The sequence below is a fragment of the Pelophylax lessonae genome, assembly GCF_965119305.1.
Source record: "Pelophylax lessonae genome assembly, chromosome: 10".
Taxonomy (NCBI): domain Eukaryota; kingdom Metazoa; phylum Chordata; class Amphibia; order Anura; family Ranidae; genus Pelophylax; species Pelophylax lessonae.
In genome coordinates, this window is record NC_138777.1 from 159,377,799 (window position 1) to 159,521,977 (window position 144,179).

Sequence of the window (144,179 nt, forward strand, 5' to 3'; positions counted from 1 at the left end):
GATGCAGGTTCACAGAAGGCTGAAGACAAAGCAGCACTGATCCTGAGCACTGACTGAGTTTAAATCGTGTGATTGGTGCCAGCATCTGTCACAGGTGTGCGCAAGCATGCACGTAAATGTGCGACAGCTCATGTGTACGCGCGTAAGTTCACGCTTGCGCTTATTTTAGCCAGTGCCCAATTCTTATGCGCACAAAAGAGAATATGTTTACGCTTATGCCCAAAAGTTCCTCCAGAGGTGTTCAGAGGCATAATGACATTGCCCCCTCCCAATGGGCAGTCTCAGGATGCCCAACTGAGCTAGTTTCTCTGGATGGTTACAACTGAATGCTCAGATAAGTCTCTCAGCATGGATACTGCTCTCAGGTTCCCAAGAATTCTCCTCAGTTCTGTACCCTTCCAATTGCCCAAGTACTGAATCTGACTCAGTCTTTTCCTGCTATCCATGGTTACCTCTACTTCTAATTCCTCTTCACAATTCACCATAACTGGCTCAGGAGGACCACTATTCCGTTCAGGAAATGGATCCAGTACCGCAGGATTCAGTAAAGTTTTATATGAAAAACAGGGTGAATTTTAAGGGAATCTGGTAAAACCAACTCATAGGCAACATCATTGATTTTCTTTTTCACGGGAAATTGTCCCACATAGGACCCAATTTCCTAGATAGGCAGGCTAACTTCAAATTTGTTGTGGCCAACCATACCTGATCCCCAGGTTCCAGGATCAGATCTCCCCACCTCTTTTATGAAAAGACCTTTTATTGTCCTCTTGTGCCTTAGCCATTGTTTCTTGTAGCAGCTGATTATAGGAGCTGAAGAAGTTCTGTGTATCTTGAAGAGCTGGGATTGGACATTCAGGAGCTATGGTGGTCAGGAATGAAGGGTGAAACCCATAGTTGGTAAAATGTTCAGAATTGTTATACGCAAACTCAGCTAATGATAGCAGTGACACCCAATCATCCTGTGAAATGAGTAGCAGCGTAAATACTGTTCCAGTGTCTGATTGGTTCTTTCAGTTTCACCATTAGTTTGTAGGTGGTATGCTGAGCAGGATGACAGCTCGATCTTCAGGGTCTCACACAAAGCTCTCCATTTAGATGTATACTGAACCCCGCAATCCGACACAATATTAACAGGAAGTCCTTGCAACCTCGCTATTTTTTTTTTTTTTTTTTACAAAAATTTGTGCCGTCTACAAAGCTGATGGTGTGCCCTTCATGGGTACGAAATGTGCCATCTTCGATAAACGATCCACGACCACAAAGATAGCAGTTTGGCCTTTGGCCGGAGGGAGATCAACAATGAAGTCCATCAAAATCCTTTTCTAAAGTCTGTCCGGAATCGAATAGTATTTCGGCCCCTGGAAGAAGCTTGATCAGGCAATCGTATAGTTTGTGTGGAGGAAGAGTTTCTGCTCCTTTTCTTACTAAACACATCCAAGAAGTCACAGTAAGCTGCAGGAACAGATGGACATGCTTCAGCATCAGAGTCCATACACAGCAATGAAGACAGGTGAGTTTGTGGCTTGTAGAGGCAGTGCTGCTGACAATAGGGTGATAAGAACTTGATTCCTCCCGTACCCCAACTAATGCAGGGATTGTCTACCTGTAGCCATGGCATACCCAAGATGATGGGAAATAAGGTTGAAGCTATGGCGTCCAGACATAGCAGTTCTTGGTCCTCCTGTAGCTGCAGGAGGAAAATGGAGGAGATTGGTTCCTCTGTATGCTGCCCCGCCACTCCTTCTATCCAGCTCACTTCTGCTGTCTCTGGACCCCTGTGTGTGCCCCTGGTCCCCCCTCCCCCCACCCCACTGTGCTTCCTCCCCTCTCCTGCCGGCTGCTGCAGGGGATGTGTCACAATAGAGAACCAGGAAGGGGTCAGTAAATATGTAAATTACCAGCTCCTTCCTTTTCTGGATGGACAGAGTCCTAGTCAGTGACATTGTAATAAGATAAAATGATAAAAAATACAATTAAAATATCAAAAATAAAAACTGGCACCAGTGGTGAACTTCCAGGATCACAAAGGTCACACTTGCAACCGGACCCTGGCATTCCACCACCGTGGGGACGCTCAAAGATGGCAGGAAGGGGGCCCACTGCAGAATTTGTGAAAGGGTCCTGCTGCAGGACAGTAATAAAGGGCCCCCGCAATGAGAGTAAAGTGCCCCAGGATTAGTGGGAAGGGCCCCAGCCAGGGATCTTGGGGGCCCTTCATGGTTTCTTGCACCAGGGTCCTGAAGGTTCTAGTTATGCCTCTGATCGGGTGCCTGGATAACCCCTTCCAGTAGCTGCAATGAGATCAGGATAACCAGGTAAGAAGAGTTCGGGGACAGCAACAATTGGTTAACAGAAGAAAGGGTCAGGCACTTACACACATTTTGGCTGCGTAGGTTCTCACATAATGGCCATTCTTCCCGCAGTACTTACACAGGTTGTTCTGTCATTGACGATGGTGTTGCTCTGGAGAGAGCGAAGGATTGAACATGCTAAGCTGCATTGGTTGTGGAGTGTCAGTAGCAGATGTAACTGAGGCTGATGGTGCTGGACCCGGAGGACTGAAGACTCGTGGCATCATCCAAATAGGCTGGGACTGCCCGGCAGACCTCTCTGACCTGCGTTCTCTCAGGCGCCGATCGATCTGGACCACCAGGTTTAGTAGAGCTTTGGGCCAACTCATCTTTTAATGGTACAGATTAGCCCAACCGGAATTGGTAGCGGAGGGCGGCATCATTTCAGTTAGTGTCTGCGCTCCAGCGTCTACAGGCCGTTACATAATCCTCATATAACTGGGTCATGGCTTCAAAGAATAAAGTAAAATTTGACAGGCACAAGCTCTTTTGTTCAAGTAAGCGATGGGCCCAGGACTGGGTTTCACCTTGCATAAGGGAAATTACACATCCCACCTTGGTAGCTTCAAGAGAGAAAATGTAAGGCTATAATGCAAAATATAGTTTGCAGGCATTACGGAAAGCCCTGAATTTACTGCGGTCATCCAAGAATCTTTCTGGAGTTGGTACTTGGGGCTTCTGTGGTAGCATCACTACCGTAGGTGCAGTGGAAGATTCCTCAGGTGTAGATGAGGCAGAAGCTGATGTGGGTGAAGATTGTGCCTGGACACGCTCCTCAAGTTGGTTGCAACCTTCCTGCAGATTCTTGACCACTTGTGTGAGGGCTGCATGGTGATGACACATGGGAGAGGCTCCTCGATCAGGCTTGGACATGGCTGCTTTGTGCTATCACGTACCTGGTAGCAGAGCCTAATATGATGAGGAAGGCCTCTTACACAGGATACTTGGTACAGGATTAGGTCACTCAGCAACCCTCTGGTCTCTGGAGCCACTTTAAATAGGCAAGTGAGCGCTAAGATTTTAAGCTTGTGCACTCTACTGCACACATGCTTAACCACTTGCCTACCGCCGCACGACTATATACTGCGGCAGTCAGCCCCTACAGGCAAAGCGACGTATCGGTACGTCGCTCGCTCCCGCGCGCCCCTGGCCCTACTGATGATCTGATGGGGTTCAGAACCGATCAGTCATCAGGTCCAGGCCAATGATTTTTGGCCTGCACCTGTTGATCGGTCCTGCTCAATCAGATACTGACCTGTGCCTGTGTCACGTAAACACATCCTTTTTGGATTCATCGAGTGGAGAGAGTGGATCTAAACTGAGTACTGCACCAAGCACCCACACACACATAGGCACATTTAACTCGTGATCGCCCCCCCAATTAACCCTTACACCCCCTGTCACAACACACAATGTATACAGTATATAGCATTTTCCTATATACCCGTATAAGTGTGACTTGTGACCAGGTTTAGCACTTGCGGCCTTTCCTTTTATACTTTGGATACCCGCCACCCCCCTAATAAATATTTAACCCCCTGGTCCCCCCCTGATCCCCCCCCCCCGATCACCCCCAGTTAACCCCTTCCCCCCTGTCACATTGCACACTAATATACAGGTAATATAGTGTTTTTACTGTATTTTGTATTAGTGTGATTGTGACTTGAGTTAGTGCTAGCGAGTTAGTTTCTGTCCCAAGGAGGTTTAGGGTCCCCGCCACCCCCCCAATAAAGATTTAACCCCCTGATCACCACCAGTTAAACCCAACACCCCCTGTCACAACACACACTGTATACAGTATATAGCATTTTCCTATATACCGTAGAAGTGTGACTTGTGACCAGGTTTAGCACTTGCGGCCATTCCTTTTAGGGTTAGGATACCAACCACCCCCCCGCCCCATAAAGATTTAACCCCCTGAACCCCCCCCCCTGATCATCCCCAGTTAACCACTTCACCCCTGTCACATTGCACACTATACACAGGTAATATAGTGTTTTTTTGTATATCTGTGATAGTGTGATTGTGACATCAGTTAGCGCTAGCAAGTAGTCTGTCCCAAGTAGGTTTAGGGTCCCCGCCACCCCCCCAATAAAGATTTAACCCCCTGATCACCCCCAGTTAACCCCTTCATTGACCTGTCACAGTGTCACTTTTATAGTGTACAGTTTTTTTTTTCTGATCACTATTATTAGTGTCACAGGTGACATTAGTTAGTGTTAGCGTCAGTCTAAGATAGCGCAGATCCCCGGCGCATAGTTAGAAATAACCCCTTGATTACCACATACATACATACATACATACATACACACACACACACACACACACACACACACACACACACACACACACACACTTCCATTACTAGTATAGTGTTTGAACAGATCAATATCTGATCTGATCAGAACTATACTAGTGTCCCCATAGTTTAGGGTTCCCAAAACGCAGTGTTTGCACGATCAGCACTGATTCCTGCCAGCACCGGCGTTTAACCCCTCCACCCAGCCCACCCCACCCAGGCAAGTGTAGTAATCAATAGATTACTGTCCTTACAAAAAAACACAAAATGCACAAAAGCTCCATGTTAGCGGTCAGGCCTGATCCCTGCTAGCATTAGCAGTTTTTTTTGGTAGCGGTTGAAATAGTCCTTGACAACCAGGTGCTTTTTTTACCTGTAAGTCACACTTCTGAACCGGTAAATTTAGTTGCTAAAATGGCAAGCACCAGCGGCCTAGTACACCCTGGACCTAGTACAACCAGCACTGCAGTAACGCTTGGTGACGTGGCGAGTCCCATAAGTGCAGTTGAAGCTGGTGCGGTGGCTAGCACAAGTAGTGGCCCGCAGCCACTGCGTATTTGAAGACAGACCCGTAGAGACCATAGTACCCTCCCTGATGCGCTGGCATATCCTGATTGGCAACCCACTGATACTACAGCGCCCGTACTTCCCCCATTCACTGCCCAACCTGGAATCCATGTGGAAACAGACAATTTTACGCCCCTGAATTTTTATGAGCTGTTCCTCATGGAAGATCTTTTTAGATCTATTGTGGCCCAATTCACCATATGCGCGTGTACTCTGCCTCCATGTCCAGGGCGAGATACGAGCAAATTCTGCGATTTACGCATTTCAACGACAATGAAATCTGTCGTCCTCGGGGAGGCCCCTCGTAGACCACTTCAATCAGCGGTTTGCAGCCTTGTTTACCCCCCAACAAGTTGTCTGCGCTGACGAGTCCCTGATTAAGTTTACTGGCCGCCTTGCTATGAAACAGTATCTCCGGAGCAAGCGTGCCAGATACGGGGTAAAGCTGTATAAGCTCTGTGACAGGGCCACAGGCTATACAGTTAGTTTCCGGGTCTACGAGGCAAAAGATAGCTCTGTGGAGCCCCCCAACTGCCCAGGCTACATAGGGATCAGCGGCAAGATAGTTTGGGACTTGGTGTCACCCTTATCCAGAAAAGGGTACCATTTGTACGTGGACAATTTTTATTCAAGTGTGCCACTATTTAGTTACCTGCCCAAATTACAAATTGGCGCATGTAGCACCGTGCGACCTAATCACCGGGGCTTCCCCCAGTGGCTTGTAAATTCCCGTCTTAGTCAGGGGGAGAGAGCCTGTTTGAAAGCGGACAAATTGCTTGCAGTGAAGTGGAGGGATACACGGAATGCTTTCGTTCTGTCCTCCCTTCACGCAGACACGACAGTCCAAATTACTATGGCAACTGGCGTTATGGAGAAACCCCTCTGTGTCTATGACTATAACCTTAATATGGGAGGGGTGGACCTTAACGATCAGCTTTTGGCGCCATACTTAGTCGCCCGTAAAGCCAGACGCTGGTACAAAAAAGTGTCTTTATACTATACAGGGCGTCGGAACGAACCGGATTCTTCAGAGAATTCCAGGAAGAGATCATCAATGCCTACCTGTACCCAAGAGGTGTTCCTGCCCAACTTCCCCTTCCAGATGCAGTGAGCCAGCTGCATGAGAGGCGTTTTTCACATGTCCTCCCGAGTACCCCTACCCAAAGACGTCCCCAAAGAAGATGTCGTGTCTGTAGCAGGCGCGGATTTAGGCGTGACACCCGTTATTATTGTCCCACCTGTCCTGACCAACCTGGTCTCTGCATCGGGGAATGTTTTGAGCGCTACCATACACTAGTGGAGTATTAGTGTAGGGTACAGCACAACATAGTGTAGGGCACACTAACACAGGGTCTCGAAAGATGTTCGATGGCTAACAACATTTTGAGAGAACCTAATCTGGAAAGTTGCAGTTCACAAAAAAAGTGTAAAAAAAAAATATCAAATAAAAAAGCCAAAAACAGTTGTCGTCTCAGTTATTTTTATGTTCTTCTACTCTTCCTACTGTACTTTGTTTGTTTTCATTCTTTTGTTAACCTGTTTTGCTTGCAGGTACTCGTCGGTTGCCACACTGATTTTATATATTCTGACTCCAACAGCGTTTGCGCTCAGCATATATGGATACCTCTGATGGCAGCGCTGTGGTAGGTTGATTTCACCACTGCAGTTAAAATACCTTTTAGGTTTACGTTGATTATCATCATGTATACCCGCCATTAAATAAGTGGGTTTGGATGTTTGGGCGGTTAATGATGTGTATACTACACAATTTTCCTGTGGTGATTTCTGTTCGGTTCTCTTTTTTTTCATTCAGCCCACAGGCTGCATGAAAAAAATAAAGCTATACTATATGCCAAACAAGGACCAGCAATGTACTGGCAGATTTAGGCATCATCTTGGTATCGTTTTTTACAGCCAGCGGTCGGCTTACATGTAAAAGCAATCCTAGCGGATAATTGGCCGATAGACTGATTTTACAAGCAGTTGGGAGGGGAGAGGGGACCCCCACCCACTCCCGCCACCTTCCGCAGTTTTTCTCAGACTCTCCTGTCCCACCGGTTAACCATAGAGCTGATTGGAGACGAGAATGGCTCCAATCATCTCTATGGCCTAAGATACCGGAAGCTACGAGCATTTCATGACTTCTGTTTCGCCAGAAATAAACAGCGCCATTTGGAAATTGGGAAAGCATTTTATCACACCAATTTTGGTGTGGTCAGATGCGTTAAGGTCAGAGGAGAGATCTAGAGTCTAAAAGACCCCCAATTTTTTTAAAAAAAGAGTACCTGTCACTACAGATTGCTATCATAAGCCCCCCCCCCCCTGTCCCCCCGTGCTTGTGCGCAAAGGCGCACGCAAGCGTTGGTCTAGTGTCATATGTAAACTGCAATTGCAGCATGCATGTGAGGTATCGCCGCGAACGCCAGGTCGAGGGCAGTAATTCTTGCAGTAGATCTCCTCTGTAAGTCTAAAGTGGTAACCTGTAAAGACTTTTAAAAATGTACGCAGTTTGTTGCCGCTGCACAGGCGTGCGCAATTTTTAAAGCATGTCATGTTTGATATCTATGTACTCGACCTAAAATCATCTTTTAAATTTTACCAAACAATTTGGAATTATATAGTGTATTTGTGCATTAAATTTTAAAAAAATTTATTTTTTCACAGAAATTGCGTTTGGAAAATCTGTGCGCAAATACCGTGTGACAAAAAAATTTGCAAATTCCACCATTTTGTTCTGTAGGGCCTCTGCTTTAACTCAACACAGGGCACTTTCACCCCCTTCCTGCCCAGGCCAATTTTCAGCTTTTAGCGCTGTTGCATTTTGAATGACAATTGCGCGGCCATGCAACACTGTGCCTACACCAAATTTATGTCATTTTTTCCCCCACAAATGGAGCTTTCTTTTGGTGTTATTTGAGCACCGCAAGGTTTTTTCTTTTTTGCTAAACAAATAAAAAAAGACCGAAAAGTTTGGAAAAAAGTTTTTTTGTTTATGTTATAACATTTTGTAAATAGATACGTTTTTTCCTGCACTGATGAGCACTGATGGGGTGGCACTGATGGGGTGGCACTGATAGGCGGCACTGATGAGCACTGATAGGTAGCACTGATATGCAGCATTGGTGGGCACTGATAGGCGGCACTGATAGGTGGTATTGATGGGCACTGATAGGTGGCACTGATGGGCACTGATAGGCGGCACTGGGTGGGCATCCCTGGTGGTTCTAGTGGCACCCCCCCCCCCGAGGGTCTGCACTGGTAATCAATGATCTGATTACCAGTGCAGACCCCCCCCCCCCATCAGGAGAGCCACAGATCAGCTCTCCTTTACTCGTGCCTGCCAGGCACGTACTGAGGAAAGCTGATCAACGGCTCTTCCTGTGTACTATGTTACCAGCTGTGATTGGACACGGCTGGTCACATGGTAAAAAGTCTACGTCAGTAGGCTCTCGACTCTTTACCGAGATCGGAGATGCGGTGTGTCAGTGTGACACGCCGCATCACCGATCGCCGCTCAGCGCGCCCCCGGGGGGCGTTATCCTGCCGCTGTCATATGACTTCCGGTTAGGATAATGCAACCAAATTCCAGCAGTCAATTGCCTATAGGGCGGGCGGGAAGTGGTTAAAGAAATATATAATGCTTGGGGGTTCAAAGTAATTTTCTAGTAAAAAAAAAAATATATATTTTTTCATGTAAACAATAAGTCACAGAAAAGGCTTGGTTTTCAAGTGGTTAGAAGAGTGGGTGATGTGTGGCTAAGATTGAGCATAAAATGTCGGGACAGTTCAAACACCCCCCAAATGACCCCTTTTTGAAAAGTAGACACCCAAAGCTATTTGCTGAGAGGCATATTGAGTCCATGGAGTATTTTATACTTTGCCCTAAGTTTCAGGAAGGTGACAATTTTTTTTTTTTTTTTTACACAAAGTTGTCACTAAATGATATATTGCTCACACATGCCGTAGGTATGTGTGAAATGACACCCCAAAATACATTCTGCTGCTTCTCCTGAGTACAGGGATACCACATGTGTGAGACTTTTTGAGAGCCTAGCTGTGTATGGGCCCCCGAAAAGCAATCACCCCCTTCAGGTTTTCTAATGGCCTAAATTGTGCATTTTACTTCCGCACTAGCTGTCACAGTTTCCGAGGCCCTGAAATTTCAAGATGGCACAAATTACCCCATTTTGCAAAGTAGCCACTCCAAGCTACTAGCTGAGAGGCATGGTGAGTCCATGGAATAGTTTTATATTTTGCCACAAGTTTCTGGAAAAATATATATATATATATATATATATATATATATATATATATATATATATATATATATATATATATATATATAATTTTTTTTTTTTTTGTTTTTTTACACAAAGTTGTCACTAAATGATATATTGCTCACACATGCCATGGGTATATGTGGACTGACACCCCAAAATACATTCTGCTGCTTCTCCTGAGTACAGGGATACCCCATGTGTGAGACTTTTTGGCAGTCTAGCCGCGTACAGGACCCCGAAAACCAATCCCCACTTTCAGGCTTTCTAAGGGCGCAAACTGTTGATTTCACTCCTTACTACCTATCACAGTTTTGAAGGCCATGAAATGCCAAGATAGCACAACCCCCCCCCCCCCCCCAAATGACCCCATTTTGCAAAGTAGACACTCCAAGCTATTTGCTGAGAGGCATGGTGAGTATTTTGCAGCTCTCATTTATTTTGGAAAATGAAGAAAAAACAGGAAAATGCGTTTTTTTTCCCTCTTTTTTCAATTTCCAAAACTTTGTGACAAAAAGTGAGATCTGAAAAACACTCAACATGCCTCTCTGCAAAAGGCTTAGGGTGTCTACTTTCCAAAAAGGGGTCATGGGGGGGGGGGGGGGGTTTGTGCTGTCTTGACATTTCATGGCCTCCGAAACTGTGATAGGTAGTCGGGAGTGAAATCAATAATTTACGCCCTTGGAAAGCCTGAAAGAGGTGATTGGTTTTCGGGGTCCTGTACTTGGCTAAACTGCAAAAAAGTCTCACACATGGGGTATTCCCATACTCAGGAGAAGCAGCAGAATGTATTTTGGGGTGTCATTTCACATATACCCATGGCATGTGTGAGCAATATATAATTTATTGACATTTTTGTGTAAAAAAACAAATAAAAGAAATAATAATAATTTTCCCGGAACTTGTGGCAAAATTTAAAATATTCCATGGACTCACCATGCCTCTCAGCAAATAGCTTGGAGTGTCTACTTAGCACCCCCCCCCCCCCCCCCCAAATGACCCCATTTTGCAATCTTGAAATTTCAGGGCCTCCGAAACTGTGATGGGTAGTGAGGAGTAAAATCAAAAATGTACGCCATTAGAAAACCTGAAGATGGTTTTCGGGGTCCCGTACACAGCTAGGCTCCCAAAAAGTCTCACACATGGGGTATCCCCATACTCAGGAGAAGCAGCAGAATGTATTTTGGGATGTCATTCCACATATACCCCTTGTCATGTGTGAGAAATTTCTCTTTTAGTGACAACTTTGTGTTAAAAAAATTAAAATAAAAAAAAAATGTAATATTACCAAAACTTGTGGCAAAATATAAAATATTTCATGGACTCACCATGCCTCTTAGCAAACAGCTTGGGGTGTCTAATTTCCAAAATGAGGTCTTTGGGGGGGTTTTGTGGTATCTTGACATTTCAGGGCCTCCTAAACCGTGATAGGTAGTGAGAAAATGCAATGAAAAATGTACGCCCTTTGAAATTCTGATGGTGGGGATTGGTTTTCGGGGTCACGTACACAGCTAGGCTCCCAAAAAGTCTTACATATGTGGTATCCCTGTACTCAGGAGAAGCAGCAGAATATATTTTGGGGTGTAATTACACATATACCCATGGCATGCGTGAGCAATATATCATTTCAAAGACAACTTTGTGTAAAAAAAATAAATATTAATAGTCATTTTTCAAACACCTGTGACAAAAAAATGTAATATTCAATGAGCTCAATATGCCTCTCAGAACATTCCTTAGGATGTCTACTTTCCAAGAAGTGGTAATTTGGGGGGGGGGGGTTTGTCCTGCCATTTTAGCACTTCATGAAATGAGATAGGCAGTCGGAAAGTAAAAGCTGCATAAATTCCAGTATTTACACCATAGTTTGTAGACGCTATAAATTTTGCGCAAACCAATAAAAATATGCTCATTGAGATTTTTTTTGTCAAAGACATGTAGCTAAATACATTTTGGCCAAAATACATGACAAAAATTGAGTATATTGGATATTTTTTAAAAGACAAAGTTAAAAATGTAATTTTTTCTCAAAATATTCGCTCTTTTTTTATTAATATCGCAAAAAAATAAAAAGCGAAGAGGTGATCAAATACCACCAAAAGAAAGGTAGGTTTGTGGGGAAAAAAAGTTTGTAAATTTCCTTTGGATACAGCATTGCATGACCGTGCAATTGTCAGTTAGTCACGCAGTGCCAAGTTTAAAAAAAGGGGCCTGGTCTTTGAGCAGCCAAATCCTGCGGGGCTTAAGTGGTTAAGTTAGGGCACGCCTAGTTGTCACTCCAGAATTATTATGAGCATGTGCACATCTTCGCACACAACCGTGCATACAATTTCCCTGACTGTTGCTTACGGGATCATGAAGATCTTTTTTTACCCTGTTGGAGCAATTTGGACAGGGGGGGAAATTTACTAAAATTGGTGCACACAGAATCTGGAGCAGCAAAGTAACCAATCCGCTTTTTTTTTTTTTTTTTTTTTTTTTTACAATTAACTTTAATTGAAGTTTAAAGAACACCACATTGGAGAAGAAACAACACAAAAAAACAGAAAAATAAGACATCATAGCGGACGCAGCCACTTCAATTACAATTAATCATAACATCCAGCTTGGTGAAATATCAGTACAATTAAATCAAACAGGCACGCGTTTATTTAATTTAAACAGGGCTGTAAAACATCCTATTTAATCCTAGGCCTTTGTTTCCCTGTTATCTTTACTATATATTCCTATTTAATAGGAACATTGGTGGCTTACCCAAATGTACAACTACGGGAGGATGGATCTGGATGAGGGAGAAGAAAGAAAAAGAAAAAAAAAAAAGGGGGGGGGCGTGCCAATAAACTTCAACCCTCAAGTGGAATTTCAAATTCTTGTGAAGAAAAAAATAAATAAAAAATATTTCCCTTTCTCTTTATTTCTTTTTCCCTTCCCTCTACTTGGACAAAAGACGGCCGATCTACGGCCGACGATCGCTAAGTGTGTATGGGGCTTTAGAGAAAAATTTGTAGTGCCATTGCTTAAGGTCTAACGTAATTTGTTGAAGTAGTGGTGTAAAATTTTTAACATACAAAGTGTCTAATGTCGGAGTTATCCATATACCTAGGTATTTTAATGCTCCTGTTACCCATCTAAATTAACTTTTTTCTTTAATCCCAATAAGGTTATCCTCCGGAACAGTCAAGTTAAGTACCTCCGATTTAGAAAAATTGATATGTAGCTATACTTTTCAAACGCTTTCATCAGATTTGGAATTGTGGTTAAGGGCTGGGTAAAAAAACAATAATCATCAGCGTATGCTGCTACTTTATATGTACTCTTCTTAACCACCATCCCTTGTATGGATTTGTCGGCCCTAATAGGTAGTAAAAATGGTTCCAGTGTTAATATGAATAATAACGGCGATAACGGGCAACCTTGCCGGGTTCCGTTCGCTATATTAATTGGTTCCGATAACATATGATTTACTTTAACTCTCGCCGAAGGACACTTATAGAGAGACGCTATCCATCCTAGCATTTTAGGGGGTAAATTTACATGTTTGCATGTGGCCATTAAAAAATCCCATGCTACTCTGTCGAAGGCCTTCTCTGCGTCTGTCGACATGAGAAGGCCTTCGGCTTTTCGCTGACGGGTATGTTGTATCAAATTCAAGGTCTTAATTGCATTATCTTTAGCTTCCCCGCCTGGCATAAAACCCACCTGATCATCAACTATTACTGTAGACAAAATAGGCTTAATTCTATTGGCTAATATTTTAGAAAAATGTTTCAAATCCACATTTAAAAGGGAAATGGGTCTGTAATTGGCACAATCAGACGTCGATTTCCCAGGCTTAGGTATGACTGTTATATGAGCCTGGAGAAAGGCAGTTGTAGATTGTAATTGGTCTACAAGTGAGTTCAGAGCTAAAATTAGCTGAGGAAGATGGTCAGAGTATTGTTTATAATAAAGAGAAACAAAACCGTCAGGTCCCGGACTCTTAGAGCTGGTTCACACTACCACTACCAGAAAGTCGCCCCGTGACTTGAAGAGACTTGTTTAGAGACTTGTTTAGAGACTTGTTTAGAGACTTGTTTAGAGACTTGTTTAGAGACTTGTTTAGAGACTTGGAAGAGACTTGGAAGAGACTTGGAAGAGACTTGGAAGAGACTTGTGCACTACTTTGAAGAGACAGGCGACTTTGTCTGTGGGGAATGCCTGGCTAATCTCTTTCTTCTTCCTGGAAAGTCTGATAACAAGTCGTGTCAATTAAGATAAGGAGGCAACTCCCATTGAAGTATATGGGACAGTACAGTCGGATCACAGGTCGCTTCAAAGTAGTACAGGACCCTTTTCTGAAGTCGGAGCAACTTCAGTAGTGCCAATTAAGACAGCACTGATTAACATTGCTTTTGTTATGTCAAGCTACCTGGGGCAACACAAGTTGCTAGTGTGAATGGGCTCTTATTCGGTTTGAGATCTTTAATAGCCGAAAGGAGTTCGGATTCGGAAATAGGTTGGTCTAAATCCTTAGCCAGATCCGCTGTAAGTATAGGAAGTCCACTACTTGATAAGTAAGATGTGATGTTAGTAGGCCTGTCGCCAAAGAAATCCGGAGGTCTATGTTGTGGGGGAATATTTATATAGAGATGAATAAAAAGTGTGAAACTGTGCCGATATCTTCTACGCTGCCAGTTCCATTTTGCTTGATGGATTCCTAATACCTGCGATAAAAGAGGTATTCTGTGTCACTCTGAGTGCTCTTGCAAGGAATCTACCACTCTTATCCAATTGTTCGTAATAAATTCCTTTACATAAAAAAGTAAACGTTTAGCTTTGGCCTCTAAAATGTGTTGGGAGTTCTCTACGTTTATGCAATAACTCAGTCGCAACGCTGACTGAAAGCGACTCCTTATGTGATTTTTCTAAATTGGAGATCGAATGCATTAAATTTTGAATCACTTTTTACCTCTCTTTTTTACCTTGTGAGCCTAATCTGATGAGCTCACCTCGTATAACGCTTTTGTGGGCTTCCCATCTGACCATAGGGGTGACCTCCTCTGAGGCATTCATCAGAAAGTAAGATTGAATATGCTGTGATATAAACGCGCAATTGATTAGGTCAGTTAATAAATCAGCATTCAGTCTCCAATTGAAAACCCTAGGGGCATTAGTCAACTTTAAAGTCATAGATATTGTCGCATGGTCTGAAAAAACCTGTGTCCCTGTAGAAGCTCGTGAGATATTAATTATGTGACGTTGCGAAATAAAAAGATAATCGATACGGGCATATCTATCATGTATTGTCGAGTAATGGGTAAAATCTCTGCCTTCAGGATTTAAGGTTCTCCAGGAGTCAACCAGAGTTAAAGATTGTAGCAACACTTTGATACTGGCAAGTACATTGTAGTGTATACATGAACTCTTATTAGAGGTATCCTGTAGTGGCTGAAGGGGGACATTAAAGTCCCCCCCCAAGTAACACCCATCCCCTGGCAAATCCCGACAACGTATATATCCTTCTCTGACAGAACGCCATGTGTGATCTATTTGGAAAGTATACATTACATTGGCGAGAGTGGTGGAAATACCCATGTAAGTGCCCCTCACAAATATGTACCTCCCATTCGGTTCGGCTAAAGATGTCTTAACTTGAAATCCTGCTATCTTACTAATCAAGATAGATACAGCTTTTGTTTTGTTTGTTAAATTAGTAGCATGAAAAACCGTAGGAAAATATGCCGAAGATAATTTAGGAATCTGTGCCTGTTTAAAATGTGTCTCTTGCAGAAATACAAAGTGTGGTTTGACCTTTTTCAGCTCTCTGAGGAGCAGGTGTCTTTTCTCTGGTATATTAAGACCTTGTATATTATGAGAAATAACCGTAGCATGTTTACCCACCGAGTGATATGCCATAATTGCTATGTTAAATGTTCAGTTTGTATCCAGCGTAGGAGCCTCACTACACTGCTATAGACTTTTACAAACATAAAAAAACTAAAAAAAAACTAAAACAGAACTGAGATTTAGAAAGAATAAAAAATAAAAATAAAGAAAAATACCTAGGCAGAGATAATAAAAGACAGACCTCCGCCCAATGGTAGAAAAACAAAAAAAGGGATATTGGGCACACTAATCACAGACAAGGTTAATCGTCTGTGTCTAAATAAAGCAAAGGGGGTCATCCACAACCCCAAATTGGGATAGTGGAGAACCCCGTTTGGGGGTTAGCAGGAGGCGCGCTCAGGGAAGGAAGCGCCAATCTTGTAAAAAGGCAAACAAAATTGTAAAAATATACACTTAAATCTTATTTCTATAATTGCCGTAGGGCATACGGGCCTAGTGAATGGCTCTGATAAAGTAACAAATCAAATAAACATCTAAGAGCTCTAACTCTTATTTCTCATATTCATTACATTAAGTTGAATGATGTGCACCAATGACGACAAATATGTCATTCCTACAGGCTTAAATTGTCAGCCAGTATTGGGACCATTTTAGTAAACCCCCCCCCCCTCCCTACTCCATTAGAGATACATGCTACTGTCCCTCTTCTGCAACCCCAAAGGAGTGAGTATTGTGCTCAAAGGTATAACCATAACTTTATCTAATGGACATTCCTGTCATTTCGTCCTATATATAGCAAATTTTCAAGTTTAGTCTAAACCCTTTGTTTAGTGAAGGCCAAAAGTATCCCCATTATCATGGCCTAAGTTTTTCTGGCTATCCCAATGTCATCTAACTCAATTAACTTAGATAAGATAAATCCCCAAAAAACAAACGAAAGGCATAACTGTAAAAATCAATCAAAATTTGCAAAATATTATATCTTTCAGTCCAGGTGCACCTTGTTATCATATCTCATCCGTCTTCCCCTGATTAACTGTTCTATCTGCCACCAATAACATAGATGTGCTTTAGTTTCCATATCTGGGACCTCTGCTCTTCTTGTTGTGTGGCCGCTTTTCTGGCGAATGCACTGGGGAGCATATAGGAGTTCCAGGTATTATGGGCAGTCTATACTCCTGATACCATTCTGGGAGCTCAACCAAATCCGGTAGATCATTTGGGGACCTGAGCATATGCATTTTACCTTGGAGCGTTACTGTAAGCACAAACGGAAATCGCCATTGATATTTCAGCTCACGTTCCCGCAATATGGTTAGAAGAGGGCGTAAAGCTCTTCTGTTTCTCAGTTATCTGAGAAAGATCCTGAAATATTTGGATCCGGGTTTCGTTCAATATAATCTCTTCGTTTTGTCTGGCTTTAAACATAACTTCCTTAAGCTGAAAGCTTTGAAAGCAACATATTATATCCCTAGGAGGCCCTGATTCCGGTCCCCTGGCCCGCAATGCTCTTTGAGCACGCACTAAATCTATGGTCGCATCTTCATGGTGTTCCAAGAGAAAATTTAATACTTTTTTGTAAAGCCTGGGGGATTTGATCAGGTGTAGTCATTTCCGGGATTCCTCTGATTCTTAAATTATTACGCCTTCCTCTGTTGTCCAGATCTTCTAAATGTTTTTTAATCTCAATAAAATGCATAGCATGTGAAGCAGATATATGTTCCAGCCTCCGATTGATCTATCCCTCTGTGCTCCCGCTTGTTCCACTGTGGAAAGTTGTTCAGTCAGTTTTAAAATGTCAGCTTTTAAATCGATTATGGCCGCTGAGAATGTGGATTTAATGTCTGCAGCAATATTGTTCATAGCCGCTAGTGTTAAGGGTGGGTCCAGATTAAAATCTTTGCTTACCCCCTCTTTCCGATGCTGATAGGGAAGTTTTGCTCTGATCATCCTCTCTATCTGCTGGCGCCATCTTGTCTTGCCGCATGCCGCTCCTGGGAACCGACTGTGCTTTGAGCAATTCGGATATATTTCTGCCCGCCATGGAGGACAAGGTACGGTGCTGCTTACTGCTATGAGCGGTGAAGGAGTTGTAGCGGGTCACCCTGCCCATCATCCGCCTCTGTAGATGCCGTGCGCCTATGCTGCAGAGCCGTTCAAGCTCCAGAGCTCTTCAGTGTGCTACCTTCCTCATCGCGTGCCAAGCCACGCCCCCGGCATGAATATTCTCTACACTCAGGGTGAACCCTGCTCAGTCTATCACCCAGGACTTAGTACATCAACCAATCCACTTTTAACTTCAGCTTGTTTCATTAAAATAGTTCTAAAGGCTGAAGTTTTTTTTTTAATACCTTTTATGCATTCTATGCATGAAGGTAAAAAACCTTCTGTGTGCAGCACCATCCAGCCCCCCCTAATATTTATGTGAGCTTGATCTTCTCGATCCAGCAATGTGCATGAGAGCAGCTTCTCTCTCCTTCCCCATTGTTAAACGCAGCCAGTGAGGAGGGAGCGGGGGGCAGGGCTGAGCCCCGTTCTCTGTGTCAATGGACATATCAGGGCTGAAGAGGGAGCATGCATGAGTACCCCCTTTTCAAGCAGCATTCTATAGAGACGCTCCGTGGGGGGGGGGGGGGGGGAGACCAGAGTACCGGCAGGGGACCTGAGAAGTGGAGGATCAGGGCTGCCCTTTGCAAGATCATTGCACAGAGCAGGTAAGTAAAACATGTTTGTTAGTCAAATAAAATAAATTCCTTTAGCATCACTTGATTTTGAAGCTGATTGGTTACTATGTACAGCTGCACCAGATTCTATGTGTACCATTTTTAATAAATCCCCCCCATGCTTTGTTAGGGTTTTTTCGTCTTCCTCTGGGCAGTTGTGGGTATAGAGTTCTGGAAATGCAGTTTTTTTTTTTATTTATTTAACCACTTGACCTCCAGAAGATTTTAACCCTTTCATGACTAGGGCATTTTTTTTGCTATTCAGCACAGTGCTACTTTTAACTGGCCCATGTATGGTCATGCAACAATGTATGCAAATTAAATTTATATATATATATATATATATATATATATATATATATATATATATATATATATATATATATATATATATATATATATATATATATATATATATATATATATATATATATATATATATATATATATATAATATATATATATATATATATATATATATAATTTTTTTTTTTAACAAAAATAGAGCTTTCTTTTGGTGGTATGTAATCGTCACTGGATTTTTTATATATATATAAAACATTACAATGTTTTATACAAACATTTTTGAAATTATATTTTCAACTTTGTTTTAAAACAAAACATCTAATAGATATAAATATGGGAATGGGAAGCAGGATGTCCCTTTTCTTAACTTAAGCTAAATAAACCTACAATAATATTTAAAATATTTATAAATAAATAAATAACACCAGACAAGAAAAAGGTTTGGACAAAGGCCGCGGCTGTTTTTTATTATTGACTTTTAACACGAATTCAATAAAAACATACTTTAGACTTTGTTTAAAAATCAGTTTAAAAACGTCCAGAACCAGCCAGCCACCACGGCTCGGGCTGACAATAAATAACATTACCATATAATTTTATTACCAAATATCTTTTTTTTTTTTAATTTTTTTTAAAATCAACATTTTCCACCAGACAGGCAGCACCTTTGCGCCTGTCACCACCAACCCAATGCGCGGCCTGTTCAACACAAGAACTTAAATTGTTGTTAAGAATGTCCAAACCGATTTCTGAGAGGTGAACCCCATCTTTCCAATAGAGCCCCTCTAAACCGCCCTCGAGCTCCGAATGTCTAAAAGAAATGACGCCTAATTCCTTCAGAAGTTTGGCTAACCCCCTATTTAAACGTTTTCTCATTTTCTCCAAAGGCTTGAGACCCTGGTATTTAAAAAATACCAGCCGCGGTATCGCCTCTGAAAAAACAAGAATAGTATTAGGTAACTTAGTTTGAATAAGACTCAAATCGTCCCTAATTCTAAAAAGTAAATCTAACGTTGTTTGTTTTCCCAAATCGTTACCCCCAAGATGAATGATTATGATCTCAGGAGCAGGCAACTGTGAGATTAAAATGTCAACTGCCGGAACCAATTTCGACCAACCCATACCCCGCTTACTGAACCATAAAACCTGGTACTTGCTCCTGTCCAATCCTAGATTCTCCGTGTAGACCCTCTTCATAGCTCGTTGGTAAGCCCAGTGTATATAAGAGTGTCCGAGGATCCATACAGAGATCTTGTTGCCTAGAATCAAATAGAAATGTTAAGGCGGACATATGACTTAAAACTGTCTGACGACCATCTCCCAATCCTTTTGACCGCGTCCCCCCCCAGTCCCAACTTGGTTGCCTCCGTGGCCGCCCCTATACGGAAAGAATGGGTAGATATGTTATCGGGACTTAAACCCAAAGATTTCAAACACATTTTCAAAACACAGGTGAACTGATAACGAGAGAGGGGTTTACCAGATTCGTGAATGAATAAAACCTCGCTCAGGGCGGGTCTAACCTCGACAAACTTGGAAAGCAGTAAAACCGGACATACTGACGCATTCCTAAACTCATGCAAAATTATACTTGACCCAACCCCTAATTGATCAGTTTTTGAGTGAGCTACAAAAATGCTGACACTGGAAGCAAAAATTTTTATGTCCTGAATCCTCAGACCATGAAAGCCCAACCGCCTATCAGGAATTGGCTCTGAAATTCTGAGGGCGCCGAAAAACATCACCGCAAAAGCGGCTCTAATCTCGAGAAACAAACCCCGTCCAGAGCTGCGCACAAGGAGATTAATAATTCTAGCGAAATGGGTTTCCTGCCATCAAGCCTGAAATGTTCTTTTTTGTAACCTTTCAAGGCCTGATGCACGGAAAAAAAGGAAAAACAACCAGGCTGATTTTGCAGTTTGCTGAAAAAAGACACCCCAGCCAACAATTTGTTCACATGAGACCATGACAATTTTTGTTTAAAAAGGGAATTTAAAAAAGACAGTACCAATATTTCAGAGAAGGAGTCCTCAGGTAAGCTTAAAGAATTCAGATGTTGTAGCCACAACAACCAGGCCGATCGGTATCCGGCCAATGTAGATGGAGCCAGCGATTTATCAATGTTGTCAAAAATAGCTGTCAAATCAACTTCCAGAGATGATCGGGGCAGAGGTGTCCGGCTGGTTCTGCCTCTGGTAGCAAAAGAAAAAAATTTTCCATCTGGAAACGAGACAGACAGTCAGCTAGAGTGTTGTCTTTTCCAGGCACGAAGGAAGCTTTTAACCAAATGTTAAAAAAGAAACATTTTGCCACCAGATACCGGAGCATAATGGTGACCGGAGGTGACTTAGAGGAAAGACAATTTATGGCGAAAAGCACGCCCTTATTGTCCGTCCTCACCATTATACGCCTATTCCTAAAGTGATGGCCCCACAGTTCAAGGGCCACCACTATAGGAAATAACTCTAACAAAACGATGTTGCGGGTCAAACCTAACGCCTTCCACCTGTCGCACCACCCAGAAGCGCACCAGCGGTTCTGCCAGATTGCAGCAAAACCTTTGGAACCTGCAGCATCGGTATAAAACAGGAAATCTTTATCCAAAATAAACCTTTCCTGCCAAACCGTTGACCCGTTAAAATAGAGAAGAAATTGCAGCCATACTAAAAAATCCTCCTTCATTTCTTCAGAAATTTTAACATGCGATGAAGGGGATTTAAGCCCTGCAATCGCTGCATATATTCGCCTAGAGAAGATTTTTCCCATAGGAATCACTCTAGATGCGAATGCCAATAAGCCTAATAACGATTGCAGTTCTTTTAAACAAACCTTTCTGCGACGAATTACCCACAACAAAACTCTGCGAAGTTTTTCAATCTTTTCTTCGGGTAAACGGAATTCCATCCGCTCAGCATCTATGATGATACCTAAAAATACTATGCTACTGGATGGAAAAACAGTCTTTTCCCGGGCTAAGGGGACCCCAAAATGATCACAAACCTGCATGAATACCTTCAATAACAACGCGCAAGTGTTAGAAGAGGCGGGACCCATAAACAGGAAATCATCTAGGTAGTGAACCACCAGATGAGATCCCGAGATCTGGGATACAACCCATTCCAAAAAAGTGGAAAAAGTCTCGAAATAAAAACATGATAACGAACAGCCCATTGGGAGGCATTTGTCAAAATAAAAACGTTCATTAAAATAAAAACCCAATGAATTGCAAGGGTGAATAGGTAACAAGCGAAAAGCAGACTTTATGTCTGCCTTCGCCAGAAGCGCCCCCTGTCCTGCCCAACGAAGTCTCTCCAGAGCGTCTTCAAAAGTAGCGTATTGAACAGACGCTAAATGTTCATCTATGTCGTCATTTAGAGAGCCATCCTTTGGGTAAGACAGGTGGTGAATCAGTCTGTAGGTGTTCAGCTCCTTTTTTTGGACAATTCCCAATGGGGATACTCTAAAATTTTTAAAGGGAGGTTCTAAAAATGGGCCCTCAAACCTGCCTTCCCTCAGCTCACTAGAAATTTTCTCTTCTACTATATCCTGCAAAGAAAAAACAGACTTCAAATTCCTGTGTATGGTACAACCAAGACCACGAAATGGTGGTAAAAGGAAACCGAAACGAAAACCCTCAATTAGTATTAGTGCTTTCTCCCTGTCTGGGTACTGAAGCAGCCAGGGGAGCATTTCTGGAAACCTCACTGGTGTGCGGGCATTTTTGAAAAATCCCTGGTTGTTGCGAGCTTCCCATCTTTTTGAAGCACTTGTAAACTGGGTGTGTGCCTGAGCAGAAAGCGCATTCGTGCTTAAACTTACACGAGCCAGGCCACTTGCACTGGGACTCATTGAAATTAAAGCATAAGCCTTTCCTAAAAGATTGATTTCCTGATTGCTGGACCGTAGAAGGCTGTTTGGGGGGAAAGGATCGCTGGGGGAGAAATAAATCCAGCCATAATCCTACATCCTTCACCCCCCATTTCAGTGAAGGCTGCACAGCCAGCTTTTGCCGAAAAGCGACATCGTAGCTAAACCATGCTACCCCACCGAAATTTTTGAAAGCCTCCAAAATCACCTCAATGTGTTGAAATAGGCCCACACTTTTGTTCGGGTGTTTTTCACACAAAAAGCTTGAAAAAATTAAAAATGCTTGAAGCCAATTATTGAACGATTTGGTGATAGGGCGTCTCCTTTCCTCCTCATCGTTCTTTTTTTCAGGTTTGGATACGAAATCCCTCGATGAGGGTAAAAGAGATAGCATGTCTATATAAACCCCAGACCAAATCTTCTCTTTCACAGCCTCAGATAAATGGTAACCTAAAGGTGAAATTTCACAAACTATGGCTTCCCTAAGGCTAGTTTCTGGGAGGTTCTGCGATTGAGCTGTCAAAAAAGGGGTATTTTCAATAGGATGACATTCTGGTAAAGCGCCACAAGATGGCGCTGTCCAGACGTTTGTAGCAGAAGGAACAGTGAAGCTTTTCAAATGGTCGGATACCGATTTGAATTCCTCACACATTCTTGACATTACAGCTAACATTCCTGACATTGCTGGAGTTGATGACTCACCCCAGACAGGCAACGCAGAGGCAGGTTGTTGGTCGGCGACTTCCGATGGTGTTGCCCTGTGGGTAGCAGCGGCGGCTTCAGCGCTGACAGCAGACTCCGTATCCCTCCTCGAAGCCCTGAGCCCAGGGGGATGGTGGATTCCTGATGAGGCTCCCGGCGTGCTGACCTCCGACCTCCCGCTCGGTCTCCTAGCCGCGCTCCTTGGTGTGCTGGCATCGGTCCCCTCATTCCTTTTCCTGCCGGACGACTTGTGGTGTGATGCCCCGGAAGTACTGGGGGGAGAAGGCGAAGGGAAGCTCTTCCTGGGCGTCCGTCTTCTTTTGGCCGGACCGGCCTCCGTAGTCGCCGGGACCGATAGCCCGGTACTGCGCATGCCCGAAGCCGTACCGCCGACTTCCGCCCGAACCTCCGGACGTGACGAATCTTCATGGCGTCCATCCATCTCCGATGCCGACCCGCACAGCTCCGCCGAGGGATTCCGTCCCTGCCACTCCACGGGCTCGACCTCTGCCGCCACCGGGACCTCAGATGCAGGTAAGTCCAAACAGTGCCTCAGCCAGGCATCGCCCCCAGCTTCACCGGCACGCTCAATGACCTTCCGCAGCAGACTCATTTGAAAGCAGGGGTAGCTCCGAAATCAGGCAGACAATCTTCAAGCCGGAGATAAGTGGACAGACTTGGGGAGAGAAACGCTCCTGAATCTCCTGAGGTGACGAAGTGACTCGGAGCCCCGCAGTCACTCTTATATAGCCCTGAATCGAGACTGGCTGGGGCTGGTTAGCCCCCAGAAGCGGGAAAGATTCAGGCGGGAATAGGGCTCCACGCGCTGATCTGCCTGGAGACACTGCTCCCCTGAGCGGGAAAAACCTGAAAAAACATAAAATCTGCCCAGATACCTACTGATTCTGGGCGGGAAGCTTGAAACTGACCTGTCCCGGGTCAAAAGTTCAGCCTTGCATTTACAATACATTAAAATAGGACTACACCGACTGATCCTGACCAATAAAATTTTTTTTTTTTTTTAAATTATTAAAACTGCTCCCATCCCATAGAGAAAATGTAGGGTTATAAAAACCCCATTTTCTCCATATTCTACATAAATTTAGGCCAAAATGTATTCTGTCTGGTAAAAAAAAAAATCCCATAGAGTGTATAATTGGTTTAGGTGAAATTTTAAAGGATCAGCAAACTGGTGTGTATATGTATATGTATGTATATATATATATATATATATATATATATATATATATATATATATATATATATATATATTACATACATACATACATACATACATACATACATACATACCCCACACACACACAATGGATTTACTAAGCTATAGACGCTATACTTGTAATGACTGTGATCAACAACTTTCTGTGATAGCGTGGCGGGCAATTGGGCAACAGACACTGGCTGGGAGGGACACTGACTAGCTAATATTTACATTGATAGTGACACTAATACAGTGATAATACTGTACACTGTACTAATGACCCTGGCTGGGACGGGATTAACATCAAGGGGAAATCAATAGGTTGACTGTGCCTAACAAGTGTAATGTGTGTTGCTTTTTACTAACCGATCTGGCTGGCAGATCACCGTTCTCAGTACAAAGGGTTCTGTGTGTTTTGCAAACACTAAACTGTGTGCTGTGATTGGACACAGCACAAGTTCAGCTGAAACCTGGCTGATTGTCCAATCACACAGCTGCCAGAAGAAAGCCAGCAATGTACATGTCTGCACCTGCTGCCCGTTCACATTAAATTTACTGTGAGTGGTCGGCAGGTGGTTAATTATTCATTTTTCTCTTGCTTGACCTCAATGGGCTTGTGGTGGTGTGTTTTTTTTTTTTTTTATCCTTTTTTCTTCAATCTAACTATGTAACAATATAAAATACTTTTACATCTAAACAATCCCTGCTATTTTACCTTGAACCCAGCTGCTGCTCCTCGGTTCCTAATAAATACACCTTGATCATAAAAGGTATGAAAACAATGGAGCAGCGCTATTGCCAGCGTGTTTTATTTCAGCTGGTATTTTTGAGGACACTATAAAGAAGAGAATGTGCTTCCAATATAGTTTTCCTGTATTTGTTTATTTCCATTACTTTCACATATTTATTGGCAATAGTCCTGCACCATTTATATAATCCCTTGCAATGTGAATAGTTTACCTAGAGTGGATGTTTTCACTCAAAAAACTGGAGTTGCCCTTCAAATAGAGAATTAAAGCTAAACTCCAACACCTTTTTTTTTTTTATGGAGTTTCATAAATTTTTTGAAGAGTTCAATTTATGTCAGTTTTTTTCTGTCTCTCTAACTCCTTTGTGGAGATTTTTCAGAATTTAGCAGTGACACATGCTCTAACATACAATGATAATAGACCCGCCTTGACTGGCAGATAGAAATTGGCCAGTAGTTTGATAAAAAAAGAGAGAGAGAACACATTATTATTATTATTATTATTATTATTATTGTTTTATATCTAATTTTTAAATGTTGTTAGTTTTACTTTTAATATGGAGGTTTTTCCTTAACAATATTAAGTGGATTCCCCTATAGTCATGTGTGGTTTCCCCCTCCTATGGCTGTAGCACCTCCTAAATAACATAACAAGAGATGGAATTTCCATATTACCTATATTTAGCTACATGTAGAGAGACCCAATAATGATAAAGGTGGAGTTCCCACTTAAATGTGCTAGAGTCCCTCTAATTTGTGTTTATAAAAAAATGTTTTACCTTCTTAGTGAGTGCAGTTTATTCAGTATGCACTGAATGTATGATCAATGATTTGGGGTAAAAAAGGGATCATTTATTATATGCACAAGAGTTATTAAGTTAGAGTTCCCCTTAAGTTAGAGTTTTCTTCCCTTTTTAAAAGTCCTCCTATTCAAAAGCATTATCTTATTACCATCGTCAAATACGTCCATCTCGACTACCTAAATTAGAGCAAGGAGTACAGATGTTAGAGTTTCCCTTTTCATTAACATTACCTTTTATTATTATCGTGAATATAGTCCAGGATTCCATCTAAAGTATTAAAATTAGACTGAGTATTTCAGTTAGAGTTCTTCTTTTAATCCAAGGGTGGAGTTCCCCTTTACTATTTAGTGTGTGTCTGAATACAGAGCCCTCCTTTCCATATAATAAAAATGTATTATGTATCTTAACACAGAGTTCCCTTTTAAAATATTTTTATAGAATTTTTAGAATTTTTACGTTTATTATATAAGTTATTTATAACATGGTAAGAATCCTTTATAACCATCGTATACATTAGACTGAGTTTCCCTTTTATTTAGAACTCCCCTTTAGTTAGGGTACTTTTGAAGGGGGTAGTATGTATTTAAACATGGAGCTCCCTTGGTAATACTAATAGGCTCATTTCAATTTAGGATGTATTGAAGCGGGGAGTTCCCTTAACAATACTGTGCTGAGAACCGTATATATAAAAAGTATTAAACATCATTCAGTCTTTATATTGCTCATCTACCCTCCATTTGCTTATTATTGTTGAATACACCATATGGGAAGTTTCTGGGTGGGATCATCTAATGATTGATTGGCACCTTGTTGTGTAGTTAGAGCAATTGAGAGCGGAAGGAGTTAATATTTGTATGTATGTATGTATGTATGTATGTATGTATGTGAGTGTGTGTGTGTGTGTGTGTATGTATATATATATATATAAATAATATATATATATTGTGAGGGATTAGCTCGGTGGTGGGTATGGATGACCCCTTGAGGGGGTTTGTTACACAGGGAGATAGCCGAGAAGTGGTTGCAAACAGTTTGATTTATTCATGCAATTTTCTTCACACAAGTGCAAGCTTCAAAAACAGCATAATTCAAAATAAACATAAATAAAATAAATCCTTGCCACTGTGGGCGGCTACCTTCTCACATACAGGAACCTACCTACGGAGTCTGTCTCCAACCTACTGTTGGGCAAACTTTGCTGATCCTACAGCAGACACTCAATAGTCCATTTATTTTCTCTTCTCACAGCACATGTTCATTGGACTTTCCTTTCACATAGAAAACATCCCTTTGTTTGTCTCTTCACACTCTTCACATAGAACACATTCCTTTGCTTGTCTCTTCACATAGCAAACAGTGCATTTATTTCTTTTCACATAGAAATAGTCCAAGACCTCACCTTGAGTAGTCTTCAGTCTTAATTAATTTCCCCTTCACACAGGAAATGTCCATTGGTTTCTTTTCACATAGAAACGATCCAAGACCTCACCTCGAGTAGTCTTCACACTTGTTACCCTCCTCAGCGCACATCGCTTCAGGAGGTCTTCCCCATGCTCACACAGCTTTAAGGGGGCACACATCTGACTGTCCTCCTCTCCCCATGCCCACACAGCGTCAGGAGGCAGAAATCCTTCTCCCAGGCTTCACACAGCGTCGGGAGGCACACATCTGACTGTCCTCCTCTCCCCAGCTCACACAGCGTCAGGAGGCAGCAACCAATAGACTTCCTTTGGACAAATTATAGAGGCCTTAACTTCCTCATTCCGAACAGCTTCAACTTCCTTAAGCGGGGTTCTGGCTACCTTTTCAGCCGACACCCTATAGTAATAGGTGAATTGTCTAACCCAAGCAGAAGTGTATCTCCTGTCTGTGACAACATTCACAGATTTACCTGACTTCCTGTCACAAAATATATATATATATATATATATATATATATATATATATATATATATATATAGGGAGTGAGCAATCTGGCACCGCTCCTGATAGCGTCAGAGTGACAAAACACGTTGGGAAGGGCTTATTGTCTCTACCACTCTCGTAGTATCTGGTCTGTGGAACACAGATGGCTATTATGGAAGTCATACAAAGCAACGCATGTTCATTTACTTTGCAAGTGTATATTTTTTTTTTTTCAATGCTTTTAAGCTTTTAATAAAAACAAAATTACACTATTAGAGACTGTCGTGGGTCTCTCCTCTGTTCTCTTATATGTATGGACAAGGAGAACAACAATACATAGAGGAATCCTGAAGGAATCAACATCTTCTTCCCAGAGTGGATGGGCATTCATACAATAGCGCTTATGACCCGCTTATTAGAATAAGAGGTCATTTTTTGTCCGATGAGTGAGGTGAAAAAGAGGGGATGCACGGCGTGGAACACAGTGGGTTAAAAGATTTAAAGAGAAATTGACACATAAGCACTTTCTTTTGAGCACTTTGAGGATTCACTTTTAGGATATATGAATTGGGCCTATATATATATATATATATTGTGACAGGAAGTCAGGTAAATCTGTGAATGTAGTCACACAGGAGCTACACTTCCACCTGGGTTGGACAAATCACCAATTACTATAGGGTGTCGGCTGCAGAGGTAGCCAGAACTGTCTAAGGAAGTTGAAAGGCCTTCAGCTGTTCAGAATGAGGAAATGAAGGCCTCTATAATTTGTCCAAAGGAAGTCTATGGATTGCTGCCTCCTGTCGCCGTGTGGGCTGGGAGAGGAGGACAGGCGGTTGTGTGCCTCCCGACGCTGAGGAAGCCTGGGAGAAGGACTGCTGCCTCCTGTCGCCGTGTGGGCTGGGAGAGGAGGACAGACAGATGAGTGCCTCCCGACAAGCTGGTGAGCATGGGAGAAGACCCCCCTGAAGTGATGTGCGCTAAGGAGGGTAAACAAGTGTGAAGACTTCTCAAAGGTGAGGACATGGAAAGTTTTTCTATGTGGAAAGAAAACAAAGGGACATGTTCCATATGAAGAGGAAAAGAGGCATGTTAAATGAACTGTTTGCCGTGTGAAGAGATAAAACATGGACTATTGAGAGTCTGCTGTATGACCAGCCAAGTCTGCCCAACAGTAGGTTGGGGACAGACTTCATTAGATAGGTTCCAGTGTGTGAGAAGGTAGCCGCCCACAGTGGCAAGGATTTATTTTGTTTTTATTTTATTTTGGCTGTTTTGAGGCTTGCAATTGTGTGAAGTAAATTGCATGAATAAAACAAAGTGTTGTTTGCAACCACTGCTCGGCTATCTCTCTGTGAAAACGTGTAAAATGTATATGTGTGTGTGTGTGTGTGTATATATATATATATATATATATATATATATATATATATATATATATATATATATATATATATATATGTGTGTATATGTAATCTCACAAAAGTGAGTACACCCCTTACATTTTTGTAAATATTTTATTCTACCTTTTCATGTGACAACACTGAAGAAATGACACTTTGCTACAATGTAGAGTAGTGAGTGTACAACTTGTATACTTACTTTTGTGAGATACTGTGTGTGTATGTATGTATGTATGTATGTATGTATGTATGTATGTGTATATATATATATATATATATATATATATATATATATATATATGTATACCTGTATATTCCCTTGTTATTTGCACTAGCGCTTTTATATGTGATTGAGTTTGAACATTTATTTTATAGATTAATTCTGCATATACAGCGGGTAAAATGAGTATTGATCACGTCACCATTTTTCTAGGTACAGTGCCTTGCGAAAGTATTCAGCCCCCTTGAACTTTTCAACCTTTTGCCACATTTCAGGCTTCAAACATAAAGATATAAAATTGTAATTTTTTGTGAAGAATCAACAACAAGTGGGACACAATCATGAAGTGGAATGAAATGTATTGGCTATTTCAAACTTTTTTAGCAAATAAAAAACTGAAAAATTGGGCGTGCAAAATTATTCAGCCCCCTTATGTTAATACTTTGTAGCGCCACCTTTTGCTGCGATTACAGCTGTAAGTCACTTGGGGTATGTCTCTATCAGTTTTGCACATCGAGAGACTGAAATTTTTGCCCATTCCTCCTTGCAAAACAGCTCGAGCTCCGTGAGGTTGGATGGAGAGCGTTTGTGAACAGCAGTTTTCAATTCTTTCCACAGATTCTCGATTGGATTCAGGTCTGGACTTTGACTTGGCCATTCTAACACCTGGATATGTTTATTTGTGAACCATTCCATTGTAGATTTTGCTTTATGTTTTGGATCATTGTCTTGTTGGAAGACAAATCTCCGTCCCAGTCTCAGGTCTTTTGCAGACTCCATCAGGTTTTCTTCCTGAATGGTCCTGTATTTGGCTCCATCCATCTTCCCATTAATTTTAACCATCTTCCCTGTCCCTGCTGAAGAAAAGCAGGCCCAAACCATGATGCTGCCACCACCATGTTTGACAGTGGGGATGGTGTGTTCAGGGTGATGAGCTGTGCTGCTTTTACGCCAAACATAACATTTTGCATTGTTGCCAAAAAGTTTGATTTTGGTTTCATCTGACCAGAGCACCTTCTTCCACATGTTTGGTTTGTCTCCCAGGTGGCTTGTGGCAAACTTTAAACAACACTTTTTATGGATATCTTTAAGAAATGTCTTTCTTCTTGCCACTCTTCCATAAAGGCCAGATTTGTGCAGTATACGACTGATTGTTGTCCTATGGACAGAGTCTCCCACCTCAGCTGTAGATCTCTGCAGTTCATCCAGAGTGATCATGGGCCTCTTGGCTGCATCTCTGATCAGTCTTCTCCTTGTATGAGCTGAAAGTTTAGAGGGATGGCCAGGTCTTCGTAGATTTGCAGTGGTCTGATACTCCTTCCATTTCAATATTATCGCTTGCACAGTGCTCCTTGGGATGTTTAAAGCTTGGGAAATCTTTTTGTATCCAAATCCGGCTTTAAACTTCTCCACAACAGTATCTCGGACCTGCCTGGTGTGTTCCTTGTTCTTCATGATGCTCTCTGCGCTTTAGATGGACCTCTGAGACTATCACAGTGCAGGTGCATTTATACGGAGACTTGATTACATACAGGTGGATTCTATTTATCATCATTAGTCATTTAGGTCAACATTGGATCATTCAGAGATCCTCACTGAACTTCTGGAGAGAGTTTGCTGCACTGAAAGTAAAGGGGCTGAATAATATTGCACGCCCAATTTTTCAGTTTTTTATTTGTTAACAAAGTTTGAAATATCCAATAAATTTCATTCCACTTCATGATTGTGTCCCACTTGTTGTTGGTTCTTCACAAAAAAATATTTTTTTATCTTTGTTTGAAGCCTGAAATGTGGCAAAAGGTCGAAAAGTTCAAGGGGGCCGAATACTTTTGCAAGGCACTGTAAATATATTTCTAAAGGTGCTATTGATATGAAAATTTCACCACATGTCGGTAACAACCCAAACAATCCATACATATAAAGAAACCAAAACAAGTTCAGTTAATTAATTTATGTGTAATAAAATGGAATGACACAGGGAAAAAGTATTTAACACTTGAAGAAAGGGAGGTGCAAAAAAGGCGTGGAAAGCCAAGTCACCAGCTGAAATCTATCAGTTCTGCCCCTTGTCAGTGCTAAATAATTTCAGCTGGTTCAGTTTCAACAGTCTCATTACCAAAGGGGCACACAAGAAACATTTTATGATGGGTAAAAGCAAAGATCTCTCTCAAGACCTTTGCAACCTTATTGTTTCAAAACATACTGATGTCATTGGTTACAGAAGGATTTGCAAAATTTCCGAATATCCCAGTGAGCACTGTTGGGGCAATAATACGAAAGTGAAAAGAACATAATTTCACCATAAACCGGCCATGACCAGGCGCTCCTCGCAAGATTTCTGACAGAGGAGTGAAAAGAATTATCAGAAGAGTTGTCCAATAGCAAAGGACCACTTGTGGGGAGGGCTTCAGAAAGACCTGCAATTAGCAGGTAAAATTGTTTTAAAGAAAACAATAAGTAATACACTTAACCGCCATGGCCTGAAAGGCACATTTACCACCTAGGACTCCATTGCTGAAGAAAAAGCATTTTGAAGCTCATTAACCACTTAAGCCCCGGAAGATTTTACCCCCATTCCGACCAGGGGGTATTTTGCGATTCGGCACTGCATGACTTTAACGGACAATTGCGCGGTTGTGCGATGCTGTACCTAAACGAATTTGGCGTCCTTTTTTTCCCCACAAACAGAGCTTTCTTTTGGTGGTATTTGATCACCTGTGCGATTTTTTGATCATGCGCTATAAACAAAAAAAAGAGCGTCAATTTTGCAAAAATAGCAATATTTTTCACATTTTTTTATATGAAATTCCCCCCAAAAAAAATGTAAAAATCAAAATTTTTTAACATTTTCGGCCAATTTGTTTTATGCTACCTATGTTTGGTAAAAAAAATCACAAAAAGCGTATTTTTATTGGTTTGCGCAAAAGTTATCGCGTTTACTAAACAAAGGGAAAGATTTTTGTCATTTTTGTTGTTTTTTTTTTTTTAACGCGTAATGGCGGCGATCTGCGATTTTTTTTTTTGCGGTACTGCGACATTGCGGCGGACAGATCGGACCCTTGACTGACATTTTTGACACTTTTGGGGTTACCAGTGACATTTCTACAGTAATCAGTGCTATATATATGCACTGTTACTGTAAAAATACACTGGTAGTGAAGGGGTTAACTTTATTTGGGAGGGAGGGGCTGTGTGTGTCCCTAGGGGCGTGCTTTCTACTGTGATTGGCTGTGGCTTGAGCTGTAAGGACACTGATCAACGGATCTACATAGTAGATCCATGTGATCAGTGTCTTTACAGCGAGGAGAATGACAGGTGGCTTGTTTACACAAGTTGCCTGACATTCTCCCTCTCCCCCGCCGATCGCCGAGTGGCCGGCGGACATCGGGTCCGCTGGTCACACACGCGGGGGGGTCCGTGACCACGCCTCCGGGGGCGCGCGCTCGCTCCCTAGACCCTCACAAGCAAGCGACGTAGCCCTACGTTAGTTTGCCTGTGAGGGGCTGACCGCCGACGTAGATAGTCGTGCGGCGGTCGGCAAGTGGTTAACCGCTTGCCGACCGCCGCAAGTAGATTTACTGCGGCGGTCAGCCCCTGCCAGGCAGAGTGACGTTAATTAACGTCACTAGCCTGGGAGGGTCTGGGGAGCGAGCGCGCGCCCGCGGAGGCGCGCTCCCGCGCGGTCACGGACCCCCCCGCGCGTGTGACCAGTGTGTTTTGTGTAAACAAGCTGCCTGTCATTCTCCTCGCTGTAAAGACACTGATCACATGGATCTACTATGTAGATCCGTTGATCAGTGTCCTTACAGCTAGAGCCACAGCCAATCACAGTAAGAATCACGCCCCTAGGGACACACACAGCCCCTCCCTCCCAAATAAAGTTAACCCCTTCACTGCCAGTGTATTTTTACAGTAACAGTGCATATGTATAGCACTGATTACTGTAGAAATGTCACTGGTAACCCCAAAAGTGTCAAAAATGTCAGTCAAGGGTCCGATCTGTCCGCCGCAATGTCGCAGTACCGCAAAAAAAATCGCAGATTGCCGCCATTACGCGTTAAAAAAAAAACAACAAAAATGACAAAAATCTTTCCCTTTGTTAGTAAACGCGATAACTTTTGCGCAAACCAATCAAAATACGCTTTTTGCGATTTTTTTTTTTTTACCAAACATAGGTAGGATAAAACAAATTGGCCAAAAATGTTAAAAAATTTTGATTTTTACATTTTTTTGGGGGGAATTTCATATAAAAAAAATGTGAAAAATATTGCTATTTTTGCAAAATTGTCGCTATTTTTTTGTTTATAGCGCGTGATCAAAAAAAAAATCGCACAGGTGATCAAATACCACCAAAAGAAAGCTCTGTTTGTGGGGAAAAAAGGACGTCAAATTTGTTTAGGTACAGCGTCGCACGACCGCGCAATTGTCCGTTAAAGTCACGCAGTGCCGAATCGCAAAATACCCCCTGGTCTTTTAGCAGGAAAATCCTCCGGGGCTTAAGTGGTTAAAGGTTTGCTGCATAACATTTAGACAAGCCTGGGAAATACTGGGAGAATATAGTCTGGTCAGATAAGACCAAAATTTAACTCTTTGGACGCCATAATACAAACCATATTTGAAGGTCAAATGGCACTGCACATCACCTAAAAACACCATACCCACAATGAAGTTTGGAGGTGGGAACATCATGGTGAGGGGCTGTTTTTCAGCATACCATACTGGCAAACTTCATGTCCTTGAAGGAAGGATGAATGTAAAAATGTACCAAGACATTTCAGCAAGACAATAATCCCAAACCCAAAATAAAGCTGCTAGAATGGCCCAACCAATCACCTGACTTGAATCCAATAGAAAACCTATGGAAAAAACTAAAGATCAGAGTTCATAGAAGAGGCCCACGGAGCATTCAAGGTTTGAACACTGTGTGTAAGAATGGGTTAAAATCACACCTGAGCAATGCATTCGACTAGTTTCTCCATACAGGAGGCGCCTTGAAGCTGTCCTTACCATCAAAGGATTTTGTAAGAAGTATTAAATACATTTCAGTTAGCGTGTTCAATACTTTTTCCCCATGTAATTTCATTTTATTACATATAACTTAATTTCTGAACTTATTTGTTTTGGTTTCTTTGTATGTATGGATTGCATGGGTTGTTACCGACATGTGGTGAAAATGTCATGTGAATAGCTCCTTTAGAAATATATTTACCTAGAAAAAATGACGTGTTCAATACGTCTTTTCCAAGTGATGTATACCGGTTAAAGGTTTAAATGTATTAGGCTTATTTTCTAAAATACTATTTACACAATAACACGATTTTGATATTTTTGGTGCAATCCTACGCGCCGCACAATATATATTTGGACACCGGCACAATTTTAGTATTTTTCAGGTATTTACCAAAATATATTCAGGCTATAGTTCTATAATGGCTATGGGCTGAAAGTGCACACTCTCGGGTTTAATTTGAAGGTATCTACATCCAAATTGGAGGAAGTAAAAAAGAAAAACACAGCGCTTGCAAAAATATAAAGTGCAAAATACAATAATAAAGGTGCTCCTGTGTAGTGCGGAGGTGCTCCTAGGATAATCAATGGTGCCAGGTGACAAGGGTCCATCCATTCTGGTGAGTGGGGCTTCTGAAGGAGATAAAGTCACCTGGCACCAGTGATTATCCTAGGAGCACCTCCGCACTAACACAGGAGCACATTTATTATTGTATTTTGCACAATTATCCAGCACTACCAGCACTTTATTTTATATTTATGGTCACACCTTGCACTTTGTGCACATGAAATTTTAACTTCCTTAATTTTGTGGACTTTATTATGAATTTGGTTATTTTAGGAACTTTATATTTTTGCAAGCGCTGTGTTTTTCTGTTTTACTATTTTGACTAAGTTTTTACTTGGTGAACAGCAGCTGCACTACACCTATATATTTACCTTTGCACTCAATATTTGATGTCACATTTATTTAGCACGGGTTTAAATCACCACATCACAAATCGGAGGAAGGGTTTAGGAATTACAGCTCTTAAGAATAGCCATCCCCCCCTTTTTAAGGGACACAAAGTATTTGGACAATTGAATCTAAAGCAGTTTCATGGCCAGGTGTGGGCTACTCCTTCGTTATTTTTTCATCAATTAGGCAGGTAAAAGGTCAGTAGTTGATTCCAAGTGTGGTATTTGCATTTGGAATTTATTGCTGTAAACTTACATCATGCGTTTAAAGGAGCTGTCCATGCAAGTGACAAAGACCAATCTAAGGCTTCAAAAACAAAACAAATCTGTCAGAGAGATAGAAGCAACATTTAGGAGTGCCAAATCAACAGTTTGGTACATTCTGAGGAAAGAAGAATGCACTGGTGAGCTCAGAAACAAAGGCCTGGATGTCCACAGAAGACAACAGTGGTGGATGATCGCAGGATCCTCTTTATGGTAAAGAAAAACCCATTCACAACATCCAGACAAGTGAAGGACACTCTCCAGTAGGTGAACATATCGTTGTCAAAGCCTATGATCAAGAGAAGACTTGAAATACAGCGCAAATACAGAGTGTTCACTACAAGGTGCAAACCATTAATAAGCCTGAGGAATAGTAAAGCCAGATGAAAAAACATCTAAAAAAGCCAGACCAGTTCTGGAAAGCATTCATTGGACAGAGGAAAAAAGGATTAATCTGTATCAGAATGACGGGAAGAAAAAAAAGTGTGGAGGAGGCCTGGAACAATCCAAGATCCAAAGCATACAACATCATCTGTAAAACATGCTGGAGGCAATGTGATGGCTTGGGCATGCATGGCTTCCAGTGGCACTGGGTCATTGGTGTTTGATGTGACAGAAAAAGCCGGATGAATTCTGTAATGTAAGAAATAATCTGTCAGCCCAGATTCAGCCAAATGCAGCAAAGTCGATTGGACTGCGCTTCACAGTACAGATGGACAATGATCCAAAACACACTGCAAAAGCAACCCAGGAGCTTTTGAAGGAAAATAAGTGGAATATTCTGCAATGGCCGAGTCAATCGACTGATCTCAACCCAACTGAGCACACATTTCACTTGCTGAAGGCAAAACTAAAATCAGAAAGGCCCACAAACCAAGAACAACTGAAGACAGCTGCAATTAGAGCCTGGCAAAGCATCACAAGGGAGAAACCCAGTCTTTGGTAATGTCCATGGGGTTCAAGACAGTCATTGCCAGTAAAGGATTCTGAACAAAATATTAGAAATTAACATTTATTATTTATAACTATATTAATTTGTCCAATTACTGTACATTTTGAGCCCCTGAAAATGGGGGGACTGTGTTTAAAAATGGTTGCAGGTCCTAAAATGTGTGCTCGATAGTTATGTTCAACCCCTTGAATTAAAGCTGAAAGTCTGCACTTCAAATGAATTTGAATTGTTTCATTTTAATCTTATTCTGGTGGCATACAGAGCCAAAAGTATGAAAATTGTGCAAATATAAATGGACCTGTGTGTGTGTGTGTGTGTGTGTGTATATAGACATACACACACCTCTATGGTTTCCTGGGTCACAGGGGAGAAGCTATCTGATAGGATGTTGACCCAAGCACTAGCCCTGGCACTGACCTAGATCAAACCTTAATCTCTGTATTTATTATTATTCTATTAAAAATGTTTTTGTAAAAAAAAAAAAAAACATCATTATGGTGGGGGATTATGGTGTGAGGTTCTCTTTTAGAGGTTGGGCTTGGCCCCTTAGGTCCAGTGAAGGCAACTCTTAAGACGTCAGCAGGACATTTTTGACAATTTCATGTTCCCAAGTTTGGGGATGGCCCTTCCTTTTCCAACATGACTGCACACCAGTGCACAAAGCAAGGTCCATAAAGACATGGATGATCGAGTTTGGGGTGGAGGAACTCGACTGGCCTACACAGAGTCCTGACTTCAACCCAATAGAACACCTTTGGGATGAATTAGAGTGCAGACTCTCCAACATCAGTGCCCGAACTCACAAATGCGCTTCTGGAAGAATGGTCAAACATTCCCATTCCCACACACTTCTAAACCTTGTTACATAGTTACATAGTAGGTGAGGTTGAATAAAGACAATAGTCCATCCAGTTCAACCTGTGTAGGTGTGTGTGGCTGTGATCATCTCACATACCCCTGAATGTTCTGATCCTTGAGATGTACGTCTAATAGTCTTTTGAAAGCCACCATACTACCCGCAGAAACCACCTCTTGTGGTAGAGAATTCCACAATCTTGTAGCCCTAACAGTAAAGAACCCCCCACGTTGCCTGAGGTTAAAACGCTTCTCCTCTAATCGCATTGTATGCCCCCGAGTCCTCATGCAATCCCTTCGACTGAACAGCTTTTTCCAGGGAGAATAAATCAAGCGTTTGCAGACGCTCTTCATAATCAAGGCCCTCCAATCCCCTAATTAGTTTAGTTGCCCTTCTCTGGACTCTCTCCAGCTCCAACACATCCCTTCTGAGGACTGGCGTCCAGAACTGGGCAGAATACTCCAGATGCGGTCGGACCAGAGTTTTATAAAGTGGAAGGATTATAGTCTTATCTCTGGAATACATCCCTTTCTTTATGCATGCTAATATTCTGCTAGCCTTGGCAGCTGCCGCTTGATATTGCATGCTGTTGCCTAGTCTATCATCACCCAAGACTCCCAGATCTTTCTCCATTTTTGATTCCCCCAAGGGTTCCCCTCCTAACGTGTATTGTGCTTTTATGTTTCTAGTCCCCAAGTGCAAAACCTTACACTTCTCTACGTTAAACCTCATTTGCCAAGTCGTTGCCCACTCCGTTATTTTGTCCAGGTCATCCTGTAGGATATCTGCTTCATGCTGTGCAGTTATTGCCCTGCCCAATTTTGTGTCATCTGCAAAAACTGATATCGAACTACTGACCCCGACCTCAATGCTGTTTATGAATAAATTGAACAAGGTTGGTCCCAGGACTGAGCCTTAGGGGACCCCGATTACTACCTCAGACCAGTCTGAGTATGCGCTGTTTATTACCACCCTTTGGACACGCCCTTTTAGCCAGTTCCGTATCCAAAAGCAAACCCTGCTGTCGATACCTGCAGACCTTATTTTATAAATTAAGCGCTTATGGGGAACTGTATCAAACGCCTTAGCGAAATCTAGGTACACCACATCCACTGGTCTGCCCCTATCTAGCTCACAGCTCACCTCCTCGTAGAATGTTAAGAGATTGGTTTGACAAGAACGCCCATTTGTAAACCCGTGCTGGTTATTACTGATGATGCTGTTGTCTTTAGCAAACTCTACGATATAGTTATAGTCCCTTATCATCCCCTCCAGAAGTTTACATACTACTGATGTCAGACTGACAGGCCTATAATTTCCTATAATTTTTGTGGACAGCATTCCCAGAAGAGTTATAGTTGCAAAGAGTGGGCTAACCCAATGATGAACCCTACGGACTAAGACTAGGATGCTATTACATTTCATGCCGATACTTTTGGTGATACAGTGTATGCAACACCAACCCACCCTCCCCCAGACTGACAATGCTGCTATCTGCTGTGACTCCAGTGCTCATTCCTCCAGAGTTGTGCCCCACTAATACAAGAGGTGTGTTACTGGCCAGATCACCAGGAGAAAACAAAGGGGAAAAAAGCCAAAGAAAAGAAAACTAATGCAACCACCACTAATGATTGGTAAGCTGCAATATAATACATTTGTGGTGGTTTTGGGTTTAATACTGCTTTTAAGGTTTCATTTTCATAAAATGAAAGTTTGGTCATTTCAATCATCCAGTGATGTGCAAAGCAAAACTGACTTTCTTTTCTCCTTTTGTAAATGCTGATTAGTGTGATTGAATTTTACAGACACGATTATGTATAGACTGCTACATTGCTACATAGCGTATTGCAGATTCAGCATAAAAATATACCTTGTGCTCATTTTCAAGGTAAATGGAGAGAGTTAATTCACTGAGCAAAATGACTAATTGTGAAATATAGGGATTTCTTCCAACTGTCAGAGTGGGAGGAGAAGGAAGGGAGGAAGAGAAGTGTAAGAGTGAAGACAAAATGCCACCTAAACAAACACACATACATATTCAATCGTATGTGCTTTAGCTGACAAGGAGGTTCGCTGTGTAAACAAACCAATAGCCAATGTTATGTGTCATAGCATTAGCGCAGGGTGGTAGAATCTCTTTTTAATACTTTCTGATCCTATTCGCCTGCAGCTAACCTGACTAATAGCCTTGCATTTTAACCTTTACTTGGCAGATGCTCATTACAGGTAGTAATTACTCTACGGCATTGCCCAGGAGCAACAGCTATGGACATTGACTTCCCCCTAGTGTGGTCCTGCTGTGGGAAAATCTGACATCCAGCTTCTGCTTATGTCACAGAAAACCATGTAAGGCACAGACTTGTCAATCTGCATTGTTTGCATCATCCTGTGGCTAATAGCCTGTGTTATTGCCTGATGGCGTACAGGGTAGCTTATAGGTCCTTCCAGCCCTTGCTACTGAGTCATACACCTACAGTGACTTGGCACATGTAAATTCCCTCCCTATGTAGCTGTGTCACCGTACGTGGGGGGGGGGGGGGGGTAGGCTTTGTCTAAGGAAATAATCTGCAATGTGTAAGTTGCTCCTAACGCCTTTCCTCTGACAGATGCTGCTTTATTTTGTTTGCCATCTGCGCTTGTTTATATCTTACAGCAGCAGAGGAGAATATAGGAGTATGTTATCTTATGCAAGGAAAGAGTAACACATTTTCATTGCCATTTAGATGTTTGTTACAACCAACAGAAATGCAAGGGGTGCGTCTACAGGGTAAATGGGTATGAATAAATCCCTTAAGAAATAATTATTCTGTCAAGTTTGTGTATGTGGTGGCATTTTCTCCCTCTAAGCAATGGACCTTACTGTAGAAGATATTATTGTTGAATAAAGTGTTACTAAACCCACAACAGTAAAATCAGTCTGTATAGTCAGTAAAGCATGCTTGTTATACTCACTGTGGAACCTAAGAGGTTAATCCTTCGCAATGTGTAAAAAGACTGTTTGATCCTGTCTTCTCTAATCCTCCCCTTCATTGACTATCCCTAATCCATCTGCTGATAAAACAGAGCCTTGGAGGCACTCTGCACATGCTCAGTTTGGTGTGTATTGCTAGAGAGTTTTTTTTTTTTTGGGGGGGGGGGCTGCATGTGATCAGCACAGAGCCAATCAGCAGTGTCCAGACAGAGGGTCAGGGGTCATGCAGCCTCATAGGAAAGTCAGAGGAGAATGAAAGCTCCTTCAAGTTTTAACCAGACACTTATTGAAGTCAAGACTGCTATATACTGCTGATGAGAAAAGGTATTTAGCAGTTTGTATTTACTAAAATTAATTGCATTTCCAAGTTCTGTGTACTGTGGGAGACCAGATATAGTGAATGCAGGGTCCTGGGTTTAGTAGCAATTTAAATAAAGCCAGCTTACCCTTTTACTTTTGTTTGCCCTTTTCATGTGACCACTTCAAAGGCTTCCAAAGAGAAAGTGACCGCACTCAGAGATGAATGAACTTGAAGTGTTTATTCCCATTCATAAATGACAACGATGCATCAAACAGACATGGACACGGTTGACATGTTTCACGACTCTGTAGGTCGTTTAACATGGGTTATGAGTAAGCGACCTACAGAAACATGTCAACCGTGTCCATGTCTGTTTGATGCACCATTGTCTTTTATGAATGGGAATAAACACTTCAAGTTCATTCATCTCTGAGTGCGGTCACTTTTTCTCTTTGGAAGTTTGATCACTGGACGGCGGATCCGACCAGCACCTGGATATCTGTGCCTCACCTGAGCGGCTTTCCCTGTGTTGCTTGAATGACCACTTCAAAGGCTGCCAGCCAAAGTCCCAAATGACACTAGCAATACTAATCCTAGCATCATCTGTACCTAAAGGGCAGCCATTTTCAACCAGTGTTCCATGGAAGGTTGCTGGAATTTCCTTGTGAAATGAGCAATTTTCTGCCTTTCAGATAAGTAACCACAAATGCCGCTTCATCTTTTTAGCTATCTGTAACAATATTCAACTGACCAAAAACGAATGTAGCACTGTCCCCACAGGGCTTGCTAGATTAGGCCTCCCTATGACTACCTGCAGACTGTTGCTAGTGTTTTTTTACATATTCTTGCTTACTCCCGTTTTTTGCTTGTTACTCAATAAACAGGCCAGGGTATTCTGTTTTTATATTTATTGTGGAACTTGGATGGGAGAAGGGAATAGTGGGATACTCCAACTGAACTATTCACAGTAGAGACAGACCAACTCTCACTTGCCATCTTCAGGTTATTTGTGGAAGCAGACACACTGCTTTTACCATGCTGCCACTTGTATTTGAAGAAAATAAGTATTCTTCCTCTCTCTAGCAGCAGACTTGGTGCAACTTTCTTTATCTTCAGGACACTCTCTAGAATCCCCTTGACTAACACCTGTCCACTGACTCTTCCTCTGAAAGAATGGCCCTCACATGACAGGTCCCATGACACAGATCTGTACTTCCTGTAGGCAAAATCAGATCCTTCCTGATGTATTTCTTCTAGTCAGCTCTGCAGAACCTTGGGATTCAGCTTCTATCTGACTTTCAGGCCCTCAGGTTGACTACCCAAGGCTGCATTGGAGCTTCTACAGAGGAGGGGCAGCCGCCCCCTCCCTCCGGGACCCCACTATCCAGCCGTAGACTGCACGTGTGTTCTTGGCATTTATACAGTCATCCAGCATGCACCGATGCACTTTCCTGTGCCCTCACTTGTCAGGTTTCCTCCCACTGTCCAATATGCCTCCCTATTGGACCAGTGTGAAACATTCAGACAAGCTGAGCTGCACCTGAGCACCATGAAAAGACCCTACCAATGGATCCTGCTCCCTGGTAGGCAGAGAGCACTTTAAATTTACCTGGCAATCTTCCTGGTAAGCAGAAAGACCCAAAACTATACTCTTTTCTAGCACCTACCTAGGAGGGTTCTGCACTAATATACCATAAGTAGTGTTGAGCGAACACGGACTGTATTATTCGTGTTCGTACCGAATAATTGGATTTTTTGTACCCGAACACGGACACGGACACTTTACTGTATGTTCGGGTAAAAATCCGTGTTCGGTCGTTTTATTTCCGGGTTTTGCATGCTTTGGCGCTCTTTTCATGGTGGGCTTTCAACAGCCAATCAACAATCGTTTAACTGGTGTGCCTTAAGCCATCCCAGCCATGCTTGCAAATGTCTCAGTAGCTGTGATTGGCCGTCTGAAGCATGTGACCAAGTCTTTATAAGTTCCAGGCAGCCGCAGCGTCTTCATTCTGCTGCTTAGATCAGGGACAGAGCACACATCAACTTGCTGGCTGCTGATTAGGGAAAGACAGGCAGGAAAAAAACATTTGTGTCCGGATAGAATTGAGGGACAGGTCGGAGTGTTTAGGCAGGGCGAGTTGTAGGCATTTTAGGGATAGAGTCTGCTGAATTATAGGGTCAGTGTCTTCTACAAAGTACAATCGATATTGCTGTGTGGGGGGTGGGGTGACTCTGCACTCAATCCTGATCTACGATCTCTTCTCAATCCTGTTAGGGAGAGGCTGCTGCTGCTGAATTTTAGGGAAACTGTGTTCTACAAACTACAATCGATATTGCTGTGTGGTGTGGGATAGGAGATAGGCAGGTGTCAGTGATCCACATCCATTTTTCTGTGTGTGAGCTGCAGTGAACACAATCTTTTTGGGCTGCAGTGAACACAATCTTTTTGGGGTGCAGTGAACAACGTCCTTTTTGGGGTGCAGTGAACAAAATCTTTTTGGGGTGCAGTGAACAAAATCCTTTTTGGGGTGCAGTGAATAAAATCCTTTTTGGGGTGCAGTGAACAACATCCTTTTTGGGGTGCAGTGAACACAATCTTTTTGGGGTGCAGTGAACAAAATCCTTTGTGGGGTGCAGTGAACACAATCTTTGTGGGGTGCAGTGAACACAATCTTTTTGGGGTGCAGTGAACAACATCCTTTTTGGGGTGCAGTGAACAAAATCCTTTGTGGGGTGCAGTGAACAACATCCTTTTTGGGGTGCAGTGAACAACATCCTTTTTGGGGTGCAGTGAACATCCTTTTTGGGGTGCAGTGAACAAAATCCTTTGTGGGGTGCAGTGAACACAATCTTTTTGGGGTGCAGTGAACAAAATCCTTTTTGGGGTGCAGTGAACAACATCCTTTTTGGGGTGCAGTGAACAAAATCCTTTTTGGGGTGCAGTGAACACAATCTTTTTGGGGTGCAGTGAACACAATCTTTTTGGGGTGCAGTGAACAAAATCCTTTGTGGGGTGCAGTGAACAGAATCTTTGTGGGGTGCAGTGAACACAATCTTTGGGGGGTACAGTGAACACAATCTTTTTGGGGTGCAGTGAACAAAATCCTTTGTGGGGTGCAGTGAACACAATCTTTTTGGGGTGCAGTGAACACAATCTTTGTGGGGTGCAGTGAACACAATCTTTTTGGGGTGCAGTGAACAACATCCTTTTTGGGGTGCAGTGAACAACATCCTTTTTGGGGTGCAGTGAACAAAATCCTTTGTGGGGTGCAGTGAACACAATCTTTGGGGGGTACAGTGAACACAATCTTTTTGGGGTGCAGTGAACAAAATCCTTTGTGGGGTGCAGTGAACACAATCTTTGTGGGGTGCAGTGAACACAATCTTTTTGGGGTGCAGTGAACAAAATCCTTTTTGGGGTGCAGTGAACATCCTTTTTGGGGTGCAGTGAACACAATCTTTTTGGGGTGCAGTGAACAAAATCCTTTGTGGGGTGCAGTGAACACAATCTTTGTGGGGTACAGGGAACAGAATCTTTGTGGGGTGCAGTGAACACAATCTTTGGGGGGTACAGTGAACACAATCTTTTTGGGGTGCAGTGAACAAAATCCTTTTAGGGTGCAGTGAACACAATCTTTGTGGGGTGCACTGAACAAAATCCTTTTTGAGGTGCAGTGAACACAATCTTTGTGGGGTGCAGTGAACACAATCTTTGTGGGGTGCAGTGAACACAATCTCATACTTCTGAACATTTGAGGGTGCTGCCTGTTCCATACTCCTCCCCCTACTGCTCAACCATCCTTTTAGGGGTACAAACAATAGTAATTGGGGCCTAGTGTGGTGGTGTACGTGTGAGATACATACACTTTCTTTTTGATCATATTTTCTATTCCGCTATTCAATTAAAACCTTTGGGGATCAATTAAATTGCGTGATAGTCTGTGTCGGTATGTGTGAGATCCACCTTTCCAAGTTTTTGGGGTTCATCTCATACTTCTGAAGATTTGAGGGTGCTGCCTGTTCCATACTCCTCCTCCTACTGCTCAACCATCCTTTTAGGGGTACAAACAATAGTAATTGGGGCCTAGTGTGGTGGTGTCCGTGTGAGATACATACTTTCTTTTTGATCATATTTTCTATTCCGCTATTCAATTAAAACCTTTGGGGATCAATTAAATTGCGTGATAGTCTGTGTCGGTACGTGTGAGATCCACCTTTCCAAGTTTTTGGGGTTCATCTCATACTTCTGAAGATTTGAGGGTGCTGCCTGTTCCATACTCCTCCTCCTACTGCTCAACCATCCTTTTAGGGGTACAAACAATAGTAATTGGGGCCTAGTGTGGTGGTGTACGTGCGAGATACATACACTTTTTTTGATCATATTTCCTATTCCGCTATTCAATAAAAACCTTTGAGGATCAATTGAATTGCGGGATAGTCTGTGTCGGTACGTGTGAGATCCACCTTTCCAAGTTTTTGAGGTTCATCTCATACTTCTGAAGATTTGAGGGTGCTGTCTGTTCCATACTCCTCCTACTCCTCATCCATCCTTTTAGGGGTAGAAACAATAGTAATTGGGGCCTAGTGTGGTTTTGTACGTGCAAGATACATACACTTTTTTGGATCATATTTCCTATTCCGCTATTCAATAAAAACCTTTCTAGGGCAAGATCTTAAATTACAGAAATATGAGGAGACCGTCAAATAAGGGCCGTGGCCTGGGTCGTGGTGCTGCTGGTAGAGCTCCTGTTGCAAGGAGAGGACGTGGTCGATCTGTGCCAGCTACACGCACAAGTGAAACACCTTCCTCAAGTGTGAGTAGGCGACAGAACCTGCATCAGTATTTGGTAGGGCATCATACGCCCCTAGAAGTGATGAGGCCAGAACAAGTGGAGGCGATAGTAGATTGGTTTGCTGCTGACAGTGCCTCCAGTTCCTTCACATTGTCTCCCACCCAGTCTACTGCAGAAAGGTCACAGTTGGCACCTGCAGCCGATGTCCAACCGTCTTTCACCTCACCCCCTTGCAAATCAGGCAAGCAGTCTGAGCCCCAAGCCATACAGCAGTCTCTTCTTCTTTTTGATGACTCTGTCAGCAGGGTTTCCCAGGGCCATCCACCTAGCCCTGCCCCAGAAGTGGAAGAGATTGAGTGCAGCGATGCCCAACCACTTATTTCTCAAGATGAGTACATGCAAGGATCATCGCAGCACGTCTCCGATGATGACGAAACGCAGGTGCCAACTGCTGCGGCGTTCAGCATTGTGGAGACCGACAAGGAGGGCAGGGGTGAAGACTGGGTGGAAGATGATGTGGAGGATGATGAGGTCCTCGACCCCACATGGAATGAAGGTCATGCAGGTGACCTGAGTAGTTTGGAGGAAGAGGCGGTGGTCGCACAGAGCCACCAGCACAGCAGAAGAGGGAGCAGGGTGCAGAAGCGGAGCGGCCGTGCCCTAGACACTACGCCCGCTACTGCCCAACGCAGCAAGGGAACGAGCGCACCAAAGTCAGCTCAAAGGAGTTCTCTAGTGTGGAAGTTCTTTAGAAAATGTGCTGATGACAGGACACGAGTGGTTTGCACCCTGTGCAATCAGAGCTTGAAGCGAGGCATAAACCTTCTCAACCTGAGCACAACCTGCATGATCAGGCATCTAAGTGCAAAGCACGAGCTGCAGTGGAGTACACACCTTCAAAACCAAGAAACGTCTCTGGCTCATCCTGCTTCCTCTTCTGCTGCAGTCTCGGCCGCTCCAGCCACATTTGTAGTGATACCGGCACCTGCCACCCCGCAAACAGACGATCTGTCAGCAACACCACCACCTGGGTCACCAACCATTTCCACAATGTCCCGTGGAAGCGTTCAGCTTTCCATCTCCCAAACACTTGAGAGGAAGAGGAAGTACCCCCCTACCCACCCGCGATCCCTGGCCCTGAATGCCAGCATTTCAAAATTATTGGCCTTTGAAATGCTGTCATTCCGTCTGGTGGAGACGCACAGTTTTAAAAACCTTATGTCGGTGGCTGTCCCACAGTACGTCGTGCCCAGCCGCCACTACTTTTCCAGGCAAGCCATCCCTTCCCTGCACAACCAAGTGGGGGAAAAAATCAGGTGTGCACTGCGCAACGCCATCTGTCACAAGGTCCACCTAACTACCGATACGTGGACCAGTAAGCACGGTCAGGGGCGTTATATCTCTCTAACGGCACACTGGGTAAATGCAGTGGCGGATGGGCCTGAGGCGGATAGCAATTTGGCGCATGTCCTTCCACCACCGAGAATTGCAGGGCGCTTCAGTTTGCCTCCTGTTCCTAACTCATCCTACTCCGCTACCTCATCCTCTACTGCCTCCTCATCCGGACAGCGTAATACCTTCACCACCAACTTCAGCACGGCCAGGGCTAAACGACAGCAGGCAGTTTTACAACTTGCCTGTTTGGGGGACAAACCACACACCGCGCAGGAGTTGTGGAGGAGGAGGAGGAGGGAGGAGGAGGGAGGAGGGAGGAGGGAGGAGGAGGAGAAGGAGAAGGAGAAACAGCAGCTCAGATGGAACGTCTTAGCAGGATGTGAAAAGAAGCAGTGTTGGCTACCTCGTCCTCCTCAGGGCCAGATTAACGTAGGGGCTATTGGAGCTGCAGCTCCAGGCCCCTACCTTTTATATAGGCCCCGGGTTGGCCATATTCACTGTGACCGCTCTTCTGTCACTTGTAAACACAGAAGTCTGGCTTCTATGCTCGCTTCCCCAGGCATCTCCCTCAGAACCTCCCCACACAGCGCGAAGGCCTGACAAGGAGGGACAGTTGCCGATGCATGGATGTGTTTATGGGCTTCAGAGACAGCATCCCATGTTGAATTAGGCATGCATGGCTGCACCCTTCCTCCTCTGGGTGCATGCCAAGGCACGGCCCTTAAGGCCCTTCAAAATCCTCAGCACCAAGACCATGATGCTCTTAATCCGGCCCTGGTCCTCCTCCACTGCCGCTTCCACCTACACCGCCCATAGGTGTGCGCAGCCTATTGCATTAGGGTGTGCACCCCAAAGTTGAAATACACATGCATGTGTTTGCCTACATGTACATGGCCCCGATACATTACTCTCCCTGCTGGCAAAGAGAAATAGAGCAGAGCAGGTCCGAGGGAGATCTTTCCCATCTCCTCACTGGCAAACAGAGCGATAATGCTATGTGCCCTAGGTGATTAGGGTGTGCCCAGGTACACCCGGCACACGCCTATGACACCGCCACATCCACCACCACCTCAACCTCCCTCCTACTCCATATGGGCCTCGTCCTTCAGAGATGAAGAACATTGTTTTATTTTTCTGTTTTTTTTTTGTTGTTTTAAGTTATTTCCCTATCCACATTTGTTTGCACAGCACTTGCCATGCTCTTAACTACGTTTTGCTGCCATTTGCAGCACTCTAGCCCTTTCCATTGGTGTTTTAGAGCCATTTTAGTGCCTTAAAGTTCGGGTCCCCATTGACTTCAATGGGGTTCGGTGTCCGGGAAAAGTTCGGTAAAAGTCCGGGACACGGACCCGGACTTTTTTTTAAAGTTCGGCCGAACCCGTCGAACACGGACATCTAGGTGTCCGCTCAACCCTAACCATAAGTTGTAAGTAAAAGTTATTACCTAAGACTGGAAAAATATTTCAAAGGTTCCAGGTTAAAAAAAAAAGATTGAGAAAGGCTGCTAAAGAGCAACATGTGCCTGAATCGGGGCTGGTCAGCACATATTGTAAGATCTCTATGCAACTGGTGGCAACACCTCCCTTTTTTCTTTGGAGAAAGGTAAAGGTAGGGAAGGAAAGTGTAAAATATAAAATTTCTTCTTCATATCAGCTGCACTGCATTGAGGATTCTGGATTCGAGGACAAGCTGTTGTGTCATTGCCCATTGTTTGCAGTGATACACCTACTTGTTGTAATATTCATGTATAGCCTCCCTCAATTTTGCACTTTCAGTGCAGAACAAAGAGTTCCGGGTTTAAAAGTACCAATTATGTGACTGGCAGTATAAAATTATCTGGTGAGAATGTTTATACTCTATACACAGTCAGAGTGTATGTGAGTCTATTGCTTTGAATTCTTCACATTAAAAGCACTTTAAGTCTTCTAAATATTTGAGCAATAATAATACATCAGAGTCTTATCGTTTTATAATGAGAATAAAGATAGGAATACCCTATCCGCTTTAGACTTCTGTTTCTGAACACACAGTGGATTCTATTGTAAGCTGCAGCAGAGCTCTTTTCCTATTGTACTTAACAGCTTTTAAATGATTGATGCCCAACTGTTCTTGTACAGCAGAAATTTGGAATGGTATATCCAGTAAAACTTAGGAGAGGGTAGCCAGTGGCTGGTCATTCTTGAGGTTAATTCACACAAGTGTAGTTGACTTCATCCTGTAGAAGCAAGCTGAAGAAGCAAGCTGCAGGTAGAATAATGAGTAATAATGAATTACCATGTGCACTGTAGACTTATTTAGTACAGTTCACGTTAATGCAGGTATATGCTGCCCCTGTGATGACTGCTGTGAATAAGGATTAAAGGGTAACTTCACTTTAGTGAAAGGAAAAAAACAACAAATAAAAAAATATATAGCTTATACAATTGCTACTGAAGGCATGTTGTAATTTGTTTTAACTATACGACGCCCTCGCTATAGCTGAATATCGGCTACAGCGCGGACCCGAATTGCTGGGAGGGGTGTACATTGACGTCCTCTCGGCAACGAGTGGCCTGCACGCTCCCTGCGGAGCGTGCCCAGCTCGATGAGTCCATGAGACTCGCCTGATCACAGATCGGAGGCAATCCCGCCCCCTTACCACGTGATCAGCTGTCAGCCAATGACAGCTGATCATGTAAAGTAAACAGCAGCCGGCAACCACTGTCAGTGTGAGGAGAAGAAATCAACGATCGCCGGCTGCTGTCAGAGAGACATCAGTCCCGAAGTGAGAGGGATTATTTGTGCCCCCAGTGCCACCTACCAGTGCCCACTAGCGTTGCCCACCAGCGCCACCTACCAGTGCCCACCAGCGCCACCTACCAGTGTCACCTACCAGTGGCCCATCATAAGTGTCCCTTGCCAGTGCCTATCATTGCCCATCAGTGACACCTATTAGTGCCCATGAGTGCCGTCTATTAGTGCCCTTCAGCGCCACCCATCATTGCCCATCGGTGCCACCAATCAGTGCTGCCTTATCAGTGCAGCCTATCAGGGCCCATCAGTTAAGCCTCATGAGTGCACATCAATAAAGGAGAAAAATTACCTGTTTTCTAAGTTTTATAACAAACTATAAAAGCTGTTTTTTGTTTTTTTCTAAATTTTCTGTCTTTTTGCTAAGCAAAAAATAAAAACTCCAGTAGTGATTAAATACCACCAAAAGAAAGCTCTATTTGTTTGAAAAAAATGATTCAAAATTTCATTTGGGTACAGTGTTGCATGACCGCGCATTTGTCATTCAAAGTTGGCCTGGGCAGGAGGGGGGTTTAAGTGTCCAGTAGGCAAGTGGTTAAAATGACTTTGCCTTTTCAACTTGCAGATGCTGTAATTTTCTGTAAAATGCAATGAAATTTGGCAGCCTGTTGGTGTACAGAGTTTTTCACAGGAATGTAACTTTCTGCTTGGGTGATTGACTTACTGATTTTCCAGAAGTCTGCACAAAGTTACAAGCCAAGTTTACACTGGCATTAAAAGCAGGCATTTGAGGGGTGTTAAAAACACTCCTCAAATGCATATGCAAATGATACAATGGACAGCACACAGTGGTGTTCACATTATCAAAACATGAAGCTTTGCTTCAAAATTGAACCCTTATGTCCAGTCAGGAGGCGTTTGAAGCCTTTCAACGCCTCCCATTTAAATCTATAGTAACGCGTCACAACCCCACTGGCATATGGTTGCAACCCATTAGCACAGTGTGAATTTCAGCTGGTTGTTAACCACTTGCCGACTGCTCACAGTATATTTACTGCGGCAGTCAGCCCCTCACAGGCAGAGCGACGTAGGTCTACTTACTATATATTGGTCCCTGTAATATGTATATAGTAAGGTATATATCCTCCAGGTAGTAGTTGTACTCTCTTGTAGTATATAGTGTTCCCTGTAATGTGTATATAGTCTATATACATATTACAGGGAACACTATATACTACAAGAGAGTACAACTACTACCTGGAGTATATACCTTACTATATACATATTACAGGGACCAATATATACTACAAGAGAGTACAACTAGGCTGGAGTATATACCTTACTATATACATATTACAGGGAACACTATATACTACAAGAGTCTCTTGTAGTATATAGTGTTCCCTGTAATATGTATATAGTAAGGGATATACTCCAGGTAGTTGTGCTCTCTTGCCATGATGAATGCATGTCCTCGCTCACCTCCTCCGGACTCTACTCCACCCCGCCCTCTTCCTCCAGGCACCCCTCCCATTGGCCGCCAGGCTATCGCTGCTCCGCAGGGGGCCCCAGTTAACTGCATTGCCCAGGGGCCTATAAGGCTCTTAAGATGGCACTGGTGATCGGCTGTGTTCAATCACAGCCGATCACATGTAAACAGGGAAGTGCCATTTGTCGGCATTTCCTCTCTCACACTGACAGTGTGAGGTGAGGAGAGCTGATATGCAGCATTTCCTCACAGGGAAGACAGAGCACTGATCACAATGCAGACCTGACAGTGCCCATTAGTAATGTCACTTTGTGCCTATTAGTGACACCAGTCTGTGCCCATAGGCGCCACCTATCATTACCCATAGGTGCCACATATCAGTGCTACCCATCAGTGTTGCCCAGCAGTGCCACACCATCAGTGCCACCTATCAGTCTAGGATAAAAAATACTTGTTTAAAAAATTTGCTGATTGAAACAAAGAAGTTTTTTGGGTTTTTTTCAACATTTTTGTTTTTTCTATTTTTTTTTTTTTTTTCCAGCAGAAAAAAAAAAAAACCAGCGTTGAATGAATAGCACTAAAAGAGAGCTCTAATTGTGTGAAGAAAATGATAAAGCATTTATTTGGATACAGTGTTGCATGACCGCGCAATTGTCATTCAAAGTGTGACAGCACTGAAAGCTGAAAATTGGCCTGGGCATGAAGGGGGTGAAAGTGCCCTGTATTGAAGTAGGTAAATAGCTAAGGAGTGGGACCACCCAGGGAGGTAAACCTGGTGTCTCTGGTCCATACGTATTCACATGGGGGGGCCGGAATCTGAGGGCTCCCTTGTTAAAGGGGGGGCTTCAAATACCGATAAGCCCCCTGCCTGCAGACCCCCCACAGCCCAGGGTTATGGGGAAGAGGCAGAGCCCCCCCCCCCTGCCACAAAGCACCCCCCCCCATGTTGTGGCCTGGTATGAGAGCTTGTTCATCCCCTCCCTTTCCTGGGGGGGGGGGGCCTGCTGACAGTTCATGACTCATCGGTTGTTAAGGACGCAGTGGCTGTCTTCCTGGCCTGCTTAACAACCAGCTACTCTGGGTGTTAGTGGTGCGGTTTTACCAAGCCAAAAGCACCACAAACATGCATAGGGCGTTTAGGGGAGCATTTTTAATGCTCAATAAACACTTATCAACCGCACCTATTAACGTGCCTTAATTCTATAGGCGTGTTTGATAAGTGTCAGTATTTTGCACAAGTGTGCACGAGCCCTTAGGCACCCTCTGCTATAGGAATACTGCTCAGGCGTTAAACACTGCAGCTTTTCTCTAGAACACTGAAAGTGCACCAGCTGACTATAATAAACTAGTCCTTCGTCAAATTCAAAATCAGTATCCAAAGGACATGGTGAAACACACACCGAGCAGACTTCAGAACAACAAAAGGTAGGGATTTAATACACAATTTGTTAAAATCCTTGCAATGTATGTACAATTTCCTTTAGATTTACCAGAACTATGGAATGGGAGGATCCACCTATTGATCTATACAAAATAGATTGATGCCTGTGTATTTAGTGAGAACAGTGATCACTGACTGCATTCAAAAAAAGTGCACCTTCTGGAGTAAGTGATCGTGATCTCCTGGAGTAGGAGGGTAGATGATGCAGGGTGTGTGCTAATGAGGTCATGAGGTGAACTACTTCCGGTGTCACACCTGTCTAGGAAGTAATGGATACTTTTTTTTTTTTAATTTCTGCAAAAGAAGTACATTAATGGCATAGTGGTGTATAGGGGAACTGGAATTTAGAAAAAAAAAAAAAAAAAAGTGAACTTAGCCTAGCTGAACACTTAAAAACAATTCCCAATGCCATATATCTGCTGGTCGATGGATAGTGACTGTGTTCCCTACTTCATCCCAAATACACTACTATGAATGTGTGATTGCTATATAATGAAATTGCAGCTCTGCACAAAATGGAAACCAATCAGGCAATCCTTTCTTTACACCGATAATTAAAAATGTACATATTTCATTCAGTTTCTTTTCTTTATGCAGCTACAATGTCTCCACACTAAATATTAAATTACCAGTCATTTCTTTCTACCTTCAAATTAACTAGAATGTGTTTGTGTTTCCCAAAGGAGTTGTATAGGGAGAAGGTTTTCTTTATCCTATTGCATGCTATGCATTAAGATAAAAAGCCTTCAGTGTACAGAAGCCACCCTCAGCTCCCCTAATTCTTACCTGAGCCCACATCTATATAGCGATGTCCACAAATGCCTCGGTTGTCCCAGGACTCCCCTCCTGAGACACAGCTGCAGGGCCTGCTGCTTTCAATCAAAGTCAGTCAGCCAATGAGGAGGGAAAGGGGCCAGGCCACAGCTCAGTGTCTGAATGGGCACTCGGAGCTGTGACTCGGCTTGGATGCCCCCATAGCAAGCTGCTTGCTGTGGGGGCACTCACCAGAAGGGAGGGTCCAGGAGAGCAGAAGAGGGACCCAAGAAAAGGAGGATCTGGTCTACTCTGTGCAAATTCAACTACACAGAGCAGGTAAGTATAACATGTTTGTTATTTTTATTTTATTAAACAATTAAACTTTACAACTACTTTAATTCAGCACATTTCTCAAATAATATAATAGAGAAAGCATTTTAATAAATGTGATATAAGCTGTAATCAGTCATCCATCCCTTCTCCCTTTGATGAATATACATAGTTAGTCTGGCTGAAAAAAGACACAAAGTCCATCTAGTTTAACCAATAAAAAGGTGAAAAAAAAAAAACAATATGTTTTTACAATCCTATATACACAATCACCTATCCACAGTCGATCCAGAGGAGAGCAAAAAATGCCAGCAAAGCATAATCCAATTTGCTCCAGCACGGAAAAAATTCCTTTCTGATCTACCAAGAGGCAATCAGATGATCCCTGGCTCAACTTTACCTATAAATGTTAGTACTCAATTATATTATGTACATTTAGAAAAGAATCCAGGCCTTTTTTAAAGCAATCTACCGAACTGGAGAGAACCAGCACTTGCGGGTGTCTATTCCACATTTTCACAGCTCTTACAGCTCTTACTGTGAAGAAGCCTTTCCATATTTGGAGATTAAATCTCCTTTCCTCCAGACATAAAGGGCCCCCCCTTGTACTCTCTGATAACCTTAAAATGAATAACTCAACACCAAGTTAATTATATGGACCCCTTATAGATTTATACATGTTGATCATATCCCCCCCTTAATCTCCTCTTCTTGAGAGAATGAATTCAGTTCCTCTAATCTTTCCATAAAAGCTGAGCTCTTCCATGCCTTTTATCAGTTTGGTTGCCCTTCTCCAGTTCCCCAATTTGTCCTTTTTTGTGAACTGGTATGTAGGATGCATGCATATCCTTAGCCCCCAAGTGCATAACTTTACTTTTACCAAAATTAAACCTCATTTGCCACATAGTTGCCCAATTAAACAGTGCATTGAGGTTGGCTTGTAAATTAAAGACATCCTGTAAGGATGTTCTTCCACTGCTTAGCTTGGTGTCCTCTGCGACTGAAAAGGTACTTTTATTCCCAGACCCTATATCATATTCAATAAATATATTGAAACAACACTGAACCTTGGGGTATACCACTTAGAGTATGAATCGTTAACCACTACTCTCTGAACTCTATCTTAGCCAGTTTGCTATCCATTTACAAACTGTTTTTTTTTTTTTTTTTAAGCCTGGAGTCTTTACCTTACACACTACCCATGTTTGGGACACAAAATCCAGATATTTCACATCCACAGCCACCCCTCTGTCCAAGATTTTACTTACATACTCATAAAAAGAAATCCGATTTGTCTGACAACTTCTGTTGTTCATGAATCCATGCTATCTGTTATTTAGAGTATTTTTTTTTTCCAGCAAGAATTCATCTATGTGGTATTTTATTAAAATTCCCAGTAAAATAACAGTTCTATAGTTACTTGGTAAAGACTTTGGTTCCTTTTTAAAATATTCTCCCCCGTCTTCCCTGTGTTGTGCATGGCACAGGCAATATTACAGAGAATATCCCCTTGGAGGTCCTTCCCTTCAACTTGCAGCCTAGTTCTTTAAATTGATTCTTAAGGAGCCTCCAACTTCCAGGCATTCTGTCATTGGTTCCAACGTGGACCAAGACAGCTGGGTCATGGCCAGCCCCTCCCAGTAATTTTACAGCCTGATCCACCACATGCACCAGGGAGACAGCAAACCATGCAGTTTAAGTGATCCTGGCGACATATTATTGTATCAGTCCTTCTGATTATAGAATCCCCTATTACCACCAACTATCTAGGTCTACCTGCACTACCCTCATCACCCCTACTAGATGGGCTGCTCTCCAGGCTGTTAGAGATAGCAGTTATATCTAGGGCTGCCACCTCTGAGCTTACCACCCCCACTTCTTCACCCAACTTGGCAAATCTTTTAGGGTGCTCAAACCCAGGGCTGGCGTTTTCTGTCAGCCCCTACCACTCCCTCTGCAGTAACTACAGTAACCCATCTTGCTACCTGATAATCCTGACATACCCCTCGACCATCTACATCAACCCTACTAACCACTAGGGATGATCGAACGGTTCGGGTCAACCATCGGTTCGACCCAAAAATTGACTGTTCGAAATTCGGCCGAATTCCAAACTTTTTGCGGTAAAAGTTTGGAATTCGGCCCCAGAACCGCCCAAAATGCAATGGGACAGGAACTGGGCTTTAAAAGCCCGTGATTGGACCAGAAGCGTGAGTAAAAGCCAATTGAGGGGGCAGGAGGATGCTAGGAATGTGATTGGAGTGACTAGGGGGTCCAGAGGCCAATCAGTAGTGAATACGCCCCCCAGTATATAACATAGCCCCGCCAAATCTCTAGCACTGTAATACAGGGGCTGTGGAAGAGAGTGGAAGCAGTTCTGTTACTCCTGCTGCAAAAGTGTCATTTAGCAATTATTAGTGTGAGGAAAGGGATATGCAGTGTAGTTAGGGTACTATATACCACTATAGTTAGATTCAATCATCTAGTTTCTGTAGGGAAAGTGTTAAGTGTCAGGGTGACCGTAGTGTAGTTTAAGGTGAACTGACTCTGACTACCATGTCAGGGTGACCGCCAGAGAAAAAAGATAATTTTTCTCAGAATTTTTAGTAGAGCAGGGATGGGGCTCCGCTCCTTTCACACCTGGGCGTTTTTGTTTCAGGCGTTTATTGGGCTTTTTTGTGCACGTCTTTGGAGGCAGGCATGACATCTGAACTTCTGTGTAGGGGTATATATACACACACACATATATGTATATATACACATACACATATATGTATATATACACATACACACATATAGGTGTGAAAGTTCGGTTCGACCAGAACACCCGAACTTCCTGAAAGTTCGGGCCCGGATTCCAGAACCCCATTGAAATCAATGGGACCCGAACTTCGGTAATCAAAAAACACAATTTTGAAGCCCTAAAACCCAATAAATGCCCCTAAAAAGTGCCTAGGGTTCTGGGCCATGCCCCAGGGACTATTATTCAAACAAAAATAAGTTCTTAAAAATTGTCGTTTTTGATAGAGAGCCAATTATTGAAAAAATTATTGAAAAAAAAAAAAGATTTCTTTGGATTTAGTGTCTGGGGGGGTCTAAAAAGTGTACCTGTGAAGTTTCAGCTCTGTAGCATGTCCAGAACCAGAAAAAAAAAAGATCGTTAGTCTTAGAATTGCAGTAGAGCCGGGATATGGCTCCGCTATTTTCACACCTGGCCGTTTTTGTTGCAGGCGTTTATTGGGCTTTTTTGTGGACGTCTTTGGAGGCAGGCATGACATCTGAACTTCTGTGTAGGGGTATATATACACATACACACATATAGGTGTGAAAGTAGCGGAACCCTATGCCTGCGCTAATGAAATTATTTGCAGGGATGGGGGTCCGTTCCTTTCATACCTATATGTGTGTATGTATGTGTGTGTATATGTATATGTGTATATGTATATTTATTTATATATATATATGTATGTATGTATGGATGTGTGTGTATATATACCCCTATACAGAAGTTCAGATGTCATGCCTGCCTCCAAAGACGCCCAATAAATGCCTGAAACAAAAACGCCCAGGTGTGAAAGGAGCGGGACCCCATCCCTGCGCTAATAAAAATTCTAAGAAAAATTATCTTTTTTTTCTGGTTCTGGACATGCTACAGAGCTGAAACTTCACAGGTACACTTTGTAGACCCCCAGACACTAAATCCAAAGAAATCTAATTTTTTTTTTGCGTATGTGTATATATACACATATATGTGTGTGTGTATATATATACCCCTACACAGAAGTTCAGATGTCATGCCTGCCTCCAAAGAAGTCCACAAAAAAGCCCAATAAACGCCTGCAACAAAAACGGCCAGGTGTGAAAATAGCGGAGCCATATCCCTGCTCTACTGCAATTCTAAGACAAACAATCTTTTTTTTCTGGTTCTGGACATGCTACAGAGCTGAAACTTCACAGGTACACTTTTTAGACCCCCAGACACTAAATCCAAAGAAATCAAATTTTTTTTTTTTCAATAATTTTTTCAATAATTGGCTCTCTATCAAAAAACAACAATTTTTAAGAACTTTTTTTGTGTGATTAATAGTCCCTGGGGCATGACCCAGAACCCTAGGCACTTTTTAGGGGCATTTATCGGGTTTTAGGGCTTCAAAATTGTATTTTTTGATTACCGAAGTTCGGGTCCCATTGATTTCAATGGGATTCTGGAATCCAGACCCGAACTTTCGGGACGTTCGGGTGTTCTGGCCGAACCGAACTTTTCAAAAGTTCGATCATCCCTACTAACCACCTGCTCGGTGAGCAGACCCCTTTCAAGGTTGTCAATTCTGCCCAGTGTTGCAATTTGCTCCTACAGATCTCTAATGTGAGCTTCCAGAAGGGCAACCTGCTCACATCTGTCACAGCGGTATCCATCCTGGAGCTGTTGACCTTTACTGTATACATGCGGCACACTGTGAACTGCACAAAACATTCAGCCTTGCTAGCACTCATTATCCAAGTTACAAAATTAATATTACTAACAGGAAATTTCAGATGTTACTTACAGGCCAGGAGACTCCTGTTGTAAACTCTGGTTTTTAACTCACCACTTAGTCAAATTTCCACTTTGTCAGAGTTCCAGCAAGCAAAAAGTGCAAGTTCAACGACGAGCAAGCTCAGAAATGAGCTCTACAGAAAGTTTTATATATTACCTGTAGCACCTGTAACCACTCCCCTTAATTAGCAGACTGAAGGAAGGAAAGAAAAAAATGCTATTTAAAAAGAGACAGAAAAGGGGGTTTTAAAAACTACTAGCCCAAAGAAGAAAACAACTGCAAACAAGCAAACACCAGCAATCAAAAGAAAAACTGTTTTTCACTCTCCACTGAAATGTCCCACTCTTTAGCTTCCAACCAGCAAAATGTGGCAAAATTTTCAGGTGCTGCTTTATCTAGATGCTAGTAATGCACATAAATTGTGCCAATCGCTCCAGTAAATAAATGAGCAATATACAGAATGTGAAAAATATTGTTTTTTTTTTTTTTTGTTTTCTTTTTTGAATTGTCGCTCCTTTTTTGTTTATAGCGCAAAAAATAAAAATCGCACAGGTGATCAAATACTACCAAAAGAAAGCTCTATTTGTGGGAAAAAAGGACATCAATTTTATTTGGGTACAGCGTCACAGAACCGCGCAATTTTCTGTTAAAGTAACAGTGCCGAATCGCAAAAAATGGCCTGATCATTAAGGGGGCAAATCCTTCCGGTCCAGAACTGGTTAATTACCTAACTGTTTAAGTCGATTATTGGTTAATTCGGTCAGTGTTGTTAGCTGTTAATTTGAATTGGTGTTTGAAGTTTGCACTGTCATGCTAATATCCTTAAGAGGGGAATGTCCTCAGGAGGGGAATAAAGTATGTATCTGAGTTTCAATAAATGGTCATTCCTTTGGTTCAATCCCAACCTTGTTTGTGTACGATGCTTGGGGGTAAACGGGCTGATATTATCTCTCGGTCTGCTGGAACAGTTTGGGGGGCATAAGGCATTGTTTGGCGGAAGCACTTAATCAGGGTGCTAAGCAGTTCCGTCGCATTTGGTGGCAGCAGTGGGATGCTTCCTGCAGTCTGAGACATCCAAACCACCACTGGGATCCAAGGTCCGGATAGAAGAAGAGGAGAGGTACAGATACCAGCCGCTACGGAAGAGGAATTCAGAAGGAGGCTGCGAAAGATGCTGATGCAGCACAGGGGACCAGTGTCAGTGCAGGTACTAATGAGATGATATGATTCTGTCCCCTGGCAATTCTGGAAGGAAGCCTGTGAGCAGTGGGCTTCTCCCCTCCATACAGGAAAGGTACTAGTCGCAGTAGGAAGTGCAAATGCGGTTATTGGGGAAACAACCATAAAAAGAGTGGACAGCTGAGTTAAGCGGGCTGATCCAGGCAAAGATGCGGCTGGACGAGAGCTACAAGCCCTCCGCTGGTATGTAGCCCAATGTGCCCGTGGACAGCGGACGACAGCCCAATGGAAGGCTTTGGCTATGGTGGCCTGGGACTGTTGTACTGGACGCTGTCCAAAGACCCTGACTTTGGGAGCGATCTGGAGTGGTATGTGGAGGAAATCATGGACGAAGGCAGAATGTCTCGGAGTGCTCTGGGCACAGGAAGATTTTGAGTTTCTAGCCATTCTGGAATGGGAGTTGGAGATTGCCTACAGAGGGCTGCTAGACTCTGCTCAGCAGCAGGGCATGGCCCCTTTAAATGGAACTATCAGGAAGTACCACCCGACAGCTCTAAAAATCTGACTGACGTGTCAGTGATGGAGCAGAGTAACAGCGTGCTTTGCTCGGCTCCAGCTATGGAAGCATAGCTCTTATGGGTAGATACAGCAACTGTTAAATCACTTTGGCAAACCTGTTTCTGCACAGGAAAAGCTTGAATGGAGGAATGCATCTGTCCAGCAGCTGGATAAGGGTACGGGAGATGGAGCAGCTGGCTCATCTCCGCAGCTGAAGAGGAAGTTTGTCCTCACTCCCCAGCCACAGATTCCAGAAAACATGGATGTAGTTGACTTTTCAACAGAGGATGTAACATTTACTGAAATTTCAACTGAAGTGCTGGCATCAGGGCAGAACTTTTCCAATCTCTGCTCAGCACCAACACCAGCTTCAGCCTTCCAGACGGAAGAAGCAGCTGGCCTTCCTCCCACACCACTGACAGGGACATGGGATTTCATGCCAGAATCATCTGTGGAGTTACAACAAACTTCTCCAGCCGAAGCACTGGCCACAGGGCAGAGTACTACCTAGCTCTGCGTATCCTTGTCTGCAAACCCAGCAGATGCCCTGGCATCAGGGCAAAGTGCTACAGACCTCTGCCCCACACCGGCAGCAGTTCCAGGGGTCCAGGGTGGTAAGGTGGCAGTTATGCTGGAAAAGAAGAAGTCAGAGATGCAGGGACGGGAGGAAGCCATGCCTCCTCCCAAGCTGCAGGCCAAGGACAAGGGGGCAGAGGAACCCATCCTCCCTCCCCAACAGTCAGAGCAGAGGAAACTGTCTTCCCTCCCCAGCAAGGATCTGTGCACCTGGGAGACAATACCAGGGAAATGTTGTCCCAGCATTCAGGTCAGGGTACGGGAGCTGGAGCAGCCGGCTCATCTCCCCAGCAGGAGATACACAGTTTGGGGGAGAAGGTGGTTGTCCTTCTCATCCACATTGGTGCCTGACCTTACAAATGTGCTTCTGGAAGAATGGTCAAACGTTCCCATAGACACACTCCTAAACCTTGTGGACATCCTTCCCAGAAGAGTTAAAGCTGATATAGCTGCAAAGGGTGGGCCAACTCAATATTGAACCCTACGGACTGGGATACCATTAAAGTTCATGGGTGTGTAAAGGCAGGTGTCCCAATACTTTTGGTAATATAGTGTATATTAGGAACCATAGCACACTTCAATTAGTAATGGTGTTTCAAAGCACTACCAATTGGTATGTAAGCCAGTAAACCTATAGCTTTTATTTTATTTATTAATACATTTTGACAATATTGTGTGTGTGTTTATATATATATATATATATATATATAAATATAAATTACACTGATCTTTCCAGTAAATGGCTATGCAGGGATTGCGGTGTGTATGTATGTGTGCCCGGGGGGGGGGGAGGTTAGTGCAGCAGATGTCTGATCATTTGAGGACAAGCAGGCTGTTCTCCCAGCACGGCCAGAAAACTGACCATGCTGTGAAAGATGTGCTCTCGTGCCTGGCATGGTCAGATTTGAAATAGAAAAGCAGCTGGACTGGCAGGTTCACCATGAGTTTTACACAAAAGAAGAAATACAAAGAAAACAGGGTAATCTTTACACAAGTACAAGAGGCTAACATCAGGAATGTGAAATGTTGGGGTAACCTTCTTTCAAACTTTCATTGGTTTTCTCATGAAGGTTTTGGAGCACAGGAAGGATTATTTAGTAACGCAAGGCATCAAGTAAAGCCCTGGTGCCCAACCTTCAGCTCTTTGTTGCTTTCTGTGTGGCCCTCAGGGCCCCTGCAGACAATAATATCCCCTATTACCCTGTTATAACAGTGATTTTTAGCAGTCTCATGTAATATGTCTCCTGGTAATGACCGTCTCCTTTAATCATGTCCTCAGTTTCTAACAACTCCAATAAGATGTTCCTGTACACAGTCTCTGACCATTTCTTGTATCATATACACAGTCTCTGACCATTTATTGTATCATGTACACAGTCTCTGAACCATCTCTTGTATCATGTGCACAGTCTCTGAACCATCTCTTGTATCATGTACACAGTCTCTGACCATTTCCTGTATCATGTCTGCAGTCTCTGACCATCTCTTGCATTATAGCCACAATCTGATTATTTTTTGTATCATACCATCAGTCTTTGAATATATCCTGCTTTGTATCTTGAGGCTCACTATATCAAAAAAGTTGACTACCACTGAAATAAATCATTGGGTGTGCTGGCTCCATGTAAAAGAGAGATCAGTACACAAACATTACACTCTAAATTAAACCCAAGCTCCTTAAGCTCTGGCCAGTAGGCCAGATGACAAAAGGCTAGCCTTTTTTTGAGCAGCACCCACTTGCACAATTCTTTCCAGTGACACCAAGGGATTGATTTACTAAAGGCAAATATAGTGTGCACTTTGCAAGTGCAGTTGCACCAGAGCTTAGTAAACGAGGTAAAGCCTCCCTTTCCAAAGAGTACCCAATCACGTGTAAGGAAAGTTTAAAAACACATTTTTGTTTGCACATTATTGGATGATGGAAGTCAGTCAGCAGAGCTTCTGCTCATTTACTAAGCTCTGGAGCAACTGCACTGGAAGAGTGCATTTGCACTTTTCAAAGTGCACAGTCAAATTTGCCTTTAGCAAATTGACCACCAAGTGTCCTAGGGACACCAAAGCGCACCACTTTCCTAACGCTGATACAAACAATGGGGCACTATTTCTTTTACTGCCACCAACAATCTCCTGTGTACCAACCTTTGCTTTCTTTTTCAGAATTGTTTGTCTGACACCTGCCCAGAGCTTTGGCCTATTTGGTATATTGTCCTATCGTTGCTGCCCGTTGCTGACTCTCCGCATTGCTTTCACAACTGTTTGCACAGTTTAATCTCCACAGTTTAAGCAGAGTAAACCTGAGGGTTATGAGCTGACACCAGCATGCAGGGAAACCCATCTCCGCCACTGGAATTCTTGGTGAAAATCAGCTAGTGGTTACTCCATGCCCCAAGGGATTCCATGCCACCTGCTCTCATGACAGTTCACTCCTTTTCACATGGACAATAATTAGGGATGTCAAACATTTAGATAGGACACCATCTGGGTTTCTGACCTCCCCCAACCTCCAGGATTTTGTGATTTTACAATTCTTGAATTCGTGAAGGGTTCACTTTGTGCCAAATCCATTTCAGATGCCTCTCCTAGACTGTGTCGTTTTCTGCAGTTCCTGAACTGAGAGTGATCATTTTTTATGCCGCCCGTATTACACATAACATTGGTATTTTTCTGTATCGTAAGGGTTAATGTTTCTGCAGGAAATGTTGGTTTAGAATTGTGTAACTCTGATCTTTGCAATCACACAAGAAGGGGAGGATGCAAAAAGGGACACGAGAAGCTACACTTTAACACACAAGCTGACATTTTTACGACTAAATGGTTAAGGTGAGTTCTTGAAGTCCAACCCTTTTACATGCAGCGTGTTGACTGAGCGTAGAGCCTGTAGGACTACAATAAGCCCATCCGTCAGTGACGTTTCAATTCATACAGCTTTTTGAAGTAACAGGTTGAAAGAGAGAGGGTCACAGAAAGAAAGCTAAAATGCAGGGGAGAAAGATTCGAAAAACTCAATGCGCACACTGTGTATATTTTAGACCTGCACTGCACAGAAACAGGTACTTCTGCAGACACAGGCAAGAGGGTGGTTACAGAAAAGGGGTAGATGGATAGATAAATAGATTGATAGAGTAAAAGAAAGGCTCCTATAGAGGGAGGGTGAAGTATTGAGAGGGAGGGAGGTGTAGCTCCACTGTTCAGCTCATATTCTCTGCTGTTGCTATGGGAAGAAGACATTTCAACGCTCTCAAAGATACTTCGATTCCAGGGGTGGGAGAGGGAGGCTGGTGGGAATGGGATTCTGCAGGGAGGGTGGGAGAGCACTGCTTGTTAGGGCAAGCATAGGGCAGGACTGACACCTTCTGCAATCACGCAAGGAGGAGAGGAATGAGACAGAAAGGGAATGAGGGTGGCTGAACATAACATTATGTGCTAATGAAAAAAAGGGGGATGATGTGAGGCTCTACAGACCATATAGACAAGGAGACAGAAGCAGACGTAGAGGAAGAAAAGCAGTATTGCAGGGGAGATCAATTTTTAAATGGCTTGTAGAACAGACATTCTACAGGTGGAAGAATGAGTCAGAGGGTGCTATCTCTGTTCATTTGTCCTCCCACAGGACACGACTCATTCATTACACTCTTGATTTTGTCCCTTTTTCTTCAGGTTTCCACATCAGCATGAAATTGTTCAATTCTGTACTGATTTTCTGCTTCTATTCATATCTGTTATACATTTGTACAGCTGTCTGTATTTTCCTGAACACAACTTTACATTCATGTATCTTGTTCCCTAGGTTATGTATTGTTCCTACTGGCAGAGTCCATGAGAAGCCTCTACACATCAGCTCCAATGGCAGGGGTAAGAAACTCAAGGCATCTGGGGTAGAAACCCAACAGGACCAGGAGCTCACTAATAACTTTAAAACACATTTTAGTAGGATCTTTCTTTTCAGCTTTCTTTTGCCGTAGCTACTAGGGTTTTTAGTTGCAGAATCATTGCAAATGCTAATATGTGAATACGTGTATCTTTATAGACCTATAATGACCCCCAGTTTTCATAGGGTCGTTAGCACATGCATAATAACTCTATTGTGTTCACGAAGAATGCAGCTTGTAATGCACACCCAGCCAGCGTGGGACCGAGGTGTGTTCTGTGACCACTAGATGTGCTTCATACAACACCCTCCCTGTGTAGTAATTACAACCTCCCTTCAATGTAGAAGTGTATAATGGCTGATGTGCACTTGCCTAGCACTTGCACTGTGAACATTCACATATTTTCACAATAGACAATGAGTTAAACATCATAAACATGCATATGTGGAATGCAACAGATAAAAATTACTGAGAAGCCACAACTTTTATGTCTATATCTAACTCTAACATCTTATATTTTCATTATAGAACAAAGGATGTTGCAAGCCAGACCTATTCACTGGTAAGTAAATTATGTTATTTTGCAGTCATTAATTGTCATCTGCTTACCAATTTTGCATAATAGTAAAATAGCACTGGAGTATCCATTTTATGTGAGCATTTTCACAGGGTATCCTTGAATTGCCCAATACACTGTCATACATAAAGAAAAGTTCTGTTTGGATTCTCAAAGGGTATCCTAGTCTAAATGGCCCCCAACACTATGCCAAACATAGAAAATTGTACTGCCTGCTAGTACATAAAAATTAACAGAATATATAAAACCCAACTATAAATTGTGCACTTAAGATGAAAAATGCATGTTTTGTATGTTGGCTATCTTTTAAGCCCCTAAAACTACATTTGTGGAGCAGTCGTACACACTTTGCAGTCACTTAATGGTCATACACACTATAAGATTTTATGAAGACTTTTCCTTCAGATTTACCTTTTCTATGTAGTGCAAGGGCCTGCCAGATTGCATACAAATTGAAAGTCTTTAGGTTTGACCTCATATTATCTGGTTTTGGTAAATCTAAAGGAAAAAGTCTTCAGAAAATCTTATAGTGTGTATGGCCCATTAGTGCTCTCTTGCCAAAAAAGATGATCAAAGCTACAATCTATTGTGTTATAATTCAGAAGATTACAACTCCAGTCTGGGTTTCCTCCAAAACATATTATTTATTTTATAGGGAGTAGGGAAGGATAAAACCTGGCTCATGATTTTTTGCTATTTGCGTTTTTGATGGTGAGACCTAGTGACATCACCTCAACAGGAACACAGCAGGAAAAATCTGGTACTTGCAAAAGGGCTTTTATTGCTGTCCTACCCATTGTAGAGGTGGTTGTGCAAAATATGAATTAATTAGCATCATTAACAAATTTGAAAAAAATAGAAAACATTTGCAAAAATGAATGTAACTATGCCTAAGTTTCTGCTGTAGGATTTCATATATATTAGGATATTATATCTTGAAACGTACATTATTGGGCCCTAATATGTAGGTTTTGGCTTATGAAATTTTGGTTTAAATTGCAAATGTGTCATATGTGATATATCATACCATAATGTGTTATCCATAACTTGGTATGATGTAACTTAAAGTGATTGTAAATGATCACCTTGTAAAACAACCCATCAGGTTTAAAACAGAAATCAAAGGCAAAACATTTGTGCATAGATATTAAAAAAAAAAAACATTATACTGTAAATACCTTTTTTTTTAAAGGTGGTCACATGTCCTCTGTTCTCAGCTGCTAAGAGCTGGGGGAGGAGAAGCAGCAGTACAGTGATCTTCCCAGTGAATGGCTGTGCGGGGGGTTGTGTCAGGACAAGTCTGGCCAGCACAGCTAGAGAACTGACCACAGTATGTTCTTTTTCTTAGTGCGGTCAGTTTTAAATAGGAAAGCAGAGGGACTGGCAGGGACGCCTGGGATTTCACACAAAGGAAGCAATATAAAGAGAACAGGATACTTTTTCATACAAGTATAAGGTACAGCAATCACATATTAGAAATATGAATAGTTGGGGTAACAAAAACTTTAAGATGAGACCATGTATAGAATTTTATGGATTGATCAATTGTGTTAGAAATACAGTAATTAGTACTTTTCAAAGTAGGTTAGTAAAGGTACACTCCTGTCAAAATTGAAAATGATCCTTGTGATGTTAAATAGGGATGATCGAATGGTTTGGGTCAACCATCGGTTCGACCTGAACATTGACTGTTCGAAATTCGGCCGAATTCCGAACTTTTTGCGGAAAAAGTTCGGAATTCGGCAACCAGAACCGACCAAAATGCAATGGGACAGGAACTGGGCTTTAAAAGCCCGTGATTGGACCAGAACCATCAGTAAAAGCCAATTGAGGGGGCAGGAGGATGCTAGGAATGTGATTGGAGTGACCAGAGGCCAATCAGTAGTGAATACGCCCCCCAGTATATAACATAGCCCCGCCAAATCTCTAGCACTGTAATACAGGGGCTGTGGAAGAGACTGGAAGCAGTTCTGTTACTCCTGCTTCAAAAGTGTCATTTAGCAATTAATAGTGTGAGGAAAGGGATATCTAGTGTAGTTAGGGTACTATTTTCCACTATAGTTAGATTTAATAATCTAGTTTCTGTAGGGAAAGTGTTAAGTGTCAAGGTGGCCGTAGTGTAGTGTAGGGTGAACTGACTCTGACTGCTATGGCAGGATGACCAAACTCTTCCATGTCAGGGTGACCGCCATAGAAAAAAGATAATTTGTCTTAGAATTGCAGTAGAGCAGGGTAGTGGCTCCGCTCCTGTCACACCTGGCCGTTTTTGTTGCAGGCGTTTATTGGGCTTTTTTGTGGACGTCTGTGGAGGCAAGCATGACATCTGAACTTCTGTGTAGGGGTATATATACACACACACATATATGTATATATACACATACACACATATAGGTGTGAAAGTAGCGGAACCCTATGCCTGCGCTAATGATATTATTTTCAGGCATAGGGCTCCGCTCCTATCACACCTATATGTGTGTATATATACATACAGTATATATGTGTGTGTATATATACCCCTATACAGAAGTTCAGATGTTATACCTGCCTCCAAAGACGCCCAAAAAATGCCCAAAAAAACACCTGCAACAACACACCTGGGCATTTTTGTTGCAGGCGTTTTTTTGGGCATTTTTTGGGGCGTCTTTGGAGGCAGGCATAACATCGAAACTTCTTTATAGGGGTATATATATACACACACACATATATGTATTTATACACATACACACATATAGGTGTGAAAGGAGCGGAGTCCTATGCCTGCAAATAATTTCATTAGCGCAGGCATAGGGTTACGCTACTTTCACACCTATATGTGTGTATGTGTATATATACCCCTACACAGAAGTTCAGATGTCATGCCTGCCTCCAAAGACGTCCACAAAAAAGCCCAATAAACGCCTGCAACAAAAACGGCCAGGTGTGAAAATAGCGGAGCCATATCCCGGCTCTACTGCAATTCTAAGACAAACAATCTTTTTTTTTTCTGGTTCTGGACATGCTACAGAGCTGAAACTTCACAGGTACACTTTTTAGACCCCCCCAGACACTAAATCCAAAGAAATCTTTTTTTTTTTTTCAATAATTTTTTCAATAATTGGCTCTCTATCAAAAACGACAATTTTTAAGAACTTATTTTTGTGTGATTAATAGTCCCTGGAGCATGGCCCAGAACCCTAGGCACTTTTTAGGGGCATTTATTGGGTTTTAGGGCTTCAAAATTGTGTTTTTTGATTACTGAAGTTCGGGTCCCATTGATTTCAATGGGGTTCTGGAATCTGGACCCGAACTTTCAGGAAGTTCGGGTGTTCTGGTCGAACCGAACTTTTCAAAAGTTCGATCACATCTAATTGTTAAAGGGTAATAATGAAATTCTCTGTTAAGCTAGAAGTGTAGAATTAGAACTACAGTCACAACAGCTGTGCAATTGTTCAGTTTGTTATAATCTGTTATACACTTTTCATTTTCTTTTCTTATCTGGAAGGTGATGGGGTTCTTCCTCTCTCTGGTGATTCATTGGCTGCCCATCACATTTTTAGGGTTAGGTTCTCCTAGGCTCTGTGGGGTCTTCTTTGGATTATGCCAGGGGCCACTGGAATTGTTTTCTGTGCTGTTATGCATGTCCTTCGCTGAACAATTAGGAGTGAAGGTAGTTAATTGCAGAGTGCTCGGAAGGACATGGGACTGGACATGCTAGGATGCTAGGAGACTTCTACCTGGCTATGTCCTGCACCCTTGTTGCAGCGGTGTTGATGGTCCATCCACTTTGCCTTCTTTTTCTCTGTACCTGTGTGAGATGTTTATCATGCAAGTGTGAGCCGGTTGGCAGAGTCTAATGTGTATGGTATTGCATCATGGCCAGGCCCTATTTAAGGTACCTGAACAGGCAGCCTGGGACCTTTTTGACAGTTGTAACTGGGAAATAGAAGTGTGACCTAAATCATGGATAGCAACATTTACAGAGACTGCTTCACTGTGTGCAATTCACAAGAGTTCAAAAGGACTCTGAGAGCATCCCCCAGTATACTAATGCCTTACTGAAGCTGCTACAAATAAAAAGGAAAGATCTGAACGAACTTCTTTTCTGGACCCACAAGTGTGACTGATAGATCAGTTCATCTTAGTCGAGCATTCCATCTTATAAGCTTTAAGAGTATCTCCAATTTCATGGGGAAAAAAATAGCATATCCAACTGTGACACAAGTCACATTGTAATTGAAAGTTATTATAAATTAACCTTTTCAATCTGCAGCATTGTAATTTTCTGTAAAATGCAATGTAATATGGCTACCTGGAGGCATTCTGTAAAAAGATGGTGTACAGAATGCCCTCCTAGAAACAGAAGTTTAAAATACAAGTCAGATTTTGGGCATCTCCTGCAACAAAAAATATAATTTTTAGTGAGATACTCCCATAATTACACATATGTGGACTATTTACTGATTAGGTGTCTTCTGAAGGCAATTGGTTCCACTCGAATACAAATGGACACCACACTTTTCAAATATTTATTTGTAAAAAAATTTGAAAAACATTTTTTGTTTTCCTTCCACTTGTTTTCCTTGCCACTTTGTGTTGGTCTATCACATAAAAGCCCAATAAAATACATTTACGTTTTTGGTTGTAACATGACAAACTGTGGAAATTATCAAGGGGTATGAATACTTTTTTCAAGGCACTGTATCAGGAATATGAAGTGTTGGGGTAACAAACCCTTTATTTTCATGGCTGCAGTGGGCAGTGAAACATTTAGCAATGGTATTCCTACCACTGCTAAATGTTACAGCTCAGGCCAGGGTTGCTGGTTGTTAGGACACCGGTGGGTGCCGAATCCTTAACAACCATGACTTGTCCCTGCTGTCAGCGGGGGGGAATTATCCACTGGCAGCAGAATTTAAACAAGAGATCTAACAGTAAAAAATAAAAGTGTGAAGATTCCCCTTATCCACATCAGTCCCTTCGGGTCTGGTATGGATTTTGGGGAGGGGGTGCACACCAAAATTCATACAAGACCTGTATCTGAGCATGCAGGCCAGGAAAGGGGGCGGGGTCAGGAGTGTGCCACCCCACCCCCTCCTGAATCATATCAGACAACCTGCTCAACATGAGGGGGGGGGGACAGCAGCCTCTTCCCCACAGCCCTGGCCCAATAGTGAATGCACCTATAGATTAGAGAACAACAGGTGATATAGCCACAGCTCCCGAGGGTTTGGTGTCTTAGCCATGAGGGTGTCAGTGGCACTGGGAGTAATGATGGAGGTTGAGGGCGGTTGGTGCATTTCCTGTGCAGACTTTAGTGTGGGAAGGTCAGTAAGTACATGATATTTCTATAAAGCAGTCCACGCTGTGTCTCCCAATGTATATTACCTGATTAGAAGCAGTTCATTGTCTTGTAGGTGAGACTGAAGTCCCTCGCAGGGAGTGTTGGCCTCCAGTCCTGTAATTCATAAAAGGCGCTTAATAATGCCATGACGTTATCACATGCCCGCCCCCTTCCCCAGCCTACCAAGCCTTGCCAGTTTTGGAACTGCACATTCACAGCTCCTAAGCAAGCCTGTGGCCATATTTTTTACAGGGACCTGCTGTCCGTAAGGGACATTTATGGATAGTTTGTAAATCAGCCAATTTTTACAATTTGTCCCTAAATTTACAGGGGGGTTGGCAACGTTGATAGGGAACCAGTCTTCCTTGTTTTCACTCATCTTTGTAGGAACATTTAAAGAGAAGGATACATTGACTTCCTCCCATGTACGAGCGGCCTGCATGCTCCCTGCGGAGCGCCCCTGGCTCGCTCTGTGATCAGCGAGTTCATGAGACTCGCCTGATCACAGATTGGAGTAAGGGGGCGGTCCTGCCCCTTACCACGTGATCAGCTGTCAGCCAATGACAGCTGATCATGTGAAGTAAACAGCAGCCGGTGATCAGCTGTTTTTTTTATCCTCACACTGTCAGTGTGAGGAGAAAAAAAAATGATTGCCGGCTGCTGTCAGAGGGACATCGATTCTGTAGAAGAGAGGGCAAATTGTGCCCACCAGCACCACCTACCAGTGCCCCCCAGTGCCATCTAACAGTGTCCACCAGCGCCACCTACCAGTGCCACCTATCAGTGCTCCCCAGTGCCACCTATCAGTGCCAATCAGTGCCCCATCATAAGGGTCACCTACCAGTGCCTATCATTGCCCATCAGTGCCACCTATTAGTGCCCATGAGTGCTGCCTATTATTGCCCTTCAGTGCCACCTACCAATGCCCTTCAGTGCCCCCTTTTAGTGCCCACCAGTGCAGCCTATCAGGGCCTGTCAGTGCAGCCTCATCAGCGCACATCAATGAAGGCGAAAAATACCTGTTTGCAAAATTTTATAACAAACTGTTTTGTTTTATCAAAATTCTCTGTCTTTTTTTGTTAAGCAAAAAATAAATACCCCAGTAGTGATTAAATACCACCAAAAGAAAGTTTTTTGTTTGAAAAAAATGATAAAAATGTATTTTGGGTACAGTGTTGCATGACCGCGCAATTGTCATTCAAAGTGTGACAGCGCTGAAAGCTGAGAATTGGCCTGGGCAGGAGGGGGGTTTAAGTGCCCTGTAGGCAAGTGGTTAAAAGACTCACCAGTGTTAAATATTTCCCTGTGATTCTATGATTTAGACACACGGAATACTGTATACCCATATTTATTACTCATTGGACTGAAAATCCTTAAAAAATCTGTCACGAGTTATAATCCTCCCTTGCTCTATCCAAAATTTAAAAAAAAAAGAAAGTTTGCCTATGGTTCTACTTTAAGAGGGAATAGTTTTCATGAGCTTTTGTCGCCCTGTAAAGCACTGCAAAAATGGACCAGTGTGAAATGGTACTTACTCTTCTGTCAAACCAATTGATCAATGATGAAGGCATTCATCACAGGAAAGCTACTGAAAGGGTTTGGGGCCCTGATAACCAATTATAGACAGTCAACTAATGATTTTGCCCTAACAGTTGCCCTTTGCTATGGACAAAATTATCACTGGTGCACAGTTTACCAGGAAAGCACAGTTTGCAAGCTTTAAGAAGAAAGTAAAATATTTTATGTTCCTTTCTAACATTTTAATTTTTCCCAGACTTAACCTCCCTGGCGGTCTGATTATGTCCAGATTTCTGTGCTAAAAGCGGTACATTGTTTTGCATGGAAATCTGTTGTTTTACATTTTAAAACTCACCTTCCCCTGCGATTCCCCCGACGTCCTCCCACTGTGTGCTCGGCCGATGCCGGCACCGGTCTTCCGGTGCCCTTCCCTGCGAGCGTTGCAACGCAGGGGGGTGGAAACTGCGGCAATTTCAAAAATGTAAATACACTAAATGACATGATACAAAGCTGTGATCCTAACGGATTGCACTGTATCATGCCATTTCACCACAGGATTTCACCTGGTGACTTTTCCAGTGCCCTGCCTGTGCTTTTCCAGTTCTTTGTGCCTGGAACATTGAAAACGACCATAGCGTCCAAAAAGCATTCTTTTTGCGCAAAAGCACTTTTAGACGAACTGGAAAACAGCGACAGCGAAACGGAGTTACTTGAAGAACTGAGCGATAGCGATTCGTGGGAAAATTCGTCATCAGGTACGGAAAGTGACGACAGCGACGATTCTGATGTCTTTTTCTGGCACATAGCTCAGTTGGAAATTGTGAAGAATCATTTGATATACTTCCCAAATTCCACAAGCTATGTGCCAGAAAGAGACATCAGAATCGTCGCTGTCATCACTTTCTGTACCTGATGACGAATTTTCCCACGAATCGATATCGCTCAGTTCTTCATGTAACTCCATTTCACTGTCGCTGTTTTCCAGTTCGTCTAAAAGCGCTTTTGCACAAAAAAAAAAAGATTTTTGGACGCCATGGTCGTTCAAAATTATCCAGGCACAAAGCATTGGAAAAGTATCCAGGTGCAATCCTGTGCTGAAATGGCATGATACAGTGTGATCAGTTAGAATCACAGCTTTGTATCATGTCATTTGTGTATTTACACTTTTAAATTTGCCGCCGGATCCACCCCCTGTGTCGCAACACTCGCAGGGAAGGGAAACGGAAGGCAAGTGCCGGCAATCGGCCGTGCACAGAGCGGGGAGAGACTGTGAGGACAACTGGTAGGACGGCGGGGGATCGCATTGAAGGTGAGTAACATTGTGGGGTAATCCCGAGTGTGGCTCAGGGTTACCGCTTTTGGTACTGAAAATTAACCCCGAGCCACACTCGGGAATACCGCCAGATTGTAAAGTCAGTTTTTTTTTTTTTTTATTAAATAACAAACATGTTATACTTACCTGCTCCGTGCAGTTGGTTTTGCACAGGGCAGCCTGGATTCTCCTATTCTCGGGTCCCTTTTTGCTGCTCCTGGCCCCTTCCACCTGTCGAGTGCCCCCAAGGCATGCAGCTTACTATGGGGGCAGCCGAGCTGCAGCTCCGTGTATCCATTCAGACAGGGAGCTGCCGTTCGGCCCTGCCCTCTCTCTCTCTCTCTCCTGATTGGCTAACTGACTTTGACAGCAGCGGGAGCCAATGGCGCTGCTGCTATGTCTTAGCCAATCGGGAGGGAGAGAGGGCAGGGCCGAACGGCAGCTCCCTGTCTGAACGGCAAGTGTGAAAGCGGCCTTAGGGGGGCTGAGGAGGGCTGCTACACACAGGAGACTTTTTATCTTAATGCATAGAATGCTTTACAATTCCTTTAACTGCTTTCGGACCGCCTACCACATATATACTATGGCAGGGCAGCCCGGCTGCATGAAATCACATACATGTACGTGAGTTCGTGCACGAGGTCTGGGGCACGCGCACCACTGGTGACCTGCTTCCGCTGTGATTGGACACAGTGGGAGCAAATCAGTGGGTCCGATGGCCCACAGGACCCACCAATTGTTCAGAGGAGAGGAAGAACAGCGGTCTGCCTATGTAAACGAGGCAGATTGTCATTCTGTGAGGGAGGAAAATGGAGATCTTCTGTTTTTGCTATGCAGAAACACAGATCTCTGTTTTCCTCTAGTCACAGCCACAGTTGCAAAGCACTCCTTAGCAGCACAATTATTCCTGGTGTTAACCTCTTCCCTGCTAGTGTTATTTATACAGTACCAGTGCCTTTTTATTTTTTAAGCACTGATCACTGTTTATGTGTCACTGGTCCCCAAAAAGTGTCACTTAGTGTCAGATTTGTCCGCCGCCATGTCGCAGTGCCGCTAAAAATTGCTGATCGCCGCCATTACTAGTAAAAAAAAAAAAATAAAAAAGTACAGTTCCATAAATCTTTCCCATAGTTTGTAGATGTTATAACTTTTGCGGAAACGAATCAATATACGTGTGTTGGGATTTTTCTTTCCAGTGAAAAAACATTTAGCGAAATGCATATTGACCTAAGTTGATGAAGAAATTCTATTCTTTTATATTTTTTTATTGGATGTGTTTTATAACAGAAAGTAAAAAATTGTTTTTTTTTTTTTCAAAATTGTTGCTCTTTTTTTGTTTATAGCACAAAAAATAAAAACTGCAGAGGTGATCAAATACCACCAAAAGAAAGTTCTATTTGTGGGAAAAAAGGAGATCAATTTTATTTGGGCACAGTGTTGCAGGACCGCGCAATTGTCAGTTAAAGTAACAGTGCAGTATCGCAAAAAATGGCCTGGTCAGGAAGGGGGTGAAATTTTCCGGGGCTGAATTGGTTAACCACTTTACCACCGGAGGATTTTGCTGTCTTCCGTCCAGGCCACTTTTTGCGATTCGGCGCTGTGCGACTTTAACTGACAATTGCGCGGTCGTGCGACACCGTACCCAAACGAAATTTACGTCCTTTTTTTCCCACAAACAGAGCTTTCTTTTGGTGGTATTTGATCACCTGTGCGATTTTTACTTTTTGCGCTATAAACAAAAAAAATATCGTTTATTTTGAAAAAATAACAATATTTTTCACATTTTTTTATATGAAATTCCCCCCAAAAAAAATGCAAAAATCTAATTTTTTTTAAATTTTTGGCCAATTTGTTTTCTGCTACCTATGTTTAGTAAAAAAAAATCGCAATAAGCGTATTTTGATTGGTTTGCGCAAAAGTTATTGCGTTTACTAACTAAGGGAAAGATTTCTGTAATTTTTGGTGTTTTTTTTAACGCGTAATGGCGGTGATCTGCGATTTTTTTTTTTGCGGGACTGCGACATTGCGGCGGACAGATCGGACCCTTGACTGACATTTTTGACACTTTTGGGGGTACCAGTGACATTTCTACAGTAATCAGTGTTATATATATTCACTGTTACTGTAAAAATGACACTGGCAGGGAAGGGGTTAATTTTATTGGAGAGGGAGGGGTTAATGTATGCCTGGTGCTTACTGACGTGTGGGGGGGGAGGTGACTGTGTGACAGAAGGACAGATCGGATGTCCAGCTATGCTGAACACTCCGATCTGTCAGTCCCTGTCACTATGGAGATCCGCCTGCTGTGTTTACACACAGCAGGCGGATCTCCAGACTCGATCCCCGACGATCGGGGCAGAGCAGTGGCAATCGCCGCTGCTCCTCCGCTGGCCCGACTCCCGCTGTGAATGAACACAGCGGGAGCGAGCCTCCGGCGGCGCGCGAGCGCCGCCCACAGGGGGCGGAGTCCAGCGACGTAGGTCTACGTCGCTGGACGGGATCGCGGCACTTTGCCGCAGTAGCCTCCATGTGAGCGGAGGTAAAGTGGTTAAAGTAAAACTATAGGCAATACTTTTTTTTTTCTCATTTTGGATAGGGTAAGAGAGGGTTATAACCCCTGTCAGACTTTTTTCTGTCATCTGTGTTCCATTGCGGAGATTTACTTTCACTTCCTGTCCCATAGCCAAACAGGAAGCGAGAGAGGAAATACCTGCAAATTAAGGGAATTCCTTGGGGACCCCCAGGTCACTAGAAGTAGTGTCCCCTTTAAAAGGTTTCCCCCCTCTTTTACTTTTCTGCGGTTAACCTAAAATTTGGAATTTTCGTTTACTTTCACTTTCAGTGATCATGGTAAACAGGATAAATAGAGAGGGTGAATCTCCTTAATGGGGGAACAGACTACAAAAAACTCACAGCTGTTCTAATTCATTGCCACTCTATCTAAAACAAAAAAAAAAAAGTTTTGCCTTTAGTTATACATTACCACTTCAGCTCCGGAAGGTTTTACCCCCTTAATGACCAGGCCATATTTTTGCGATACCGCACTGCATTACTTTAACTGACAATTGCACAGTCCTGCAAATCTGTACTCAAATAAACTTGATGTCCTTTTCCCCCCCAAATAGAGCTTTCTTTAGGTGGTATTTGATCACCTCTGTGGTTTTTATATTTTGCGCTATAAACAAATAAGAACCACAATTTTGAAAAAAAAAAAAAAAAACAATATTTTTTACTTTCTGCTATAAAACATTCCCAATAAAAAAAAAAAATAAAAATCTATTTTTTTCATTAATTTAGGCCAATATGTATTCTGCTACATATTTTTGGTAAAGAAAAGCAGATTTTTTAACGGGACTGCAACATTGCAGAGAACAAAATTTAACACGTAGTGACACTTTTTGGGGGCCAGTGGCACCAAAAAATTGATCAGTGCTAAAAAAAAAAAAAAATGCACGGTTACTGTATAAATGGCACTGGCAGGGAAGGGGTTACATTAGTGGTGATCAAGGGGTTAAGTGTGCTCCTAGGGAGTGTTTTCTAACTGTAGGGGGAGTGGATGCACTGGAGGAAAAGAGAAATCTGTGTTTCAAGCTTAGCTGAAACACAAGATCTTCCTCTGACAGAACAGCGGTCTGCCTTGTTTACATAGGCAGACCATCATTCTCTCATGGGACTGTAGGCTGCACCTCAGCTCAAGCTATTCATATATAAATATAGGAAATAAATACACAAACAACAAGATGGTGTTGAAATGGCTGCGGCACCATTATTGGTATAAATGAATCCATAAAACTTTATTAAGTCATAAATAGGAATATATATAAAAAAACTTTAAAAATCCAAGTATTAAAATTCACTCAGTCATAGAACTCGAGCGATAACCAAGAATTCATTCATCAAAGTCCCCCCTTGATACAAGGGTGACAAAACCACATAATGGTGCCACGACAGGGTGGGGGGGGGGGGGGGGGGGAGCTCGCCGAGCCGCTGAACATGCGATCTGTCCTTGTGTTACTCAGTCACCTCCCCCCCCCCCACACGTTAGTAAGCACCAGGCATACATTAACCCCTCCCTCTCCAATAAAATTAACCCCTTCCCTGCCAGTGTCATTTTACAGTAACAGTGCATATTTATAGCACTGATTACTGTAGTAATGTCACTGGTAACCCCAAAAGTGTCAAAAACGTCAGTCAAGGGTCCGATCTGTCCGCCGCAATGTCGCAGTCCTGCAAAAAAATCACAGATCGCCGCCATTACGTGTTAAAAAAAAAACACCAAAAATGACAGAAATCTTTCCCTTAGTTAGTAAACGCAATAACTTTTGCGCAAACCAATCAAAATACGCTTATTGTGATTTTTTTTACCAAACATAGGTAGCAGAAAACAAATTGGCCAAAAATTTTGATTTCTACATTTTTTTGGGGGGGGGAATTTCATATAAAAAAATTTTAAAAATATTGTTATTTTTTCAAAATAAACGCTCTTTTTTTGTTTATAGCGCAAAAAGTAAAAATTGCACAGGTGATCAAATACCACCAAAAGAAAGCTCTGTTTGTGGGAAAAAAAGGACGTAAATTTCGTTTGGGTACGGCATCGCACGACCGCGCAATTGTCAGTTAAAGTCGCACAGTGCCGAATCGCAAAAAGTGGCCCAGACGTAAGACAGCAAAATTCTCCGGTGGTAAAGTGGTTAATACTAACTGAATCTTAATTTAAATTAAATTATGGGGCAGCCACACTTCCATGCTGTGGGCCTTTAAGCATGCCCACTTATCATTCTGCCGAATGATCGGCGGGTCCAGGCCAGACCCACTGATTGGCTCCTGCTGTGTCCAATCACAGCGGGAGCGATGCTCCGGTGGCGCGCGCACCCCCCCCCCCCCCCCCGACATCTCCTGCACAAATTTACATACATGTATCTGATTTTGCGCAGGCGGGCCACCCTGCCGCAGTATATATGCAACAGACGTTCTGAAAGTGGTTAACGTAGTAAAGATTAGGCCCACTTTCAGGCCTTATGAGCAAGGCATTACAACGATACAACTTGCCCCTTTGCTTCTGACATCCATTGCCACATGCTGAATATTCCCTTGTTTCATTTGAAGTGTGATGTGGAAATGTACACACTGCACCGGTTCATCCTGTCAGATACATTTTCACTAAAGTTCATTCATCTTGTTCCATTGTGTTGTAGGATATTTATTGAGCCATAGCTATAGAACCATTTATATCTTTGAACTGCATATGTTTTGAAACCACGGTATATTTCCAGTATTAACTTGCAACATTTCTTCTAGTTGGCGTGTGTTTAGCAATCGCTGTTCTATGTATTATTGGCATTACTTTCATAAGCATGGGTAAGTGTAACGAAAAACTTAATTTAAAGTAGATAAGATACTTGTAAGACTAATGCTTTTAATTCTAAAAGCAGAATTGTACAGATGGGTACAGCCTCTTATTTTTCTCTCTTGCTTCTATATAGGGGCATTATACCTGGATGAATGCACGCTGGAAAGACATATCCCTATCTATGTACTAGTACAAGGAATAATCTTCCTCTTAATGGGCTGCACACTCACAATCCTGCTTTCAAGTGACAAGTTATTCTTGTTTTTCTTATTGATTTGCACATTGTCTACCTTCTGGTTCTGCTGGCTGATCACGGGTAAGAATGAAGGCAAACTAAGTGAATGGGTGAACAAATATGATTGTGTTCTATACATAGGCGTGCATAGGGGGTATGCCAGGTTTGCCTGGGCACACCCTAATCATAATGTACGGTGCAGAGTCCCCCTATTGTCTAGGCTTCTTCCCCATGTTGACCCCCCCCTCACCCCACAGTGCTGCTGGCTTTCCTCCTCTCCTCCTGGCTGCTGCGGGGGATGTTTCGAGTTGGAGAGCAGGGGAAGGGGCTAGTAAATATGTCATTTACTGGCCCCTTCCTTTTCGAAATTAACACCGTGAACACACTCACTCACTGTGTTCATTCATACCTGAAGCATAGTAAACTGTTTACTTTGCTTCAGTTTGTGAACAAACAGGAAGCCGCTCAGCACAGAGCACTTCCCATTCATTCACTGTCCAGTGCAGCTGAGGCTGCAGAAAAAGGCATGTGTGTTTGAACTTTGGCAGGCACACCCTAATGCAATCGGCTGCCCACACCTGTGGTTCTATAAAATATGAAAGGGGAAATCATAACAATATTGGCTATATATATCATCCGTTGCGCCTACGACAATGAATATAGACGATAAGGGTATCAGTATTCATAAATACCCATGGTGATTTTCTAATCAAATCAAAACCTCTTAGCTCTTCTTTTTAATATAGAGGGGATGTCTACTCCCTGGAAATTCTTTGTATAAAAATAGGATGCTTATCCCATTTGTTGTTTAGATGGGCTGATGAAAAACATAGTTGACAACATTTGAAAAAAACTTGAGGCCAAAGTAGCAGAGTTGGAATAATTCTCCCATTCAGCTGCACTACTTCTGCCTAAAGTTTCAAATTTTTATCACAATTCCCTGTCAAATGTGCTCAGGTGTGACCATACAAAAAATGTAATTTGTAAACATAAATAAAGTGTAAATAAGTACATAGCCGGGACAATGTAAATTACCCAGGACAGGCTCCTATTTGCCAGGACTGTCCTGGCAAAAACGGGACAGTTGGCAAGTATTTTCCATTTTTGTTTATTTTATCTTTATTAATTTACCTCCTTATACAATAAATCTCTACAAAATCATCACACTTCATATCCATATACACTGAACGAAATTATAAACGCAACACTTTTGTTTTCGCCCCCATTTTTCATGAGCTGAACTCAAAGATCTAAGACTTTTTCTATGTACACAAAAGGCCTATTTCTCTCAAATATTGTTCACAAATCTGCTTAAATCTGTGTTAGTGAGCACTTCTCCTTCGCCAAAGTAATCCATCCACCTCACAGGTGGGGCATATCAAAATGCTGATAAAGTATAAAAAGTAGGTGTAGCGCTAAGCAGGTGACATATACAGTCCTTATATAGTCCACGGAGAAAAAGGAGTGCAGAGATCGGTGTCCAACCAATCCTGACAATAGTGCCTAATTCAGAGACCACCACCAGCACCCAAGTGTCAAGCCTCTTACCAGATGAGACTGACCCTCATTACAAAGGCCAATCAAATGCAGGAACATATAACGCTAGGAGTGCACACAAACAATCCCCCTCACGGTCCTCGATCGATAGCCAGATAATACCAGTACCAGACCTCAGATCAGATAAAAGAAGGAGAGACTCCTCATGATACTGCACGTATGTATCACAAGCGGTTTATTAAAAGATGGTAGGCAACTTGCATACAAATTAGCAAGCAGGCTCTCATGTAATAAGGCAGCTGGTTGGATAACCAGCAAAATGGTTGCCGCACCCTCCGATGGTGTAGAGCAGGGGTGTCAAACTCAATTTCATTGCGGGCCGCATTAACATTATGGTTTCCCTCAAAGGGCCGGTTATTTCTGTAGGATTAGATGTCAAGAGCACCCCACGCCCTCTTTTACCCTTACATGAGATGTCAAGAGCCCTCCACCATCAGAAGTCAAGAGTCACCCACCCTTCCTTCCATCACAATGCACCCCCTTACCTTGTGCTACTGCCAGGAAGAAGATGTGGATGGAGGACCAGAGGAGGGATGGAGTCAGCTTACAGAGTCTGCTGAATACTGAGATCAGGGGAGGCAGAGACAAGGTGGTGTTGTGGCTGCACAGAGAGGTGCAGGATCTGTAGGAGGAGTTCTGCCCTTCTCTCTGCTGAAGACTGCTGAGAAGGGGGGTGGTAAAGATGAGCCTTTCTGCAGCAGCACAGAGAAGCACAGGATCTGGCAAAGGAGTTCTGTCCTCTCTGCTGCCGACTACTGAGACAAGGTGGGGGCAGAACAAGGGGGGTGCCACAGCTGCAGGAGAGGTGTGAGGGCCACATGAAATGGCCTGGGGGGCCGCATTTGGCCTGCGGGCCTTGTGTTTGACACCTTTGGTGTAGAGGGTCACGCGTCACAGGCTCCTCCCAGCACTGATCTCTGCACTCATTTTTCTCTGTGAACTATAAAAGGACTGTATATGTCACCTGCTTAGCGCTACACCTACTTTTTATACTCTATGGATCTGTTATTCAGGATTTTGTGTTAGCTGCTTTTTGGTATATGAATTTACATTGAGGTTGGCGCAGTATATTATTATTTCTTTGATATCAAGATGCTGATTAGACAGCATGATTATTGCACAGGTGTGCCTTAGGCTGGCCACAATAAAGGCCACTCTAAAATGTGCAGTTTTATCACACAGCACAATGCTACAGATTTGAGGGAGCGTGCAATTGGCATGCTGACTGCAGGAATGTCCACCAGAGCTGTTGCCCGTGAATTGAATGTTCATTTCTCTACTGCAAGACGTCTCCAAAGGCGTTTCAGAGAATTTGGCAGAACATCCAACCGGCCTCCCAACCGCAGACTACATGTAACCACACCAGCCCAGGACCTCCACATCCAGCATCTTCACCTCCAAGATCATATGAGACCAGCCACTCAGACAGCTGCTGCAACAATCAGTTTGCATAACCAAAGAATTTCTGCACAAACTGTCAGAAACCGTCTCAGAGAAGCTCATCTGCATGTCCGTTGTCCTCATCGGGGTCTTGACTTGACTGCAGTTCGTCGCCGTAACCAACTTGAGTGGGCAAATACTCACATTCAATGGCATCTGGCACTTTGGAAAGGTGTTTTCTTCACAAATGAATCCGTTTTCTTAGATCTTTGAGTTCAGCTCATGAAAAATGGTGACAAAAACAAGTGTTCGTTTAAAATTTTGTTCCGTATAATATTTACATTTCCTTCCATAGACCCAAAAGCAAATATTTTATTATTTTTCAGCTTGCCAATTCTTAGGTGTGATAGCTGCATTTGTTTTCTTTTTTTTTAGGTTTTCTTACTTTCATTTTTACCTGGTTATCCAGACAGTAAGTCTGTTGTTTTTCCACAGAACAAGCTTTCCTGCTGATGTAGCAGTTAGAAGGCTGAGACAAACCATTTAACACTGACAAGGGTGCTTACAATAGCCAGCTTTAATTTATTCTTGTAAAACCTTTATTCCAAAATGAACAAAACTACTGCTGTAACTGCTTAAAAACGGTTAGCTGGAGTCTGGCTTCAATTTGTTGGTGTATCCAAATCTGCTGTTTCATCTAACACTTCCCTCCCCCCAAAGTGACAATGCTGCTGTCCAAAGGTGTCTCTATTGGTCCTCCATCTAAAGTGAAGGCACCCTAATACAGGAAGTGTATATCACCTGGAGCACCTGGTAAAAACAGATCTAACCACATCTAATGATTGCTAAGCTGCAATATATTACATTTTTAGTTTTGCATTTAATACCCCTTTAACTCCTACCACTCGGTAATAAGTTTCCCTAATTGATATTGCTTTTAGAACAAAGGTTCTTTAGCCTGTAGCACTTTAACAACAGTTGTTCAACTTGTATAGTAGGAATAACTAAGAATATTTTGGGGGCTTGAGTGATTTTCAGAAAATACTTTCTGTAGCTGTGTTATTTAGTTAGATCAATTTTTTTCCATAATATATATTGGAATAATTATTAATTTATGATTTCCCAGTTGAAATATATTGTTAACGCAGTGCATCATGTTTTAGTCTGTATAAATTAAGTCCTTAGGAGGAACTACAGTCTTAAAAAAAATAATATATATATATATATAATTCAGCATCTACAAATACTGTAGCTGCGGATGTTTAATAAACAGACACACACCAGCCCATGAATCCAGCATTGTCTTCAACTGGGCAGATTCTTTGCCAGTCTTTGGGCCACTGGCACTACCATCTTGACTTTCGGAACAGCTGTGACTTCCTGCTGTTTCATGCCATTGTACTGATCCCCCAACCTCCTGGGACATGCACCAGAGGCGGGGAGGGGGGTTGGCTGAGCTTCCATAATTGCCTAGATGAGAGAATTGTGGAAGTGGGAGTGGGTACCTGTCAGTAAAAGGTACCTGCTCCCCCCCCCCAAAAAAAAAAACGTCCATATATAGTACAGGAGGGGGAGGAGTGGCAGTTTCACTTTTAAGAGAAGTTCTACTTTAAAGCACACCCCAGGCACCAGTTGGCAAACCTCAGGTGCCTAGTCGCAATGGCGACTAGAAAATCCAGCCTGGTATCTGGGTTGTTGTCAGCCTTAGCGGCTAGCATGGGGGGGAGCAGCTGGGCGCAACATTGCCGGGTGACCGGCAGGTGTTTTCTGATGCCGGGTATGGGGAGTGGCAGCGCCGTGAGGACTGCACTGTGAACGGTGGATTGGGTCAGGTGCGGGGCTGTAGTGTAGTAGGTGTGGTGGGCGGGGGGAGGAGCGGAGCTGACAGGGATGGAGCAGAGCCGCTGGCAGGAAGTGTCCCCTGTGTGGCTCTCTCCTCCCTCCCACTGGGTGCAGGTCTATCGATCTGTCCAGGGAGACTCCCTGCAGCAGAAGCTGGCAGCTTTGAACTAGCTCAGCAGTGGCCCTGAGCCAGTCACCATCTCGCAGGGAATCCCCCAGGGGCTCAGGTCCCCCCCCCCCCTGGATGGGCTTCCGAGTCGGGTCTGCACATCACACATCAGTGCCTCACCAGTGCCCCATCAGTGCAGCCTCACCAGTGCCCCACCAATGCCCCATCAGTGCAGCCTCTCCAGTGCCCTATCAGTGCAGCCCCATCACCGCACATTATTGAAGAAGAAAAATTACTTATTTGCAAAAAATTATAACGGAAATGAAGAAAAAATGTTTTTAAAAAAATGTATGTCTTTTTCGTGTAGTTAGCAAAAAAATAAAAATCTCAGTGGTGATTAAATACCACCAGAAGAAAGCTCTATCTGTCTGAAATAAATACACAAAATGTCATTTAGGTACAATGTTACGTGGCCGCGCAATTGTCATTCAAAATCTGACAGCGCTGAAAGCTAAAACTTGGCCTGGCCAGGAAGGGGGTAAAATTGCCCAGTAGGCAAAAAAAAAAAAAAAAACTGGCTTCTAACTTTTCTTTTTTTGGCTCCAAGATTCTAAGAAAATTTGCCGAGCTCCGCTTTAAAGTATAACTAACGGCAAAACTTATTTTATGTGTTGGATAGAGTGGAGGGAATTAGAACATCTGTCCGGTTTTAATGCTGTGTGTCCCTGTTAGGGAGGTCATTCTCTTTTGGTTCTCTTTATCATTATCTTCGAAAGTAAACGTAAAAGAAAATCTCAGAGTTTGGATTGTCCCCAAAACAGCAATAGAGGTGAAATTTTCCAATGGGGGCACTAGTTCTAGTGACAAATTAGTATTGCCTCCCTTTGGAAGAATTTATTCTCACTTCCTATTGTTGTTAAGGACATTAAGTTAATATAAATTTCCCCCAATGGGACACAGATGGCAAAAAACCTGACAGGGATTATGACCCTCCCTTACACTATCTAAAATGACAAAATAAATTGCCTTTAGTTTTACTTCAAGGTTCAAAAATTCTCATTTATGTGCATATAGTTTAGATGAAATCAGCCCCTGCTGATCCTCAATGGACTCTTCAATTGCATTCTTGGGGCTCAGGAAGGAAATCCAACCCCTCGCTTTTCATAATTAAGGTCCTCTAAACCCATAATAAGTTTTGTTGCCCTTCTCTGTACTCTCTCCAGCTCCAACACATCCCTTCTGAGGACTGGTGACCAGAACTGGACAGAATACTCCAGATGTGTTTGGACCAGTGATTTATAAAGTAGAAGAATTATAGTTTTATCTCTGGAATACATCCCCTTCCTTATGCATGCTAATAATCTGCTGGCTTTGGCAGCCAAAGCAGTCCCCTTGAGTCCTTTCAATTTTGTATTCTGTACCGCAGACATGAATGTAAACATGTCTCCCGTGTATCAAACAAACAAAATGGCGTTGATGCAGGAGTGCCAAGCCTCGCTTTCAATATGAAGAGCGCAAGGCAAACACCAAAAAAATGGCATCGGTGCGTGAGTGCCAAGCCTCCCTTTTAGATGTGAAGCGCATGGCAAATACCGACATTACGGCCGGACTTCCGGTACCTAAGACCGGAACTTCAGATAATTAAAATAGTTTTTAATTTTTGTATACAGACTGTCCTCTGCTGTGCTGGCTGCTCATTTATAATTTTCTGTTATGGTTATTAGCGTGGTATTTCTTGGTTTTCTTTACATATTTGTGTTAATGTTTTCTTGGCTGTATATCTGGGAATACATAAATGGTAAAAGGGTGATAATATCTCTACATTCAAAGAGTACTAAACTTCCACAGGGATCAGGCATAAACACATACACAAGGAGCAGTAAAAACTCCTCCAGAAGCCTGTGCAGCAAGTAGGTTGGTTAGTTGTTCATCATAGTGGTAGGGATACGATCACAACCCTGACCAAGGTATAGCGTATAGCAAAGTACAAAGTGCAGGCCTTAGAGTGATTAATATAAATTGGTGTAAATACACCGGTGTATGCTACTCCTTATACAGCCAAATATGTTGACAATGTGATTGAGAAAGTACCTGAAAGGAAAGAGTTTATCTGCATGCAACCACCGCCATACTCCCACTACCATAAAGCGGCCCTTATATGCTGCTTCAGCACAGGACCACATCACAAGACCCAATGCCCAATCACGCATGTGCCAGGTCTGTGCCAGGCATACGTGTTGCCATTTATGAGGCCATAACTGGACGAGTGGAAGGCCGCATAGCAGCCATCTATCAGCAAAAGATGGAGGTTGGGCCAATAGATGGCCAGGTGAAGGTCACTGTCTGCGCATGCACAGACTGAGGGACACGCACCTATTGCTAGACCCGATTCATTGGTCCCAAAGGCAAGTGGGAGGACCCAGAGCAGGGACAACTCCCCACTCGTTCCTCCCTCTACAGGGATCGCATTCTGGTCAAGTGAGAGTGCCAAATGCACCCCCCCCCCCCCCCAGAGGCTGCATAACTAAAACAAAGCCATCCCCAGGGCAGGGTTACCACATGATTCTGAAAGATATCAAAAGACAATTACAAAGCTCCGGTATACAAATATATGGGAAAACAGTTTCATGCAAAATAATATATTTCATCCATAAAGAAGCATAATCCTTCAAATTTTGTATATATCATTGTAAACATACTCTTATACACTATATTACCAAAAGTATTGTTTACAACGATTATATATATATATATATATATATATATATATATATATATATATATATAATCTAGTAATGGTAAAGATTTCCACGCTAAATGTGATTAGTATAAATTAGATAATTATGTAGTGATCAAAAGGGAAAGCAGCACACATATGACTCATAGAAAAAATCCCAAACGATATAGAAATTGGAATATGTGTAGCGCTAACGAAAAAAGTGATGTCTATAAACACTCAATATTGAACAAAAAAATATATTATGGCGCATGAGCAATAGTGATACACAAATATAATGAAATGAGATATATATGAATGTCCAACATGAATGGTGACAATATATAAAATAATGTCCAAAAAAATATATGAAATCCGCAAATATATAGTGCCAAAAAAGACCAAAAAAATGAGGAGGGAAAAAAAAACACAGATCTTGGTAGCTGGGTCTCTGTATCAAAGATGAGGAGATAGAGAGTAGGAAGTCACATCAGAAGAGAATGGTTCACCAATGAGCAGATTCAAGGCTTACCGAAATGTATGGGTCACCCAAGTTAATGGATAGACCTAAATGCGTTTGATATATTAGGAAAGATTCCTCCAGATGTATCTCCTCCAACAGACACGGTATATACTCAGCAATCAAGCAGCAGACGGTATCATAAAATGAAGAAAGGATAATGGAGACATAGTGTGATACTGTATATAGCAATATTCAAGAAGTATTCACCACATGTGTAAAAAATCATAAGGGTGCCAAAGAAAAACCGAGAGAACCGAATAGGCTCAACAGGTTGTAACAGATGAAAAGGAAGGGAAAAAACAAAACACCAGGAGAATAAAGAGATCACCGAGTAAGCAAACCAGCAGCTTACCAGAGTATATGGGTCAACCAAATAAATGGATAGACCAAACAGGCAAGGTGTAGTACTACAAGGCTCCACAAGGTGTCTCTTCATCCACTGTAGGATATTGGGTGCTCAGCAATCAAGTGACGACCAATGATATATGAAAAATGGTGACAGGGACATAGTGTGATTCCGCTTAAAAATACTGTATTTATTAAAAGTAGGCAAGTACACTCAAATTTAAATGGAAGTCAATTTGCATGAAATGAGGCATAGAGAGCACAGCGGCGTCTCTCAGCACGCTGTCTTAGCAAGGAAGCCGGCTGGTGGGGGCGTGGTCTCGTCACGTCCAATGTCGCGCTGGCCCATTGGACATTGGATGTGACGAGACCACGCCCTATGAAATCCATTCTTGTTTAGTGTTTTACGTATTGTAAGGGGATTGTACAGGGATGTTAGCATTTGCCAGTGACTTTTGTAAGTCTTTAGCTGACACTCTAGGATTCTTCTTCATCTCATTGAGCAGTCTGCGCTGTGCTCTTGCAGTCATCTTTACAGGACGGCCACTCCTAGGGAGAGTAGCAGCAGTGCTGAGCTTTCTCCATTTACTGTATAGACAATTTGTCTTACCGTGGACTGATGAACAGCAAGGCTTTTGGAGATACTTTTATAACCCTTTCCAGCTTTATGCAAGTCAACAATTCTTAATCATAGGTCTTCTGAGAGCTCTTTTGTGCGAGGCATCATTCACATCAGGCAATGCTTCTTGTGAAAAGAAACCCAGAACTGGTGTGTGTTTTTTATAGGGCGGGGCAGCTGTAACCAACACCTCCAATCTCATCTCATTGATTGGATTCCAGTTGGCTGACATCTTACTCCAATAAGCTCTTGGAGATGTCATTAGTCTAGGGGTTCACATACTTTTTCCATCTGCACTGTGAATCTTTACATGGTGTGTTCAATAAAAGCATGGCAACATTTCATTCTTTTTGTGTTATTAGTTTAAGCAGACTGTGATTGTCTATTGTTGTGACTTAGATGATGATCAGATCACATTTTATGACCAATTTGTGCAGAAATCCATATCATTCCAAAGGGTTCACATACTTTTTCTTACAGCTGTATATATATTAGGAACCATAGCATACTTCATTTAGTGATATTGTTTCAAAGGACTGTCAATTGGTATATAAGCCAGTATGCATATAGCTTGTATGCGTCACATCAACTGAGCAAGCATCAATTTAACTGCCAGACAAGTGCTGCATATTTTTTTTGTCACATTAGTAAACCTGTTTTATATTTCTCATGTTCTATTTTTTTTTCTTCTTTCTTCTAGGAAGTATATGGGTTTTCACCCACTATATCTCCTACCACGGACAGTGCCATGATGTCTTGTACCTCTTTGCATTTTGGACTCTTATTGTACAGTACATTGGGCTGTGCATAGCCTTTTTGGTGTTAATCATTTACTGCTGCTTCTTCTGTATCTTGTTTTGGGCTTGCATGGCTGTTAATGGATAAAGACCAGGAACAAAAAAAATTTGAGTTGCCCACTAAGTCAACCTCCATGGCCTTTGGTATAAAGTGCTGAAACTTAAGGAGATGAACAGGAAAATACAGAATTGTCTTGGCTTTTGGAACTGAAGGAGAGCATCATGAACTTGGAATATTACCCCTAGCTGTTGAAAAAGTAACAAAACGGTTGCTAACGTGCATCTTTGCTTATACTTTACAAAGTATTAAAAAGCCATTGGATGAAGAAGGGCTCAACTTTTAGACACAAGGTAGCAATTCTGCTATTTTGGGGCTTTTTTTGTTACTAACTGGGAATAATGTTTCAATATACTCAATGACGGAAAAAAGCTCTGGGGAGAATGCTGCTAATTTTCATAAACACACCATCAATCGAGAGGTAAATATGTGGAGTACTGATTTTTGAATGACTGTAAGGAAATATAGAAGCTTTCCAAACGCCTTGACATCTCAACACTGTGCATGAATGCTACTGATGCCATCAGCACTAGGATGGCTTCTCATGGAAGAAAACCTTAACTGCATGCTGCATTTGAGTAAAGAGATTTTTAAATGACTACATGAAACCAGCATAATGATCTTTTTCCTTTTTTGCAGTTTTCATTGTCTAGCACCTGTATGGAGACCTTTAAAGCCTGTGTGCAGAAATCAACATTAAAACAGCCATCTAATATGATTGGGATTTGAAAAATGTAAAAGACTGGATATCCTTGAAGGAAACAAATCTCAAATTGTATTTAATTTCTGCTGCTGTTTAAAACATTTAAAAGTAATAATCCTGCTTTGCATAAATATCTTAATAGCCTCATTGGTTTACAGCTTGGCCTTAAAAAATTCAGTTATGAACTATACAAAATGAAGCACAGTGCCTTCATCTTCTACTGTCAGCCCCAACAGTTTTTTTTCCATAAATGAGCTCTTTATTATCTTCAAAGTACTTTGCCTAAAACAATGGATTGTTCCTAATTAAGCCATTCAATGTATTTTGCATTTTATTGGATGAATTGCAAAATCTATTGTTTCCAAAGTAAAAAAATTTAATGAGTTGGTTTGAGAATTACCAAATCATTTTGTTAGATAATAAAAAGCGACTTGCTGTTCTATGCAAGGATGGAGATATTGTGCAAATTTGGAAAAATGCAGAGTAGGGTCATCCTTACCATCAAAACCCGTGTTTTTGTTCACTCTGTCTCTCTTGTCTTTCCTGTTTTACCAGTTTTTACCAGATGGAGCAGATGCCCATGTCCTAAAAAAATGCTATATTTTTGCTATTTAAAGGATCAATGCATATTTGTAGCATGAACATCTATACATACCCCTTTGTCGTCTTCTGCAAAACTAATGTATAGACACTCCTACACTCCCATACTCTATGGTAGGAGGCACAGGCATGCACAGTACTGAAAAAATCCAGCTCTGGACTTTAATGAACACTGTCCAGTTTCCCAGTTACGAAGCAAACATTGTGAGTAGGGTAAGTCTTATATATGGTCCTTTTTTCGCAAATCATATGATTTGCAAAAATGGGAGAGGGTAGAAAAATGGTGCCCAAGTTCCTAAGGTGCAATTATGCTTTAGGATGAGATAGCTGGAATAATGCATGAATTACTGGTTAAATACATTATTAATTGATCTAACATTAGGAAAACTTCACATACAGTAATTACCATGATGGAAGAACAAATTAACAAGTATTAAATGCCAAATCCACAATTGATCTATATTTCTTTTGTATGTGGTTACTGGCAATTTGAATGACATGGCTTCTTGTATATCTTAGGGAGCTCAGTGGCAAAATATCTACATTGAACCAAAAGTCTCAGAGCTAATGTACTGCTTTAGTCACTTCAACACCAGATCATGGTTTTGTTTTCTCTTAAAGATTCTATAAAATATATACTTCTTAAATAATTTGGAATCTAACTTCGAGAGTAATGTCTTTATTATGAAGTAACCGTAGAAGGAAAATTTCTTGCCACTAGAAACCCTTGGAGAAATAAGAAGTCAGCCAGTGTTAAATCCTGTTACAACCAACAAAAGAACTGAATTATTTATTTTGGGTGGACTGACCCTGCAACACTTAAAACAGCATACCTGTTCAAAATTTGTTTTGAAATGTAAGTCCTGTTTAAATTAAAAGACCTAATGATGCCCTCTATCAAGAAGTAGAGAAATGTAAGAAAAATAGGGCAAGCACTACAAATTAACAACTGTCAGCTTGATAGAACAAGGACAGCTTTTTGTTGGCTGAAACAATCACGTGAGAACTGTATCCAACAGACATCTATTTTGCTAACTATAACATATGACAATGTTCAATGGTTTGAAATTAAACAATATTTGGGTGCAGGTTTGTCAACTTTGGTCATATTGCGTCTTATTTTGTCAGCAAAACTGCCCTTAAAAATGCAAGGTTTACCTATTTTATATAAGTGCATTTAGATTTCCACTGAAAAACTTCACCCATTCACTTGGCTTAAATGTTCTTATGATCCCTTTTGGACTTTTTTTTTCATCTTTTTATTAACTAATGATTCAACTTTTCAGAGACAATTTTAGCTTATAAGCATGCAGATCAGTGGGGTTGATTTACTAAAATTTGAGAGTGCAAAACCTGGTGCAGCTGTGTAAGGTAGTCAATCAGCTTCTAATTTTAGCTTGTTTAGTTAAACTTTGACAACAAGCCCTCGTTCACAGGAACTTCATCTGAACTCGCACAATTTCAAAGCCGCATTTCAGTCCGACTTCTGTGTGGGTTCATGCACAGATGTCTATTAAAGTCGCCCCCAAGGTCAGCAAAAGTAGTGCAGGAACTACTTTTGGAAATCAGTGTGGTGCTGCACCAAGCAGGCAATAGGCTGCGATTTGACCTGTCAAATAGCGCTGATGTGAACGGGGGCTAAAACTGGAAGCTGATTGGTTGAAGAGCTGCACCAGATTTTGCACTCTCCGGTTTTAGTAAATGAACCCATGTATTTAAATGACAATTAAGTATGCAGTGTATAAAACACTTTGACTGTATGCTAAACTAATTCTTAAAGTTTAGTTAGAGAATACATTTAAGGAATTACCATACACACAGCCCCATGACTGTGTTGTCATCGTCCCAACAAACCTTGACCATTTTATTCCAAAGCAATTGCTTTCCACATGGCACTATTGTTAAGATTGTTTTCAGTTCAGTTCTAAAGAATGATTATACCAATCTTTTTATGCCACATGTTCTTCCGTGACATGGTAAATGTATTTTGATTGTACGGATCCTCTTATACCGCAATTTTTACTGTGACATGTTCATTGTATTTTGTTAATTTCCTCTCCAATAAATTATTTGAACAAGGACTTATCACACACATGAATTTCCAATGAAATTTAAATTTAAAAACGCTTAATATAGTCCAGATGTATCAAAACAAAAGGTGTGAAAAGTCTCACTTTTTTACTTCAAATGAGATGGGTTTTTTTTAAATCATACTTACCTGGGTGGATGCAGCATTGATCTGATGTAGCATCTGTCCCCTGCCATCTGTAAGGGTGAGAACTGAACAATCAAACACCGCTGATCGCTCAGTTCTCTCCTTCATTCTAAGCAAAGAGCTGTTAACTATCAGTCACTGATGAGAGGCTAAGCCAGGTACCAGTCACGGCTCCTGGGTGGATCCCGACCATATGGTTGCAATCTTACCTAAACCTGGAACGGCTCTGTGGTGTCTGCTGAAATAGGGTCACAGAAGTGCAGAATGAAGTGCACTGCTGTGATTCACAGGAGAAGTACAGCCAAATGAGCTTTGGCTGTACTTCTCCTCTAATAAAGCAGCCACAGCCCCTCAGCATGCTGCAGAGTGGAACCCTAGCTGTCTATAGGAAAGCAGTGATCTGTTTTTAGAGATCTAAAATGCCCCCTGCTGAGTCACAGCCACATCTATCCAATCAATGGGAAGCACAGGCTTACCTGATTGCAGCTCTAGAAGTCTGATTCAGTAGGAGTCAAACCTCTGCAGAAAAACCTTTTCCCTACAGAGAGCAAGGATCCCACTCTGCAAAATGCTGCCAGGGATCAGGTTTTTCTAGTCAGGCTGTAACTGCCCAAGAAATATTTTGTTTGGATGCATCTACAACGCCTACCCCCCCCCCCCCCACCAACACCCATCGAGATTGTACACAGGGGGCGTTTTTCAGCAAGTCTCAGCTAATGTTTAATGGCTGGGACCTGCTGATCGCATTTGTCCAATCATCCAATCACAGCCCAGAGCCATTTGTTGACAATCAATCAGGGGTCTGTACAGCGAGAACAATCTTTAGTAATTTAGTATTTGGTAAAAGCAGAACACATGACACAAATTAACACTTGTTAGGCATACATTTAACCCCTTCCCAGCCAGTGTCATTTGTATAGTGACCGTGTGTATTATTATTACTGATCACTGCATTAGTGTTACTGGTGATGTCAGTGGCAGTTAGTTCCCACCCAGTGTAAGTTAGTGTCTGATTTTCCGCCACACTATCACAGTCCCATTATAAATCACTGATTACTGCCATTAGTGGTATAAAAAAAAAAAAAAATCATTTTCAATACCAGGGATCCTCAAACCACGACCCTCCAGCTGTTGCGGAACTACACATCCCATGAGGCATTGGAAAACTCTGACATTCACAGACATGACTAGGCATGACAGGAACTGTAGTTCCTGAACAACTGGAGGGCCATAGTTTGAAGACCCCCTGTTCTATACCATAGTTTGTAGCTATAACTTTAACGCAAATCAAAATACACTTATTGAGATTTTATTTTTATTTTTTTTGTTACCAAGGACATAGCAGAATACATTTTGGCCCAAATTAATGAAGAAATTAGATTTTTTTTTTTAATTGGATGTTTTCTATAGTAGCGGAAAGTGAAAAAAATTTTGGTCTTTTTATTTATAAAAGAAAAAAATAAAAAAACTGTGGTGATCAAATACCACCAGAAGAATGTTATATTTGTGTGAACAAAAATGATATAAATTTCATTTGAGTACAGCATTGCATGACAGCGCAATTGCCAGTTACCAGGTCAGGAAAGGGGTAAAACCTTCCAGAGCTCAGGTGGTTAAACTGGAGGTTCAACTGGGTTTATTTTTGGATAAAGTAGGACAGAATAGGGGCTTCTGTCAGGTTTCCATTGTTGCCTGTGTTCCCAATGGAGAGATTACCTCTTCCTTTCTGTCCTGATGATACACTGCATGTCAAAATATGACTGGGTGCCAATGGGGTACAAACTGAGGGAAAATCAGAAATGAGATTCTAGTTCGTGGGGGGGTGGATTCCTAGTCAGACTTACTTTCTTTAGCTTAGTTTTCTCTCTTTCTTTTCTTCTGAACTTTTCCCTGACCTTTTTTTTTATTTCTTCTTTATTCCTTTGGCAACCTTGATCTAACTATCCAGGGGATATCTACCCTGATAGATGATTCAGGTACTTGTTGGGAACATGTTCTGGTACTGTACAATGTGAGTTATGCACTTTAATATGTTGAAGAGGATTTTGCTGATATTGTGTGATATTGTATTTGGGCCCCAATTATTTTTATGGTCAGATCTGCCATAAAATCCTCCCATGTGGGCCTATTACATAAATGGGCTGGTGTAAGTCGGCCTGACCCCACTATCTGTTTTCCTAAATGTTTTCTTTCTATGCTTATCTCTAAGTTAATGTTCCTTCACAGGGATTGGACTTTTTTCTACCATGCTAGTAGACTCAGACTGGGTTCACTGAACAGTTAATTTCTGGCATTCTGGTTTATATGTGCACCTACTACATTGCGAGTGCAGCGCTATATACGACATTGTTTTGCTGCTATGTTTTGTTTTCCACTTGGAAAGAAAAATTTTATATAAAAAAAAAAATTGAGGTCCAGTTTACACCATAGAAACGCAGTCCGGCTGCGTTCCAGATTCTTTTCTGCATGCGCTTTTTTGATGCCTTCCAGTGGGTTTTTGATGCGTTTTAGTGCATTTCCCCCCCCCCCTCTTTCTTCTTAACCTTAAATAAGGACATGTGTGTTCAAAGTGCATTTTTGGGGTGTATAGGTGCGTTCCAGTGTGTGATGCTTTTTACAGCATTTTCAGTGCAGGAAAAATGCAGCAGATTCTACTTCTTTTCTGGAACTGGAATTGTAAGCAGTGGTGTAAACTGTGCCGTTGGAAACCATACAGCCTACTTTTTCATGTGTTTTTGATGCAGAACAAAATCGCACTGGACTGTATGTGGTGTGAACTAGTCCTTAAACAAAAATGAGATTCTAACACTTTGATCCTCGAAGACTTAAAAAGGGAGTTTAGGGCAGAGCTGAATTATGAGAAGCAGTTTGGGTGGTTGCCTGGGAAAGAGGAAACTTTTCCTGTTTAAGACCTTGGTCATAAGAGAGAGAATATGGCTGAGATGGGGAACTATATTTTCATAAACTTGGGGAGATGTTCTCATCATTGATTACAGATATATGTATGAATATACAGGTGCATCTCATAAAATTAGAATATCATCAAAAAAGTTAATTTATTGCAGTTATTCAATTTAAAAAGTGAAACGCGTATATTTTTGCACATTTTTTATATGAATGTTTAACACAGTGAGCGATATATTTCAAGGATTTCTTTATTTTATGTGAATACAAATACACTCGTGCCAAACAACAATTTGAAAAATAAATAAGTAATAATAATAAAAGTGCCCCCCCTCCCCCCGAAAGGTGCCAAATGTGGCACCGGAGGGGGGGAGGTAGCAAAAGACCGGAAGTTCCACTTTTGGGTGGAACTCTGCTTTAAGCTTATGAGTTCGCTGTTGTTTTTATGCTAATGCTATGTTTTGCATTTGCCCTATTGGGGCCAAGTTTTTTCTTCAATTTTAAATAAACTAACATTTTTTGAATACTACACCATGAGGAGTATATCTTTCTCTATGTCCGTGTTTCCTGAGATTCCCCATTTAAAAGCAGCTAGTGTATGGAAAGGACCCTCTGGGAGGACAAGCAGAGTATCCCATTTAGATCAAGGAGATCTTACAAGCTTATCTGGACCTTTACTTACCATAAGGTAAGAGGGGTGAACATCATCTGGAGAGTGTGAATTTCTGCCATATTTCCAGCACTTTGTATTTTGGAAGAAGTGTGTTCACATGGTGGAATACTCAAAGGAACCTACACATTGTTAATGTTGGACTTTTTATGTATTTATTTGCACAGAGCACTTTAATTACTATTTGTATTGACAGATTGTGTTTGTCCATATTCACATTATGATTGGTGGATTATCAATGTTTTGAACGTGCGCTGCTGATCGCATATTTTTGCGGTCAGTTTCTTTCTTTTAGTTTTGAGGATTATGGCTTCTAGCTAGTAAAAACCCAAAGTTCAGTATCTTAGAAAATTTGAATATTACATAGGACCAATTAAAAAAAGGATTTTTAATACAGAAATGTTGGATTACTGAAAAGTATGTCCATGTACAGTACAGAATGCACTCAAAACTTGGTCAGGGCTCCTTTTGCATGAATTACTGCATAAGTACAGTGTGTTATGGAGGCCATCAGCCTGTGGCATTGCTGAAATGTTATGGATGCCCAGGTTGCTTTGATAGCGGCCTTCAGCTCATCTGCTTTGTTGGGCCTGGTGTCTCTCATTTTCCTCTTGACAATACTCCACACATTCTCTATGGGGTTTAAGTCAGGCTAGTTTGCTGGCCAATCAAGCACAGTGATACCATGATCATTAAACCAGGTATTGGTACTTTTTACAGTGTGCCAGGTGCTAAGTCCTGCTGGAAAATGAAATCAGCATCTCCATAAAGCTGGTTAGCAGAGGGAAGCATAAAGTGCCCTAGAATTTCCTGCTGTGCTAACTTTGGACTTGATAAAGCACAGTGTGAGATGCACCTGTAGTGCTGGAAAGTTTTGGATATTATAATCCAAATGTATATTTACTAGTTGATCAGATCGAAGTAAAAAGTTTGAAGTAGTGGCCTTGAATACAATACATTTTCACGAACCCGTGGTAAAAAAATACATTTATTAAAACAGTTTCTCAAAATACTTTTACTGTTCAAGATAATAAATACAAGATATAATTTTGTTTTTATTCCTTACTGGTCAGGAGGAATTCAAGCGATCATGTCAAAATTAAAACTGATCTTGTTTGGTGTAAAGAATAAGAGTTCTAAAACCCTTGATACCCTCCCACAGGGGATCCACTGCACATACCACATGGTCCCAATTAAATCTATGCTGTAGTTGTTTAGCAACATGGTTGGACAGCTTGCCAACCCCCTGCAATCACTGCTATCTGACCACACTGGAGCAAGGGGACATTTAATTAGTTCTGGCTGACAGTGCACAGAAAGCCTGCATCACTCCCACCACCTCCTCTGAAAGCTACTAATCTGAACATCTGCATTTTGCCTGTGTAATTGTGAAGCCATGTCCCTCTTCTGTTATTCTGTTTTACTGTAAAGAAAGCTAGTGAGTACAGTCTATTTTGAAGAGCAGTGCTGTCATCCACAAAAAAAACAATCCCGCAACAATGCACCCTGACAGCTACTACACTTGTCCAAGAGAGATTTGTATAGTAGCTGCCAACACGTGTTGCTGTGGGCTTGTGTTTTTTGTGAATGACAGCCCTTTTGTCCAGCATGATCATTAACAACACAAGTCGGAGTTACACTTATACTCTCTTCTCCAAGCTGCAGCTCCTATCTCGGGTGAGTCTCAGTTCACTAGTTTTCTTTACAGTAAAAATCAAGATGGCAAAGGAGGCATAGGGATTAACAATTACATCACAGCCCTACAGAATAAAAAGGGGAGGTGGCTTCAATGCTGGCTGTGCCTCCCCCAAAAGAACACCCATAAATTGTGCTTCAGTCTTGGGTGGAGCTACAAGCAGCACTGACGCACTTTTTTTTATTGTGAATGGGTTATTATAGATCTATTTTTCCTTCCATATATTCCTGGAAGGGATTTAAATATTAGAAAGGTAGATAATTTTACAAGTTTAAGCATCTACCATGAGAAGTTGTATCATATCTTTTTTTTTTTTTCTTCAAGTTTGAGAATTGGTTACTTTTAATTCAATAATTTCAGTGTATATTTCTTTTAACCAAGAAAATAGGTTTGAGTGCAATAATAAATTGTACAACTTTCAACAGGCACATCAGTCTTTTACAAGTATTAAGAATACAACTTATGGTACATTAACAAACTGTATAAAGTCAAACAGCAAGGTCACACCCTGCATGCATTTCTCGGGTATGTATTATACCAATGTTTGCAAGATGTGCAATCTTGTGCACTGCGGTAAAAACCTTTACCTATTGTAGGCTACATAGCCTGTATTATAAAGGGGGGGGGGGACGAACAGACAACCCAGAGAAAACTTTCCTCCAACCATTATCACTATACCTCATTATTGTTATATATTTCCTGGGCACATTGCGGTGTTGATTAGAGTTGAGCGAACACCTGGATGTTCGGGTTCGGCGGGTTCGACCGAACTTGAAAAAAAAGTCTGGGTTCGTGAACCGGACTTAACCCGAACTTTGTCCCGATCCCGAACCCCATTGAAGTCAATGGAGACCCGAACTTTTGAGCACTAAAATGCCTCTAAAACAAACAGACCCGTCATTCAGTACAGGTATACTATGTAAGGAACGGTAAGGAACTGTATATGGTAAGTAACAGTGATGGCGGCGGGGGGCTTTTTTCTCCCTTCTGGGTTGAGTCTGGCCTTGGAAAAGGTATGTGTCCCTGGTTGTAGGACGGCCTCTCCCAAAGCTGTCTAAGTTTTGAGGCCTTCTGGTAGGGACGGGGCTGCACTGGTCTTGCCAGGGACTGGTATTCTGAAAAGCCTGTGGTGTATGTGCCCCTGGAGTGGCAGTCCAGGGGTGCCATAATTCACGGTGGATGGCAACACTATGAGTAAGGCACCAAGGACACTTGGCATTTCCTACACACATTTTTCACACCTGCCTCTAGGGCCGGGCCTTTTGGTTAGGAGTCAGTACCAGAGGAATTTTTTATTCCTGGCCGAAGGGCCTGCCATAGTATTGCAACATGGCACTAACCTTGCATTTCTCCACTAACCCTTTCCCCACTTTTATGTGTTGTGTGTCTCACGTTTTGTGTTTTTTATTGTGGCGGTACACTTTATTTTGCACAGCGTGATTAGTAGGGTGTAGGTCCTTGCGCCTGTACCTGAAAGTCTTGTGAGGGGGTGGATATGGCCTTCTGGCTTGGTTCGCCCTCTCTCATGAGGTCTCTCTTCGGGAGAGCCCCACCTAGTACTTGGGGTGGTCTGTTTCAGCAGACCTCCTAAAGAACGGGGCTGCCTGGTTTCGGCCCGGTTAGCCAGTGTAAGTACCCCAGTCCCTGGCAGGAGCCTTGCGCCCCAGGGGATCAGGGTCAAGGACTATGTGTACACCCTGTGCACTTTTTGTGTTACACTTTTTTGGTGTGCACTTTTTTATACACCCACTGGGTGATAGTCTGAGTGTGTTCACACACCAGGGGCTTAAAAAAAAAAAACAGCTGGTGGTCCTGGTTGTTGTGGTGTGCCGACAAAGCTTTTCCACATTTCATACATGCTAACCCTGCCTTCTGAGTTGCTGGCGGTGCCCTGGCGACCTCCTACTCCTCTGCCTTCGCCTTGTGCCTCCACTGTGCCCCCGCTGTCAGGTGGGAATGCCACCAGCATCGCTTCTCGAATCTCGACTTTTTGCCTAAGATCAAGTGTAGTATCTGTTGTTATCAGTTATCTGGGTGCCACCCTGCTGTGAACATGGTTCCTCCTCCTCCATCTCCTCCTCCTCCAGAACTGTGCCCTTGCTTGACAATTGTGTACCTGGTGTTTGTGGGTGCAGGAACCCACCCTCGGAGCCACTTGTGAATGACTACCCTGAAAGCCTTGGAAATGATCACTGCTCCGGATGCGGAGGTGGTAGAGGATGAGGAAGCGGAGTAGGAGGAGTTAGCAAGAGGAGGCAAACTGAAGCGCCCTGCAATCCTCGGTGGTGGAAGGAGATGCACAAAACAAATTTTAAGGGTGTATCTCACAGTAACATAATCAGCAAATGCTGCAAAATTATTAATGTTCCCCTAAATGGGTGTTTATTGAATAGCAGAATAAAACAGTATCCAAAGGGTGTATCTCACACGTACAGATACAGACAAATCTGCAATTTAATATCTTTCTGTCCCCTACATGGGTGTTTATTGAATAGCAGAATACAACAACAGTATCCAAAGGGTGTATTTCACATGTACAGATACAGACTAAGCCACAATTAAATATCTTTATGTCCCCTACATGGGTGTTTATTGAATAGCAGAATATAACAACAGTATCCAAAGGGTGTATCTCACACGTACAGATACAGACTAAGCCGCAATTTAATATCTTTCTGTCCCCTACATGGGTGTTTATTGAATAGCAAAATACAACAACAGTATTCAAAGGGTGTATCTCACACGTACAGATACAGACTAGGCCGCGATTTAATATTTTTTCCTAAAATGGGTGTTTATTGAATAGCAAAATAAAAAACAGTATCCAAAGGGTGTATCTCACACGTACAGATACAGACAAATATGCAATTTAATATCTTTCTGTCCCCTACATGGGTGTTTATTGAATAGCAGAATACAACAACAGTATCCAAAGGGTGTATTTCACACGTACAGATACAGACTAAGCCACAATTAAATATCTTTCTGTCCCCTACATGGGTGCTTATTGAATAGCAGAATACAACAACAGTATCCAAATGGCGTATCTCACATGTACAGATACAGACTAAGCCGCAATTTAATATCATTCTGTCCCCTACATGGGTGTTTATTTAATAGCAGAATACAACAACAGTATCCAAATGGTGTATCTCACATGTACAGATACAGACTAAGCCGCAATTTAATATCTTTATGTCCCCTACATGGGTGTTTATTGAATAGCAGAATATAACAACAGTATCCAAAGGGTGTATCTCACATGTACAGATACAGACTAAGCCGCAATTTAATATCTTTCTGTCCCCTACATGGGTGTTTATTGAATAGCAGAATACAACAACAGTATCCAAAGGATGTATCTCACACGTACAGATACAGACTAAGCCGCAATTTAATATCTTTCTGTCCCCTACATGGGTGTTTATTGAATAGCAGAATAGAACAACAGTATAGAAAGGATGTATCTCACAGTAAAATATGCAGACTAGCCAGCAATTTTTTTTTCCCCTAAATGGGTTTTTATTGCAATGAGCAACACAACAGTATGCAATGGGTGTATGTCACCGTAACATATGCGGACAGGGCCGCAATCAACTTTTTTTGCCCCTAAATGTTTTTTTTTATTGCAATGCACAATACAACAGTATGCAATGGGTGTATGTCACTGTAACATATGCAGACAGGGCCGCAATCAACTTTTTTTGCCCCTAAATGTTTTTTTTATTGCAATGCGCAATACAACAGTATGCAATGGGTGTATCTCACTGTAACATATGCAGACAGGGCCGCAATCAACTTTTTTTGCCCCTAAATGAGTTTTTTTATTGCAATGTGCAATACAACAGTATGCAATGGGTGTATCTCACTGTAACATATGCAGACAGGGCCGCAATTAACTTTTTTTGTTCCTTAATGGTTTTTTTTTTTATTGCAATGCGCAATACAACAGTATGCAATGGGTGTATCTCACTGTAACATATGCAGACAGGGCCGCAATTAACTTTTTTGGCCCCTAAATGGGTTTTTTTAAATTGCAAAGGGCAATACAACCGTATGCAATGGGTGTATCTCACTGTAACATATGCAGACAGGGCCGCAATTAACTTTTTTGGCCCCTAAATGTTTTTTTTTTATTGCAATGCACAATACAACAGTATGCAATGGGTGTATCTCACTGTAACGTATGAATGAAAAGCAGATAGATAATTATCCCCTTAATTGGTGCTTGTTAAATAGCAGATTTGAAAGGCAGTGTCTGTCTAAACGCTCACAGTAAAATATGAAGGAAAAACGTTTTTTTTCTTTTTTAAATGCAGATTAAGCAGACACATATGCACTCAGCTTGCAGTAAATGGCCGCTACACACCGCAAGCCTAACAGGTTGGATACTGTTGTTGTTCTATTCCGCTATTGAATTAAAAAAAAAAACCCATTTGAATGAAAAACTGAAAAATATTTTTTTTTCCCTAAATACTGAAAAATAATTATTTTCTACTTACATTGCTGCTTTTTGAAGAGCAGGTTAGAAAAGCAGAGTCTGTCTAAAGACTGTATGTCAAAGTTAAATATGAAGGAAACATTTTTTTTTCTTTTTTAAATGCAGATTAGGCAGACACATATGCACTGAGCTTGCATTAAATGTGCAGCACCGCACGCCTAACAGACTGATAAAAGTTTTTTTTTCTCCTTTCTCCTCCTCACTGGGCTCAGGTCAGGGCATAGAAATCGTGCACTGCACCCCCACACAATCAAATCAATGTAGATCGCTGTATGATTAAAGCAGATTGTTTCTATCTATGCTTTCCCTAAAAGCAATCTCCAGCCTGACCCTACAGTAATCTCCTATCTCTCCCTCAGCAGCAGCAGCAGCCAGGAACCTCTCCCTAGTATAGTTATAGCAGAGTGACGCGCGGCGATGTGTGACTCCAGCTTATATAGAGTCTGGGTCACATGCTGCACTGGCCAATCACAGCCATGCCATTAGTAGGCATGGCTTTGAAGGCTTCTAGGGCACACTAGTTAAACGCTTGCTGATTGGCTGCCTTGCACCTTTTGAAAGCGCTCCATTAAAACCGCGCCAAAACATCAAATAACGTTATCGAACAACGGACAGTACCCGAACATACAGTGAAATGTTCGGGTTTGGGTGCGGGTACTGAATACCCAAAAGTCCGGTACAAACCCGAACAATACAGTCGGGGTTAGCTCAACCCTAGTGTTGATATGTCAATTTATCACGTATAAGAGTTGCGTTCACCTGCTCCACCCATTGTTTCTTGGTAGGAACACATGAAGACATCCAGTAGCGGGCAATTCGTTTACGGGCAATAAATTGTAGGCGCATCACAGCCACAATTGCTTTTGGACCCAACAACTCCTCCTCCAAGGCTCCCAACAGACATATCACAGGTCTCACGGAAGCCAAAAACTATATACCTGCGAAATAGTACTTATGATCTCTGACCAGTATCGGAATGGCTTGGGACAGCTCCATATCATATGCAACAAGTTGCCGTGTTCTTGTTCACATTTTGGGCAAAGAGGAGTATCTCTATTTCCCCACCTATGCAGCTGAGTTGGTGTTCTATAAGCTCTATGCAACAAAAAAAGATGAGAAAGCCTCTGGGAGGCTGACCCAGAAACCCGAGTCATGGACGACAGACATAATTCCCATCATTATCATCATTAATAATGCCCAAATCTCTCTACCAACCCCCCTACATTTTAGTGTAAAAGTTTTCTGTAAGGTATTAAATATACTGGCGTGTGACCTAGATATCGTGCCCTTTTTGCCTCTTGCCATTAACATATCAGTATGTATGGGATGCTCTGTTAACTTGAGCATTGATAGCCGAGATTGAGAATTTAGAGCGCCCGTGTCTCAATTGTAGATATCTGTAAAATTGGGTCCTGGGAAGTGCAAATTCTGTTTGTAAGTCCGTAAAAGATTTAAGAGTGTCATTTGAATATAGCTGGGACAATTATCGGATCCCTACTGTTTGCCACCGACCAAACCCCTCTAGCTCTAACAGCTCCTGATATTGCGAATTACGGGAGATTGGGGTACCGGGCAAAAAGCCCTGTATACCCAAGATTGACTTTACATGGGTCCACATTTTTGTAAGGACATGCTGGTCCCTGGCCCTAGTAGGGCCCTGATAGAGTCCCGTAGGTCTATGTGCCCCCATCCCCCAAGTTGTTGCATCTGAGAAGCCAGGTAATATGCTCTGGAGTGTGGAACCGCCATACCACCCTGTTCCTTACCCATTTGCAGTGCAGATAAACTAATTCTAGGTGATTTCTATCGCCATATTAAATTTTGAAATTGGGAATCTATGCGAGTGAACCATTTCTGAGGTATACACACCAGGGAATTATTAAATATGTACAACAATTGGGGGCCAAAACCATTTTAATTAAGTTTTTTCTGCCAACTACAGATAATGGGTGTTTACACCAGGATGCACGCTTCTCCCAAAATGTATGCAGCAGTGGAATAAGGTTTAATTTAATAAAATCATTTGGATCCGGAGAAATGTGGATACCCAGATATTTAAAGGTGGAAACTATTTGTATTGAAGAGGTGCAAGACGGTAATGGGCCAGGTAGTTGGTTAAGGGGCATGAGAACTGATTTATCCCAGTTTATGGAGAACCCAGATAGGGCTCCTAAATCATCAATCACAGGCATAACCCTCCGCAAGGAGTCTTGTGTGTCCCCAAGATATAATAAGGTGTCGTCAGCATATAATGAGATAATATCTGTATTTGGACACCGTTTAAATCCGACCACTTCAGGCAACGCATGTATACATGCCTCCAGGGGCTCTAGGGCCAAGGCAAATAGTAAGGGTGAAAGGGGGCAACCTTGCCTAGTTCCTCTATGTAAGGCAAAGATATCTAACAGTTCCCCATTGATTTGAATGTGAGCAGTGGGATGTGCATAAAGTGGCCGCTATGGCTAACATAGGGTGAAATCGGGGAAAGGCTGGATAAAATTAACAAAAGTAAATCACCAGGCCCAGATGGCGTAAATCTGAGTACATCTGAGAGAACTAAGGTTATATCTAGACCACTGTTGCTGATCTTTGCAGATAGTATTTTGACAGGAAATTTACCAGGTGACTGGAGGAGAACTAACGTGATACAAATATGCAAAAAAGGCGTGTCCTGGGAAATTAATATTCAGTCAGCCTGACGTCAATTGTATGTAAACATCTGGAGGGGATGATAAGGGACTATATCCAAGAGTTTGCTAAAGAGAACAACATTATCAGTAGTAATAAGCACGACTTTACAAAAGGGCGTTCTTGTCAAACCAATCTGCTAACATTCTATGAGGTGAGCTGTGAGCTATATAGTGGGAGACCTGTGGATGTGGTGTACCTGGATTTTGCTAAGGCATTTGATACAGTTCCCCACAAACGCTTAATTTAAAAAATAAGGGCTGCAGGCATCGACCACACGGTTTGCTCTTGGATACAAAACTGGCTAAAGGGGCGTGTCCAAAGGGTAGTAATAAATAACGTGTACTCAGACTGGTCTGGGATGGTAAGTGGGGTCCTCCAAGGCTCAGTCCTGGGACCAATCTTGTTCAATTTATTCATAAATAGCATTGAATCATTAGCTCAATCTCAGTTTTTGCAGATGACACAAAATTAAGTAGGGCAATAACTTCACATCGTGAGGCAGAAATCTTATAGAATGACCTGAACAAAATAACAGAGTGGGCAACTACATGGCAAATGAGGTTTAATGTGGAGAAGTGTATGGTATTGCACTTGGGGACTAAAAACATAAACGCCCAATAGACTTTGGGGGGGGGGGGGAGCCCCTGGGGGAATCAAAAATGGAGAAAGATCTGGGAGTCTTAGTGGAAGATAGACTTAGCAATAGCATGCAATGTCAAGCTGCAGCTGCCAAAGCCGGCAGAATATTAGCTTGCATATGAAAGGGATGTATTCCAGAGATAAAACTATAATCCTACCACTTTATAAAACACTGGTCCGACCACATCTGGAGTATTCTGTCCAGTTCTGGTCGCCAGTCCTCAGAAGGGATGTGTTGGAACTGGAGAGAGTCCAGAGGAGAGCAACAAAACTGATTAGGAGTCTGGAGGATCTTAATCATAAAGAGCGCTTACAAGCGATTGATTTATTCTCCCTGGAAAGGAGATGCCTGAGAGGGGACATGATAGCGATATACAAGTACCTCAATGGTGATCTCAGCATAGAAAAAACTGTTCAGTCGCAACGAATGCATGAGGACACGTGGCCATACAATGCAATTAGAGGAGAAGAGATTTAACCTTAGGCTACGCAGGGGGTTTTTTACGGTAAGGGCTACAAGATTGTAGAATTCTCTACCACAAATGGTAGTTACTGCAAGGAGTATGGCTACTTTTAAAAGACTCTTGGATGTACATCTCAAGGATCAGAACATTCAGGGGTATGTGAAATAATTGCATCCACACACACCTACACAGGTTTAACTGGATGGACTATATAGTCTTATTCAACCTCAACTACTACTGTATATAACTATTTTCAAATCCATTTAATAAATGTTTTACCTACCCCAAAATGCTCCAAAGCCCCCCACAAATAGGGCCATTCGAAACTGTCGAAGGCCTTGGCAGCGTCTAAAGAAAAAATCGCTCTATTTCCCCTGTTGTCTATGGACAATTGTAAGTTTAAATAAAACCGGCTAAGATTTTGTGCTGTAGATCGTGAAGGGATAAAACCCGACTGATCTCTCTATATTAATTTGTGGATAACCTTCACTAATCTTGTTGCCAATATTCTGGCTAATAGTTTGACATCAGTAGTAAGTAGGGAAAATAGGCCTATACGAATCAGCTAATAAAGCATCTTTGCCTGGCTTCAACAACACCACAATTATGGTTTTGTTCATTGATTGGGGTAATGTCCCTGTTTGAAACGCATTATTATTACAGTGGGTACGGAAAGTATTCAGACCCCCTTAAATTTTTCACTCTTTGTTATATTGCAGCCATTTGCTAAAATCATTTAGGTTCATTCTTCTTCCTCATGAATGTACACATAGCACCCCATACTGACAGAAAAACACAGAATTGTTGACATTGTTGCAGATTTATTAAAAAAGAAAAACTGAAATATCACATGGTCCTAAGTATTCAGACCCTTTGCTCAGTATTTAGTAGAAGCCTCCTTTTGATCTAATACAGCCAGGAGTTTTTTTGGGAAAGATGCAACAAGTCTTTCAGACCTGGATTTGGGGATCCTCTGCCATTCCTCCTTGCAGATCCTCTCCAGTTCTGTCAGGTTGGATGGTAAACATTGGTGGACAGCCATTTTTAGGTCTCTCCAGAGATGCTCAATTGGGTTTAAGTCAGGGCTCTGGCTGGGCTATTCAAGAACAGTCACGGAGTTGTTGTGAAGCCACTCCTTCATTATTTTAGCTGTGTGCTTAGGGTCATTGTCTTGTTGGAAGGTAAACCTTCGGCCCAGTCTGAGGTCCAGAGCACTCTGGAGAAGGATTTTGTCCAGGATATCCCTGTACTTGGCCGCATTCATCTTTCCCTCGATTGCAACCAGTCATCCTGTCCCTGCAGCTGAAAAACACCCCCACAGCATGATGCTGCCACCACCATGCTTCACTGTTGGGACTGTATTGGACAGGTGATGAGCAGTGCCTGGTTTTCTCCACACATACCGCTTAGAATTAAGGCCAAAAAGTTCTATTTTGGTCTCATCAGACCAGAGAATCTTATTTCTCACCATCTTGGAGTCCTTCAGGTGTTTTTTTTAGCAAACTCCATGCGGGCTTTCATGTGTCTTACACTGATGAGAGGCTTCCGTCGGGCCACTCTGCCATAAAGCCCCGACTGGTGGAGGGCTGCAGTGATGGTTGACTTTCTACAACTTTCTCCCATCTCCTGACTGCATCTCTGGAGCTCAGCCACAGTGATCTTTGGGTTCTTCTTTACCTCTCTCACCATGGCTCTTCTCCCCCGATAGCTCAGTTTGGCCGGACGGCCAGCTCTAGGAAGGGTTCTGGTCGTCCCAAACATCTTCCATTTGAGGATTATGGAGGCCACTGTGCTCTTAGGAACCTTAAGTGCAGCAGAAATCTTTTTGTAACCTTGGCCAGATCTGTGCCTTGCCACAATTCTGTCTCTGAGCTCTTCAGGCAGTTCCTTTGACCTCATGATTCTCATTTGCTCTGACATGCATTGTGATCTGGAAGGTCTTATATAGACAGGTGTGTGGCTTTCCTAATCAAGTCCAATCAGTATAATCAAACACAGCTGGACTCAAATGAAGGTGTAGAACCATCTCAAGGATGATCAGAAGAAATGGAAAGCACCTGAGTTAAATATATGAGTGTCACAGCAAAGGGTCTGAATACTTAGGACCATGTGATATTTCAGTTTTTCTTTTTTAATAAATCTGCAACAATGTCAACAATTCTGTGTTTTTCTGTCAGTATGGGGTGCTATGTGTACATTCATGAGGAAGAAGAATGAACTTAAATGATTTTAGCAAATGGCTGCAATAAAACAAAGAGTGAAAAATTTAAGGGGGTCTGAATACTTTCCGTACCCACTGTATATACTTTCAACAATAGGGGTGTTAGTTGTTCTGCGTATCGCCCATAGAACTCAGACGGAAGGCCATCAGCACCAGGAGTTTTCCCATTAGGGGTAATTTTAAAGCTTCCCTCAATTCCTCCTCAGTTAAAGGAGCATCAAGCATCCATACACCTGAGGCCGGCAGGCGAGGCAGGGAACAGGAGTCCAAGAAAGAATGAATCTCTGTATCAGAGGGATGTACCTTAGAGGAGTACAGGTCCTGATAAAAAGTGCGGAATGTCTGGAGAATATCCTGATTAGAACTCTTTAGCGACCCCTGGGATCTTGTATGGCAGAGATAAAGGTAGGAGCATGCTGGGTACGCACCAACATTGCCAACAGATGACCAGTAGTTTCTCCCTCCTCAAAATGCCGTTGCTTTAGAAAAAAACATTTATTCTCTGCCAATTGAGTCGCCACTGTTTTAGACAACGCCTGGGCTGCCAACCACTCTCGTTTAGTGGCCTCTGAAGGGTCCATCACATACGCCTCCTCTGTCCTCCCAGCCTCCTCAAGCACCAGAATCCCCCAGGCCTTAGTGGACGTTTTAATTTCATTAATAATGTGTATGAATTGGCCTCTTAGATATGCTTTAGCTGCATCCCAAACCACCCCCAGTTCAGTAGAATCAATATTATGGCTAAAAAGAGAGGTTAACAGCCCAGGTACTGGATCCGGGTTCGGGAACAGGGATAACCAAAATGGGTTCCATTTCCAATAATGTATTTTAGGTGTAGAAGGAACGGAAAGATCAACCCAGAAAGAGGAGTGATATGAGATATGCCTGGGTTCGTAGCCAGAGGAGTCAAGGAGAGCCAGGCACGAGTTATTCTCCAGCCCCAAATCTATCCTTGAAAGCCCTTCATACGTAGCAGAGTAACAAGAGAACTGTTAAACATGAGGATGATGCAATCTCCACACATCTGTCAACCCAAGCTCCCCTACCAGGAGTAGGGCCCGTACCCACTGAGGGTGCCTGGGAGAGAGACGGCAATCTGTCCCATGTTCTATCTAACAAATTATGATAATCCCTTATTGGCAGCAGAAGAACATCCAGAAATCGAGACTTGTCTCGCTAGTATTTTAAGAACCTCCGCTGAGAACGGAGGAGGTATGTATATACCTGCAATCAAGCAGGACAACCCAGCAACATTACACATCCGAAAGACGTACTGAACATATGGGTCAATAATTTCTTGATTACACTTAAATGGAGTCCCATGCATTACTAGTATGCTCACATCTCTAGAGTACGAGGAGTATGCGGAATGGTATTGATGGCTAAAGAGCCGTGTAGAAATGTATTGGGATAAGGAGGAGGGCAGATGAGTCTCCTGCAAGGCATACTATGTCTGCCTTGAGTCGTTTGACATTCCTGAGGACCGCAGTTCATTTTATGGGGTTATTAAGTCCACAGATATTCCAGGACAGTACTCTAACAGTTTTAGGCATAAGACCAATACAGTTCCTAGGAAAGCGAGTATTGCGATGAGGGAACATGTCCCTGCGCCCTCTTCCCCATAATTAAAGACAAACCAATGTATACCTTTTCTTGGCTTCCAATTGCAGTCCCATAGTTATTAGGGATACTTGATGAGGAGAGTAGATGAAGAACTGAGGTTTCCTGAGAGATCATCTTCACTTGGTGTCCAGAAAGCAGATAGTCTGGTAGATAATTGAACAAGGGAGGAGAAGAGAAAGGGTTCAACAGAGAAAGAGCCACGTAACGATTAACCTTACAACAAAATGTCGGCATAGGTATTCTTTAGGGGTAATAAGAAAGTTCAAAGTTAAAGCAGCGAACTTTACATCTTCTGCAACAGTCCCCAGTTGGTAGTTACTCATCCAATTCAACACTTGTGTTTCGCCTGTACATAAATGTTCATGTGGAGCAGTCAGCATACCTTATATTCCAAAAGGAATAATTTCAGTCAGGATACTGCATGCCTGGAAGGCGAGCTAGAATGTAGCGATTTCTCCTGTCTAGCCAATGTGCTGCAGCAGCAGGTTTTTCAAAAAAGTGTACTTCCCCCTTAGCTACCACTTGTAGTTTAGCAGGATACAGCATAGCATACTGAATATTGAGTGCTTGGAGGCAGCGTTTGACGTCAGTGAACCTAACACTTTGTTTCTGTACCTCAGCCGAGTAATCTGGAAATAGGGAAACATTTTGGTTATCTATAGTAAGTGCATCCCCCATAACTCTGGCTTTTACAAGAATTAGATCTCTGCCTTTGTAGTTCAGGAGTTTAAACAAGAACGTGCAAGGAGGGTTAACTGGAGGCAGGGGGCACATGGGCACTCTGTGTGCTCGCTCCACAAAAAACATGGGAGTAAATGACTCCTTCCCAAAGGTGGTTGATAGCCAATTTTCTATAAATGCCACAGGATTTGTCCACTCAGCTCTTTCGTATATTGTTTCTTAAAATGTGGAATGGATGGGGGATGCCATTTAATGGAATGCAATTTAATTTTTTTTTCAAATAATATTAGACCGCTATAATTTGTTTACAGAAAACACATGCAATGTCTGACAAAAGTATTTGCAAAGGATGAATTATATTCAGGATGTACACTCTTGTTGTTGTTCTCCTGGAGTTGGCGTGCTTTTACATAAGCTACTACAGTTCACATTTTCAAATATTGATGTGGGAGAAAATGTGGGTTCTATTGATCCCCAAGGTCTTTGATTTGTTATTAAAACAAAAACTGAAAAAATCATATTTAAAAACTTTAAAGTTTTTGATTTCAAAAGGACAAATTTTGCTAAAATGGATGTATTAAAAAAAAAACAAAAAACAAATTAAAAGGATAGAGTAAAACAACAGTAGTCAGTGTTCCCTGGGCACTATTGAAGTTTACCATTCTGGAGCCAATATGGTTCACTAAAGAGGTAATTAGGATAGCAAAGAAGAAATAAAACCGCATATAAGAGATTCAGGAAAACGGAACGTTTAGCTGATAGAAAACTGTAGAAAAATTAATAAACGGAGGCCAAACACATTATCGTGATGCCAAAACAGGGTAGGTAATGGCTAAATCTATTAAGAAAGGAGACAAACACTTTTTTAGATACATCAGTGATGAAATAAAAATAAAGTCTTCTTCTCAGAAATAAATTGTAACAATAAGTTTGGGGATCATATTGGTTCTAGTAATTACGATAAATTTTCCGAATTTCAAGAGGCAGAGTTAGCAGAAGAACTGGCTCCATTAAAACGTAATAAATGCAAGTGAAATCTGCACGTTTTTTCCATCAGTTTTTCTGCACATTGGCCTTTTTTTTTTTCTTGCATGTTTTTTTTTTTAAGCACAGATTCACATCCCATCTCATTCCTTCCTCTTCCCGATTGTGGAGAGTTCATTTTGTACAGTTTGCTAGTGTTATTGCAGAACCTCCCTTTACATCATAGTCCCCATCAGAGTCTCCCTTTACACTATAGTCCTCTTTAACCAGTTCTGGACCGGAAGGATTTGCCCCCTTAATGACCAGGCCATTTTTTGCGATTATGCACTGTGGTATTTTAACGGAAAAATGCGCAGCAGTGCAACACTGTACCCAAATAAAATTGATGTCCTTTTTTCCCCACAAATAGAGCTTTCTTTTGGTGGTATTTGATCACCCGCCCACTACACTCCTACGTCTTTCTCAAACATTTCCGCAAGGCATTGCAGAATAAACTCATTATAGATAGCTGGAGAGCACTACATTCTTCGGACAGGGACTACAGCTACCACTCTAGGGTGCACGATGTCTATAGGCGCATAGATCTTCTGTATGTGAACCATGATACCCTGGAGTTGTTGCAATCAGTGGAGATAGGGAATAATATAATTTTTGTAAGAACTTACCATAAAATTCTCTGAGTACTCTGACAGTCACCGCCAGATGGTATTAGCCTTCACTAATGGGTAATGGCGCCCTCTGCAGGAGCAAGGCTAGGCAGATTATTGATTATTAGGTTAATACAAAAAAACTTTTTATATCTCGGCACGCCACTAGGGGGCCATTATCCTGAACCAGATCTGATATTACCTCAGTTTGTAGCAAGCAGTACCGGAAGGCAACAACCCCCAGATCCAAAAAAACAGAGGGGTGGAGGCGGTGACTGTCAGAGGACTCAGAGAAAATAATTTTATGGTAAGTTCTTACAAAAATTCTATTTTCTCTTATGTCCTCTGACAGTCGCCGCCCGATGGTATTAGCCTTCACTAATGGGACGTCCCAAAGCAGTGCAGGTATGAGGGGTCGGGCCAGCAACAACCTGAGCCCACAAAAAACTGGAACAAACCCAGTAACAACGAAAAAACACCCCAAGAAGAAGGGACAGAAAAAAGATGTCCCCTCAAACAACTGCCGCACTCAAAACTTTGCGGCCAAAGGAGGCATCCGATGATGCCAAAACATCAAATTTGTAGAATTTTGTGAAAGTGCGCACGGACAACCAAGTCGCCGCCTTGCACACCTGAGCCACAGAAGCCTGATGGCGAGAAGCCCAAGATGCGCTGACGGCTCTGGTAGAATGGGCCTTTACCAGAAAAGGTGGAACCTGACCCTTAATAGAATAGGCCTGAACAATGGTCTGTCTGATCCACTTAAAAATGGTCGCCGCGGAGGCGGCCGATCCCTTCCGAGGTCCCTCAGGAAGAACAAAGAGAGAATCAGACTGCCGAACGGACTCCGTGGTGGACAGGTAAACTTTGACCGCCCGGACCACATCTAGGGAATGCAAGCCAAGTTCCTTGGAATGCCTAAGCCGTGCACAGAGAGAAGGCAACACGATATCTTCATTGAGGTGGAACGAAGAAACCACCTTGGGAAGAAAAGACTGATTGGGTCGCAGAACTACCTTATTTCTATGAAGCACCAGATAACTAGAAAGGCAAGACAAGGCTGCCAACTCAGACACTCTATGAGCCGACATGATGGCCACCAGAAAAGCAACTTTCTGGGACAACACTGGTAGAGGAATCTCTCTGATATTCTCAAAGGGAGGTCTTTGTAACACAGGCAAAACCAAATTCAGATCCCAGGGAGGCAAGGGAGCTCTCCTCGGGGGAGTCAAATGCCGCACCCCTTGAATGAAGGTGCGGACCAAGGAATGCGACGCCAAAGGATGTTGAAAGAATATGGCCAAGGCCGACAACTGATCCTTGACCGTGGTCAGCGCCAAACGCTGATCCACACCCTTCAGGAAGGCCAAGACCTTTGCCACCGAGAAGGAACGAGGATGAAAACCATGCGCTTCGCACCAGGCGATATATGCTTTCCAGGTAGGGATGACCGCCTGTGGAAGGCCTCTATCCCTTAAGACCTTGCTTTCAACAGCCACGCCGTTAAAGCCGGAGACTGTAAAGCAGGATGGAAGATCGGTCCTTGAGACAGAAGATCGTCTCGCAGCAGAAGCCGCCACGGAGGTTCGACGACCATCTGAACGATGTCCGCATACCAGGACCGCCATGGCCAGTCCGGGGCCACCAGAATGACTGACATCTATTCTGACGCCAACCTGCGGAGGAACCTGGACAACAGTTGAATCGGAGGAAAGGCATACAGCAGCCGATACCGGTGCCAAGGCACTACCAACCCATCCGTGGCGTCCGCCAGAGGATCGCGAGTTCTGGCCACAAATCTTTCCATCTTTTTGTTGAGACGGGATGCGAACAGATCCACGTCCGTAGTCCCCCACCGGGCACACAGGAGGTGAAATACCTCTGGATGCAGGGACCATTCCCCCTGGTCCAAAGTCTGGCGACTCTTATAGTCCGCCTGCCAGTTTTCTACACCCGGAATGTGAACAGCCGAGATCGCCTGAAAGTGCAATTCGGCCCAAGACAGGATCTCGGCCACTTCTTTGGCTGGCCGGGCACTCTTGGTGCCCCCTTGATGATTGATATACGACACAGCCGTGGCATTGTCCACCTGTACACGGACCGGACACCCCTGAAGCAGGGACGACCAACGGAACAGACAAAGCTTGATCGCTCGGAGCTCCAAGACGTTTATCGGCAATGAAGTCTCCACCGCCGACCACATCCCCTGGGCACAAAGCACACCCAGAACACCTCGCCAGCCTGACAGGCTGGCATCCGTGGTGAGAATCGTCCACAGCAGAGGCCAGAAGGTTTGGCCCTGCGTCAAGGATGGTGACCGGAGCCACCACAAGAGATCCAATTGAACCGGACGACTCAGAGAAATCCTCCTGTCCAAGGACTGAGGCATCCTGTCCCACCTGTCCAAGATCTCCGCTTGCAGAGTCCTGGTGTGAAATTGAGCAAACGGGCCGAAACCATCAGACCTAGAGCCCGCATGCAGGCCGCAAGAAGGAGAGATCATTGTCCCTGAGAGACCTGATCTCGTCCCGCAGAGTCCCGAATTTGCCCTCCGGAAGTAATACTCGAGCCAGAGCAGAGTCCAGGACCATCCCCAGGTACTGAAGACGAGTTGAAGGAGTCAGTGCCAGGATCTGAAAACGAATGGTCCACCCGCACTCCTGGAGTGTCTGAACCGTCACAGCCAGGTTGCTCGCCAAGGTCACACATGAGCTCGACCTTAACAAAAGGTAGTCCAGGTAACCGAGGACCGCAATGCCCCTTAAACGCAGCAAAGCTAGAACCGGAGCTAACTTCTTGATGAAAACCCTGGGAGCCGAGGCGAGACCGAAAGGTAACGCCACAAACTGGTAGTGCTCCCCAGCCACCGTGAAGCGGAGATATCTCTGATGACCCTCAAAAATAGGGATGTGCAGATACGCATCCTTCAAGTTGATGGAGAACATGAAGTCACCGGGCCTCAACGACGCCACCACCGACTGGATGGATTCCATCCTGAACTTCTGTACCCGTACAAAGTGGTTCAGAGACTTTAAGTCCAGAATCGGATGCACCTTGTCTCCTTTTCTGGGCACCGTGAACAGGTTGGAGTAAAACCCGCGAAACCTGTCCTGTGAAGGAACGGTTACAATGACTCCTTGGGCAAGCAGATCGTGCACTGCCCCCATGAGATCCCTGAGACGATCAGGGGGCAGCTAGAGATTGGACGGGAAGAACCTGTCTGCGGGGCAAGATAGAAACTCGATCTTGTACCCTGAACGAATCAGCTCATGAACCCACCTTTCCTGAATGCTGGACAACCAAGGTTACTGAAAATAACGCAGACTTCCCCCCACCCCGACAACAAGTGAGGGCGTCCCTTCAGGAAGAGGTGGACTGGGCCGCCGAGCCAGACTGACCGGCTTTGGGCTTACCTGACCACGGTTTCTTGTGGCCACCAGAAGGCCGGAAGGGTCTACCCTTATCCTGCGCCCTGAAGGCACGAAAGGAACTGCGCTGAGTCTTGAAAGAGGGCCCCCGCCGCGTGCGGGAGGGCTTACCCTTAATGACCTGGGGCAACAGAGTACTCTTACCACCCATGAGCCCCTTAATCAACTCATCCAGAGTATCCCCAAAAAGACGACTCCCCACATAGTGGATCTCAGACACCGTCTTTTTGGAAGCGTGGTCAGCCGACCAGCCTTTTAACCAGGTAATGCGGGGGATCGTGACCCCGACCACAGACAACCGGGCGACTAACGGAGCCTCGTCCAAGGCCGCGTCACATAAGTACATTCCAGTCTGGGTGATCTGATCCACCATGGCAAGGGCAGTCGGAAAGGCCGACTCCGCCACCAGAGTGCTGCGAAGCACCTTGGACCAATGCCGTGAGAGCCTGAGAGGCCATCACCGAGGCAAACACAGGTTTTAACAGGGAACCTGCCACCAGATAAATGTGGCAGGTAAGCGCCTCCACACGCCTATCTGCCGGATCCCTGAACACCGGGGGAATCCTCTACTGGCATCAAGGTGGATTTATTCAGCCTAGACACAGTGTGATCCACTTTAGGGGACACCATCCAATGTTTGTCCACAGCCTCCAAAAATAGATAGCGGAGGGAAAAACATTTAGGCACCACCAACATATGCTTGATGCGCCGCCACTGGTCATTCACAATCTTGTGAAATTCCTCCGGGCAGGGAAAAACCTGACCCGACTTCTGGGGTCTTTGGAACCCGAAAGCGGACCGCTTACTTGACTGAGACGGCTTATCATCAAGATTGAGAGTTTATTTTATGGCGCTAATGAGAGCATCCATCGCAGCGCGTTCCCACACTCCTGAGGACGATTCCTCCTCCTCCCCCTCAGAAGCGGAGGACCGGGACCCCTCAGGGGGGCCATCATCCGTGGCAACCAATTCGGGCTCAGAGTCAGAGGACTGGGAGGGCACAGGCCGTTTTTTGGAGGAGCATTCCGACATCAGCAGATCCACCTTGGATGCCAAAGTAGCAAGAGCAGCAGATATAGAGGCCATGGAAGAGGTTTCAGGGGAACCCGAAGCCCCCACCAGGTCTGCAGGGAATTTGTTGTCCTGGGAGTCCATATTTGCCATAGAAATTAAAAGGGACGCTGGCCCTTTAAATTGGCGGTTCCCGCGGACCCCCCACCCAATATGCACTAACTGAAAAAGACCCTTCAGAAAACACACTAGCCACAAGAAAAAATCGTTTTTGCAGAAAAATGCCAGAAGGATGTGCAAAAATCCCCCCAGCCCATCAGCGCTGTTATCTGAGGAGACGTGTGAAGAAGGAGGAAGTGACCTCACGCCACTAGAGGCCTAGCCCTCGAGCCCAGAAAAAGGTGCCTATGGAAACTCAATGTAAAAGGACACAGGGAAAATGGCCGCTTGCCCTTAATAGACATGTGCCCACATCTAAGATGGCGCCCGATCTGGATTTTTTGCAGTATCATAACATGGCTGCTGCCCTTACACAGAGCCCAGTGATCAGTCCACAGTAAACATGGCGGCCGCTCAAAACGGCACCAAGGGAAGCGCATACACGCATTCTGGCTACCAGAGGGGACCTCAGGGAGACCCTCAGAGCTATGAAGCACCCCCCCCCCCCCCAAGTACTTCAAGTACCCCATACAGCGCCCTCAGCAGGGACAGGGAGGGAGGGAAATAACCCAAAGCCAGCCAGAAGGGGGATCCCACAGAGACCACCAGCCCTGCTATCCCCTAAGAGTGGGCCCACAAACCCCCCAAAAGTCCCCAGGGACAAAATACGGGAAACCTCTCACCCTAAGTGGGGGTGCCGTCAGCCAAGGAGGGATGCTGGCAACACGCGGGCGATCCGGGTTGAGACACCCTCAGCGAAGACGCAGCTCCGCAGGCTCGTCCCCATTCCAAGGGGCACTGTCGTTGCAAGGCCTGGGCGTACCAGTAGCCTGCGACGCTCGTTGGCAGGCTGGGACTCCATAAGGATCTATAATACCCAGTACTGCAGTCACTCGTAGTCCTCCAGGAAAAGAATCCCTGTCTAACTAGTGAGAGAAATAAAAATCTATTGTGCACAGAAAAACACATAATTTGAGAAAAAAACATAAAGAAAACCGAGACACTAGGTCCCGGCCAGGAAGACCTAACCTGCTCCTAAGCTAGGCAGCATAAAACGGAGGTAATATCAGATCTGGTGCAGCATAATGGGTTTTCAGGGATGGCCCCCTAGTGGCGTGCCGAGGTATAACATTTTTTTGTATTAACCTAATAATCAATAATCTGCCTAGCCTTGCTCCTGCAGAGGGCGCCATTACCCATTAGTGAAGGCTAATACCATGGGGCAGCGACTGTCAGAGGATGTAAGAGAAATCACTATCTCAGATCATGCACCTATCACTGCTACGTTACAGGTCCCAGATGGATCTCCTAGGGCCTGGTGCTGGAGATTAAACGAAAATTTGTTAGATGCTGTCTCAGTGGTATACAAGGTGACCGAAGCCATTTTGCACTACTTTGCAGAAAACACATCGGATGATTTATCCAAGGGAGTTGTATGGGAGGGCCATAAAGCTGTGATAGGGGTGAACGGATCTCGTTGGGAACTAAACTCAAAAAGGAAAGGCAAATTGACTTGAGAGTATTGTCTGCTCTACAGCAGGTGGAGCTCAAGCATAAGCACCAAGGAGATGCTGAGGCTCCTAAACATTTGACTGATCTCAGAGAGCTGTTTTTATGACTTTTACAATTACAATATCTGTCCCACAGATACTATGAACTTACCAATAAGTGTGGTCAGATGCTTGCCAGGGTGCTATGGAAAAGGCGTGTAAACACTCATATACAGTGGTGATCGAAAGTTTGGGCACCCCAGGTAAAAATTTGTATTAATGTGCATAAAGAAGCCAAGGAAAGATGGAAGATGGAAAAATCTCCAAAAGGCATCAAATTACAGATTAGACATTCTTATAATATGTCAACAAAAGTTAGATTTTATTTCCATCATTGACACAGAAAACAAAAAAAATGGTGACTGCAAAAGTTTGGGCACCCTGTAGAATTTATAGCATGCACTGCCCCCTTTGCAAGGCTGAGACCTGCCAGTGTCATGGATTGTGTTCTCAATCATCGTCTGGGAAGACCAGGTGATGTCAATCTCAAAGGTTTTAAATGCCCAGACTCATCTGACCTTGCCCCAACTAACCAGTTGACTAGAAAACTGAAACTGAAAATAGTTGACGCTCACAAAGCTGGAGAAGGCTATAAGAAGATAGCAAAGCGTTTTCAGATGTCAATATCCTCTGTTCCGAATGTAATTAAGAAATGGCAGTCATCAGGAACAGTGGAAGTTAAAGCAAGATCTGGAAGACCAAGAAAAATATCAGACAGAACAGCTCGCAGGATTGTGAGAAAAACAATTCAAAACCCACATTTGACTGCACGATCCCTCTAGAAAGATCTGGCAGACACTGGAGTTGTGGTACACTATTCCACTATAAAGAGATACTTGTACAAATATGGTCTTCATGGAAGAGTCATCAGAAGAAAACCTCTTCTATGTCCTCACCACAAAAATCAGCGTTTGAACTTTGCAAATGAACATATAGACAAGCCTGATGCATTTTGGAAACAAGTTCTGTGGACCGATGAGGTTAAAATTTAACTTTTTGGCCGGAATGAGCAAAGGTACGTTTGGAGAAGGGGCACAGAATTTAATGAAAAGAACCTCTGTCCAACTGTTAAGCATGGGGGTGGATCAATCATGCTTTGGGGTTGTATTGCAGCCAGTGGCACAGGGAACATCTCAGGAGTAGAAGGAAAAATGGATTCAATAAAATTTCAGCAAATTTTGGATGGTAACTTGATGCCATCTGTGAAAAAGCTGAAATTAAAGAGAGGATGGCTTCTACAAATGGATAATGGTCATAAACACACCTCGAAATCCACGGGGGATTACATCAAGAGGCGTAAACTGAAGGTTTTGCCATGGCCTTCACAATCTCCTGACCTCAACATAATTGAAAATCTATGGATAGACCTTAAAAGAGCCGTACGTGACAGACAGCCCAGAAATCTCAAAAAACTGGAAGACTTTTGTAAGGAAGAATAGGCAAAGATACCTCAAACAAGAATTGAAAGACTCTTGGCTGGCTACAAAAAGCGTTTACAAGCTGTGATACTTGCCAAAGGGGGCAGTACAAGATATTAACTCTGCAGGGTGCCCAAACTTTTGCAGACGTAATTTTTTGTTTTCTGTTATTTTGAAAGTGTAAATGATGGAAATAAAATCAAAACTTTTGTTGACATATAAGAATGTCTAATCTGTAATTTGATGCCTTTTGGAGATTTGTCCATCTTTCCTTGGCTTCTTTATGCACATTAATACAAATTTTTACCTGGGGTGTCCAAACTTTCGATCACCACTGTACATAAACGTCTGGCCTTCAACGGTGAGACGACCCTGTACTCTTCCAGGATTGCCTCACTGTTGCGTGATTACTATGCAGATCTTTACAATCTAGACAAAGACTTCTCTCCGGGAGAAAAGGCCTGCAAATTATGCACTATTAACTACCCGATGATTCTGTCACGCATCTACTCCTTGGTCAAAGACCGTTGCTTGCGTGGATGTGGACAGAAGGACACACTCATACACCTTTGGGGGAACTGTCTTGGGATTCACCTTTTCTGGTTAGATGTTAAAACTCTGATAAAAGAAGCTCTTGGAGTCGATATCCTGATGTACCCAGCTCTCTTCCTCCTCCACGTCCCTACCTTCCCGCTTAGCCGTTATAAAAAAAGCCTATTATAGCACCTTCTGAATGCGGCTAAAATACTTATCCCTATATACTGGAAACATTCACAGGTGCCCACTAGAGAGGAGTGGCTGAACACAGTTTTCTCGCTCCTGTTCAAAGTTTTTTTTCCCAACGGTTCGATCTATGTGGGTAATACATACTGTACATTATTTGTTAATTGTTATATGTATAGATTTATGTTCCTTTTTTTTCAGTCTACTACAATGGATTACATATTTGACCTATGGTTCCACTATACTGGTTGGGTATTTGCCCTGGGTGGGCCTGGGGTGAGCCCTGGTGGCTTTTCACCTGGATGGAGGTTTGATGAAGGTCTCATAGCGCCCCTCCTCCGGTAGTGAGACCGGGGGGGGGGTCGCCGGGGGGCCAGGTCCTGGTAGGACACCCTGGAGTGCTAAAGTTGGCCTTTCAACATAGGTCCTATGTTTTGTGTAACCTAAATATTTGCCTATGGAAACCCCCTGGTCAAAGCAGAGGTGTCCCCATCAGTTAAAATGCTTCACCTTTCCCCTTGCTTCCCCTCCCTTCCTCCCCTTTTCTACCTCATGTCTTTGTAGTTCTATGTGCTGATGCATTTACCACTGTTCTAGTTTTCACAAACCCTCATAAGTAGGGCATTGTTGACCAACATGTCTTTTATTTTTTTGCAAATAACGATTAAAAAAGATTTAACAAATTAAAAAAAAGACTTGCTTGTAGCCAATTTTCCTTTTCTGTATCATCTATGGTCTATTAATTCATAACAAGATATTGAGTGGCCAGTAGCAGGACAGTTTGACCTTAGTGAGAATAAGGACAACCACACTGAACTACTGACCAATTTTTATCTGCTGGTCAAAGCGGGTCTAATACTGTTTAATAAAAAAGCATGTTTTGATAAAAAAGCATGTTCCTGCTAAAGCTACCTGAAAAAAATCAGATCAGGGTGCTGCTGTCAAGCTAATTGTAAAATAAAAAATGTGATTTTCATACTTACCATAAAATTAATTTCTTGGAGTCTATTAAGGAACACAGTAATTTAGATATGGTTGGGTATACTGCCACCTGCTGGAGGACTGGACACTGGCAAACAGTAAAATTGTATTTAGATACAGTCAGGATATATGGTCAACACAGTATGTGGCTTTCTAGGAGGATTGGGGACCACCTGCAGCAAAGGAGCAATCTGAAGGACTAACGCATGAATCTGAAAATGAGGTGGGACCCCTAACAAGAGAGTGGAAGCCACCAACACGTCCCAAGGGGAGTGCACAGAGAATCAATTTGATGCTCTAGACAAGGACAGAGCAGGTCACCACCAGAGAGGAATGAATCCACACAAGAGATCACCAGACCTAAATCAATAAGAAGAGTATCAACCAGAACCCACCTAAAACAGCTGTAACAAACACAAATTGCCAAACAGGGAAGAAAGGACCCCCAACCTGAAGTAATCAATAGAAAAAACACTGGGGACAATCCCCAGAAGTAATAGGTCCCAAGAGGGAGTCTATTATGAAAACCATACATTTCTACTACATAAAAAGGCCTGATGAATTACATCCCTAACCATAGGATCAAGAGGATTGAAGCCCTGTGACTAAAGGGGAAGAGATTGCCTAGCCATACAACCTGTCTCGTTAAGCAAATGCAAGAGAATTTACAGTATTAGCACAACCCACAGGCCCATATGTGCATGAAGTGAACCCAGTGGCCATTAGAGAACTGAAGAGTCAATCCCACAAAGTCAACATGCCAGAAAGAGGTGGGTGCAAGGGAGACAGCCTTATGGGGGTAGAAAAAAATGGAAGGTAGACCTCAGCCCCAGATTGATAAGAACCACTAAAAGGCACCCAAGATGAAAGTAAAACATCCTCTGTGTTACCCTATGGTGATGCTGAAATAATGGGAACATTTTCCTGAAGAACAGCAGGGCCAGGACAAAAGAAGATATAATTCTTTTTGGTGGATGGAATACCCTTGGGGTGTCTATTTTCCAAAAAAGGGGCAATTTGGGGGGGGTGTCTGAACTGTCCTGCCATTTTATGCCCAATATTAGACGCTTCTGCCACACACTACCCACTCTTCTAACTACTTGAGGACAAACCTTTCCTGACACTTTTTGTTTACATGTACAAATCAGTAATTTTTGCCAGAAAAATACTTTAAACCCCCAAACATTATACATAAATATTTAACGCCGATGTCCTAGAGAGCATAAAATGGTGGGTGTTGCAATTTTATTGCAACAATACACAACAAACACAAGTAATTGGCGCACTCCAGCTGAGGTTGTTTATGCTGAAAAATCTTAATCAGATGGTGGTGTAACCATCAATATACAGTCCATAAGTCCGTGATGGATTAGTGTTTAGAAAACTGGCACCTTCAATGGCTGCCAGCTCAGATAAGAGCTAGAAGGGACTATGGAGACACAAAGAACAAAAAGAGAAGTGCAATATGATCACAGTTTAACCACTTACCGCAAACTGACGTAGATCTACGTTGGCAGACTTTGCAGGGGTATACCGGGATGATGCCTCTAGCTAGAGGCACCATCCCGGTACTGTGGTTAACAGCCGACGGTCGGCTTTCCGTCGGTAACAACCGATGCGGCTCAGGAGCCGCTCGATCGCTACCCGGGTGAGCGGGAGGGGACCCTTTAGACCCTTGATCCCTCCATAAAGAGTACCTGTCACTGCATATTGGTGTCATAAGGGATGTTTACATTGCTTGTGACAGCAATAAAAGTGATCAGATTTTTTTTTTTAAAAAACCTGTAATGAAGTTAAAAAAAAATAAAATAAATAGGAAAAAAAAAAAATGTTAGCCGCCCCCGTCACCGTTAGCTCGCGCATTATATGTATACGGAAGTCGAGCCGCGAATTAAATCGCTGTTCAAACCACACATGTGAGGTATCGCCGCGATCGACAGAGCGAGAGCAATAATTTTAAAAAAAGAGCTACACACTAACTCTAAATTGGTAACCGTTAAAAAAATTTAAAGCGTCGCCTATTGAGATCTCTATTGACTGTAGTTTGTCGCCATCCCACAGGTGTGCGCAATTTTAAACCGTAACATGTTGGGTATCTATTTACTCGGCGTGACATCATCTTTCACAATATACAAAAAAAATGGGCTAACTTTACTGTTTAGTATTTTTCAAATGCAGTGAAATGTGATTTTTCAAAAATTTTCCAAAAAAACTGAATTTTTGTAAAATCTTACCTGTAAAATTCCTTTCTCTGAGTCCTCCGACAGTCGCCGCCTCTCCATATTCGTCACTATGGGGTAATTGACCTTTGCTCCGTAGGAGTAGCTAGGCAACAGAATATGTCAATATTAAAGCTTTTAGCATATCCCACCCCCAGGGGGTGGTCCCCTCAGTCAATACCCTCCTACTTCCTGTATCCATACCTCAGTTTCAGTAGAATAGCAGTAGAGTACATAAACAAACCCCAAAAGAGGGGCGGGGGCGGCGACTGTCGGAGGACTCAGAGAAAGGAATTTTACAGGTAAGATTTTACAAAAATTCAGTTTTCTCTTACGTCCTCCGACAGTCGCCGCCTCTCCATATTCGTCACTATGGGGACGTCCCAAAGCAGTGCATACATGAGGGGTGGGAAACGCAGCCGCGCCTAAGGCAACGCAGGACCCACATCAGAGAAAGGAACCTTACCAAAAGGAAGGAAACCAGCTGGGCAGCATGAAAAAAAGTTTTGCTCAACAGGAGCAACAACCCAGGAAGAACAAATAACCTAGGGATAAAAAACATCCCAAACAGCCAAGGGCCCAAAAAAACACGGGACCCTAAGGTACTGCCACACTAAGAACTTTGCGGCCAAAGGAAGCATCTGCCGATGCCTGAACATCCACTTTGTAGAACTTTGAGAAGGTGTGAATGGACGACCAAGTCGCTGCCTTACACACCTGGGCCACAGAAGCCCGATGATGACAGGCCCAAGACGTACTCAGAGATCTGGTAGAGTGCGCCTTCACAGGCATAGGGGGAACTTTTCCCTTCAAAGCATATGCCTGCTCAATAGTCTGTCTGATCCATTTGGCGATGGTAGAAGCCGACGCCGCCAAGCCCTTCCCGAGGTCCCTCAGGAAGGACAAAGAGGGAATCCGTCTTGCGAAAAGATTTAGTCGCTGACAGGTAAACCCTGATCGCCCGAACAACATCCAAGGAATGTAAGGCCACCTCCTTCGGATGCTTAGGCTTTGCGCAAAGTGAAGGCAAGACAATGTCCTCATTGAGGTGAAATTCCGAGATCCTTTTCGGAAGAAAAGAAGGATTAGGTCGCAAGACCACCTTATCCAAGTGAAGCACCAGATACGGAGACCTGCAGGACAAGGCTGCCAGCTCCGACACTCTGCGAGCCGAAGTGATCGCCACCAAAAAGGCGACCTTCTTAGACAACAGAAGTAATGAGATCTCCCTGATCTTTTCAAAGGGAGCATGTTGTAACACGGACAGAACAAGGTTCAAGTCCCATGGAGGCAAAGGCTCCCTCCGAGGAGGGACCAGGTGTTGCACCCCTTGAACAAAGGTGCCAACCAGAGAATTAGACGCCACAGGGCGTTGAAAAAGAACGGCCAGCGCAGAAATCTGACCCTTAATCGTGGCCAACGCCAAACGCTGGTCCACACCCGTTTGAAGGAAAGACAACACCCTAGACACCGAGTATGAGCGGGGGGAAAACCCCCTGGACTCACACCAGGCAAAATAGGCCTTCCAAGTACGGTAGTAAATCTTCCCCGAAGAGGCCTTTCTAGCGTTGATCAAAGTTTGAATGACCTCCGGGGAGAGACCCCTATCTTTCAGGACCTCGGTTTCAACAGCCAGGCCGTCAAAGCCAGCGACTGTAAAGCAGGATGGAATATCGGTCCTTGAGACAGAAGATCTTCTCGAAGAGGCAGACGCCATGGAGCGTCGACCGCCAGATTCACGAGGTCTGCGTACCAAGACCGGCGGGGCCAGTCTGGCGCCACCGAAGACAACCTGCGAAGGAACCGGGAAAGCAACTGAATTGGTGGGAACGCATACATCAGTCGATACTGATGCCACTGAGCCACTAACGCGTCTGACGCGTCTGCCCGAGGATCGCGCGTCCTTGCCACAAACCTTCCCACCTTGTTGTTCAGACGAGACGCGAACAGGTCCACATCTGGGAGACCCCACTTCGCGCACAACATCTGGAAGACATCCGGGTGGAGCGACCATTCCCCCTGGTCCAGAGACTGGCGACTCAGATAATCCGGAATGTGAACCGCCGTGATCGCCGGAACGTGCGTCTCGGCCCAGGACAGAATATCGGCCACCTCCCGAGCCGCTCGGGCACTCCTGGTGCCCCCTTGGTGGTTGATGTAGGCCACCGCCGTGGCATTGTCCGTCTGCACCCGAACCGGACGGCCCTGAAGCTTGTCCGTCCAACGTCGAAGGCAGAGATTTATCGCCCGCAATTCCAGAATGTTGATCGGAAGGGAGGACTCCCCCTCCGACCAAGTACCCTGGGCGGACAGTACGCCCAGAACACCACCCCAGCCCGACAGGCTGGCATCCGTGGTGATCACCGTCCACGAAAGCGGACGAAAAGACTTGCCCCCCCGACACCGCCGGGGACTGCAGCCACCACAGAAGATCCCTTCTGGTGCGAGGAGTCAACGAGATCTGAAGATCCAGAGACTGTGGTCGCCCGTCCCACCTGGACAGGATCTCCGCCTGGAGACCCCTCGTGTGAAACTGGGCAAAGGGAATCGCCTCGAAGGCCGAGACCATCAAACCTAGACACCTCATGCCCGTCCGGAGGGATGAGCACGGAACGTCCCGAAGGGACCTGACTTCGTCCTGAAGTGTCCTGAGCTTGTCTTCCGGTAGGAAGACCTTCGCCTGAACAGAGTCCAGGATCATTCCCAGGTAGGGAAGACGAACCGACGGGCACAGCGTCGATTTTGGGACGTTTATCGTCCAACCAAACTCCTGCAGAGTCTGCATCGTGACGGACAGGTCCCTCACCAGACCCTGACTGGTTGCAGACCGAACCAGAATGTCGTCCAGATACCCCAGGATTGAGAAACCCTGGGCTCTCAATAAGGCCAGAACCGGTGCAAGCACCTTGGTGAACACCCGCGGAGCTGAAGTGAGACCGAAGGGTAACGCCACGAATTGGTAATGATCCTCCGCAATGGCGAATCGAAGGTACCTCTGGTGACCCCCGAAAATGGGGATGTGAAGGTACGCATCCTTCAAGTCGATGGATGCCATGAATTCTCCCGGAACTAGAGCAGCCACCACCGAGCGCAGAGATTCCATGCGGAACTTGCGAACCCGCACAAAGCGGTTCAGAGCTTTTAAGTCCAGAATTGGACGTACCTTGCCCTCCTTCCTGGGCACAGTGAACAGATTTGAATAAAACCCCCGAAATCTGTCCTGATGAGGCACCGGAACCACCACTCCCTGAGCCCGCAGGTCCCGCACCTCCAGGTGCAGATCCCGCAAACGCTCCGGAGACAGTTGAAGATTTGAGGGAAAAAACCTGCTCGCCGGCCGAGATAGGAACTCGATCTTGTACCCGGACCGAACGACCTCCTGAACCCACCTGTCCCGAACGCGGGCCAGCCAGGGTTGAAGAAAACCGAGCAAACGTCCCCCCACCCCAGAACTGGGTGAGGGCGTCCCTTCAGGCCGCGTTGTTATGGACAGCGGACCCGGACTGGCCGGACTTGTGCTTACCTGTCCACGGCTCCTTTTGGAGCCTGGACCTTTGAAGGGCTTGCCCTTATAGTGCGACCGAAAGGCACGAAAGGACCCCTGAGAGGGCCTAAACGAAGCATGCTTCTTACCTTGAGCACCCTTAGCCTTGTGAGACTGGGGCAAGAGCGTGCTCTTACCCCCAGAGATCCCCTTAATCAGCGTATCCAGGGAGTCGCCAAAAAGGCGAGATCCCGTATAAGGCAGATTAGATAAAGTTTTGCGAGAAGATTGGTCCACAGACCAACATTTCAGCCAAATCAAGCGGCGTGTCAACACCGCCACGCTGTGCACACGTGCAGCCAAAGGAATTAAATCTAATTCCGCATCACACAAATACATGACACCCTGATGAATTTGATCCACCATAGCCAACGTTGTCGGCGGGGCAGAATCAGCCACCAGGACGCGCCTGAGCACCTGCGTCCAATCCGTGACAGCCTGAGCTGCCATAAGGGAAGCAAAAATAGCTTTTAGCATGGAACCGGTAACCGAGTAAGTATGGCGGGCAAGAGACTCCAGTCTCCTGTCCGTGGGGTTCCAGAACACCGGGGTATCCTCTGCCGGAATCGCAGTGGATTTATTCAAAACCGCCACCGCGTGATCCACCGGAGGCGGCACACACCAGCGTTCATCAGTGGCGGGCGTGAAAGGATAACGCAGCTTAAACCTACTTGGCACAGCAAAAGGCTTTTTTAGATTGCGCCATTGTTCACTAACAGCGCGCTGAAAATCCTCAGTGCAAGGGAAAACCTGCGATGTTTTGCGTCTCCGCTGCGTCCCATAAGAAGCCAGGACGGCAGGAGAACACGGTTCATCCTGCAAATGCAGCGTTTGTTTGATAGAAGCAACCAATTCATCCATGATTGCAAGCTCTTCAGACGAGCCAGGGGGGGAATCATCAACCCTTTCAACCTCTGCCTCCCCTTCCGACCCTGCAAAGTCCAGGGACGAACAGGACCCCAATAAGGGGACCCCAGCCATAGCAGCCCCATCACCATCGCCCTCTGAATCAGAGGAGATTGAAACTCTGGGCCGTTTTGTGGATTGAGCAGCCACAAGCATCTCTACCTGAGCAGCCAGGTTAGCCACAATGGTAGCCAAATCGCCCCCCTCAGGGGGAACAGCAGCAGCCCCTTGGCCTCCTATTAAAGTGGGAGGAAATTTGCTTTCCTGAGAATCCATGCCCCCAAAAGTTTGCAGGAGAAAAAAAGGGTAACTGCCCCTTTAAAAGCGCGGCGAGCGCAGCCCATAGCACACACACACAGCACACGCCGACCCCCACAGGGAAAAGTACAAACTTCAGGCAATGAATACAGGAATAAGAGAAGGTAAAACCTGGAGAGATCACTGCTGCTGCTGCATCGATCGGTGTGCCCAGGGAAAAGGAAGTGATGCAATAACGGCCGCTCCTATAAAGCCTATGGAAGGCTACAAAAAAATGGCCGCCGAGGGAGGAAGTAAAGGCAGAGATCATGCAGTGCTGACATGAGGCTGGAGCGATCGCCGCCAAAATGGCGACGCTTGGCACCAAAAACGCCGCTCCCCGCATATAGTAATCGCCATCACACGCCTGCAGTATAATAAAATAATGGCGGACCGCAGCAGCGGCCGCCGCATGTATGCACAAACATGGTCACATCATGCCCCGCAGCATACAGCCTGTCACACAGCAAGAAAAGCACACAGTCTGAAACACAGAAACAGTGCAGGATGGCCCCCCTCCTTGCAGCCCACAGAAGGCAGCAAAAAACAGACAGGGAGCCCAATAGTGTGTACAGAAGCAGGGTTACACAGTCCCATACTGACACCCACCAAACAGACAGGCCCCCACACAGATACACTTACCTTCTGAATGGCGTGGGGAGCCCGCCCAAGCGATCAAGCCGCTGCACAGAGGACAGGGAGAGTCGCAGCCAGGACGCAGCAGAACTGCGGTGCGAAACCGCATGGCGTCCAGTGAGGTAGCCACCTCACCGCAGCATCCCTGCAGCGAACAGGGATGGGTCGTTCACACATGCCAGGAAAAAAACCTGACTGAACGCTCGATGGCAGGCTGGGAAGCCACTGACCCACAAAGTGCGACCAGGGGGGCCAGCCCGAGACCCAGCCTGCACGATCCTCTTCATCAGAAGAACTAACTAAAGCTGAAGAAATAAACAGCTAAGTAAAGAGAGAGAAAAAAAAACACTCAAATAAAATCAAAAAGAAGATAAAGGCTGAGACAAAAAGCCCCAGCACAGAAACAGCCTGCTAACTCCTGAAAGCTAGACAATGAAACTGAGGTATGGATACAGGAAGCAGGAGGGTATTGACTGAGGGGACCACCCCCTGGGGGTGGGATATGCTAAAAGCTTTAATATTGACATATTCTGTTGCCTAGCTACTCCTACGGAGCAAAGGTCAATTACCCCATAGTGACGAATATGGAGAGGCGGCGACTGTCGGAGGACGTAAGAGAAAATGGCGTTTTAAAGACCGCTGCGCAAATACCGCGTGAAAAAAAATATTGCAATGACTGACATTTTATTCTCCAGAGTCTTTGCTAAAAAAAATATATATATAATGTTTGGGGGTTCTAAGTAGTTTTCTAGGAAAAAATACTGATTTTAACTTGTAAACAAAAAAGTGTCTGTAATAGGGCTGGGGCTTAAGTGGTTAATGTGAAAAAAAGTGGAATAACGCTAACAATCTTAAAAGCAATATCCAGCATTAAGGAATATGGTGCTCATCTGCCTTGCTTCCAGAACGTCTCTAAGTTCCCCAGGAGGCACTGGGAGCCCCCAGCTTCCCCGGGCCTCTGGCTACGGATACACCAGCCGGATACACTAGCAGCTATTCACCCTGAAGCAAGGCGGATGAGCACCATATTCCTTAATGCTAGATATTGCTTTTAACATTGTGTGTGTTATTCCACTTTTTTTTTCACATTACACTGTGATCATACTGAACTTAGATGAAGCTGCTTTTTTTGATCTTTGCTGCAATTTTTTTGTCACAAAGTATTTGTGCAGCGGTTTTTCAAACACAAATCTTTTGGAAAGATTACACTTTTTTGCTTTTTAATGCACAAAAACACAATACATTGCACAATTACTAAAATCAATCTAAAAGCAGCGCTAACAGGTGTAAAAAATAGTGGTGAATATTGTTAAATGAATCCGTGCATAGTATGATCAATAAATACAAAATTCATATATAATAAAGTGCATATACATAAAGTGCAATCATATAATGTCCATAGTGCAAACAATGCAATAGTGCAAAAAAATATTTTTTTGAATTAAAGTGCAGTCCAAAATGAATGGTTCCCTTGACTGGAACTAAAGTGCTGGAAAGGTGCTCAAAGTAATCCACATAGGTGCCAAAGTGCTCTCAAGAAAGAAACCCCTATGGGGATGCACTCACCAGATCTAGGATAAAAACAAGCCTTAAATTGAGACAATATCCCCTGGATGGATGGATCCAGCACAGCCTTCACAGTATCTCTGTATCAGCTCCTCTCCGCTTTCTCCTCAACCATGTATTTAAAAGAAGGGGAAGGAGCCAAACATAGTGAAGCCCGAAAGTGTTTTATTTCATAAAATATAAAAAAACTACTCACAAAAGTATAATGGTAATCAGCACTGGAATAAGCGATCACAGCAAGTCATCCCACTTCCGCGTACGCTGTCGGCGTGCGTTCCACGGTGGTTTCAGGAAATACGCGGAAGCTAAATCTTTCATCCAATTTCTAAATTGCTGCATTTGTAAATTTCAAAAGCCGCTATAAAGGAATAGTAGGTAAAAGAGTATTGGGAGAAACCAGCCCTGAGTAATATAAAAACCTCAATATTATCCCCAATCTCACCACCAGGTGAGGGGGGCAAGAAAGAGGTTTGGGCAAGAAATGGGCCTTTAAATGATGACTCCCTAATAAATGCAAACTACAAAGTATATTAAAAAAATATATACATAGTAATTTTTATTATTACAAAGATCAATACTATATACTAGCTTGTATACCTGTTTTATCAATATTCGATCAGGTGCACGCAATTGCACCAAAATGCTGCAGCGGATCTCCACATAGAACTACGTTGCAGATGCCCATAGTAGCAGACGAGTGCCGCTGCATAGTTGAAACAAAGTGGTGCATAAACAGCTCCGCCCACCATCAACAGGGACGGGACCTAACAAGCAAACACAGCAATCGGCATGGTCATAAGTGCAGGGCGGGCCCGCACGAATCTCGTGTGGTACCCTGCCCACTCCCAGAGGAAACAGGGCAAGCGCGCACCAGAAAATGGGGGGGGGGGGATAAAAGAAAACTTGACGCCTGCATTAGCCGGAAATATCCGCCGTACGAGGGGCTGAACAACGCGGTAGCCAGCAAGATGGGAATGACATATCCAAGCGAAAATGCAAACAGGGGGACACACAGGTCCCAAAACGAGCCGGTCATCCACAAAGCAGGATGCCAGTCCCCTGCTATAGCTCCCCCACCGACCATAGGGCAGCACTATACTATGCCACTACATCACATATAGAAATACATTCGCAAACACATGCAAAGCAATAAACTTTCCCAAACCAGTACTGCACATGAAAAGAGAGGAACCACTACTTAGAACCTCACCATCCATAGGGTGTACTGTACATACACCCCGTGGGAAATATCCATCTACCGCCAATGGGCATACACATAAATGTATGTCTAAAATCTATAGCGGTGGTGATAGCGACCATGAATAAAACGCCATAGCGAGACCTAACTACATCGTACCAAGACAGTTGAGAAGGAGGAAAAAAAAAAGGGGGGGGTGAAAAATTTTTTTTAGGTTTATAAAAATGGAGCATAGCTGATAGAACCATTTAGACCAGGGGGCATATCAGCCCCTAAGGTGAATATCTATTTTGATTCATAACGTAGAATTGTGTTATCAAAATCCCCCCTCCCATCTTTTTTACAGTTGATATGTCAGGTATTTTTATGTTTTTTCTTTTGTGTCCACAATTTATTTTGATACTTTTTCCCTCTGTTTCATCCCCCCTCCCATCTTTTTCTTTTTTGGTTTTTCTGTTTTTGATAAATAGGGACTTTTTGACCTACTGTAACTCAAAATTTTCTGAATAAAAGTTAAAAAAAACAACCTTTCCTTCTCAATCTGCAGCTGTCGTCATTTTCTGTAAAAGGCAATGCCATATGGCTAGAACACCCCCCCCCCCTCTACAGATAGGTTATGTCCTGCTTTTGTGAATGGCTTACTGATTTTCTGAGAAGTCTGCACTAAGATACAAATCAGATTTTAAGCATCCCCCGCAACAAAAATGTGATTTTCGTTGTGTTACTCTCAAAAGGAAATCACATCTAAAGGATGCAGACCCTTATTTGAGCCATGCAGGTGCAGCAGCTGACTGATATTTATAAAACCACTCCCATACAGATTTACTGTACATATGGATACAGACAAGCAAACAGCTATTTCTTCAGAATAACAAAAGGGAGGAATCTGCAACAAAGTTTGTTAAACTCCATGCAATGTACATAAATCTTTTTTTTCTCAACAAAAGTGGAGTTATTGTAAATGGATGACCTATAAAGGCTTTCAAAGCATCATCTAAAGATAATTTTAGGTACAGTTGTGTTCAAAATTATTCAACCCCCACTGAAATTGATTGTTTTGGCCAGTTTGACATTGATTTTGATCATTCAGTCATCTTGCTTACAATTAAATCAAAGAGGCACGTTTAGGTCAGACAAATATAACATAACATTTATAATGAAATAACCACAGATGTCTTTTCTGTGCTCACATCATTATCAGTTTTATTCAGGCCCCAAGTGACATTCAATCTTAGTACTTACTACAACATCCTTTTACAGTTATAACAGCTTTTAAATGTGAAGCATAGCTTGACACAAGTGTCTTGCAGCAATCTACGGGTATCTTCACCCATTCGTCATGGGCAAAAGCCTCCAATTCAGTCACATTCTTAGGCTTGTGCACTGCAACTGCTTTCTTTAAGTCCCACCAGAGGTTTTCAATCGGATATAAGTTTGGTGACTGTGATGGCCACTCCAAAATGTTCCAGCCTTTAATCTGCAACCATGCTCTAGTGGACTTGGAGGTATGCTTGGGATCATTGTCCTGTTGAAAGGTCCAACGTCTCCCAAGCCTCAGGTTTGTGACGGACTGCATCACATTGTCATCCAATATCTCCTGGTACTGAAGAGAATTCATGGTACCTTGCACACGCTGAAGCTTCCCTGTACCTGCAGAAGCAAAACAGCCCCAAAGCATGATTGACCCCCCGCTATGCTTAACAGTAGGCAAGGTGTTCTTTTCTTCATAGGCCTCCTCCAAACATAGCGTTGATCCATGGGCCCAAACAGTTCTAATTTTGTTTCATCAGTCCACAGAACACTATCCCAAAACTTCTGTGGTTTGTCCACATGACTTTTGGCATACTGCAGTCGACTCTTCTTATTCTTTGGAGACAGCAAGGGGGTGCGCCTGGGAGTTCTGGCATGGAGGCCTTCATTACGCAGTGTGCGCCGTATTGTCTGAGCAGAAACTTCAGTACCCACATCTGACAAATCTTTTCCCAGTTCCTAAGCAGTCACACGGGGACTTTTCTCCACTCTACGCTTCAGGTAGCGCACAGCAGTCGAAGTCAGCATCTTCTTTCTGCCACGACCAGGTAGCGTTTCAACAGTGCCCTTTGCCTTGAATTTGCGAATGATGCTTCCTATGCTGTCTCTTGGTATGTTTAACATCTTTGCAATCTTCTTATAGCCATTGCCCTTCCTGTGAAGAGTAATCACCTCTTCTCTTGTCTTCCTGGACCATTCTCTTGACTTCCCCATGTTTGTAACCACACCAGTAAAGGCCCGTACACACGTACCGATTGTCGGCCGTAAAGATTCGGCCGATTGTAGGCTTGTTAGTATGATGCTTCCGACAGCCGACAGCGCACTTTCGGCCGAAAAGAATCTGTCGTGCAAGCATTAAAATTTTTGTTGGCCAACACCAGAACGGCCGATTGTTCGCCAGTCAGTACAGAATTCGGCCGACAGACAGCAGATTAGCAAGACTGGGCATGCTCAGAAAAGAAAAAAGACAAGGAAAGTTAACCATCACCTGACATCACTTCTGCAGTCGGCTGTTGTTGGCCGACAAAATTCGTGTGCAGTCTTTTGCAGTTTTCAACAGACACGACAGCCCTGGACAAAAGACGGCCGATCGTTCGGCCGACGATCGGTACGTGTGTACAGGGCTTAAATGTCTAAAAGGAGCTGAGTATCACAGTCATTTTAAAGCTGCCTAATTGTGCTTATTAGGCTTTATTGCTGCTCGCTGACATCCACAGGTGTTTTCAATACCTGATTGAAAACACTTCAATGAACCTCTGTTCTTCAGAGTGGTAGCCTTTAAGGGGTTGAATAATTGTGTCAATGAAGAATTCACAAAAGAAACATTTACTACTGTATTACAAAACCAATTGATGTCATTTTAGCTGCATATGGTTCTTTAAGAAGTCCTTGTAGGATTTCATTCTGAATACAATTACAAATGTACACTAAATTCCCTAAACCCTTTACAGCATTGGGGGGGGGGGGGGGGGGTTGAATAATTTTGAACACAACTGTACTGTAGCTTTTTACAGGTTCATTGGTGTGTGAAAATGTAAACCTTGGTATATTTGGTATCTATTTTATTAGATACAACCTAATCTTATGTTATGTTTGTGTGCACTAAAATCAAGTGTATTTTTACTGAAATATGGATTTGATCAATATCTGTACTAAAATCATGTCACATAAAAAATTGCAACTGCCACTATTATACTATAATACTACATGGTCTCTGTTTGCAGAAATATTTACCATTATGGGTTTAAGTAATCTTTGGACCTAAAATGTGCATTTTGACATGTGTGAAAAAAATGTAAATAAATATTTAATATCAATGTTGCCCTTGAAGCTGTGTGAAAATACCCTCTCTCCACTGTAAAGAATTTTTTTTTTTTTTTTTGCATTGACATGTTACCCATGACAATGTCCAGCTTACCATGCCTTTGATGTAGTTGGCCTATTATTGTTAAAAATAGCCATAATTTAGGCCCTATTCAGCCCTATGGATTTCAATTAGGTTTGTTGCATAACTAAGATTATTTACCGATCGTTTAATAAATCGAACCCAGGCCGATTCTCAAGCACTAGTTACTTATTCAAGAGATTCCACTCTTGGGGCTACAGGTGGTAAAGATAAGAAATCACATTCAATATATAGAAAACCTGATCTATCAACGTATTATTACTAAGAAGTTCCTCACAGCCACCAAGCAGACTCAAAGGTTTGTATGTTTTAAACTTAAAGTGGTTCTAAAGGCAGAAAGTTTGGTATCCTAATGCATTCTATGCATTATAATAAGAAAAACCTTCTGAGTGCAGCAGCCACCCCTTATACTCCCGAGCCCCATCTCGATCCAGCGTTGTTGCACAAGAGCCTCGGCTGTCCAGAACTCTCCCTCTTGATTGGCTGAGACACAGCAGCAGGCTCCATTGGCTCCCCCTGCTGTCAATCAGTCAGTGAGCCAATGAGGAGAGACTGGGGATGGGGCTGAACCATAGCTCCATGTCTGAATGGACACACAGAGCAGCAGCTCAGCTCGAGTGCCCCATAGCAAGCTGCTTGCTGTGGGGGCACTCAGCAGGAGGGAAGGGCCAGGAGCACAGATGAGGGACCCGAGATGCTCTGTGCCAAGCCGCTACACAGAGCAGGTAAGTATGACATGTTTGTTATTTTTAAACAAACAAAAAATCCGAGATAAATACCACTTTAATACCACATGAAGAAACACAGAAGAAAGAGCACAATACAGACTTCAGGAAACAAACCCAATCATCCCACATATGAGTATCTCTCGCAGATCTGACTACCAAGGCTCACACAGAACACACATTAAGGGTCCTTTCATACAGGCAATCCGATCAGGTCTGTCTGTCAGGTTTTCAGGCGGCCAAGGTGGAACAGAAGGTCCATGCATTCTTATGGACTGGCAGGTGTAAACAGACTTGTGTCTGTTTACACTTGCCTACCTCCTGGCCTGATTTGGCCCACTAAAAAGAAATGGAGGAGGACTGCATCCTCTTCCATTTGGACAGACCAGATCAGAGGGAGCCTGGTGTACATGGATGTACTGAGTGATGATGGGGTATTACATCCGGTTATGAAGAACCTCACTTCCGGCTAGAGCGGGGAGATGCCTGGAGACCGCGGGATTTGATTCACCCATAACACTGGCGAAGTACTTTGGCGTGCATAGCTGCTCTGGACTATGGAACTTCTTCCAATCATAGGGGATGGAGAGTCGGCAATGGACATTCCTCTGATCGATTAGACTCTGCAGAACGTGGTAAGAGTGCTCCTTATACTTCATAGAGGATATACCTATCAAATACCACTTGCAACTTTACTATAGCCACCTGCATTTGAGTCTGTTACGGTGATTTGCCAGCAAGACTGTTTACCTCTCCCCTTGAATATCTTGAATCGTTCAGATCCACATTTGCAGCTCATGCCCACACTCCTTGTACCGCCGGGTCTCCCCTCCCCCATGGCACAGGCTGGACTTTCAAGTACCCTGCTGGTCTCTTGGTTATGCACATACCTCTGTTTCAAGTTTCCTGATGTACCAGGCTTTTTCTGAGGACTAGCAGGGAGTTCTTTAGCACAGTCCACCCTGCCCTACCATCTAGTACACGTGAGGAGGAACTTTACCACAATAAACCCCAAGTGTTCTCTATCAGTGATTCATTCACTGTATACCATTTGTTGGGTTTTGGCTTAATGTTCACTGATCACCATTTGAACCAGTGTCATGTACACAGGGATACTAGCAGTGACCAATACCAAGAATCTTCATTGCCTGATACCTTCAATCCAATAACAATAGCCACATTTGTTGGTTTTTCTATGTTTTCAGCAGTTTTTACACACTGGGAGACAATTTGCTGTGGTTTTCTCCCTCATAGCCGACATAACAGCGTGTACTCAGTTAGTTTCAGCAGGGATATGGTCCATCAGGACTGAACACTGCTGCATGCTGAGTCACATGCTGCTTTGATCCTGGGTGTTGGGTGCACGATAAGGCGCATGTGTCTTTGTGATTGTATTACATGTTGTCTGTTGTATTACTGTTTGTACATATGTGTTGATCCTCAGTGGTATCACTGCCCCCTCAATTTGGCAGACTGTGTACCAGATGTTATTCTGCTAATTTGCCACAATAAAGGTTTATATTTTTATATTATCAGATTTGAGCATCCCTTATTTCCAAGCAACCTTCTGAGGTGACTCCTCTGTCTCCTCACCCCTTCCATTTTGTGTCCTATAAGTTTAGGGTTGCGGTGGCTCTTTGATCTAATGGGGCCAACAGGAGATTGTCTGCTGGACCCGAGATGTAATGAGGTCATTTGTAGGTATTACCAACAGTGATTCTTTGTCACTCAACACCATCTTTCCCCCCTTTTTCCGATAGGCTTTGGTTCAAACCAAAACTCTATAGTTTGTGTGTTCAACACAGACAGAAAGCACAGAATGTTATCAAAGATTTCTGGCAGGATCAGCAGGTATTTTTGCACTTATCAAATAGATGTACTGTATACCTGGTATATTTACAGACCATACAGGAGCACATAATAAATGTTAATGGTTAGGGTTTACATACACTTTAAGGATTCTGAAAACAAATGTTTTATTTTGGTGCTTACTCAAGGATGCCAGTTTTCCCAACTTCCTTAGACAAGCTCCCTGAACAGGAAGGCTCAAAGGAGGGATGCAAACTATCCATTTCTCAAGCACCAATGCAATCCATTTCTGGTCACTTACAGTCCAAATACTTCACCTAAAAATTAGTGATGACTCTGCATTTGGATTATGAGTGGGAGTTATGTAGACATTTTTCTGTATTGGGACATTTCCTTCTGCTGTTTTATTATCGCTGCTGGGTGGTTTCCTGGCTTGCACAAAACCTTTTTTGCTTTTTTCCCTAAGCATATTTTCCACTTCTCCAGTTTTTGCCATGAACAAAACTCTAGTCTGTCAGCTCACCAGTCCATCCAGTTCTACAAACGGTTGCTCTCATCACACTCTGGTAAGGATTTGTGAACACTGCTACCAGTAGGTCACAAGGATCTAATTTTCTTTTGGACTCTGAGTTATTTTGTATTTTTGGGGGGGCCTAAAAAGAAATGTTAAAACTGCTTAACTGAGATGTGGGATTATTCATTACAGTTTTTTGGCAAGAAGTTGTTGCCAGTTTTTCTTGTAAGAAAGAGCATATTGCTCGGGTCCTAAGCAAGACTCTTTTCTCCAAGCAACCAAAAGGTGACTTTTTCCCACAGAGGGACATCAGACTCAGAATTTTGGAACACTCTGCCTAAAGTACTCATGAAACTAGCAACTTCTCAGACAGCTTCATGCTTTATTCCATCGCTGCAAAAGCAGTCCTACAGAATAAATATGGGACAGCAGAAATGTAATTGTATCAGTATTAATGCGGTATCCAATTTGATTGCAAAATTCTGTTGCGATAAAGCACTAATATTACCCTGCAATAAAAGCTCCTGACTTTTTATTTTTATTTTAAAGTGCCTGAATTGATTTCTGTAGGTGAAAAGCAACCAGCAGTGAGATCATCACCGTGGCAGTGAATGAGATGGACTAGTTCCTCCCAAATGACTGTTCTTATGAATACCTCTATGATTCCGATGTTCCCTCATCAACAGATTTTTAAAAGATTTTTGATGTTCGGTATACATTTTGATTATCAACCACCTCCAGTACATTCTCAAATGTACTGCTTTATCCAAGATCTGACTCCAAGGCATCAGAATTCATCATTTGTTTTTGCAAGGCCTTTGAATCTCATATTTGACCACAAAGTCAACAAAATCTGAACAGACTCTGAAAGATGATTGGTTAATGAAACCAGGGCCGGCCTTTGGGGTGTGCGGGCTGTGCGGCCGCACGGGGCGCCATGAGCAACAGGGGCGCCGTGCGGCCATCACAGCTCGCAGACTGTTTACTCAGGAGTCCAAACGAGTAGTAGCAGCAGGCGCTGCCACGTCCCCCTGCCCTGTGACTGGGTGAAGAGCTAAGAGAGCATAGGATCGGGATCGGCTGCCTCGGCACCTGAAAAAAAAAATGGCTGCTGACAGCTCCCGAAAGGCACACTGCGCAGGCGCCGCTGCTCGGGTCCCGAACACGCTCGGGTATTCTCGGGTAGACGGCGCAGGCGCATGCGCAGTGGCGTCTAAGCGCCGGGACTCGGGAGGCGCCATTTTTTAATGTAAAGCCAGTAGCCACCTTCTGCAGAACAGGTAAGTCACATTGTCACTGGCTGCTGCTGCCGCCTGGCTGCCTGTGTCGTTATCTATTTTAAATTAAGCTAAATACTATTTTATTGAAGGGGAGGCTAATAAGGGACTTGTCTTAACATAAGGAAAAAAAAAAAAAAGAAGAATTAAAATACAAGAAAATAATACAATACTTAAAAATAATATTTTATTACATAATTGCATCGGTAATGGCACAGTTACATACATGTATGTAATGCATGTATGTAATGTATATGTATGTAATGTATGCCTTTCATGTAATGTATGCATCATGTAATGTAATGTATGTATGTATGTAATGTATGCATGTAATGTATGTAATGTATACATGCATGTAGTGTATGTAATGTTATGTAATGTATACATGTATGTAATGTATGTATGTAATGTTATGTAATGTTATGTATGTAATGTATGCATGTATGTAATGTAATATATGTATGTAATGTATTGTATACATGTATGTATGTAATGTATGTATGTAATGTGAGTGATGTATGTAATGTAATATATGTATGTAATGTATTGTATACATGTATGTATGTAATGTATGTATGTAATGTGAGTGATGTATGTAATGTAATGTATGTAACCGTTTGTACACTGTAATCATTATTTGCACTTTGGCGCTGCATTATTTATTCATTTTGGCCTGTTTTACATGCACCTCATAAAGTCCCTGCCTTTTTGAGGAGGATTAATTAGAGTGAATCACCATCCAACCTGAATATTGGATATACTCTGTAATAAAACGTATATATTTATAATCTTACCAGCCAATGCATACAAATGTCGCGGCGGCGTTAAATCTATACATGTGAGGTATCGCCACAAACTTTAAAGTGAGAGCAACAGTTCTAGCCCAAGACGTTCTCTGTAGCTCTAAACTGGTAACCTGTAAAAAATGCTAAAGCGCTGCCTAAGGAGATTTTTAAGTAACGAAGTTTGGCGCCATTCCACGAGTGTGCGCAATTTTGAAGCAATGACATGTTAGGTATCTATTTTCTCGGTGTAACATCATCTTTCACATTATACAAAAAAAATTGGGCTAACTTTAGTGTGTTTTTTTTTTCCTCTTTATGTTTAGGTGACCAGGGGGGCGAGGGGTGAAGATGGGCGGGGGGGGGGGGGCGCCACAGGATTAGCTCGCACAGGGCGCCTGAACACCTAAGGCCGGCCCTGAATGAAACTTAAGAAAACCCATGTTCTCCCTTGATCGTAACCAGTGGGTCCAAGGGCTCTTCCCAACACAGTCCAGGACTGGCTAAGGCAATCCAAGGCTCTTGGTATCTACTGAATAACCACAACATGTAAAATAGCTGGGGAAAGCATTTTTAGCCATCCAGTTATTAGTTCTAGCTGTCATTACATTGTTCCAACAATAATACAATCAAGACCTCAACCAGAACATTTTGTATAAGCAAAAAAACAAAGAGGATAAGCGCTCTAAGTGCAGACAGTTTATTCATACATATAAGACAATGTGTGTGGTAACTCACAAGACATGCTCAGAAACACGTCGTGCCTGCCGTTCTTTTGCCGTTTGATCACACCACCCCTGGTGACGGGAGAGCGTCCATCCTCCTACAGAACTTTGCAGCCGCCGGTGTAACGTTAGAATTCCATACCCCGTGGAGAAACCATACCCTCGTCACTTCCTGTGGGAAACAGCTGAGCAGCGCAGCAGTGCGCATGCTCAGAGCCCCGGATACCTAATTGACAATCAAAGAATTTGAGAAGTGCGCATGCTCAGAGGTTAGGAAAAACTCACGGCACTCTGTGAAATTTAATGCTTGCGGCGGGTACACTAAAACACTTCGGGTGCAACATAAATCATGTCCTCTCCTATCGCTGTAACTTCCCTCATCTCCGGTAATAAATATAAAAGCGGCGGCGGGTGTATGAGACGTGAATGTGACGGCGATCGCGGCTCCGTGATCCGCTTTTATATTTTTTACCGGAGATGAGGGATGTTACAGCGATAGGAGAGGACATGATTTATGTTGCACCCGAAGTGTTTTAATGTACCCGCCGCAAGTTTAACTACCGTGAGAAATCCATACCCTCCGTAGCGGAACAGGAAGTGACGAGGGTATGGATTTCTCACGGGTATGGTTTTTTCACGGAACACCGGTCATCTCCATCTGACCACATACCGTACACTGAGGCGGGAGGCAGCCGGCTTTCTTTCCTCCCATCAACATTGACTCAGCCACGGATGGCGCCTTGGAGTGGATGTTACAACCCCCCCCCCCCCCCAGAGGATGTCCTAAGATCCAATGGTGTCACACAGCCTGACCTTCATTCATGCGAGTTACCACACACATTGTCTTATATGTATGAATAAACTGTCTGCACTTAGAGCACTTCTCCTCTGTTTTTTTGCTTATACAGAATCTCCTCTTGGTCTGTGGAAGAGCGGCTCAGTGCATATGGACTATCCCCTTCGGTCTACATGTTGATCTCATACTATACAGTAATTTTATCTTATTAGTTTAATCTACTGCTTAGTCCTTTGTTAGCCTTTTTGTCCCTTCCCCCCCCCCTTCCCCCCTCCCTGCTTTGTATTTGATTTACCATACACATCTTCTGTGTCGGAGGTTTTTTAGCGCTCTGGTCATATATACATCAACCAGAACATTTGTCTCCCACATCAAGGAACATCCTTTCTTCCTCTGGTCAACTCCATCACAGAAAGGTCTTAAGCGCTAAAAGACTTGTTCACGGTTACTACAAATTTTACTCTTTGGGGCTAGATATATTACTTCACGGGTTAATTTCTTCCATTTCCCTAATAACCTAATGTGTTAGCACCTAGAGTGTTGTCCAAGGCCTGAAGGCTTTTTATACTGTTCTTCAGAAAGTTCAGAAAAAGTATAAATGGAGAAGAGGGTAGCTTCTTACACAGTAATAGAAAGAGGAACTCACAGTACAGCAATGATGACACAAGATCCTACATTTTAAACTATTTGGAGGAATATCTAGCTCAAAGCACTCAAAAAGGTGGTCAAGGCTTTAGCCTTTCCTCGTTACAATGAGGGGTCTCTAGATGTAAAATTTCTCTTTCTTCCATGTCTGCTGGTAAGTGTTTTGGCATTCCAGGGACAATGCTTACATTTCCTAAAGTGGTTGTAAAATCGCATTACTGACTTACTGCTATTGCCCTCTGGTTTATAAACACAAACTACAGTGTTTGTGTTCTTTTGAAAAGTACAGTGCTAAATACTTTTTCTCACAACGCCGCTGTGCAGTCACATGACCCCCCCCCCTCCGCTCTCCTCTCCCCCCCCCCCCCCCGTTCTGCTTCTCTGATTTAAAGAGAGCAGTAGGAGGAACTGAAATTGTGGGGGATCATGTGACTGCACAGCGGCAGTGTGAGAAACGGTATGTAGCATTATCATTTTCAAAAAACACAAAACACTGTAGTTTATAGCTTTATAGACCAGAGGGGATACAAGACTTTTTTTTACATATTGCAGGGAATAGCGGCAGGAAGGTTGAGGAGGAGATTGGCTCTCACTGGCTAGGAAATGACAGGCAGATAGGGAGGGGGGGGGGGGGGGGGGGAGACTCACCAGCGGGATGACGGAGGCACATAAACTGACCAAGGTATCATGGATCAGCAGCCATGATTATAGTGGTCAGCACACACAAGGTGACACAGGAACAGGCAAGATCAACCAGGTATTTGCAGCAAAAAATTAGAGAAATAACACCGCAAAAGCACTAGGTTATGTACCATGCTTTAAATGGTACAGGGTTTTTTTTTTTTTTTTTTTGGGTTACAAACCACTTTAACCATTTTTACTACCTTCCTGCCCAGGCCAATTTTCAGCTTATAGCACTTTGAATGACAATTGTGCAGTCATGCAACACTTTACCCATATGAAATTTTTATAATTTTTTCCTTCACACAAATAGAGCTTTTTGCTGATATTTATTCACGACTTGGTTTTTGTATTTTTTGCTAAATAAACTTAAAAAGGCCAAAAACTTTGCAAAATGTTATGACCGAAACAAAGAAAAATGCGTTTTTGTTTTCAAATAAATAATGTTCATAAATTTAGGGCCAAATTGTATCTACTACTTTTCTTTGGTGAAAACCCAACTTGGTGATTATGGTTTAGTCTGTAGGAAAGTTATAGAGTCCACAACTATGGGACATACATCCGACAATCGATCAATCCTGATGTACGGACTCATTTCTTGAGACTCGAAAAAAGCCAGGACAGTACAAATACCTCCCAAATGACCTTTTTGGAAAGTAGACAGTCTGGGGCATTTAGTAAGAGGCATGGCGTGTTTTTTTAAAGTTGTAATTTTGTCACAATTTTTGGGAAAATGAAGAAAAAAAAATGGAATTTCTGACCGTAAAATCCATTTCTCTGATGTTCATTGATAGACACAGCTCCTGATCTTCTTAACCATTGGGTTATACTGCCCCCTACAGGAGTAGGACACTAGGCAGAAAAAAACATCAGGCTACTTATTTTTTTTTTACAAGTAGTGTCAGAAGAATTACAACTCCAGATGGGTGGATGCTATGTCAGTCAATGAACATCAGAGAAATGGATTTTACGGTAAGTCAAAAATCCCATTTTCTCTTTCGTTCACTGACGGACACAGCACCTGATCTTCTTAACCATTGGGACGTCCCAAAGCAGTGTTAAACATAAGGGGTGGGAACAGCACAAAATAAATTCCCAAGGCTTACTATATATAGCCAACCAGGTAAAACAGGAACTCAACCAAAACAACTTGAGCTCACCTGAAAAAAAATAATACACCCTCAAAGAGGACCAGGTCCTCTAAACAGCAGCCTGCAAAACTCTGCGGCCAAAGGAAGCATCTGCAGATACCAACACATCCACTTTATAGAAATTTGTGAAAGTGTGCACCGATGACCGGGTGGCCGTCTTGCAATCCTGCGTCAGACGCTCGATGACTGAAGGCCCAGGAGGCAATGAGCTCCCAAGTAAAGTGCGCTTTGACAGAAAGAAGGAACCTGACCCCTGACGGATAAGGCCTGGATCACCGTCTGTCTCATCCATATGGAAATGGCCGCAGAGGAAGTGGACAACCC

The 144,179-nt window shown here is 43.1% G+C and overlaps 1 protein-coding gene across 7 annotated transcripts; it reads left to right on the top strand.

The window, feature by feature from the left end:
- Positions 1 to 39,490: 39,490 nt before the first annotated feature.
- Positions 39,491 to 88,685, top strand: LOC309565713 (uncharacterized protein). Of its 7 annotated transcripts, none has more exons than XM_082270690.1 (6): positions 39,491 to 39,601; positions 64,100 to 64,164; positions 64,710 to 64,743; positions 78,207 to 78,266; positions 78,392 to 78,574; positions 88,285 to 88,685. In XM_082270690.1, the coding sequence occupies exons 2-6, from the start codon at positions 64,129 to 64,131 to the stop codon at positions 88,467 to 88,469; spliced, it is 498 nt and encodes a 165-aa protein (XP_082126816.1). In that variant the 5' UTR covers positions 39,491 to 39,601; positions 64,100 to 64,128; the 3' UTR covers positions 88,470 to 88,685. The 7 variants fall into 7 exon arrangements, with proteins under 7 accessions (XP_082126816.1, XP_082126811.1, XP_082126813.1 ...); XM_082270685.1 differs by lacking the exon at positions 39,491 to 39,601 and adding an exon at positions 39,811 to 39,829; XM_082270687.1 differs by lacking the exon at positions 39,491 to 39,601 and adding an exon at positions 63,063 to 63,132.
- The last annotated feature ends 55,494 nt before the right edge of the window (positions 88,686 to 144,179 follow it).

Coding starts and splice junctions, on each gene's coding strand:
- LOC309565713 (XM_082270685.1), top strand. Junction 64,165..64,709: donor CATCAGCTCCAATGGCAGGG/GTAAGAAACTCA, acceptor TTTTCATTATAG/AACAAAGGATGTTGCAAGCC. Junction 78,267..78,391: donor CATTACTTTCATAAGCATGG/GTAAGTGTAACG, acceptor GCTTCTATATAG/GGGCATTATACCTGGATGAA.